Source organism: Haliotis rufescens, unplaced genomic scaffold (assembly GCF_023055435.1).
Source record: "Haliotis rufescens isolate VD_foot unplaced genomic scaffold, xgHalRufe1.0.p SCAF_14, whole genome shotgun sequence".
NCBI classification, from domain to species: Eukaryota; Metazoa; Mollusca; class Gastropoda; order Lepetellida; family Haliotidae; genus Haliotis; species Haliotis rufescens.
In genome coordinates, this window is record NW_025963824.1 from 27,196,189 (window position 1) to 27,328,992 (window position 132,804).

Here is a 132,804-nt window from a genome sequence, read left to right on the forward strand (position 1 = left end):
ATCATAAACTGCAGGAAGTACCAATATGTAAAAACGAAATTAAAAGTATCACAAAGGAGAAAATCTTCCCAAAGTGACAAAATAACTATCAGAAATCTGACTGCAAACTGAAACACCTGCTACAAAAACACTCAAAAACAAAAATCCATCATAAAACCAAAAGAATTGACAGAGTAATAACCAAACTACAAACAGGCCACACTAAACTCCCACCTACAACAAATTAAAATGCCCGAACTGCAACTTAAAAGAAACTCCTGAACACAATATTGCACACATTACCAGCAACACAGAACAACACTCCAATCCACACTAAACTGCAACCAGTCAAACACAACATACTAGCTGCGCTACTAAACCCCCTAAATGACTTACAAACCTATAAAGCACCAGGCATCTATCTCATCAAACGGGGCCTACTCGGTCGCATCTAAAAAAGTACAACAACAACAAACCCCCACCCCACCCCACACACCACACACCCCCCACACACCCTTTTTGCATGGCATATTTCAAAGTTCCAAACTTGTTCTATAAATTACATGTATGAAGATCTCAAGAAACCATATGATACTATAAAACATTTTTCAATGATATTGATAATACATAAGCAAATATAATGGTCATTGCTGAGATTGAGTGCTTAAAATAGTTTTATTTGGGAATTTAGAGGCATGGGACTCACAGCTTCAAAGTTGTACTACACTGGACATGACTTCCCATACGCGGGAAGTGCTTATGAATTTGTAATTTAGATAGTACTTTCTGTTATACAAACGTACTGCAGTTGACATATTTTCACCATACCGGAAGTGCTCATAATTGCTTTGTTATTTAGCAGAGGGATGATCTTTATCTTTCCAAGTTGTTCTGCATCAAGCATATAATTTCGAAAACCAGAAGTAATACATTTCATGTGGAAGTGCTTATACATTTTTCAGACCGCCTCCGTGGTCTAATGGTAGAGCATCCGCCCGGAGAGCCAAATACCTAAAGATGTTAAAAGATGGTACTTGTTGTTACCCTATCTGGCGCTCGGCATTAAGGGGCTTAAACAAGGACTGGTCGTCTCGGAGTCAGTATACTGTGTCTGAGTGGGGTATTCATGTTAAACTGCAGCATGGTATCTCAGTGAGCTAGCACTATAAATCGGCATCAGTCCGGACTAGTACAAGCAGCCACACACACACTACGCGTCCATGCACGTCGCTATATAAGTGCAATAATCTTGGACGCGACATTAAAACCTATTTCACCACCTATAAATTTGTTATTAATGTATTCAGGTGCAAAGGACTTTCTATTGTAAAAAGGTGGGGTTTTTTCAACCCCGAAGGGATGACATTAAAATAGAAGTACTTATAACTTGTATTTAGGGTCCTCCGTCACCTTGTTTGGTAATATCCAAATGGTTCATGGCGTGATGATTTGGGGGGGGGGGGGGGGGGGGGGGGGGGCATTGAGGAAACAGGTGATATTGGGACTACTTCTATTTTTGCATGAACGCGTATGTGTTTTCTGTTTAACGGCACAAAATATTCCAGCTCTATGTTGGCAGTCTGTTCATAAGCTAGTCTGAAAATAACGTAATGATACCACATCCTGATTAGATACTATATTTTCAAATAACATAAAGTGGACAAAGAGGGTAACTATTTATTGCTACCCATAACACTACACACATATATTGTCCTACCTGGCAGAGGTTTTTGGATGAAGTGCCAGGTCATTCCTTTTCGACTCTGGTCTTCAAGACAGTTAGTCACTTCACAGTCTGCCACCACATTGACTATGTCTGGCTTTCGACAGGTAGCTTCTGTTCGGAATTGATCAGCATTGAAAACATATTCACAAACTGATTGTGTCCTGGAATGAAGGAAAGCACTTTTAGATTGTGTTTGAAAGATATGTCAAGTTAAACATGTTGATCTTAAAACTCCAATAGCTACACTTTACATTAAAACATGTTGTTATTCTGGCACACTGAAGGACACACAGTGGGGAAGCAGAGGGAAGGAACAGTTATTTAAAGATATCTGATAGCACTAGAAAAAAACATTGTTACATAATATATAAAGAATGAATACCTGGCTTGTTCTGCTAAGACATCCGACTTTGTCACAATCATTGTGGGACCAGACCTTTGTAATCTTTTAGCGACTTCAAGTAACAAAACAGTTCCTCCACAGGATGGCCTTGTATTCACTGTCACGTGTTTATGATCAATATTTTCAGTAAGCACACGGAACTGCTCCGTGGTAAGAACCCATAACGAATTCTCTGCGTCCGTCCTGCGAACACAGTCAGTCACAGCAAGCGATAGCAGAAATGCTCGAAGGACCTTTCTGAATTTCTTTTCAAACATGCTAAGTGCCAGGGGAACAGCTAATTGAGACGTTTTTGCATGTATTCTATCGATGGCCTTTTTGAACCTGACATCATCTGATAGTTCGGCTTCTCGCAACAGACCAAAGACGACACTGAACTGTTCATCTGTGTACTTCCGAACCGCTGCTACTATGCCTTTAGCGATAGATTGGTTGTACTGCAGCGCTTCAGAGTGTTTCCTTCTGGTTATTTTGTCACAGATAACTGTAAATACAGTTGGTGGTTCATCTGGGACAAAGAGTATCGCGTCATAGAGTGCTTCAGTAGGCCTTGGTTCTGCATCTATATTTGCAGACACGTTCATTCGTTTTGCTGTGTAAGCCACACCAGACCTGAATAAACCGCTTTTTACTCTCTCTAGAACTAATCTACAGATCCCAGTATCGTCATTCGGATCGCCATGCGTTGGGTATACACACATACCACCTGAAACAGCAAATAGATAGTTTATCATAATTTTCCATATAATAAATAGTCTGGTTGTTGTCTGGCGTTCACCTATCACATTATGCTTTCTAAGAGCTTTATACATTTTGAAGCGTAAAGATGATAATGTAGTTATTTAGTTTTTGCCTCCATTTTTAATGAAACATTAACTCTTGTTCTATAGCACCTGTAGCTATAGGGGTCAAAGTTAAGGAATACATACCTGCATTCAGTACGTGGTGCTCTATGTCATCAATAGATTGCCTTATCTGCCTTACATGGGGAGGGTGACGAGCGAAGGACGTGATCTCCACTTCATGAATTGGCTCTTTTGGAACAGGCTCTGAAATTTATGCATGTGATTTAAGGCTCTGTAGCATGCATTGACTATTTCTAAAACGGATCAAAATATTCAAATATTGATAGAAATGACCATTCATTGATCTTTAATCAAAACGCTCATGACGTATTGTACCTTATCACAGTCCTACATATGCTTTTATATGCTGTATGACGCAGCATATCTCAATTTACAACCCTACATTAGATATGAATACATTGTAGTAGTTTACAGCAACAGTTCCAATTTGGAAATTATGATGATGATATGAAAACAATACTGTATATTCCAGTGACGGGATAGATCAATCAGTTAATTGCATAGGGTCAGTGGGACTCACAAATGAGCTTCATATATTGCACTGATATGGGAAATCGATCTCAAGCATTTGACGTAATAAGAAAATGTTTTTACCATTAGGTTACCCCATCGCATAAATCCACTACCCAATGTAGTTAAAGATGTTGAAATGTCTTGTTTAAAAGTTACATTACAAACTTACCCTTAATCTCAAGATGTCTTTGTTTTGAAGAAGTCATGTTTGCTTTCTGAAATGACAAGTGTTTAGTATATTATATAATGTTTCTAGTGGCAGATCATGAGGCAAAACTCATCTAAAGCATGTCGAAATATGCCTTTATATTACACAATATAGATTAGAAGACAAGAAGTGACTTGAGCTTTATAACAAAGTGTCAGTGCAGACAACGCGTTGCTAGTAGTAGAAAGAACTGTTAATATTACATCTTAGCAATCGATCACGCCACTCCACAACTGGTAGTCTCCTCTCCGAATTGCAGTCATCTAGTTCATATGCTTCTGGTCCTTTTCTGTCATGGAATACAAGTCCATTTACAGCAGGTGCTGCAACTTCTAATATAAACAACTCCCCCAATGGATGAAATTCTATCTTAATTAAATCTGGAGATAGGTTGCTGACAACAGCGTTATTGTCATAAGGAAGCACAAGTGTTTCGTTCCTTATTTGTTCTTTTATTTGTGCTTTAAGCAAATCATGCTTGTCAAGTGAAATGTCGAATCCCTCCTTTTGATATCGGTGAGACTTGTATGATCTATATGTAATGTCCTCCTCAAGAACTCCAAGATAGAATGACCCACCCCCTTCAACCTTGGAGAATGCGCTGATATAATATCTTAATTTACATTGTGTCCAAATGTAATTTGCAAATCTGTGTGGGTCATTTAGAAGCTCCTCTTTCAGATCTCTGTCTGTGACCTTAAAGCGCTTCACTTGGATGCCTCGAGTCTCTTGTAGGCAATCCAAACCACGAATTCTTGTACTGGTGTTGTGAAAAGGAATCTTCCTGGTGAGAAACGTCTGAAGTTCTGTGTTTGTAGGATCCTCAACACTGTTATCAAGAGGGACCTTTGTGTTGAAGTCTACTGTCACAACTGTAAATGAAGGTGTTACTGTCACTCCAACTACACTCTTGAAGAGAGCGTTATAATCAATTCCAGCTTCTTCAGGTTCATCATCAGGATCTTCTTCAAACTCTTCTTCGTCAGTGGTATTGTCAGCGAGAGTGTGTAACCAGTTCTTCCGATACACTTGAACAAATAGACTTCCATCTTCAATAAGTGAATTGAGTTTAACATCAACTAGTTCGTTGAAGTGGTCAAGGTAATTATCATTAAAGTCAAGGTCATGAATATGAACAATTACAGCACCCCCACCAGAGTTTCGTAAAGCTGATACGCACTTCTTTAACTTCCAAACGAAATCCTTACGCCTTTCCGTCACTGAATTCCTGTCTTCATCTGTATTTGGAAGGTTGATAAATGACGAATTTGCATGAAGGAACAGGAATGTACTTTCACATGAGAGGATTCTTTGCCGTTTGTCTTTTATCTCTGAACATGTTTGGCACACTGAAAGGTAAAGCGACACATATACACTTATCCAAAGACACTAAATTATGTAAATATAACGGCAAACCCGATCCATGAAGTTATTGTTGGATGTTCTTTTGAAGATATTCAGTGGGATAATAAACTATAATATGTCACTTGCACAACCAATACAACAAAATATAATATAGAAGATACTTTAGGCTTGAGTTGAATTGTCGGAATATCATACAGCTAACAATTTTGACGTACACATGCATACAATTGCCTGTTTAACTTAAGGTGTACTAAATACGGTACCATTGTCTTAAATTACAGATTCTATAAAAACAAGAAACAGTTAAAATCGTACATTGGATTCTTTCTGATTTTGGAAAGGGTTTTGTCGTTTTAATTACTGGCATGGCAACACACACACATCATTGTTGTTAGTATTTTCTCCCAGGACTACAGCCATTCCATGACTTGTTGGTCTATTAATTCTCTTTACTTCATATGGTTTATGAAGTCATACTGATCATTTATTGCGACATTTATTGACATATTCATTCCCTATTTGACAAATGCATGATCAATTCAAAGATTTAGTTCATTAACATGCAACTGTTTTCAGAGTTTTTTATAATGATAGAATGGATTTTCTCGCTTTAATTTTATTTCATAATGGCGATTCATCTTTATTTTGAAGTTCACTGATGTGATGATAAAATGAGATATTAAACGTCAACAAATTGTTATTGTAATATCAGTATCTGCATCATGCGAACATACTACGTTTCCTCAACATGTGTATATGAAGAAGTATTTTTTTATCTATTATATGTGGAAAGACAACATACCTTCACGCGCTTCTGCCATCACCAAAACATCTGATACTCATTCTCAAGCGGCCAGTCAGTATGTATACCTGTAAAAATAAACTCTTACTGAAATATTCTACAAGTATTTAGAAAGTCAAAGTTATCACGATCACATCTTTTGTTAAACTAGAGAACAGCATTCATAAAAAAAGATAAGAAAGATAATGAATAATCGAGGCCATTTTCTCCTAAAAGGATAAGTAATATTGCATGCAAATGTTTTCTTTGCCTAAACGATAATTAGCTTATCAACATCAATTTTTACTCGGGCAACAAGTATAGATATAATATTTTCATCAGGCTTATACGTGTACTCACAGTACTTTATCTTTCACATACTTGAAATGGACGTTGAACATTCCAATTTTACAGTGTTACAATATTACATTTAATTTCAAGCACTTTATATTGTTATATTTTTCATATATATTTAAAGCATTCAATATATTGAAAATTAATAAACTTAACTTTGGTACATGTATGTGCATCTGTCATGACGGGGGCAAAGTTATGCAACGAAATTTTGTGCTTAATATTCCTGTGAGTGGGCTGTCGGGTTGAGTGTAAGGAGTTATGAACCGTGATAGAGTGTTTTGTAACTAAATGCAAGTCAAACTGTACAAAATCATTTCACAACGATTCACATGACACGTTGATAATCTGTAGAAGCACAAAGGGATTCAAATTGTCCTCTCTCATCAATCACCAATCTGACTGCATTACATAGCTAATTAAAAAAACATATTTTCCTTTGTCAAAGCCTAAGGATTTCACTGTATTAAACATTCATGTACCCGATGAGTAACGATGCCTTAAAGGGGCACTGATCTAACGCAATTCCCCGGACTGGTTGTTGCCTTTGTTACTGTTTTTTTCCCCGTGAGTACCCGGATGATACGCAACGCAACTGAGCGTGACCAGAGACTGGGCTTCCGTCTGCAAGGAGAGCAAAATAAACTTGGAGGCTGGAGGCAATATTTGTTTTACGCATTTTTGCATGAACACTGATTGGTTAACTGTGATCAATAAAGATTTCGACAAAGGGCGGATGTTAATTAATTTCTTCAGCCTAAACAAACAGACAATAAAAACGGCGGAGCTCATCAGATGTCGTCATTTGGAAATACCCCAGATGGTTATAGTTTAATAATAAAAAAAGTATCCATGCAGTGAAATCATTTTCGGATTTCTGATTGCGTCGATAATACGATTACTACTCCCTTTTTGTCATCAACGTTTTCTGGTATAACGCTACACTTGTGTATTTGTCGTCATTCACTTGATGCTCAGTTAATGAATTTATTACAGGTACAATTAGTGGTAGCACCACTTAGATTACCCGACAAAGGTTCCCATTTGGCATTTATTGTGTCTGGGGTAATTATTCAATCTAAATCCAGGTTTGAAGTGAGGTGAAATGTGTGTTATATAATATGCACGTGGCAGACCAGCAAGAGATGAATGATCAGTTGATTTACTTTTTTGTAAATCAACGGATCGTTCCTAGTCATCAATGGATTAACAGAAAATACGTTGATTGATTAATCACTGTTATCTTGCACAATGGATATGTCAAAAGTGAGTGTTTACATGTCTAGGTTTACTAAAACAAAGGGAATACACTCATATCATGGCGTGAAGTGCCGATGTAAAAACAACATACTTTGTTCAAAGGGTTAACTGACAATATGTTGATTGATTGATCATTGTTATCTATCACTCAATGGATTTTTTAGGCACCGTGGACGTTATGAAAATAGTTGTCACGTGGGCCTTCTCAGCCGACCCTTGAGACTTGACACCTATGTGAAACACATGAAACAATCCAGGTGATCAGTTGAAAAACGAACACGGGTTATAATATCCTGAAACGATATATATCTTTTAAAATATTTGATTGTTACAGAGACACGTAAACGTAACATTTTCAGTCTCTTGGTGATGACATTAAACATCAAAATGTTTGGAATTTGTTATCATAATAATAAAGATGGAAATGTTTTTCATTCACTTTGTAAAATAACTGGATATTTAGGCGTTTAATAAATTTGAAAATGTTACACATTTTGACAGTAAAAAATATACACACTGTAAAAAAAGCAATGCTCAGGTGAAATATTTTCTTTGTGTTGCAAGTCAAAATAGTGTAAACGAAAATCTCAAAATTACCAAGCAAGTGACAATAATACAACACACGTGTGTAGGGCATTGTAAAGTTCTAGATCTGTATAAGATAGAAGAAGATTTCAAGGCACCCTAACTATTTGATCTCAGCAGATGTTCGATAGTTGTGGACATAGTCTATTCATGATTTCAGAGCATTTATTCAAGGTCGTCTCCATATACAAAACCAGAAGCCTCTTCCACAATTATTACTGACTGTAGATTTACGTCAACAATAAGTTTGTTGTATATGCTTCTGTGGCAATATTGTGAAACCGGTTTCTGCATGAAAAAGTCACTGAATTGTTCTTATAATATATATCCTAAAAGAAACAAATAATTAACTTTATGCTAAAAGGTTTGGAACTGGGTAATACCAATCAATGCAAAAGAATAGCCCCAAGAAGACCTCACTCTTACATGTTATAAGTAATAGAACGAGTGCATTTGAAAACATTATACCAAATTGATCTGGTGACTACGTGAGCATAGCGGTCTGGGGATCGGCTCACTAACTTTAAAATTAGTTTCAAAATGTACTTGTGTAATGGCGTTAATCTTGTTCAGTTTGATGAGTCCTTTGTTACAATCATGATTGTAAGCAGGCAGATAACACATCATTGAACCAAGCCTCATCAGCCAAACATGAATACAGTTTTGGAAGTCGATGATACCAACGCAGAGAGCAAAATTACACATACGCCTTTCAGGTAACCTTGAATAGACTGCGCACACATACATGCACGATGTGTATCATTGGCACCATCAGTTGGTAACGTAGGGCTGATGAATAATGAAGTGGAACATAATATGATGTGAAATATAGTCCGATGCATTACTGTTGTTGAGAAGGCACCGCTTGCAGGGGGTAGTGATAAACTTACTTCAGGCGTCTCACTATAAGATAGCCAGGTAAAATGTCATAGTGTCAGGTCAGATACTTATAATTAGCCAAAGCAGTTTCACTTCTAAAACCTTAGCCTCTTTATAATGGATATCTGTCTGACTAGTGTTGGGTATAAATTCATGTTCGAGTAGTTGTTGTGAGCCAACCAATGGTTAACGCATTCTGTATCTGAGGGGAGTAGAAGTTTCGAAAAGTGCAATTCATTCTCATTTTAGTTATTTAATCATTTCCAATTCACACAATTTCATTTTGAATTAGGGTATTTCTATGTATTTGTTAAGTTCATCAATGTTACCCTTCACTGTTTGGCACTGATTAGATACATCCAACCATATGACCATCATCCATTGAAAAAACAGTTTTTAAAATCGTAATGCAACAAAAGCCTTAAAAGTTTCCAAAACACTACAACTTCTGATGATACAAGCAAAACAATCAAACCGCTTTAAACAATCTGAAATTAAATAACATTTTGTGAGACGACGTACACTGAAACCTAATCTAGTTCACAGTTGGTTGGTTTGCCTGCAGAAGTTATATATTTTAGCACCACAAATAATGTTCCGTGAGCCAAATACTGTTTGTCGTTTTCTTTTACAGTGACACACACAAGTAATGAATTTTCTAATTTCACACAGTTTTCATTTTTATTTTCATTTATGATATTTCCACATGTTCTGTTTGTTCACAAATAACGTTCACACAGCGTGAAATGGCAGCGTTAACGTCAGTTCTTTACCTGAATTAGATCCTGTGAGCTCCGTGCCTATTCACCTTGCAATGACTGACGACGTTTAGAAGCGATTGAGGCGGCAGTTGACATTGTCGGACATGGTGATCGGGTTCATCCCATAGATGTTCAAATGGGTTTAAATCGGTGATCTTGGAGAAATGTAATGTTCTGATTCTGTAGTAAATCCATAGTCACACGTGCAACATGTGCTCGGGCGTTGTCCTGATGGAAAAGCTCTCGTTAAGGGTCGACGATGGTGAATTTCACCTCGGTAAGGTTATACTGTCAAATTGCCTTGCACGTGTACCAGGTTGGTTCTACGGGTGTAGGATGTGGCTGGCCTCTTTCGGATCTGTCCACTTTGTCAACACAGTGTTGAGCAAAACGTTCACATCTACGCCTGAGGACACGGGTTGGTTCATCTCGACGTTGCAGTAAAATTCGAGATTTACCACTGAACCAAACTCTACGCCAGTGTCTCAAATTCCATTCCTGAACCCTTCACACACCATCAAACACGTAAACGTCGGAGCTGACGTCGTAGAATAGGACCTTAATACGGCCTTCGGGCTCGAAGTCCAAACTCCATATGTATTGTTTGGGCTGACACCCTACACAGACCAGGCGCATTGGAGGCGATGTATGTCGCTGTAATGGTTACGGTGACTGAGATGGAAGACCCGGATGAACTCTCCCGAGGTGCAGTTGAGATCCGTGTTCTGTCAGATCTTGGGCGATCTCTTGTAGACCCATACCTTCGGTATCCGTTTTAAAGATATGAAATTGTGCTGTGGAGGACGTTAAAATGACTACTGACGACGGGGACTCTCAAGCCTCTATACATCGATGGCATTTCGAGTTGCTGGGCCTCGTCGTGGCATATCGAAAATTATTCACCATTCATGCAACAGTAGGCACTTTACCGAACGAAAACCAGCCTTTTATACCCAATACCCCTACCTACCCGAAAAACAAAGCGATGAGCAAGAAGTTTTATTCCAATCTTACTCCGATGCAATGTCAAGAAATCCGTTTTAAATATCAATTATCAAACGGTGCGTTTCCATCAGAAAACACTGTAGAGTAACATATGTGAAATATGTAACTTTATCAAACATTTAAGGCGAAATATGTAGAATGTTTATAAAGAAAATCCCCTGTGTGTTTCGTTTTTGACAGAGTATATTTCCTATTGTCATATTAAGTAAGAAAATGAAGCAAAGCGCATGAAATGTGAGCGGGACACACATACTTCACTGATGATAAGATGGCGTTATGTAATCTGTTTGTGACATCATGAACAATGGAGGGCGTCATATCGTATATTCCTCAACAATGAAGCGCTGTGAAGTCGTATGGCGTCTGCCCGGAGAGCGGAAGGTCGGCGGTTTGATCCCACGACTGCGCCATACCAAAAGACGTTCAAAGACGGTACTTGTTCTTAACCTGCCGGTCGCTTGGCATTCAGGGGAAACTGAGTTTTATCAGATTTATGGCCAGAAATAGTATAACATTTTCTGCCTTTTACCCAAGCAGTTTAATGTAAGTTATCGACATGATTCCACAACCACGAACCAAAGCCCATTGTTTGTTAACATTAAGGAAGTACTGACACTAACACTTTAAGGCTTCAGTACAGCTTTCAGAAAGTTGTATGGTAGACATGAGGATAATTTAACGGTCCAGTGACAAAACGTATATGTGATGGAATTTTCTATGTTGACTTGAACCATATGTTCCCGAGTGAACCATAGTCGTGCCTTTGCCACCGATCGGATAGGATGCGATTCCCTTTTCGCGAACACCTAGTATCGTCACTATTTGATAGTGATTCATGAGCACGTACTAAACATGTAGTCGGAATCAGACAATGGACTTATGATTATAGAAAGTGTATTGTCGCTTTTATCCAAGACCTGACGACAAGTTCATTTCTCTTTTGTACTGGATTCGAAAGCTCCATAAAAATCCATACAAAAAGAGACATCTTGCTTGGCCCAGAAATTACACCAACAACGCCTTGTGTCAAATAGTAACCACAATCCTTAATACAATCACAGAGGGACGTTCTTTATATTCTCATTAGCTTTTTGAGACATATGGAATAAACACCATGTGGATTCTATCAAATTGCATTTTTGGCTCTGTAAACTTCTTCAACTCTGAATTTACCAAATTTGGGAAAGATGAACTTTGGCTTTCAAGTTAAACTTTCTTCTTATCATACGATGGCATCCTATTTTATAAGCACATGTAAACATTTACATTAATTTAAGAGTGAGGGAGCCTACGTAGACTCCCCAACTGTCCGTCCTCAAACTACTTTCCTCAAGTAAAACTCCGATCTAGTATTTTTTAGTATTTTGTGTTTTATTTTAAAATGTAGTCAAAATGTTTATGTAATGTATGCGTTTTTCTTTTGTACCAAATATCTGATTGGTCTTAACACTTGTTGATATATTAAATGTCAAAAGACACGGATGAGATTCTTTATGAATCATGTGGCTACTTTCAAATGCTGTGACATGGAAACATAAAGCGTAGCCTGTATTTTGCACAGCTGCAACTTTAATAATCATATTTAACATTTAACAATCTGTTTATACATCCCATTCTCAGTGAAACATTGAAAGTATTACACTGTCAGCTCGACATTTTGGAAATATATTTTAGTTGACGTTTGTAGTCAGGCGAATTCGTGGTGCAAAGAGTTATCACCCTGCAGATAGTCTTAATTGCTCAAGTTATCTTTGTTCGGTGATTATTTCGCCGGCAGGTTGCGAGTTGTATGTTGTCCTTGACAAATTGGATATTGTAGTCAAATTATGGAAGAGTTATAAATATCGCAAAGCGTCGGCGCCATCCGGCGGAAAAGAACACATATGGGAGCACATGCTACTAGTTTGGTAAGTTCCCTCACATGAACTTATGCTGATTGCAGCATGTATACAGGGTACAGATTGGCTGACACTTAACACAATCGCGTGTATTTGTGTCTTGCCTGGTTACAAACACGGGTGTAATCAATTATCATAGGACAACGCCTAAGCACAAGTAAACATTTGAAACTATTTTAAGAATGAGCATGCCGACGGAGGCGCCCCTACTTCTGTTAACTGATGTGTGTATTTTTATTGTCAAGTATAATGTCAATAAATCTATGTATATTTATTTGGTTTATGAAATTTTTGAGTTTTTATTTTGTGATCTTTTTCAGGTATTTTTGTTGTCTCAATTGCAGAAGGTATTATTACTCAACTGCTAGCATATATAGATATATTTATATATGCGTACGGATTACATGGTTGATACTATTTGAAACCTGACAGATTAGGTTTTATGTGCGATGTGCCTTCTCGTGTTGTTGCACTGAGTATATTTATCCCATTGTCAGATGTCTAGGCACTTGTTCTCACTTACATATGGGTCATTATCAAAATTTGTACCCCTTTTGGCCCTGTTGAATAAATAAAAATAAAACTTGAAATTCAAACTGATTTGAGAAGAAACATCTTAACTTGACAAATAGTTGGGTAAATTATGCCAACACAAAGAAACATAATTTTGAAATATTTCAAATATATTGGAGAATCAGTGGAAATCTATTGTCCTTGGTGTAACCATTATAGTTGCCGATCTTTTACAGAAATAAAAAATAAATACAATATTTCTTTCGGTGTATTATTGTAAAACTAATATTTTACCTCTACCAAGAAGAGAAAAAGAATCTCATTTTAATATCACCTCGTTTTAAAACGTGGATTGTCACTCTTTGTGGGAAATAAAAAGATAAAATTGCATTTTACTCTTCTCTTTGTCCCACACATTACCAAAAGGATCGATATAATTTCAATATTCTGTTTTTATTGAACATGTTCTTTGGACTATTTGAAAATCATGCTATGTGTGTTTACCTGAATAATTTTCAGAATTTCCTCTGGTTACACTAAAGACAAAAAAGTTACACCAAAGGCGGTAACACTAAATACATTACCATTACTCATGATGATTTTTCTTTCACGTCACAATAATCTATCAGTAGGAAATGATGCATTATAGTTTGTGTTGCATATTAGAAATGGTGTCAGACATGTTTGTTTCACAACGTTTTCTTTGAAGTTAAAACTACCGACTTGTGGTAACACCAAGGACATATTAAGTAACAGCCATCATCAAGTAACAACATGTCATCACCGGCTAATGATCGTAGCGCCAACCTTCTCACCCCTCTTCGTCATTTTGCTGATTAGGCTATCGCTAGCGAGTTTTTTGTCTTTATATTTTATCCTCCAGCATTTGTTTCTTATGTTCATGTCATGTGTCATGTGATTAAAAGCAATCATTTTACACTCTAATGGTAAGTGAATATTCCTAGCTCTGGACAATAAACAAAACAATAAACAAAACATTACTATATCATTTAAATACAAAGAGGGCCCGTGAAGATCCGGGTTAGAATATGTCAACCCATGCATGCCGAAAAAAGGCGACTACGCTTGGCGTAAGAGGTGACTAACAGGATCGGGTGGTCAGGCACACTGACTTGTTTGATGCATGTCATCGTGTCCCATCGTATGCCAATCACTGGATTGTCTGATCCAGACTCGATTATTTACAGACCGCCGTCATATAGCTGGAATGTTGCCTGAGTGCGGCGTTAAACAACAAACAAACAGACAAAAAAGACAATAGTAATATATTGCGTAGGCTTTTCACTATGCAATTTAAGAATGACTCTTTATAGTTTTAGCAACAGTCCTGCATTGTCGTCATATAACAACTGACCCAATGAGGTAGCCCTTCGCAACGATTGTCTTCATATCAAACAACATCACACGGCACAGCGGGGAGGTGGGGTAGCCTAGAGGTTAAAGCTTTCGCTCATCACACCCGACATGGTTACAATGTGTGAAGCCAATAACACTATGCATACAAACTCTTGGTGTTCGATAGATATTGACAACAATACCTATCTTACTTGTATGCAAACTCTTCAAATGCAACACTTTGTGTCTTTTACTTAAATTACATTGGTATACATTGTGCTACTGGGTCAGCGTGACATGTAATATTTTCGTAGTACAGGCGTGTTTATCGACCCAACACAAGATTGTTAGTGGCCTGGTTTCGATCACGGGTGTAAATGATAACGCACGACAGTCAAGTTGAACGCTATTGCACAAGACTGATGTTATCTCTCTCCCAAGACGACCTCATTCAAATAATCTATTGCGCATAGTGTTTCTACTATTAATATCTCGTCTATTACTGATTATAATGGATTAGTGTGTGTATTCTACCGTCTGTTATAGTGATATTTTTTGAACATTTGAAAGCTGCGCGGAGGGGTCCTGAATATTACGTGCCTACTCATTTTGTTGCCCTCTATAGATGTACCATTGTCATTTTGGCTCTTAAGGTCTTAAGGTTCTCATCAAACCATCGATATACCTGAAGCTTAGGTTAAACCTCTTGGCCAAATGTCTGTGTTTGAGTTTGCCAGTCAGAGCAGAAATTTCGAATCAAATGCATAAAGATGCATCTAAGATTTCACCTAGATGTTATCCAGCATTTCACATAGTTTTATCTCAGTAAATTTCAGATGTTATGTGCTTTCATTTTGGCAAAGTGTCCTTAATCTTTGAAGAAGTATATGTAAAATCTACGTATATTGGAGAGTTTCAGTTACAAAAACAGGTTACGTCGTTTCTAAGTTCTGTCATGATATCATTGTCATTTTTTTAACAAGTGTATAACTGTTGTGAATGAGAAAAGGAAAACTAAAACAAACAAATGAAACATACTGTGTTAAAAATTCACAATTATATCAATGACCACATGTCACAACATAACCTACTTCTATGTAACTATATCTACGGTCAGCACGTTAAGTGACAAATGACCCATTGACCAATGTCAGGTTAAACATAAACCTCTAAACCAAATAACAAAAATACATTTTCTGCGTAGATATTAAACCCAACAACTGTCAACTGAGATATTAAAAACAAATAAATGATATATACTGTGTAGAAATTCACAATCCCATTTGTGACCACTGTCGAGACAACAACATGACTGTAACTCCTTCCTGGAAAATACTCAGTAAAACATGATTGATTATACAGCCTGTCAGCGGCCGTTATCAAGGCGAGGCTATTCTAGGAAATGAACAGTAACCATGCGCATGCCCGCTGAGAATACATGCATTAATAGTTGAATGTGATCTACTGTGAATGTTTAGTGGGTCGATTGGGATTTTCCAAAGTTGTTGGTGCATTTCACGAAGTAAAAACATTGATGCATATTCAGAAGAATAAAAAATGAGAGTACTTTAGAGTTATGTCACTGTGACCTGTCTCTTCTCCGCTACATTTAGTCATTATGCTAAAGCAAGCATGCATGGCCAAGTCGAAGGGTACCGAAATTTACTGTGCAGAAGACTGTCTCCGTAGCCTATAGCGTAGAGCGTCATACCAAAAGACGTTAAGAGATGGTACTGGTTGTTGCCCTGTTTGGCGCTGGGCATTAAGGGGCTAAAACAAGGACTGGTGGGCTCGGAGTCAGTATACTGTGTCTGAGTGGGGTATTCATGTTAAACTGCGGCATGGTAGCTCAGTGAGCTAGCACTATAAATCGGCATCAGTCCGGACTAGTACAAGCAGCCACACACACATACGGGTGCATGAACGTCGCTATATAAGTGCAATAATCTTGGACGCGACATTAAACCCCATTTCACCTCACCTCTTAAGTGTCCGAAACACACACACACACACACACACACACACACACACACACACACACACACACACACACACACACACACACACACACACACAAACAAACAAACACACACTGCACGTCGCTATATAAGTGCATTAATCTTGACGCAACGTTAAACCCCATTTCACCTTACTGTGCAGAGCTTCGCCCTCTATCCGTAGTTCCTAATGTCAGATTCTCTCTGATTATAATCCCTGGTTTGTGAGCACCATACGTTACCCATGCCCTTTGGCTTTTCCAAAGTGTTAAACGTCTTAAAGCTCCATCACGTTTGTCTCGTACATAAAGCAGAATTCCTGTTCAAAGCGGCGTTGACGTTTGTATATATATTTTATGTTGCAGTCATACTTTTCACATACATATAAATACCGTGTGAAAAATTGAATGCAACATAAACAAATTCTATTTATTCGTAAATAAATATGCAGAATGACAGGCAGTCAGATAAAGACATATTCAAAAAATAAATAAAAAATACTGTCAAATTATCTCTATATCACATTTCGACTGAAAGTACTTGAATAGATAATTCACAGAAATCCTTATTGTTATTGCGCTGCTTAAAATCATTATTTTGCTGAACGTTTCTGCAAATAACACCAGTCAAGTGCGACCGTAATGTTGTAATGTGCATCACAGTGTCAGTGTGACATATGGAAACGTAGTACAAGCGTGTGTGCAGTGTCTGGCTGATACAAAAACGAGGTGTTACAACAAGATTGCCTTTGTTGGTTGTTGCTATGTTTAAGTGAAGCTCAACTTTATGACAACATATAAGAGGCGAGGCGAGGCGAGGCGAGGCGAGGTGAGGTGAGGTGAGGTGAGGTGAGGTGAGGTGAGGTGAGGTGAGGTTAATCTAGGGTTAATCTAGGGTTAATCTTTATCGAGACCTCGGAGAAAGGGTAAACCGCGGGGCATTTTAACTTTATTCAATTCATCAAACGTTTCATTGGATGTGTCCCGACACAATACGTTTATCCTTGATTATGTAGCAATGCCGCAATGTCAGGACCTAAAATAGTTTATGGGCAAAATGTTAACAGTTGCCTTTCTACATATGTATGCGAAGGTAGCGATACATCCCTGATGCACACTGATAAAGTCAGTCAACATGTGCAGTATTCAATACAGAATAAGCGAGGCGAGGCGAGGCGAGGCGAGGCGAGGCGAGGTGAGGTGAGGCGAGGTGAGGTGAGGTGAGGTGAGGTGAGGTGAGGTGAGGTGAGGTGAGGTGAAGTGAGTTTTTCCTATAGTTTATCGGCAAAATGTTAACAGTTGCCTTTCTACATATATATGAAAACGTAGCGATACATCCCGCACCTTAAAACTGATAACGTCAGTCAACATGTGCAATATTTATAACAGGATACCCCGTCAATAACATATTTCAGCTTCTATGCATAATACTATGATAACGTTTGATTAACAGCATTTACCCGGGAAGTAAACAGCAGCAACAATTGCTTTCGAAATGTTTCTATTACCTTATGTCTGGGTTATATTAAGAACGAGGAAGTACTCCTAACCCGGTTTTGAAATACTTGAACCTTTCCTCATCATCATAACACGGGGAGCATTTCTCACTTACGGACGCCATCGATTGTAATATAGAACCAGCATGTCATAAACAAGAACATATTACACACGTCAACACAAAAACACCCAAACTTTAACCCAAAAAACAATTTAGTTTGTGCAAAATAACAAGAATTTGCGTTTGCTAAAAAGGTGAGGTGAAATGGGGTTTAACGTCGCATTCAAGATTATTGCATTTATATATATATAGTGTGTGTCTGTGTTAATTCGGAATAATGCCGCTTTATTTAGTGTTATCCCACCGAAGTACCGTTCCGCAGTTCAACATGCATACCCCACTCAGACACATAATACTGACGACGAGACGAGCAGTACTCGTTTTACCCAATATACAGAGGGTCAAGCAGGGTGGCCACAACTACCATCGTTTAACGTGTCTTTGTATGATGTGGCAGGGAATCAATCCATCGACCTGCCACTCTCTGCGGAGACGCTCTATGCACTGGACCAAAGAGGCAGTCACAACGCATTTGACACACATATCTATTTATTTTAAGATAGTACTGAATCCTTGACAAATATGTGTCCTGGTGCATAAAACACGTTAAAAGATATGAGTATTCATAGTATTTACCCTCGTCCTGCGTGTTTGATATAAGGGCCGACACTGGGATGGGAATTTTGTACTGTTTAAAATGATATGAATAACCTCTCTGTGGCCTTAATAAATGTTCATGAATTAAATGATTGTTTTCGTTTATACATTTTATCAGATGTGCCTGAAAATAAGACGTGTTCATATTCTGACTTTAAAATAAATATAAGTTTGTTTAAATGGGTACATTTATATGTATTTATCATTGATTATACACGCGTGCCATTATCCGTGGAACACTCATCTATTAAGAATATATCGATATAGTAGTGTAAAATAGTTGTACAACACAACATTAACCAAAACGAAATGGGGTGTACAAGGCTGTAAGTCTCAACTGACAAAGGGGTAGTACTCCTGGCGCTTTTAGCAGACATCTCCTTCTCAATACACATTCCGGTGCAGTTTCGCTGTGCAGACTTGCGTCCCTTGAGCACGCCAGAAACCTATGGGGTTCACCGAAGTGGTAGACGTCAGAGACCTGCATCACTTCGGGCTTTCCTCCCACGTTAAGCTGACACGCCGCGATATAACTGGAATACTGTTAAAACCCAACTCACTCACTCACAGTACAGTGATGATTTAACACCACTGCCCAAACTTAATTTCGGACTTTCCCCTTATTCCGAAATTAGAGCTGTTCGGCCTGATGAAATCAGTGCGTTTACAATTTACAATTATTAAGTGTTCAATCGCAGGACGTGTTCTGTCTGATTTTTCTGATGTTTTGCTAAAAATAAGTCATGCATGTGTCTTGCATAATCCGGATTACGAGGTCTTCTGCAGGGCAATTATTAAATAATTTAGGGTTCACCAAGTGAAATGCGATATAACATAACCTACGAGGGCCATTCAATATATAACCAGCCTAATCTATTTGCTACTGCTCCTCACTTCTTCTTTTTCCACATAATCACCATTGAGGTCTATGCACTTTGTCCAGCGATGTGTGAGAGCTCAAAGCCCGTTTTGATAGAAACCATGGGGTTGTTCGTGTAACCACCCCTCCACTGCTGTCGGGAGTTCATCATCGGACCGGAAATGACGTCCACGCAGTTCTTTCTTCAAGTTTGGTAAGAGAAAGTAGTCGCTTGGTGCCAGGTCTGGTGAGTAAGGTGGATGAGGCAATACTTTGAACCCGTTCCGCTTCACTGCGGCAACCGCAAGTCGACAGGTGTGCACTCTGTCATTATCATGTTGGAGCAGCACACCTTTTGTGATCTTTCCACGACGTTTGGCAAGAATAGCAGTCCGCAAACGGTCCAGGAGATCGGAGTAGTACTCTCCAGTAATAATCTGGCCGCGTGGAAAGTAGTCAATGAGCCCTTTGGTATCCCAAAAGATGGTTGCCATGACTTTGCCAGCCGGTTGCCATCATGGTTGACTCTTAAACTTTTGGGACGGGGTGAAGCAAAGCAAATCCACTGCTTACTCTGTTCTTTGGCTTCTGGGTCATAGTGGTGTACCCAGGTTTCATCACCAGTAACAATTCTCTCCATAAAGTTGTCCGCATCCCGACTGCATTGCGTCAAAAGTGCCTGACACATTGACGCACGTACAGCCTTCTGATCATCACTCAGACATTTCGCGACCCATCGGGCAGACAGCTTCCTCATACCCAGATGATCATGCAAAATGTCAGGACACTTCCCTCTGAAATGTCCAAGGCCTTGGCCATTTCTGACACCTTCATTCGCCTGTCTTTGACAACCAATTGTCTCACAGCTTCACTGGTTTGGTCATAGGTCACCTCTACAGGCCTGCCAGGGCGTGGCTCATCTTCCAGGTTCACCCGACCCCTCTTAAATTCTGCAACCCAGAATTTGACCTGTGCATACGAAGGTGCACCGTCACAATAAACATCTCCTTTCCCGGTTTCCCTTTTAAGTGGAGGTACCTAATAACAGCCCTGTATTCAACCTTTGACGAAAAATTGGCAGAATCTACCCTTGCCATCTTTATAGATTACGTGTGTGACTTCAAATACAATTTCCTCAGTGAAACTTTGTCTATGCACGTGACATACATTGGTGCACAGCACGTGACAAACATGCAACCGTTAAGATCTGATAAATAGCTTAGGCTGGTTATATATTGAATGGCCCTCGTACATGAACGTAGACGTTGATGTACATTTACAGTTCATTTTCCTTGTTTATTATCACAATATCTGTATACAAATACACACACAAAATGGCCAGGTGTATATGTTTACCTAGGTCGTCATGGAAGAGACACTGTATTTAAATTTCAATACACATGTCGTTCTGTATGCCCGCAGTGTTGAGGAATCTCGATGTGTGTTTTTACTGTTAGGTGGAGTATAGAAATTAAAGCGACAAAACCCTTTCAATATTCATAAAAAGAAAGATCTGCTAAAAGCAGAGTCCATTGTACGATTCCGACTATATCATCAATCTCATTCAAATCAGATCTGAGTTCTCGCTGCCGCTAAACAAAGATCTGAGGACATCCCATATCGGGTCACGTCAGAACGACCTTTCATCCAACCAATCAATGCGTCGCTTACCAGATCATGAAAGTGACAGTTGGAAACTCGGAACACGGGTTATTCCGAACGTCAGTTAGGGCCCTTGACACTGATTCCTTCAAAATTATCGTCTATCTCTCGCTTCCGTGGGATAAACATTTGAATGGAGAAAGCATTGCACAGTACGTGGGAAGCACTGCCAAACAATCTTAACCACATATTAGACATTCCGGAATGTTCGTTTGTTCATTTTTTTAAAATTTATATCAAGAACTGTGTCCAAATACTTTTCAAGCGTAGTCTGAAATGAAAGTCGCCAGGTTACTTACTTACTTACTTTGGAGATTTAACGTGCGCTTTCCGACTGATGCGTATTTCGCCAGGTTTGAAACGGACCGTCTATATACACGACATCGTGCAAATAGTGGAACAATGCCGTGCAATATACACGACTGGAAAACTCCCTTCTCCGCCGTGAGACGCGAACGCTGATTGGTCTATTTATTTTCTACACAACAAACCTGGTTCCCGATCTCAGTTGCGCTACGCTACATTGAATATAGCTCCCCAAAATGTTAACTCTACACCATAGTGCGAGTATCGTTTCTAAAAAGATATATCTAGATAATAAAAATTCTTTACTTGTTGATAAAATTGTAATTTCTTCTCTAAACGTCTGTGAAGATATAAAGGTTTGCTACGGTAGATAAACCAGGTATCACGGATAGTTAAAAGTTTTGCAGTCGTACAGACATGTTGTGAACATAGAGATCTTAAATATTTTGAATAAACATACTTTACCTAATGAGATACTAGTTTTACGAACCAGAATATTTATAGTTTAGTTTTGTTGAACCAATTAAAATCAAAACATAATTTCCCCTATTAAAATACTACGAACCTTCTGGTAAAACAAAATTTACGAACTTTCTGTAAAAGAGCAAGCAATCTGAAGCAAACATTTATTTTCCGCATTTATGTTGTTAAGGCTGTGGCTATTTATACTGAAAAGATCAGGGAGTTAACTTCCTTGGAGAGTGTTTACGTGCACTTCAGTCGTGTACCTGACTGATGCAATCGGGTTGTCAAAGCAAGCTGAAACATTTTGTATTGCATACTGTCTGTTTGAAAGTATCATGTCAATGTGCTGCATGACTTGCCAATCCATTCAATAATTGGAATCCATTTTTAAAAATAAATAATTTTCCAAACCCATGTACAAAGTTCAAACGCGTATATAGAGGACATAATGAAATTCCAACAAGCGATATGATATGTATATATGCTTCTGCTGTGTTTCAATGCATGTGCGCAAATAGATATTTAATGACGTATAATGTCACTGCGAGTTTATTACGCATAACTTCCTCAATGGTATATACTGTTCACAATGGAGTAGATCATCATTGTTATAGGGCGGATCAAGATGGAGAAAGTCGACAAATACGTATGTTTTATGTGGTACCGAGTTGCATCATAATGTAAACAGAGTATAAATTGATTCAAGATAACTAAACTGAAATAAATACTTAACGTGTCATGGTACATTTAATATAAGTCTATTGTTCCGCTTAAACCCAGGAAACATACTATAAAGTAACCTGTGAATACGTATAGTGTGTGACAAAAACATTTTTGAGTTTTCAAATCCACACAAATTCAGAGTTTTTGGATCAACAAGCCAAATTTTGATGTTTTTGATACGATAATGTAAATCAAGAACGTTTGGCATTTCAAAAGCAACATCAGCATGAATTCAAATGTTGATACTAAATACTTCAAACAATCAAACTAATGTAAGCGATTCTTGGATTTGATATACATGTATGTATCTACGTATGAAATATAACTATAAATGCATTGACTGTTTATCATAAGTCAAACTTGAAATCTAACTTAACCTAACATTTAAAGACGTGATAAAGCATTAGAACAACTCAAAACAGCCCAGTCACAATGGGCCAGGAACAGGATATTAAGATTAGATTTTATTAATGATGAACTGCATAAAGAGGGGCATTCAATTCAAACGTTTAAGAATGTTGAATCTGACATGCACGAATACTTCCTTGTTTAAGAAAGAAACTTGACCCAATACCGAGACCAACAATAAGTCAGTTTAATATTATATTATCTTGTCAGAGAGCTGAAAGCTTTGGCAAAGCAACGTGGTCTACGTGGATATTCTCGAATGATAAGAGCTGAATTGATCGATTTACTCGGTTTGGAATACAACAAACCTCAGGCTGTAAGAGAACTCAAAGCTCAAGTGAAAAAAAGTGGGCTGAGAGGTTTTTCTCGAATGAGAAAAGCGGAATTGATTGATTTACTAGATAATAATAAATCAGTTGACGATGTTGATAAACCTACTGTTGTTAATAATAATGAGTTCACATTTGTACCCACAGCCGGCATTGGTTAAAATCTAAGAGGTTGGAAGATGGATATTAATTCCAACATGGATGTTAATGATGTTAAGCACATCGTATCAAGCAAACTTAACGAGGAGTTAGATGATTTAAAAAGTATAAAATACCAGCTGACGGTTAAAATGTCATTGAGTAAAAGTAACGCAGACGATGGCACTGAATATACCAAACCTTATTTCCAGAGCAATCAAGAAGTTATAACCGAACCCAATACTATAAGCGAATCATTAGATACATCAATTCAGGGGATACAAGAAACTTTAGAATGTAGAACTAAAAGAGGTTCGGGTTGTGGTGTGGATAAAATCGATAGTTTACATTTAGATATAGCAAATTATATGCCTTTCAAAGGTGGATCTTATATAGATTTACCCTCATATTATAAAAAGAAAAAAGCCATAATTAATGTAAAAAGTAAAGGTGATAACTGTTTTAAGAATGATGATAAGATCTGCATCGTTCCCCGTAGATTCTAAATTGCAAATAGACCTTCTAGCTATCCCCAAAACGATGGACTAAGCCTTGATGGTATAGACGAACCTACACCAATCTCACAAATTGATCAGGTGGAAAAGCAAAATAATTTAGCTATACATTTTTTCGGACATTCTGCTAAAGGAATTGTTGTACACAGGATAAGCTGTGCCCCAGATCATATTCCCAGAATCAATTCATTTCTGATCGAAAAAGATGGTAAATATCATTATACGTGGATAACGAGCTTAAGCAGGCTATTATACAATAAAAAAAAACATGCTAGAAAGAAATATTTCTGCGAAAGATGCCTGCATGGCTACAGCAGACAATATCTATTAGAAGGGCATAAAGCAGACTGCAGAGGTGTTGGACATACTGCCATCAGGATCGATTGGCCTAAAGAGGGAAAAAATATATTAAAATTTGAACATTATTGTAATCAAATGCCAGTACCGTACATAATTTACACTGACTTCGAAGCGCTTATCAAACCGATAGAAAATACCGAACGCAATACTGAATGTAGTTTTACGTACGAAACTCAAGAACATATTCCTTGTGGATTTGGATATATATAGTTGTAAGGTATGATGGGAAAACAAACCCGCCCGTGATTTTCAGAGTTCCCGATGCAGTGGGAAAGTTCCTAGAATATCTACAAAACGAAGAGAGAACAATTAGGGAAAATTTATCGCGGAAGAAACCCATGTGTATGACCAGGGATGATTAGAGGGCTTATAAGAAGTCAACGATTTGTGATGTTTGTAATAAACCCCTGAATGGGGATTCCGTAAGAGACCATTGCCACGTCACAGGTAATTATCGGGGAGCCGCTCATAACGAGTCTAACTTGAAAATAAAAATGAATTCTCAAACAATACCAATCGCCGTTGTGTTTCACAACCTTAGAGGATATGATTCACATCTCATTATGCAAGCTATCTCAAAGAGCGACTGCGGCTTAACATGCATTTCTAACGGACAAGGATGGGAAAGCCAGACTAAAGAAAAGTAATGGGCTTAGATTCATAGACTCAGTGCAGTTTCTGTTATCTTCCCTGGACAATTAAGCTAATGCGAACAATCCCGATGACTTTGCAATAACAAATCAATATACTGATCGGTTAACACGTCATTTGTTGCTAAGAAAAGGTGTATATCCTTACGAATATATGGATGATTGGTCTAGATTCGTCAAAACTAAATTACCACCCCTTGAATCATTCTATGGTAACTTAACAGAATCTAAAATAACCGATGCCGATTATGAACACGCTCTGACAGTGTGGGGTGAATAAGGTTGTAAGAATTTAGGTGATTATCAGGATCTGTACCTAAAAACACAGTACACTGTGTCTGAGTGGGGTATTCATGTTATACTGCGGCATGGTATCTCAGTGGCCTAACACTTCAAATCGGCAACAGTCCGGAATAGTACAAGCAGCCACACACACGTGCATGCAAGTCACTATATACATGCAAGTGCAATAATCTTGCACACGACATTAAATCCCATTACACCTCATCTATTACATGGGGAGAATGCCCCTCGGAACCGGACGTGCCGCCATCTTGGACGCGTGCGCAACCGGATCCGAAAATGCCGCCAACTTGTATGCGCGCGCCACCGGAACCGAAAGTGACGCTATCTTGGATGCGCACGGCACCAACTACTCTCCTCGCTTCGAACGGGTATCTCGTGGTTAACTATACAATATAAATCAGTCTTGGGCATCCCTGTATTATTGAATCCTGGAACATCTATTTCCGGATGTAATATCTGTAATTGAAACGCAGTAGTTTTAAACTAGCTAGTGTATAATATTATGACAGGCCAACAGATGTCCGCTCTTGTAATGTGATTAGTTGCAGGTAAGCGCAATCACGTGCTCTTATGTAACATGCGACAGTCTGAATAAACAGCCGGTCAAGTGGCAGGCTCGTCTCCCTACTCCCGCGTTTGTCGTTCCTCCCTGAGAACCCAACATCTTGGCGACGAGGATGGGATCCAAGGTAGCTATGAAGTATATGTAAACGAATTTTGGTACGTTTATCTGGCTGTTTGACGGTACATTAACGAGGTGTGTTCGTTGCGACGAGTGTGTTAGCCAGAGCACGTGGTCTGCTGACCTTTGTTTCACCCGTCAGTGTGAAGTAGAAGAAGCGGTATAGATGAACATTGACTTTTGTTTCGCTCTTCTTGAGGCATTATAACCGTCACTATCTTAAGCTCAGAGATTATGGCTACCACGGGTTTTGTTTGTGGATTGTTTGAATTTAATCCAAAGAAGTCGACATCGGAGGAATGGTGTGAGATACTGACACATGTTTTCGTGGCAAACGGAATTACAGACGAAGACAAACAGAAAAGCATACTGTTAGCAACATGTGGAACTGAAACTTACCAGTTGATAAGAGCATTGGTTCAGCCCGTGAAACCTAGCGAGAAAACAATTGACCAGCTGGTGGTTTTATTGAAAGAACATTTCACGCCGAAACCATCAGAAATTGTACAGAGATTTAAATTCCATTCACGGAATAGGAAGGCTGGTGAAAATGTAGCTGCTTATGTCGCAGAATTGAGAAAGTTGACTCTCGGGTGTGATTTTGGAATGTCTTTACAGGGCATGTTGAGAGACAGGTTAGTGTGTGGTATTTGTGATGACAATATTTAGAAAAAGTTGTTGTCAGAGACTGCTCTAACATTTAGTAGTGCATTGAAAATTGCTACCGCAATTGAGGCGGCAGACAAGAATCTACAGGATCTTCACGGTGATAAAACTGTGGGACATTCAGTACACAAGTTTCGCAGTAAACCATCAGCACAATATACCAAAGACCAGAGGCCTCATGTTGGATCTGGATATAACAAACCTTGTTTTAGATGTGGAAAAACTACTCATGCTCCACATATGTGTTTTTATAAGAATGAGAAGTATAATAAGTGTGGAAAACGTGGCCATATTGTGAGTCTGCAGGTCAGAAGAATCAATTCGACAGAAACAGAATTCTAAGGCTAAATTCAAGGGAAGAGAGTGAATGCTGTAGTGAGTGAGGTGAACTCCTGTGGCCCAGGTAACAGCAGTGCTAGTGTGGAAGACTTGTTTGAGAACTCGCTATTTCATGTTTCGATGAACCTTATGAAATCTACAGATTTGACACTTAATGATGTTTTGAACGACACTCAGCTGTTTTTGAAGAAGGTCTTGGAACACTTAAGGATTTCCAAGCTCACATCTACGTGGATAAAGACGCAACTCCGAAGTTTTTCAAACCTAGATCTGTGCCGTATGCATTACGCCAGAAGATAGAAGTTGAACTTGATCGCTTGCTGAGTGAAGGCATTATTGAGCCAGTCAAGCATTCTGAGTGGGCGTGTCCCATTGTGCCAGTCATCAAACCTGATTCTTTTGTCAGGATTTGTGGAGATTTTAAACTGACAGTGAATCAGTTTTCAAAATTGGAGCAATATCCAATAGCGACGTTGGAAGATTTGTGCACAAAGCTATCTGGGGGCGTAAAGTTCACTAAAATTGACATGAGTCATGCATATCAACAGTTAGTCTTGGATGAAGAATCCCGAAAATATGTCGTGATTAACACCCACAAAGGACTCTTTAGGTACACAAGATTGTCATTTGGAGTATCTTCGGCACCCGCTATCTTTCAACGGATGATTGAAAGAATTCTACAGGGACTCAATTACTCAGCGGGTTATCTCGACGATATCATAAACTCTGGAATCGACGCCAGTGAGCATCTTCGTATTCTGGATGAAGTACTTCATCTATTGTCAGAAGCAGGATTACGTTTGAGAAGAAACAAGTGTGTCTTTATGGCTGATGTAGTTGAATATCTTGGCTATAGACTTGACAGTGAAGGTTTGCATCCAGTGGAGAAAAAGATTGCTGCAATTCAGGAAGCTAAGGTCCCTGAAAATGTGAAAGAATTGAGAGCTTATCTTGGTATTCTGAACTACTACCATAGATTTCTACCAAATCTGCCTGACACTCTCTCCCCCTTGTACAAGTTGCTACAAAAAGAAGTGAAATGGTCATGGAGTACATCTCAACAAAAAGCATTTGAGAAGTCGAAGAACTTGCTTAAGTCTTCGGATGTCTTGATTCATTTTGACAGCTCCAAACCACTTTTACTGCAGTGTGATGCATCCCCCTATGGAGTAGGTGTTGTGTTGGCTCACCAACTGCCTGATGGTTCGGAGAGACCTATAAGTTTTGCTTCAAGGACACTGACTAAGGCGGAGCAGAATTATTCCCAACTTGATCGTGAAGGACTGAGTGTAATCTTTGGACTGCGAAAGTTTCATAAGTATGTTTATGGACGTCATTTCCAGATCGTGACAGATCACAAGCCGTTAGTGTCATTATTCAATGAGAATAATCCAGTGCCCCAGATGGTGTCTCCAAGAGTTCAGAGATGGTCAGTGCTGTTGACTGCATATGACTATAAAATTGTACACAGGAAAGGTACACAGCATACCAATGCAGATGCATTGAGCAGGTTGCCAGCGCCTGTCTCAGGGAAGCCTATGGAAGATATGACAGTCTTAATGCTTCAGGAATTGGACACGTGCCCTCTGAAGTCTACAGACATAAGTATCCAGACTGGCAAGGACAGAACATTGTCAATTGTTTGAGAATTTGTGATCCGAGGTTGGCTGCAGCGTGACAAGTTGGATGACCACTATGAGTCGTACTGCAGAGTTCGTTCTGAACTCAGTGTGATGGATGGATGCTTATTGAGATGTTCGAGGGTCATCATTCCATTGCAACTCAGATCTGTCATATTGTCAGAGTTGCATCAGTCCGACCCAGGAATCACCAGGATGAAGGGCTTGGCCCGAAGGTATGTTTGGTGGCCGCATCTAGATGCTGACATTGAAACAACAGTAAACAGTTGTGATTCCTGCCAGGAAGACAGGAATTGTCCAAGTGTAGCTCCCCTACACCCTTGGGAGTATCCTTCTCAACCATGGCAAAGACTGCATATGGATTATGCTGGTCCATTCATGGGTAGCATGTTTCTTATAGTGATTGAGGCCTACTCCAAGTGGATCGAATGTGCACCTATGTCCTCGTCAAATGCAAAGGCTACCATAAACCAGCTGCGTCGGATGTTTGCAGCTTATGGCATACCAGAAATTATTGTAACTGATAATGCTACAGCTTTTTGGGGGGAAGAATTTGCTACATTTATGTCCAGAAATGGAGTTGAACATGTGACAACATCCCCTCATCACCCGGCTGGGAATGGCTTAGCAGAAAGGGCGGTTCAAATAATAAAAGACGGAATAAAGAAGACAACCGGTGACACAGTTGCAACTCAACTCCATAGGTTACTATTTTCTTATAGAATTACGCCACAGTCTACGACTGGTTTATCACCTTCAATGTTGTTTCTTGGACGCAGATTGCGTTCGCGATTTGACTTGATGTTTCCAAACCTTACCTCAAAGGTGAAAAAGAACCAGAGAAAACTTGTGGATCAGTCAGCTCTAACGAAATGTAGGGCATTCCAAGTGAATGACTCGGTGTGGGTTAAGAACTTTGCTTAAGGTCCAAAATGGATTAGTGGACAAGTTGATGGTGTAACTGGTCCATTGTCGTACATCATCAAGTTAACAGATGGAAGATTGGTCAGAAGGCATGATGATCATGTCAGACGCAGGATGTCTTTACCTTCACCCCAATGGGACGTGACTCAACGTTCAGACACTCCGCTAGAATCGCAGTCTTCACGAAGGAAGGAGTATGAATCAGACTTACCTGACACATCACAGGTAGATTCCCATGAGGAAAGAATCCCAGGGGATGTTTCAAGTGTACTAGATATGTCTGAACCGGGGGAGGAAACGCCGGTAGTGACATCGCCTGTAGCACCCATACTTCGTCGTTCAACCAGAGTGAAGCAGCAACCGTCTTATCTGAGGGACTTTGTGTCAAAGTGACATTTGAGTGAACTGTGACTGTCATTTGCAGTGAACTATGTGTCAAGGTGGCATTTGATTTAGCTGTGAATTACAGTTACTTGTATCAGGACTATAATACTGAAGCAGGTTATCAGTATTATTATTTTTCGAAAAAAAGCTCAGTTTCGTTGAATTTCACTTTCTACTTTAACAATGTTTTCATTATGACTGTAACTTGTCAAGTTATCAGGGTTATTAGTACTTTACAAGGGTCAGTGTACTTTGTTAAGTTACTTATACTTTATAAAGTCCTGTGGACTATGTTGTTTATCAAAGGTTATTATTTTTGTTTCAAAGTAACTTAAATTTAGGAGGGGCGGATGTAATATCTGTATTGAAACGCAGTAGTTTTAAACTAGCTAGTGTATAATATTATGACAGGCCAACAGATGTCCGCTCTTGTAATGTGATTAGTTGCAGGTAAGCGCAATCACGTGCTCTTATGTAACATGCGACAGTCTGAATAAACAGCCGGTCAAGTGGCAGGCTCGTCTCCCTACTCCCGCGTTTGTCGTTCCTCCCTGAGAACCCAACACCGGACATGACAATAGATAAATCATTGATTAGGCGAAAAGATAAACTGTCTATACACCAGCGTTACCGTTGCCGATAGAGGTGAAAGCTATACTGGTTAACCGTCGAAAGGTGTCATAGTAACATGCACCGCTCGTATCACGCATACCAAGTGCGCCCTCGGTTCAAGGTTGGACCATCCGGGTCAGCGCACCTAGAGGGTTAATGTAGGGAAGATAAATCGAAAAAGATAGCTCAGTTTTTTTCAAATTATAATTAGAAAGTGACACTGTACCAACTTAACCAAGGACTTGCCGGCTCGGAGTCAGTATACTGTGTCTGAGTGGGTTATCCATGTTAAACTGCAGCATGGTATCTCAGTTGGCTAGCACTATAAAAGTCCGGACTGGTACAAGCAGCCACGCACGCACGCTCGTACGCCGCTTATTGTGTGCAATAATCTTGAACGTGACGTTAAACCCCATCTCACCTCGAGCTCATCACACATCTTTCCCGTACGGACTGGCATAAAACACTCACAGCGTAAATGAACATAATAACTTCTTCTTCTTCTTCTGATGATGATGATGATGATGATCACAAAATGGCATGGAAAAAGGACTGTGCATGGATCCTTCTTCTCATCGCTATAATGCAGCTCAAGTTCACCAGACAGAGTTTGTTGTTTGTTTGTCTGTCTGTTGTTCAAGGCAATATTCCAGCAATATGACGGCGGTCTGTACAACATCGAATCTCTACCAGGCAATCCAGAGATTGATATCTTGAGCATCGATCTACTCAATAGGGATACGATGACATGCATCAGCCAAGTAAGCGACCCTGACCACCCGATCCCGTCAGTTGCTCATGTTGCGATAAGCAGGGGTTGTTGTAATATTTGGAGATTTCCATGGTATGGGTTGTTGAATTACGAGTGTTGAACCAAACTCCGAGGCTAATTGCAGGGATGTTTAAATCAGAATGGTTTTAATATGAACTATAACCTGTCGGGTGCCCAGAATTTTAACTGTGCTGACCCAAGCTTTATGTAAAAGTCAACTGAAGAGGCATGTAGGCCATAATATTAATATTATGTACGAGCTATTTCTGAATCGTCCTTTTAACAATATAGTATTTACAATGAATACCTGATGTATGATCATTCCGAGCCTAGTTTTCTATCTTCCCTAGCCTTGGTATCTGCTGACATTACTCTTTCGGCCTCAGTTCGATATTGGACTCCAAGCTCGCCTGGCACAACACTGACACTAGCCCGAGACAATCTCACCTCCTTGGCGTTTCTCCAGAGTGACGACAGTGATTAGATTTGTGGGTGATACTTGTAATACCACATACAAGGCTGGAGTGGAGTTACAGATACCAAGTGTGTTGTTCATCATAAAGTTTAGTCCCCTCCCGACTTGATCTGTTACACCTCTCCTATTACTTTTTGACGTTCGTTCGGGAAACACAAGTGTGAACAAATACATCACGCCAATCAATTTGAAACAAAAATAGCACAATTTTCATATCGTAAGCCATGTTTGTATCATATAGCTATCTGTTCATATGGCTAGGTAAATGTCTTACATGAGATATCAACATTATTTACGACCTCTTTAAGGAAGTATACATACCTTGAAAGGCTTTGTTGATTGCATGTCATCGTATACAAATTGCGTGGATCGAGGTTTACGATTGTTTGTCCCAGATTCAATGAGTTACAAACCGCTATCATAAAGCTGAAATATTGCTGAGTGTGACGTTAAACAACAACCACCAAAACAAAAACAGCCAATGCGTGTACAATTATATGTGCAGATTTACCGAGAAGATGAGAAACATAAATTGTGTTCCTGTGTCCATCTTTCACCTATCAGTGCTTATAACCCTGGCCTCCCGTTTGCCCAGTGTCCATTACCTATTACCTATCTGTGACAACTTAAGTACTGGCTTCCATACCTTCAGCGCTTATTACTGTAAAGTGTTGGCTTCTATTGTCTATTGCTAATTACTGTAAAGTTTTGACTTCCATACCTTCAGCGCTAATTACTGTAAACTTTTGACTTCCATACCTTCAGCGCTCATTACTGTAAAGTTTTGGCTTCTATTGTCTATTGCTAATCACCTATCAGCGCCAGTCATCTGTTGGCTTCCCTTGATAGTTTCTACCCTTTGTTATTTTCCACCTTTGGTTATCTTATTAATTTGGTTGTCCTTACATGTACATATATATGCTCTCTGCCTCATGGCATTCATTCACCTGATGAAGGAGTAAGCATATACTCCAAAACGACATGTTCCTCATAATAAAGAAGTTGACATCCACATATTCTCTTCCTTATGTGTATCACTTCTAAATGCCTTTCAAAGTCCTGATAAATTGTGTTGCATGATTACGCTTTGGCTGTTGGCTTGAACCTTTCATGTTACTTTGTCGCACATATCTGTCTGATTTGTAGGAAGCCAGTACAGTATCGTCTTATTTTGGCCTTCATCCTCTGTGTAAGGGCTAGTTGTTCTCATAACAATACCCTAAATGATGGCTGAGAAGACTGTGTTGTAGTGAAATAACAGTGTTGACCGTTCCGAGAGACGACTGTACATGAAGCTTGTCTGATAGGTTATGATGACGTTGTGGCTGGTTGGTTGGTTGGTTGGTTTGTTGTTTTACGCCGCACTCAGCAATATTCCAGCTATATGGCGGCGGTCTGTAAATAATCTAGTCTGAACCAGACAATCTAGTGATTGATATCATGAGCATCGATCCATGCAATTGGGATCGATGACATGCTTTATCCAAGTCAGCGAGCCTGACCGCCCATTCCCCTTAGTCGCCTCTTACGACAAGCATAGCAGCCTTATAACGGCAAGCATAGGTTGGTGAAGACCTATTCTACCCCAGATCTTCACGGGTCAGATGACCATGTGACTCAGTTTTCGATCACCCGATGTCAATTGTCTTATGATGATAGTTAGACAAGGATTTCAACTGATGAGAAACCACTTAATGTCATCATAAAGGCAACATAAAGTCATATTTATTACTTGTTTGAGGTGGTGTGTTTTTCTCAATTCAAATTGAAATTGAAATAGTAAACTGCTAACATGTATTAATTTAGTTATGTTTCCATATAAATGTGTACAGCTATGCGTGTTACTTACAAGCAGGGAATGAGTACAGCATCATGTATACAACTCGAAAGAAATTAAAGAACACCCACAATTGGAAGGCTTATGTTAGAATGCCTACCACCAGCCAAGACAGAAAGCTACAGTCCTATGAAAAATCGGGTGATATAACTGAAATACTGTTGGCCTTGAACTTCAATCATTTGCCCTCTCCGCCCATTTTTTGTGGAACAATCATCAAAAACAAATTGGTTTTGTGCCACCCTTTACGGGTCAGATGTCCAATAATATGTTAGATATGTAATGGGTTGCATGCTGTGTGGATAATGTTAATACATATATTTACTGTCTGTTTCGCTTGCACAGTTTCATTCATATAACTTCAGTAGTTTCTGAGAAAACTTGTCCCTATTTCATGCAGTGTGCACTAAGTTGAAAAGCAAGGAGCAAGGGCCAAAGTGCCTGTAACTCCGTAATAAATGAATTTAAGACACTTATGTTCGAACATATTAATATCATGAGTAGTATAGGTAATGGTGATTCTGGACCACTTCCACTGGAGCCAGATTTATATACCTATACCGCTACTACAGAGGGATTTTTTTGTCAAAACGATGATGTGATTCAATGATGGTAATGAGATTAAGTTAAATTGGCTCTAGCTCACCACTACCTGGAGCCAATCAATGATACCATAGAGGGAAGTTTTAGTACAAAAACTATGATGAGACTAAACTAAATTGTAATGAAAATATTCTCAATTATTTTTACTCATACGTACAACATTATTTTTAACAAAGTGATATTCAACACTTTTACTAAGTTCTTCGTTCATTTTACTGGGAGACAAGACTATATACTCTTCTTGGTAATTGGAAAGAAACAATTGATATTTTGGTTGGTTTGACATCACTGATACAATATATACCGTGTGGTAATTCTCTCCATTTGATAATCTTGTCCCTGAGCATAAAAACTTCGATAGCTTTTTCCAGATCTTCCTTTGTTGGTTTGTAATTCTCCATTTTTATGTACTTATATAAGCATTCGTTTAAATGAATGTATGATATTTTATGCGGTGCGACCCAATGATAGAAATGAATCTATTTTTAATCTCCAACAAGGTCTTTGGTTTTGGCATGAAATAATGGACGCACTTGTTGTGTCCCCTGTTCTATGAACTTTATTTTTCTGTCTTCGCTAAAACCACTGCTCTTACGAGAATTTGATCTAATCTCCTGCTTCATTACGTTGTATTTGGTGAGTTCTGACAGCACTAAACGAAACTCCTCCTCAGATATCTTACAATCAGCCATTGCTGTTGATATATGGTCCTCAATGGTTCAACTTTGCTTCTGCGAGTATCCGATTATTATCATGTTTTAATGCTTTCCTTTGCAACCTACGAGAAATGAATTTTATCCCTATTCCTGCCAGTCCTGAGACTCCAGCCGCTATTTCCATGCCAAGTATGATAGGCGCGGCAATTATAGTTGATAATAAACCAACACCAGCTACACTGAGTCCCATGCCAGCCGTAACAAGCACAGTGTCCACTCCGTCGAGAGCATTCAAGGCTCTGCAATATTTTTCATACAATCCAAGTCTCAACTCCCTCTCCTTCTCTATTCGATGTTTTATGTCACTTATTTGATGTAAACCAAATCCATCAACAGTATCCATCTTTTCAGATGCTTCATCGAGCGCCAGATATAAACCCATAGTGTATATTATTATATCATATAATAGTCTTTAATTGGTCTTGCTTCAATGTTTTGAGAGTATACATCAGCCTTATTAAATGTATATTATACGGCATGAATATCTTAGTAAGAGAAATGCTGTCACTTTTAATAATTTGGACCCCCTCAAGGCTTGTAATGGGTAATGCTCCCATATAAATAATACTGCAACGTTTACGTTGGTGTTTCTTGAGCCATTTAATCGATAGACCTGGTAATATTTCAAAGGCATCTACCGGTGCATCTCCAAACAAGACTTCAATAATAAGTGTAGAAAGTTCAGGTATTGCACTCAAGTTATCTTTAATATCATTGAATTCAGAAACCAAATTTAAACTAACCACTTTTACTGCCCGACGATTTAATAACATATGACCTTGGTTTTCTGGCAGGGGAGAGACTAACACACTTTTTCGTTTTGATGGGATATAAGCCGCGAGTACGATCCCACTATTTATTATCTTAGTTAAATTATATGCTTTACCCATCATCACATATGGTGGGGTAATGACGATATTCAATAGCCACTCGATTTTTACTTCAATCATAGTCCATTTATTATCATCGTTGCAAGTAAGATTGTACGATGTGTTTTTATTGAGTCTACTAACATTGACATTGCTTAAATCTCCTTGATTACCTGTGTATGTAACTCCTTTCTGCTTGTATACATTATTATTCCATGCGATGTTTTGTTGGTTGGTATTAATATTACTCTTCCTCCTACGTAGTTTGCTAGTCCAAGTGTATATGCTAAGCTCCATCTAATAACTACTTCCTTTTCTCCAGGGTTAAAAATCAGCATCCCATTCGCGTCATTTTGTGTGATAATACCTCCCAAAGGCTTATACCCATCAGGTATAATAATGGGAGTGTTTTTTCTATTGTCATATCAATTAGTATTATATCATTATTATCTCTCGCAGCATTTATATTGGTCCACCGTGGGTAATACGTTACATCACATAGGGCAACTTCAAGTTGACCAGCCGAGTTATCAATAGTATGAAGCAGTTGAATAGACTGGCCATTTGTTATTCCCGGGAGTGTAACATACATATTACATATACAAAGATACTATATCATAACTTAAATATGAAATCAAACATTATTTATAATAGGTGAGTGTTACACTCAAGTATCCTATATGTACAGGTTGATGTTTTAAATCTAATACAAAAATGTTGAGATCTGAAATAATATCCCGCTTTAATTTTTTGTTGTTGAAGGACTTTCGAGTTGAATATTATCCGTTGTACTGATGTGATCAAGATGGATGCACAACTCTTTATAGGGAACTAAATCGGGTAATTTAAATCCATGCACTATATCGTTAGGTGGTATTATTCCCGTTTTGCCTTCAAGTCCAAGTGTTTCTGCTAAGATCTTGGCAAGAAATACTTTCTCTTCTCCGGCGCTTAATTTCAGCATCCCATTTGACCCATTTTGTGTGAGACTAATTCCATTAGGCTTAAAAATTTCATCATTGAGTGAGCATACGCTGTAATACCCATCAGGTATAACAATGCGAGTGTGATTCAAACCTATTTCACCTATTAAAAACCTATTATTTTCTCTCACATCATTTATATTGGTCCATCACGGGTAATACGTTACAGCGCATAGAGGGCCTTCAAGTTGTCCAGTCGAGTTATCGATAGTATGAAGCAGTTGAATAGACTGACCATTTGTTATTCCAGGGAGTGTGACATACATATTAAATATACAATGGTACCATATCATAACTTAAATATGAAATGAACTTACATTACTAATCAGCCCATTTTAGTAAGTGCCTCTGGTGCTTATTGTTTTGTTGAATTCCCTGATATGTTTGAAAAATACAGGGTCACGGCAACTAGTGATAAAATGGTGCACGATTGGTTTCACAATCCAATGCAATTTTGGCAGAACCAATTAAACTTTGCCATATGGTGTGCCACAACAGGATGTGGTGTATCTCTTTATGCCCCAGGATTTGAACTAGATAAGTCTATTTTATCATTCCACGTGTACTATCAGATTAGATGTATACTTAAAGAAATTAGTGCTCCATTACCACAGGATCGAGCATGGAATTCCACAAATAATCCGTACAATAGGTGGGCATTCAAACGTATGTGTCAGGAATTTAATGTTTCTACGAGTAAAGATTGGCATCTGAGTGGAGTTAACCACGGTCTAGGAATTCCGTACGCTGATGCACACTCTGTTAAAGAAGACAGCGTTGATTTACTTAAAAGAGGTCATCTTCTTCCAAGCTTTGCTCTCTCAAGTCACGAGTGGAGAGACGATCGTATGAACTTCAAGGGTGGTGTTGCTTTCACCATCCAAAAGGTTGAGCAACCATCTGGAAATGCTTGGAATGAATTTCTTAATGATAAAACAGAAAATAATTTTACTAACCCAGGAGTTGTAAGAGTTAATGAATCAATAAGAACTTTTGTATGGGCAATTCTTGGTGCACAATCACAAACACGAACGGGAATAATTGGTTCGTGGACGGCGCTCAATGCACAAAAACAGTTTGTCGCAAATGTGGAGGATGCTACTAATCCACCAGTTGACATACCATCTTCTATAAATCTTTATCAAGATGTATTACAGTACACTCAATCCAAAGTAGATTACGTTTATGCGCCGGGACTATACATGTCTCCGAGTAATATGGAACTTAAGATCGGTAAAGTGATTGTTTATAATAATAAAATTGTTATTGCTACCGATCAACAAAAACCAAGTACAAATTCAGATATCAACACCAAATTAATGACGCAAACAAAAGCCACAGACACCACATCTACTAACGCACAACCACAAATGCCACCACATATTGCAGCTAAAAATCAACAACATATCGATGAAAAAATAGCGCTTATAGTAGGTGGGGTCACGGCTGGTTTACTCATGATTTGGTTAAATAGTTCTTAGCGGATACGTACAACAGACCCGCAATTGCTACGATCAGTGCCCACAAGTTTTGACTAAGGCAAGTGGTGGTTTTAGCTAATAAATTCAACAGCCAGGAAACAATACTCCCTATTATAACAGAAAGTGCAGACGCGGCTTTCCCAGCGAGCTAGGCGGTCCGCCACCTCCTGTTACGCCTGTACCATCAGTTAACGCGAGAGTCAAAGTCGATATAATAAATCCCAATGCGCTTAAAATACTAGCAATGGTTATTCCCTGTTCTCTGAACAATGTTTTAATTTTATCGGCCAGTGTAGCATCGTCGTTGAGGACTTGATCGATAGTTTCTCGAATTCGACTGATTTGTGAATGAAGTGTCTTTCTATTACTGGAAGCCGCTTCGAGGCGGGACGATCTTTCGTCTTCTAAGTTACACAATCTTTCAGCAATGTGGCGTCTACTGAATTCATAACCCGCCTGTTCAAGTTTTGTTTTTGCATAAGCTATTTGCTTGTCGAGTTTGGATAGCTCCCCGCATTGTTTGCATTGCCTTGTCAAGGCCTCGTAATTCCCTAATACTGAACTCCGAGGATGGTGGTACCTGTAACGTGGAATTATTGTAGTATGTATCCAAGATTTCTCCGAGTCCGTCCGAGGCCAGCTTCGAGCTTTCTTCCAAATTATCTTTATCTATGTTACCGAGTTCAGCCTGCACCGTCCGAAGAACCTCAGTAGTGTTTGCAGAATGTTTTTCTCGTGAGTAGTCTACAAAACCTAATTCATTATGGACAATGTTGATGCCGTGTTTACTGGCTATCGTAAACATGGCTAGGGGCTTACGAGTACGAGAATTCATAAAATCAATATCCGGAGAGCCACTCAGTTGCAATATTCCTTTACTATCTATCATAAACTTTGAATAGTATAGGGGTTTCTTTTAAGGCATCGTAATAATCATTAACGTCTGGTTTCAAAAGTTCATCGTTAAGATTCGTAGAGCTGGTTTTATCAGTACACTCTTCGATTGTACTAGTATCAGTTATGTTATCTAGATAAATATCATCCATTTTTATATTAAACATAAGGTTACATAATTTCAATATAACAATGTCTTTGCAATACGGAGGCAAGTTAAACCCACAACATAGACTTCAGGAACCATTAGGTATCAAAGCAATTCGCCAGTCTGTAACTATAACTAATTGAGTACCATTGATCAGAATCAAACGCTTCTGGTTTGCTTTCCTGATCTCGGCGCACATGATGTGTTAGTTCCGGGAACTGCACGACTATCATTTACTATTAGTTTGAATTCTACCGACGCTAGCAGAGAGCTCGTTCAGAACATAGGTCGTGCGATTGTTAAGAAAATCGTGATTAAAATTAGCAGTGATGAAGTTTTGAGTATTGAGGACAGCGATGTATATTTCTGGTACATGGATCTCTGGAGAACGGCTAAAGAATGGGAAAACTTACAATACCAAGGTATTTGTAATCAGAACACTTTGAGACCACGTGTGGGTGCTGATAGACTATCGAGGGTGTGCCTAATCAACTATATAGTCAAGGCATGTGAGCATATCAACAGTGGTATGAGATTAAAAAACTCCCTTCTCTAAAACGAAGCCCAGAAGTTAACGCGGTCGCGAAAGATCTGTCTCTCGGGTGTTTATCAATGGCTGAATTCCTTACCACAAAGTATGCACTGTGGCTCAACATGCGAACAAATGACGATGACCAACTACACAGCAGTGGGCAGAGAATAGAAAATGCTAGCGAGGGTGTTACTGTACAGATAATAAAGCACCATGAAGCGGCTGGTAAATTCAACATATATTTGTATGTGATTATGGACGCGCAACTTCATATACAGAATGGACGATTCGAGCAAGCGATCTATAAATAATCTTTTACCTAAAGAACCGCACTGCACTATCATCTGTGGGCAAACGGGTTGTGGAAAAACAGCTTTTATTCTAGATATTTTAAAAAATTCATCATCGGGACGTTTTCAACCATATTATTATTCTGTGCCCGACTATAAGCTTTAATAAAACATACCTATGGAGAGATTGGGTAATGAATGATCCCAGCATGCACAGAGTTGATCCAGGCAATCGTCTACAAGACTGTTTACGAGTATGTCACGAAAAATACAAAGGAGAATCAACCCTTTTTATAATAGACGATTGTAGTGAACTAACCAAAAAGAAAGATATGCTTTCATATTTAGCATTCTCTGGACGGCATACTCACCACAGCGTTTCGGTGACTTACTCAAAAATACAACTCTGTCCTGAAAGATCTCAGAGAGCAGACCAAATGGGTAGCCCTGTTTCATTGCAAAGACCGAGATTCATTTGTGGAATGTCTAGGCGAAAATGATGTTATTTATACCAAGCTCGAACGAGATAAAATCAGAGAACTGTTAGCAGAAACGAAGCATTGTAAACTCGTATTAAAAACCAATCAACCATCTGCTTATGCAATTGCTCAGCAAATATAGCAGAAATATGGCAAAAATAGCAACTGCTAAGCAAAAATATAGCAAAAATAGCAACTGCTAAGCAAAAATATTGCAAAAAATAGCAACTGCTAAGCAAAAATATAGTAAAAATAGCAACTGCTAAGCAGAAATATAGCAAACATATAGCAAATGTAGCAACTGCTGAGCAAAATTATAGCAACTGCTAGGCAAAAATACAGCAACTGCTGAGCAAACATATAGCAAAAATAGCAAAAATATGATAAAATTGAACATTAGCGGTTATTATGTAATAATATGGTTTGAAATCCTCATTCTTTTGCAACAGTTTATTATTTCAGGCTGTATTGGATATGCCGTATTCCATTATGTTAGACATAAATATCTCCATAGGTATTACATTATGGAATGTGATGAACTCATCGAACAAATGCCAAAGAACCAGATCAACATGCAGAAGAACATACAGATAAATCTTTAGATAAACATAGAGAAAGACTTGCTGCTTTGGTAGCCGGTGGAAAATGTTCCTAATATTTTGGGGAAAATTATACCACTGAAAAAATTGATAACATGACCGACGCAGAAATTAAAAAAATGTACGCTCATAACGAGTCTAGACTGGGAGCTACCATGACTAAAACAATAGGTTCGGCTATGTTACATTTATACACAGTCGTAGCTAGTACGTTTCTTCCTTATTCTGGCAGAACATCGCCCTTATTTATGCGATTCTCTAGAGAAAGACCCATTCATCGAACACGCTATAAGTGCACTGAGCTGTGAGTTTTATCATAGATACGGAATGTTCTTAGTGTCGGTGACAATTTAAACATAAGCGCCCACTTACTAATAATGGAGACTCAAGTGACACCACAACAGACTGTGGAGACACAACCACAACAAGTGAATGAGGAAATAACCGCATTTGTATCACAGATTGTGGAAACACAATCACAACAAGTGAATGAGTAAATACCAGCGATAGAGGAATCACAAGCCAGAGTGACTAAGAACCCCAGAAAAATCACCACTGGTAAAAAGTGTGCGTTAGCGAGGAAGTTGAAACGGCATATTGAAAATAGTCATCTGATTAAAACTTGGGCTCCCTATGCACTAGGAGTTGTTGCTAAAGCGTTGGTATGGTTGTTTTATAAGACCGGAAAAGAGAAAACGTCACCACCGATAACACAACAACAAGTTCAATTAGAGGTAAGCCCCCATATAATGTTATGAAAAGAATGACTACTCCAGTTACAGACGTTAATGTTGGTAAACGCAGCGTATCATTCAGCGGTGGTCAGCGGCTTGGCCATTGGCTATGCCCGTATGGCTAAAATGATTAATAAAGCCACACCACCCAAGCTAGATTTTAATGGTTATGATATTAGTATGATGGTTCTTGATAGTGGATTGGCAATGGCAACAAAAGATACCTCATCAAACAAGGACTTATCCAAGAAGACATAATGAAGTAATAAAACATTTGAATATTTTATATTCATATAAATATGGCAACAATTGTGATGATGGTCAGTGGAGCTATTGTTAATGCTCTAGCTTTTTCTACTATCATGGGATAACATTTATACTAAGTTATCTTATAATAATTAGATCTACATCAAGTGCTTTTATGAGTTATCGTGGTGTAATATTTATACATCATTTCATATAATTATAGTTTACCAAGTTATAAATATCATTAGGTAAAATGCATATATAAAATATCAGTAGTTTTAGTTAAAGCTGTTTTAGATGGTTGCTAGCCTAAGGTAATGGGAGCGCGTCTTCTAGACATACTATTCAATAAGACAAGAGTTACGTCTACATAGTTTAATTGATTTGAAGTTTTTAGATAAATGCTAGCCTAAGGTATCAAGATCCCATCTCCCAGACAAAGGATATTTATTTAAGTATATCTGTCATCACCTACCGGGGTATATTAGAATAAAATTACTTCAATTAAGACTCATTAAGGATTAGCCCCCATACAAGCTCGTCCATAGTGCATTAAGGATTAGCCCCCATACAAGCTCGTCTATAGGGCATTAAGGATTAGCCCCCACACAAGCTCATCTATAGTGACACCCTAATCTCTTTCAAAACATCCAGTAAATATGTCAACAAGATTAGTGCCAGTCCAACAGGATAAACAGGATTTAGTATTCCCCTCTGTCTAGCCATCCATTTAGCTTAGGACACAACCAAGCGTGTATCATCCAATCACATTCCTTTCTATTGTTTAAATTTTTGTTAAATACATATTGTAGGCAGGTTTTAAGCAGAGAAGGGGTTTGACTCTCTTACCAAGCAGACCTCTCTCCCACAGCCCAGAGTGTGTACCGACTCTCTGTGGCACCCTCAGTTAATTTCTAAGATATTGTAAATTGTTAATTGTTCTTGTAAATAAAATTGTGATTAGTCTCCTGTGACTCTGGCTCTTTGCTGACTAATTCCCCAAGAAAACCAGCACGTCATTTGGAAGGTATTGTTCACCCAGAACAGTTCCATGATAATTTGGCGGAGAATCATCGTTTTCGGAACCACAGAGTCCAGGAACTAACTACGACCAGCTACAAGAACCCATTGGAGGACATGTCCAACTGTGATCATCTGATGGAATAACAAGCAAGCTGCATCAACCTCTGACCTCAACACTGGATTAAAGACCACCAACTCCTCCAAAGACACCAACAAAGGAAGAAAAAGTCTTCAAATATTGTAAGTAATACATTGTTGATTTCTTGTCATCCTTTAATCTAGTACGGTACATACTAATAGGTGTCATGGCAAATATGGAGTCTGGTATGGAAAGTAACTTTGAAAGTGAAATTCCAACAGTGTCTTTAGTTAAGCCCCTTGCCAAAAGTGTAATTCAGGCAAAATTTGGCACAACAACAACAAATTGTTTAGTAGACACAGGGGCATCCATTTGTTGTATTTCGTCTGCTTTTCTGAGCACAGCTTTTGAAAACCTTACTCTTGGAAACTCACCCTTTCCACAGGTAAAAGGTGTTGGCGGCGAATTGCACAAAGTGTTAGGTTCAGTTGTGTTAGATTTTGTCATTGAGGATCAGGAATTTTCTCAAAGATTCTATGTACTGCCTACACTGCCGAAGGCAGTGATACTAGGTGAGAACTTCCTTGATGACAATGATGCAGTCTTAGATTATAGCTGTCATTCCTTGATACTCAACAACAGCACCTCAGATAGGCAATATATCAATTTCATAGCCAATTCAGTGCAAGAGATTAGTGGATTAGCAAAAACAATAGGTCAGATTTACATCCCCCCTCAGAGTGAAATTCATTTCAAGGTCAGACTATCAGAGACCAAAGAGGATTCCCTCATCCTCATTGAACCCATTGCTTCCCTCACTGCTCATTCTAATGTAGCAGGCGGTAGAACTCTTTCTAAATCAAAAAACAAGACTGCTACATTTAGGCTTATGAATCCCTCCCAAGAAGAAAAGGTTCTTGACAAGGGTACAGTTGTAGGCAAATTTAGTTACATTGACAAAGACTCTGTTTTTGAAATCGGCTCTGACCAACCATTCATCAGTACCGTTAACACCGACAATGAGAAGAGAGACAATGACACCAGGGATTATGTCAAAATTGCACAGGAGTTAGGATTTGATTTGACCAATACACAACTGACTCCAGACCAACGACACAGACTACTTAGATTTTTGGGACAAAATAGAAACATGTTTTCAACAAGTCTTGCAGATTTAGGTAAGACTGACCTGCACCATCATACCATTAACACTGGCAACCACCCACCCGTTAAGAGTAGACCATATCGTCAATCTCCTCATCTCCAAAAAGTCACTGAAGAACTTTTAGATGATTATCTGAAGTATGATTTGATCGAGGAGTCAACTTCTATGTATTCAGCTCCCATTATCCTAGTCAAGAAACGTGATGGCTCATATAGATTTGTTTGTGACTACAGAAAGTTGAATTCTGTCACTTTACCAATGTCATGGCCTCTTCCTGTTTTTGATGATGTTGTTGATAACATCGCCAATGCACAAGCTAAGATCTTCTCAACTTTAGACCTTGCTAATGGCTTCTTCCAAGTGCCATTACATGAAGATTCAAAGCATAAAACTGCTTTCGTCACCCATCAAGGCCTTTATCAATTCAAACGATTGCCCCAAGGTTTGACAAATTCTCCACTTTGTTTTCAACAGCTCATGAGCAAAGTGCTACGAAAATTGCTTTTTAAGGTTGCGCTGATCTACATTGATGATTTGATAATTTACAGCAAAAACTTTGAAGAGCATCTTCAACATTTGGAGCAAGTATTTTACTATCTGAAACAGGCAAAATTAACACTAAAGCCATCCAAATGCAATTTTGCAACGGACAAAGTATCTTTTCTGGGTCATGTTTTATCATGTGGAGGTGTTCAAGTTGATGACAAAAAGATTGAAGCAATTAGAACCTTTCCAGTGCCCAAGTCTCAAAAGCAGATTCGCTCCTTCTTAGGCCTCACAAACTTCTACAGGAAGTATGTGAAAAATTACGCTCACATAGCGCTTCCACTAAATGCCTTGCTAAAGAAGCATTCAGAGGCAGAAGTAGGAAAGAAATCAAAGTTCCAATGGTCACTTGAGTGTGATCAGGCATTCAACACACTGAAACATGCTATGAGTAATACACCTGTTCTGGTTTATCCAAATTTTGACAAAGAATTTCTTCTCGCAACTGATGCCAGTGATATGAGCATAGGTTTTGTTTTGAGTCAAAAAGACGAGAAAAATAATGAACATCCAATAGCTTTTGGTGGTAGAGCTCTTCATGGCAGCGAAAAGAACTGGAGCATTACAGAAAAGGAAGGCTTAGCTCTAGTTGAAGCCATTAGATCCTTTCGTCCATACCTTGCAAATTCCAAATTCACAGTCTACACTGATCATATAGCATTGAAGTGGCTGAAATCCATCAAGGATGCCACAGGTAGGTTAGGTCGATGGTCTTTGGAACTTTCTACCTACACTTTTGACATTGTTCACCGCAGCGGCAAAGCCAATGGAAATGCCGATGCTCTCTCACGTAGGGAATATGAGGTAAATATTAACTGTAATGATCAGACAGAAGAAGATGCTGAGAAAACAGTCTTCTCAGTAACTTCAACTCAGCAAAGCAAATCAACTAGCAGTACCACAATCTTGCCAAACACCCATTCATCCACACAAGTCACACAGACAACTCAGACTGAGGATATTTGCACACCCATTGTCAATCACTTAGAATCAGACACACAGACAACACATTGGTCAGTCACCTTTGAATATGAAGAGGATTATCAGTCAGTACCAGTTAATGTTGTCGCAGCATTACATGCTACAAATGCTGATGTTACACAAGACACATTGGTTGAAGTAAGTATAAAAGAACATCCAAATTTACGTCACCTACAAAGGATTTGTCCAGATTTCATCCAAATCTTTGACTACAAAGAGGATGATGTCCTTCCACAAAATGAAAAGGATCGTCAAAAGATTCTTATCGAAGCCAATACTTTTGTAAATTGATGAAGGCATCCTATACAGATTCGTTCCACAAAGACAGAAAGGCCACGCAGACAAGTTCATTAAACAGCTGGCAGTCCCAAGAACCCTCAGAAATCAAGTCCTGCAATCCTATCATGACTCAGAGTTTGGCGGTTGCCACCATGGGAAAGAAAGGATGCACAACACCATGAGACCTAAGTACTACTGGCCCAAAATGTACAGCGATATTGCTACTTATGTCCAGACATGTGAGGTATGTCAACAGACCAAGAGGCACTACCATGGCAAGAAGGCACCACTTCGTCCTCTACCTGTAGAAGAGGTCTTCACCCGATGGCACGTTGACATTCTCGGTCCCCTGCCAACAACAGCAGATAAGTACAAATACATTTTGGTCATCACAGATGCATCATCTAGATGGTGTGAAGCCTTTCCACTTCGGACCCAAGAAGCCAAAGAAGTAGCAGATGTTCTCGTCAGAGAAATATTTTGTCGGTATGGCGCTCCAAGGACCTTAATTTCAGACAGAGGTCAGAACTTCATGTCCAAACTTATCAAAGCAATTTGTGAACTTTTGGCAATTAAATTTACCCATACCAGCCCATACCATCCTCAAACTAACAGCTGTGTAGAAAGGCTCAACTCTTATATCAATCAATCACTGAGAGCCTACTGTAACAAGTCTCAAAATGATTGGCCCCGTTTCATTCCTGGCATCATGATGGCCTATCGGATGGCTCCAAATTCATCAACTCAAAAATCCCCATATGTTATGCTTTTCGGCCGGGAAATGAGAGCTCCACAAGATGTAGCATTAATTCCAAAAGAAAATTTAGGCCACAATAACAAAGGTTATCTTTCCAATTTGCTTGAGGAGCTTGAAATCACTAGAAAAATCGCAGCTGAAAACACTGCTCGGGCTAAGGAGGTGTATTCAGAACAATATAATAGAAAGGCTAAAGAACCAGAATTCGCCCCAGGTCAAAGAGTTTGGCTTTACTGTCAAAAAGTTGAAAAGGGCCTTTCCAACAAATTAACCAAAAAGTGGTATGGTAGCTATTATATCATCCATACAGGTCCAAATTATACCTACAAACTACGCCGAAGTTCTGACGACAAAATACACAAACCACTGGTCCATGCCAACCGTCTGAAGCCATATTTTGATCCTGCTGATCGTCCACAGTATCCTCCAGAACCATACCTCAATAACCCCAGTGACATAGATTCAGGAGTCATGGATGACAACGAGGAACCAGTCAATGATACTCAGTTTGACAGCAACAATTCCCCATCAACAAGTTCAACTTACCAGGCTACTGATCAATCACCTCCACAACAGAAAGGTAAGAAGGTCAATTCCAAAACAAAGGCAGGTACTTCCAGCAACAAGAGTCCAAAGCAAAAGACCCCAACAAAGAAGAAAAACCCTGTTTCAAGTACAACAGAAAAACCTACCAGTCCCACAGCAACAAGGAAGGAAAATCATGCCACACCAGGTCCTAGTGCTCCAACCAAGGTAAATGAAAAGGTAAACAAAGGGAAAAGAGGAGTGAATAGTAAGCATCACCAGCCCAAATCCAGAAAACAACCCGACGACAGCCAGGTACAACCTCCAAGTCCAACATCAGGTAATCAAACCAAGGATATCCCTCAGGTCTTCAATCCAGAGGACATCCACTCAATTGTTAGTTCCAAGAGAGCAAATGGCAAAATCTACTACAGAGTAAAATGGAAGGATCAAGAAAGAGGTAACACATGGGAGTATGGCAGCAGCATTCCAGACTCCATTCGGAGAGAATTTCACCTCAAAAGAAGTATGTCAGGAAAACGACGAAAACGTCCACTGAAGAATCATAAGTTTTTCGACCAAAAGGAATCAGCACAAGACAATAAATCAGTCAATGTTCTGTCAGGGAATACAATGTCCGGAAATATCAAGCAAGACAACACCAAACCATGCATAGAATTAGATGTCAAACCATATCGTTTTTTTCCAAAACACCTACGAAAAGTAGATCATAAAATAGAAAGAGTTATGGGCATTGAAATTATTCAAGGAGACTGCTATGTCAAGGTCTCATACAAAGAATATCCTGGTCAATTCACATGCTATTTTGAAAGTGTTCCTCCCCACCTCATACAGCGCTACCTTGATGATAGCTGGCAGGATCTCGGTTTTTGGTTTTGTATAGAAGATAATCCTCGATATGACCCAGAGGAACCACCAATTTATAAATCCAAAAGGGTTATTTTTCCAGATAAAGACTTTGGAAACATCGACACCTTTTACTACCGTATTTTAGCCACAGACCATAGTTCCCATCTACCATACTTTGATAACCTTACCGTACATACCGAACAATGCCAATTGCACATATTCTTGATCAAAATACAAAATCTCCTGAATAAACGGTGCAAATCACGAAACAGCTATTAGCTGTATCTTGTTATGTTTTCTTGTGTCCAGTCTTTTCACTATGGGTCGCCAGTTGAGAACAAGTGGCATCAGCCTGATCATCTGAGTTATTTGTATCACAACAAATTTTGAGCATTGACCTGATCAACCAATCTCAAAAGCGAACCGAACCCAAAACGTACCGAAGCAAACCCAAACCCCACCGAAGCGAACCCAACCCGTACCGAAGCGAACCGAACCATACTGGGAATCGAACACAAAACGTACCGAAGCAAACCCAACCCGTACCGAAGCGAACCGAACCATACTGGGAATCGAACCCAAAACGTACCGAAGCAAACCCAAACCGTACTGAAGCGAACCAAACCATACTGGGAATCGAACCCAACCCGTACTGAAGCGAACCGAACCATACTGGGAATCGAACCCAAAACGTACCGAAGCAAACCCAAACCCTACCGAAGCGAACCAAACCGTACCGAAGCGAACCAAACCATACTGGGAATCGAACCCAAAGCGTACCTAAGCGAACCAAACCATACTGGGAATCGAACCCAAAAACCGTACCGAAGCAAAATAAACCAAACCCTATCGCATTGAACCGAAGGAAAATCAAAGCGAAACAAACCAAATTCAAATAAAGTAAACTTAACAACCGAAATGAACCAAAACAAAAAAAAGGCAAACCAAATAGTTACGAAAACTAACAATGATATACACCTTTTGTATACCGTATTAATGTAACTAATCAGGGCACTTGTTATATGCACATGCACATATAATGTGTCTAATGTTTGTATCCAAAAGTAGAAGGATATTACTATTTTTTTCATGATAAACTTTTGTAATTTGCCGCCAATACATCCTTCCTGGTCATGACACCGTTTAGTAATAATTATGTACTGATCTTTTACATCATAATTATCATATTTGTTTTATTTTCTAGTTATTACAGACAAACTAAGGAAATATTTATATATGACATATTATTTGAACATGCTAACTCTCTTTTCTTTGTTTCCATGTAACACCTCCATGGACACAGCCTACTACCTTACAACCCCAATCCAGGATGTGGAACTCAAGGCCTCCTACATCACCCATAAAGCCACCAGTACAGAGTGCCAAGACAAGCCAGCTCCACATCCAGAACCCCTGATGACAGCATTTTTATATTATGTTCCCTTATGTCAAAGAGACTCTATAATAATTATTATTCACTACTACCAGTTTAACTTTATACATTGTCCATCTAAGCCTTAATTATTTTTATTTTTACACGTTTGGGGTCCAAACTTTTTCAGACGGAGGGGAAGTTATCATGGGATAACATTTATACTAAGTTATCTTATAATAATTAGATCTACATCAAGTGCTTTTATGAGTTATCGTGGTGTAATATTTATACATCATTTCATATAATTATAGTTTACCAAGTTATAAATATCATTAGGTAAAATGCATATATAAAATATCAGTAGTTTTAGTTAAAGCTGTTTTAGATGGTTGCTAGCCTAAGGTAATGGGAGCGCGTCTTCTAGACATACTATTCAATAAGACAAGAGTTACGTCTACATAGTTTAATTGATTTGAAGTTTTTAGATAAATGCTAGCCTAAGGTATCAAGATCCCATCTCCCAGACAAAGGATATTTATTTAAGTATATCTGTCATCACCTACCGGGGTATATTAGAATAAAATTACTTCAATTAAGACTCATTAAGGATTAGCCCCCATACAAGCTCGTCCATAGTGCATTAAGGATTAGCCCCCATACAAGCTCGTCTATAGGGCATTAAGGATTAGCCCCCACACAAGCTCATCTATAGTGACACCCTAATCTCTTTCAAAACATCCAGTAAATATGTCAACAAGATTAGTGCCAGTCCAACAGGATAAACAGGATTTAGTATTCCCCTCTGTCTGGCCATCCATTTAGCTTAGGACACAACCAAGCGTGTATCATCCAATCACATTCCTTTCTATTGTTTAAATTTTTGTTAAATACATATTGTAGGCAGGTTTTAAGCAGAGAAGGGGTTTGACTCTCTTACCAAGCAGACCTCTCTCCCACAGCCCAGAGTGTGTACCGACTCTCTGTGGCACCCTCAGTTAATTTCTAAGATATTGTAAATTGTTAATTGTTCTTGTAAATAAAATTGTGATTAGTCTCCTGTGACTCTGGCTCTTTGCTGACTAATTCCCCAAGAAAACCAGCACGTCATTTGGAAGGTATTGTTCACCCAGAACAGTTCAATGATAATTCTCTGAGAGAATCAAACGCTAAAAAAGTTGAAGAGGAGCATAAACCACATAATAAAGCATTAGAACAACTCGAAGCAGCCCAGTCACAATGGACCAGAAATAGGATATTAAGATTAGATTTTATTAATGAAGTACTGCGTAAGCAAGGACATTCAATTCAAACATTTAAGGATGTTGAATCTGCCATGTACGAATACTTCCTTGTTTATGGAAAGAAACTTGACCCAATACAGAGACCAACAATAAGTCAGTTTTATTCACCATCAGAGGCTCATAAAGACCACGAGATAGCGTTTATAATGTTTGGGTTATCAGTCATTGCTATTTTTAGCTACACAATGACTATGCATAAACCATGATCTATGTCAGGCTGAGTCTTATCAGCTATGTCACCCTGACTGCTAATCTATAAATAGCGCTGACTGGCTGTTCTGCTGTTAGTAACCCTGACGGCTTATCTATAAATAGCGATGACTGGCTGACTGCTTATGTAAGGCTGGGCAGGACTCGGCTGATGACATGCATTTTGACAAATGATACTAGAAGTGTATATTTATCACAATAGCGAGAGGCACATCAAGATGTAAATTCATACGCATAGGCCAATCACAAATTTGTGGAAAGAGCTGTATGTTGGATTTTTGTGGAATCCATTCCATTGCAATTAGAAAAGGGGATATTAATTATTCGTGTTCTGTATGTGGGTATTGGGGTCAAAGGTAGTTACTGTTTATGTAAGAGTCACGGTGCTGACAAGGAATGGTTTCAAATTATTTAGGAGAGGAAAAAGGCTCACTGAAATGAGATAAATAGATTGGGTAGAATTTAAACCAATTAGACATTAGTTCACATGTATTTATATATCACAATGACTTATGTTGTCAGAGAGCTGAAAGCTTTGGCAAAGCAACGTGGTCTACGTGGATATTATTGAATGAGAAAAACTGAATTGATTGATTTACATGGTTTGGAATACAACAAACCCCAGACTGTTAGAGAACTCAAAGCTCAAGCGAAAAACAGTGGGCTGAGAGGTTATTCTCGAATGAGAAAAGCTGATTGATCGCTTTACTAGATAATAATCAATCCGATGATGTTGATAAAAATAATCAACCAGTTGATTATTTAAAAATTGTACCCACAGCCGGCGTTGGTAAATATCTAAGAGGTTGGAAAATTGATATTAATCCCAACATGGGTGTTAATTATGTTAATCCCATCGTATCAAGCAAAATTAATGAGGAGTTAGATGATTTAAATAGTATAAAATACCAGCTGACGATTAAAATGTCATTGAGTAAAAGTAACACAGACGATAGCACTGAATATACCGAAACATATTTCCGTAGCAATCAAGAAGTTATAACCGAATCCGATACTATAAACGCATCATTAGATACATTAATTCAGACAATACAAGAAACTTTAGAAAACTGGACTAATAGAGGTGTGGATAAAATCGATAGTTTATATTTAGATATAGCAAATTATATGCCTTTCAAAGTTGGATCTTATATAGATTTACCCCCGTTTTATAAAAAGAAAAAAAGCCATAATTAATGTAAAAAATAAAGGCGATGTCTGTTTCAATATGATGATAAGATCTGCATTGTTCCCCGTAGACAAACATCCGGATAGGTCTTCTAGCTATCCCAAAAACGATGGACTAAACCTTGATGGAATAGACGACCCTTCACCAATCTCACAAATTGATAAGGCGGAAAAGCAAAATAATTTAGCAATAAATGTTTTCGGACATTCTTCTAAAGGAATTGTTGTACACAGGATAAGCTCCGCTCCGGAACATATTCCCAGAATCAATTCATTTCTGATCCTAAAAGATGGTAAATATCATTATACGTGGATAAAGAGTTTAAGCAGGCTATTATGTGATCAAACAAAACATGCAGGAAAAAAATATTTCTGTGAAAGATGCTTGCATGGATACAGCAGACAAGATCTATGAGAAGCGCATAAAGAAGACTGCAGAAGTGTTGGACGGACTGCTGTCAGGATTGATATGCCTAAAGAGGGGAAAGATATGTTAAGATTCGAACATAATTGTAATCAAATGCCAGTACTGTATGTAATTTACTCTGACTTCTGACACTTATCAAACCTATAGAAAATACAGTCTGAAGCAATCAAGATAGTTTTAGGTACTAAACTCAAGAACATATTCCTTATGGGTTTGGATATATAGTTGTAAGGTATGATGGGAAAATATTGATTTACAGAGGTCCCGATGCAGCGGGTAAGTTCCTAGAATATCTACAAAACGAAGAGAGAACAATCAGGTAAAATTTATCGCGTAAGAAACCCATGTGTATGACGAGGGATGATTGGAGGGCCTATAAGAAGTCAACTAGTTGTCATGTTTGTAATAAACCCCTGAATGAGCATTCTGTAAGAGATCATTGCCATGTCATGGATAATTATGGGGGAGCCGTGCATAACGAGTGTTACTTGCAACTAAAACTGAATTCTCAAACAATACCTATCCCCGTTGTGTTTCATAACCTTAGAGGATATGATTCATATCTCATCATGCAAGCTATCTCAAAGACCGACGGCGGTTTAACGTGTATTCCTAATAATATGGAAAAATACATATCATTCTTATTGACTAAAACTATACATTAGACGGACAAGGATGGGAAAGCCAGAATAAAGCAAAGTAATGGACTTAGATTCATTGACTCTGTACAGTTTCTGTTATCTTCCCTGGACAATTTAGCTAATGCGAACAAACCCGATGACTTTGCAATAATAAATCAATATAATGATTGGTTAACACATCATTTGTTGTTGAGAAAAGGTGTATATCCTTACGAATATATGGATGATTGGTCTAGATTCAACGAAACTAAATTACCACCTCTTGAATCATTCTATAGTAACTTAACAGAATCTAAAATAACCGATGCCGATTATGAACACGCTCTGACGGTGTGGGATAAATTAGGTTGTAAGAATTTAGGTGATTATCACGATCAGTACTTAAAAACCGATGTACTGTTACTCACCGATTTATTCGAGATATTCAGAAAGACATGTTTAAAACAATATGGCTTGAATCCGGCATGGTACTATTCAAGTCCCGGACTATCATGGGAAGCATTGTTGAAGAAGACCGGTGTAGAACTAAAACTACTTACCAAAAACAATATTCACTTGTTTATGAGAAGATTAAGAGGTGGTATATCGATGGCGCCAGAAAGGTATTCTAAGGCTTATAATAATTTAGTGGAAGGATATGATCCGAGTAAACCTGACACGCACATATTATATCTCCACGCCAACAATTTGTACGGATGGGCTATGAGTCAACCTTTACCCACGGGCGGTTTTGTGTGGATAGATGTGAATAATATTGATGTGAATGATATCTCCTCAGATTCCGATAAAGGGTACATACTAGATGTTGACTTGGAATATCCAAATTCGTTACATAAAGATCATAACAGTTATCCACTAGCTCCTGAAAGATTAATGGTTAATAAAGATTGGAGGTCGGAATATCAACACTCCTTGATGGGTAATACAAGGTTAGCTAACCTAAAACTCTAAATTTGATGGATAAGACTAAATATATAGTTCACTTCAGAAATCTCCAGTTATATCTATCGTTAGGTATGAAACTAAAGAAACTACACAGAGTTCTAAAGTTTGATCAAAGCCCTTGGATGGAGCCCTATATAAGGCTGAACACAGATTTAAGAAAGATTGCTACCAGCGATTTTGAATAAGAATCTACATAAGCTGATGAATAACTCAGTATTTGGTAAAACTATGGAGAATCTAAGGAAGCGTGTTGATGTTAAATTAGTCAGGTTTAATGAGGAAGAAAGACTCAGGAAACTTATAGCCAGTCCGCCTTTCAACAGAAGCAAGATATTTGATAACAACTTAGCCGCACTACATATGCAGAAGAGTAATATAAAATTCAACAGACCAGTGTACGTTGGTATGAGTATTCAAAACAATTAATGTATGACTTTTATTACAACAAACTTAAGAAGCAATACGGTGATAGATGCAAGGTGTTATACACCGACACAGATTCTTTGTTGATGGAAATACAAACCGAGGATGTGTATAAAGATATGGCAGAAAAAAATAGATATGTACGACACGAGTGATTACCCAAAAGATAATCCACTGCACAGCATAGTAAATAAAAAGGTGTTAGGTAAGATGAAGGATGAATGTGCTAGGACCCCTGTAGCTGAGTATGTCGGATTAAGACCTAAGATGTATTCTATAAAGAAGTCCGAAAATGGAGAGATAAGAAAAGTTAAGGGTGTTAAGAAGTATGTGGTGAAAAGGCATATCAAACACGAGCAGTATAAAGAAGCATTATTCAACGGTAGAACATTCAAACACGAGATGAGCTCTTTAAGAAGTTACAATCATAGGATATATGGATTAAGAATGAACAAGACATCGATATCATTATCCCCCTCAGATACAAAGAGATGGATTGATAAGGGTGGTGTAACTACCTATGCCTATGGTTATGGTGGTAATACTGTATGGTTAGGAACTATGAACAACTCTTCTCGTAGAAATGCCCTGCCCGGTCCATTTTTAAGTTAATAAAGAATAGGCTCTCCTTCTTTCATAACCAATCGACTAATGTTATATATCTTAAGAGACCAAATCGGATCGGTTGCGTGACGTAGGCCTCCTTCGAGTTCACCAGGCTGGTATAAATATCTTACACTTACTCTATCCGGAAGTTTTTGTTCTTCGCCTCTCCTCAGTGCTGAAGATTCGGAAGTCACAGATTTCATTTACATCGCATCGGAGGGTTCCTTCCCGAATAATCTTGTTACTTCATTATTCAGCACTGATGCAACAGCTGATAATCGTGTCACCCATTCGGTTGATCTTAATCGTTCCGATTTCCTTTCGATCCCATACTGATAGCCAAACAAATGTTCGGCTTATGTCCGGTTAAATCTTTCAACGATAGCTTGACTACGGTGGGCCCCCTTTTCAACATGTCTGATTTCGACATCGTGCTTTGTTAACAGTTTAGTTATTGATCCCATAAACTCGCGACCAGGATCTACTTGAAATAGCTTGGGCCATTTTAGTGGTCCGCGTTTATATATGCAGCTCAGTGCATTAGCTACTTCTGTTGAATCTTTCGAGGTTAATGGCTCAGCCTCTTTGAATCGACTAGCCATATCCACTACGGTTAAACCGTATTTATACGTTTTGCGTCTTACCTTCTCATGGGGAAGAAACAAGAGGTCAGCCTGATGAACTTCATTCGTTGTAAAAATATCAAACTTCCTCGGTATATAACGCAGTGCTGGTAAGTATATTTGCCACATCGCTTGTTTCGTTAGCCAATCCTTGGCCACATCTTTAGATACCTTAGCCGCAGTGGCTAATTTTTGTAGTGCTCCTATACCTTTCCAATGTCCTCGTGGGCTATAGTAAATTTTATTCATTATTAATTAATATTGATGTTTCTTTTAATACGACTCATGACCATCGTTGAATCGCATCATCATTTTGACAAAAAAAATCCCTCTGTAGTAGCGGTATAGGTATATAAATCTGGCTCAAGTGGAAGTGGTCCAGAATCACCATTACCTATACTACTCATGATATTAACGCGTTCGAACATAAATGTCTTAAATTCATTTATTACGGAGTTACGGGCAGTTTTGGCCTTTGCTCCATGCTTTTCAGCTTAGTGCACACTGCATGAAATAGGGACAAGTTTTCTCAGAAACTACTGAAGTTACATGAATGAAACTGTTCCAGCATGGAAACATAACTAAATTAATACATGTTAGCAGTTTACTATTTCAATTTCTATTTGAATTGAGAAAAACACATCACCTCAAACAAATCATAAATATGACTTTATGTTGCCTTAAATACGAGATGACATTAAGTGGTTTCTTTTCAGTTGAAATCCTTGTCTAACTATCATCATAAGACAATTGACACCGCGTGATCGTAAACTGAGTCACATGGTCATCTGACCCGTGAAGATCTGGGGTAGAATAGGTCTTCAGCAACCTATGCTTGCCGTTATAAAGCTACTATGCTTGTCGTAAGAGGCGACTAAGGGGAATGGGTGGTCAGGCTCGCTGACTTGGTTGAAGCATGTCATCGATCCCAATTGCGTGGAACAATGCTCATAATATCAATCACTAGATTGTCTGGCCCAGACTCAATTATTTAAATACCGCCGCCATATAGCTGGAATATTGCTGAGTGCGGCGTAAAACAACAAACCAACCAACCAACCAGCCACAACGTCATCATAACCTATCAGACAAGCTTCATGTACAGTTGTCTCTCTGAATGGTCAACACTGTTATTTCACTACAACACAGTCTTCTCAGCCATGTCGTCCTCGCCGTGTTGTCCCTGAACATCGTAGAGCGAATCAGGAATATTTCGATATAACTGTCCCAAACACATCAGTGTATTCAATATATCTAGCCTTAATAGAATTAATATTTCTTGAGATCATTCAGATAGCAACATGATTTGAACTCGAACCGGGACACTCCTCAGACTGCGCTCATGTACAAATTACATGACATGGTGGGATAAACCCGTATAGACCTGATTACACAAGAAACGTACTGAAATAAGGGGGTAGAGAAAATCTTATAACTTTAATGACACAACTATACTGAACAACAAAAGTTCCTGTGACAATGAATAAGATTTAATGCAAAGTTATGTTTTTTTACCAAATCTGAAACAATTTCGGTTTGCAACAGATAAAAGACTCCTGTAAGTGTTCAAACGGCTAATTTGCCATACTGACTTCAGACTCGTCAGTGAATAGAACTTGTCCCACTGCATGGCCGGCCATTGCAGACGCTGTCTGCACATCTGTAAACGTGCTTGACGGTGGTTTCCTGTAAAAATAGGACGTCTGGCGGGTCTTCTGGCGACAATACCCTGCACATCTGAGGCGGCGACGAACGGTTTGTGAAGATGTTCGTCGAAGGCCAGAGATGCTTCTTGCAGTCACTGTTGCTGGCTGGAATCGATTTTGAGGTGTGTTGTTCGAATCCAGTTGTCTTGTCGATAATTGGTAACTCGTGGCTCGTCACTCCGAGGATGGTCTCTGACTGCATTCGTCTGTTGCCAAAATTGCCATAAACACCAAATGGTGTTTCTGTGGACGTAAAATTGTCTTGCAACATCACATTGACTCGATCCTGCTTCAAGCACAACAATGGCTCGCAGACGCTCATTTTCGGACAGGCGTGGCATTTCGTAATGGTGTAATTTTGTTGTTTTTCTGAGTGGTTATTGTCAGCACGATGTTAAACAATGCATGTTCGGCAAGGGTGGAAACTGGACTTTTATAGTTAGTTAACTCTCTTACCTCGGGAAAATGTTGCAATAAGACTACAATCTGATATTTCTACTTCTACGAAAAGTCTTGAAAATACAGCTTCCACTCCACTGGTTTCTTCTCAACCATGGCAGTCAGTAAAACAAAAGGTGCATCTTACATTAACTAGCTAAAGAAATCCAAAACAGATCAACTAATTTATTAACAAGAACATAATCAATTAAGAAGCTTTTTTACGATTATACATAGAAATTTATTTTTACAGATGGATCCAAAGACGGTGACGCAGTTGCCAGCGCGAATGTCATTGTATCCAGGATTATATGATAAAGAATACCAGATAACGGTTCCATTTTTTACGGCCGAATCAAAGGCCATATTTACAGGACTAGCATACAATAGTAACAAATCAAGGCATAAACAATTATTATTATATTTATCTTTAAGACAATACAAAATCAATCTTACAAAAATCCATTTTTTATCGAAATTATTGAAGTATAGAATGATCCTGCTTCTGATCAATATGACATCTATTATTGGTGGTTGCCCAGCCATGTTTGAATCGTTAGTAACACAATGGCTGCTGCTGCTGCAGAGGCAGCACTCAGCAACTCTATGACACCACTTCTGAACCCTTACAGTGATTATTAACCTGTCATTAGATGTTACATCAGAGATCTAATTTATCTTCCCAAGTGGATATTAAGAATTTACATGCAATAAAACCTACTATCGGTTATATCTTTTTCGGTTCTTAGTTCAGATTTGAAGAGGTCTTTATGCAACGATATCGCATAGGCCATTCGAGATATACACATGGATATTTATTGAAATGTGAGGATCCTCCATTCTGCATCCATTGTGATGAGAGAATCACAGTCAAACATGTCCTGTTGCCTGTTGATTTTGCCATCCATTTCAAAGTTTCATCAATCAAGGATATTATTAATATCAGTTCACATTTAATTACATTTCTCCCTGAGAGGGTAAGTCCCATAACTGTTTGGCTTAACGACATGACAATCGCCAGCAGCCCGAGGGATGGTGTCAATCCTGCTGGCGTACCATTTAGGGATCAGAAGTACTGTAAGTCCCCATGGTCACTAGTATTGTGGCCTTACTTTGGTTGCACGTGATCTATAGCCGTTTTTATAATGTATAGTTATGTATCGTCATATTTTAAGATTATATTCATTTTAGAAACAGATCTGTGATACTCTCTATGTTTTACTGTCCCTTGTCGACAGACTTTTATAAACTCTAAATGTTTTACCACATGATATATTAATTGGTCTCGTCATGATATGGCTGACATATTGCCGATGTGACGTTGAATATTATCTATCAGTGCGGAATATACCGCCCACATTATTGCACTGCCGCCGTTAGACTTGTCGACTTCCTGTTATCAGTTAGCGCCAAATATCACGCACACATACACACGGGCACTCGGTCGCTAAATTAATAAACACAATTTAACATTAACATTGTTTGCCTCAGTGGCTGATGTGCATCAAAACTTCAGGGCAACTTCAGGGAGACTGACTGACTGACTGAGTATGGTTTTACGCCGCTTTTAGCAATATTCCAGCAATATCACGGCGGGGGACACAAGAAATGGGCTTCACACATTGTACCCATGTCGGGAATCGAACCCAGGTCTTCGGCGTGACGAGCGAACGCTTTAACCACTAGGCTACCCGACTGCCCCACTTCAGGGAGAAGTGATATACGTTTAAGAAAAGCGCAAGTCATTGCGTGTATTGATTATTTTATTGTTCACGACTAAACATTCATAAACAATCCCTACATTTCAAAACACGAGCTAACATCAAGATTGCTTTGTCTCCATGGCTGGAAACTTAACAGAATGTCATGTCAGCCTCAGATCTGTAGGGAGATGAATATGTTCTATGTTCATGTCTCAGGGGGATCGGTGTTGACTCAAGATAAGGTATTAATTGAAAAGACACATTCATGGATAGCGACAGTGAAATTTGGAGATTGATATATGTGCAGTGGTAAAGAAGTGGGTCGCCCCTTATCGTCCCTTGTTTGTTAGATTCGAATATCTTACGCATTAGCACAACGTGAGAATTTCTTTGTCCGACGATCTCTATCCCTCGTTCTCCTGCTATCTTCTCAGTTTGACTTATGCTACAACCCCTATACTTAATAAACTGCAAATGTAAAAAACACGTTCAAGGCATGTGTATTGTGAACTGAAGTTTTAAATTTACACTGCAAATACAAAACCGTAGTTTGTTTCCGTACATGATCATTTGAAGATTTAACGACAGGATATTCATGAAAACTGATTAAATGGTGCGCGTCAAACAAGCGTCGTTATTTTCAAGATTGACGAATTTGTTTTACTATGTTTGCCCCGCCCAAGCATAAAGGAACGTCCAAACACACGACGACGTGTCGCACGTAATACAACCAAACTGTTAGATTTCAGATCACACGTTGCTTGGGTGGCTGCAACGTCTACTAGTAAACCCAAATAATTCTTGATGGCATAAGTAAACAAACAGACTATCCGCAAGCAAACGCAATGGATCAACAAAAGGAAGACCAGGCTTGGGCCTATCTCAACCCCAGCAATTAGATCCAAATAATTTAAAACGCTTCTTTCGTTGTCTGTTAACTCACAATTTTACAGGGGCGGTCGGGTAGCCTAGTGGTTGAAATCGTTCGATCGTCACGCCGAAGACCCAGGTTCGATTCCCGACATGGGTACAATGTGTGAAGCCCATTTCTGGTGTCCCCCGCCCTGATATTGCTGGAATATTGCTAAAAGCGGCGTAAAACCATACTCACTCACTCACTCACTCACAATTTTACAAGGTCTTTTAATCCAGTAATTGGTGACGAATCCAATCACACGCACATACATTCACATATGCATGCGCTTTTTACAAAGATAATTCACACACAAAAAGTGGAACACAGGCACACACAGACACAGATACACGTGCATATACACATAGACACAGACACGCGTGCCTATACACACAGCCGCATACATAGACACAGAAAATGACCCAGACAACCGCAAACATACACATACATAACACAGACACACACATGATCACACAGACATACACAGAAACACACACACACACACACACACACACACACACACACACACACACACACACACACACACACACACACACACACACACACACACACACACACACACACACAAGAGGGCACAGGGAGACACTCACATGCAAACACAGAGATTAACACACAGAGATACAGACGCACATGCATATTGGCACAGATACGTTGACACACAGATACAGACATATACATACACACACAAAAAACACATACAGACACATACATACACACACAAAAACACACACAGACACAGACGGAGACACAGAGACACGAAAAAGGACACACAAACACACAGACATACGCTTCCTACACACAAACGGCACATACAGACACACGAATTGGGACACAGACACAAACAGGCACATTGAGACAAGCAGTGGGACACACAAACACACAGACATACGCCTCCTACACACAAACGGCACATACAGACACACGAATAGGGACACAGACACAAACAGGCACATTGAGACAAGCAGTGGGACACACAAACACACAGACGTACGCCTCCTACACACAAACGGCACATACAGACACACGAATAGGGACACAGACACAAACAGGCACATTGAGACAAGCAGTGGGACACACATACACATAGACATCCGCTTCCTACACACAAACGGCACATACAGACACACGAATAGGGACACAGACACAAACAGGCACATTGAGACAAGCAGTGGGACACACATACACATAGACATACGCCTCCTACACACAAACGGCACATACAGACACACGAATAGGGACACAGACACAAACAGACACATTGAGACAAGCAGTGGGACACACAAACACACAGACATCCGCTTCCTACACACACACGGCACATACAGACACACGAATAGGGACACAGACACAAACAGGCACATTGAGACAAGCAGTGGGACACACATACACATAGACATGCGATTCCTACACACACACGGCACATACAGACACACGAATAGGGACACAGACACAAACAGGCACATTGAGACAAGCAGTGGGACACACATACACATAGACATGCGATTCCTACAGACATGAGGCAACACAGAGACACGAATAGGGACACAGACACAAACAGGCACATTGAGACAAGCAGTGGGACACACATACACACAGACATGCGATTCCTACACACAAACGGCACATACAGACACACGAATAGGGACACAGACACAAACAGGCACATTGAGACAAGCAGTGGGACACACATACACACAGACATACGCCTCCTACACACAAACGGCACATACAGACACACGAATAGGGACACAGACACATTGAGACAAGCAGTGGGACACACATACACACAGACATACGCCTCCTACACACAAACGGCACATACAGACACACGAATAGGGACACAGACACAAACAGGCACATTGAGACAAGCAGTGGGACACACATACACATAGACATACGCCTCCTACACACAAACGGCACATACAGACACACGAATAGGGACACAGACACAAACAGACACATTGAGACAAGCAGTGGGACACACATACACACAGACATACGCCTCCTACACACAAACGGCACATACAGACACACGAATAGGGACACAGACACAAACAGACACATTGAGACAAGCAGTGGGACACACATACACATAGACATGCGATTCCTACACACAAACGGCACATACAGACACACGAATAGGGACACAGACACAAACAGACACATTGAGACAAGCAGTGGGACACACATACACATAGACATACGCCTCCTACACACAAACGGCACATACAGACACACGAATAGGGACACAGACACAAACAGGCACATTGAGACAAGCAGTGGGACACACATACACATAGACATGCGATTCCTACACACATGAGGCAACAAAGAGACACACACGCACACAGAAGCACAGAGAGCCACACAGAAACACACACGCACACACACAGAGAAGCACATACATACACACAGAGCCACTGACGCACATGCACGTGCACACAGACACACAGACATACGATTCCTACAGACATGAGGCAACACAGAGACACACACGCACACAGAAGCACAGAGAGCCACACAGAAACACACACGCACACACACAGAGAAGCACATACATACACACAGAGCCACTGACGCACATGCACGTGCACACAGACACATAGACATACGATTCCTACAGACATGAGGCAACAAAGAGACACACACGCACACAGAAGCACAGAGAGCCACACAGAAACACACACGCACACACACAGAGAAGCACATATATACACACAGAGCCACTGACGCACATGCATATTCACACAGACACATACATACACTGAACTGAAGGAACTTTTTGAAAATGAGAGACATCTACAGACATTAACAAGCAATATTGTTTTCATTTTTATTACAATAAATTGTGTTTTGTATGGGAAATTTGATTATGAATACACCAGACAAAACCAATGTCTCCTATTGACCTACACTATTGGTGAAAACAGAAAAATGGCCACCACAATTAGTGTAAACGATCGTGTCAAAGTTGGCGACGAAAGAAGACGACGAATCCGACCTACTTTCCAGCCACTTGAAATGAGTAAGTGCGAATATTATCTGAATGAATAAATGAGGAAGGTAGAACGGACTAAACTCACTTTTGTCCCCGAGACGGTTTCGTTAGCTCCTAGCTTCGTTTTGAACATCGTGTAAGGTTCGACTTTGATCTAGGATGTGTATTTGATTGTCATGTGACCCGCCAGGGACGAGGATGTAAATGACAGACCACGATTACAACAATCTGTGTATAAGCCAACATACGATACCTTGCAAGCAATGTATGGTGAAATGTTAGTTGAAGCCATACCCAAAATGAATATGAGATAATGTGCGGCTTTCTTTTCTTTAAAACAAATTTCAAGATACATACTTAGTTAAAATTTGAAGATAATCGTTTTGTAATTTTAAGATAATAACTTGAAATTTCAACTCAGTATCTTGAAATTTCATTTAAAAAAATATTTTAAACGAAAGGCCCTGAAAGGTTTCCGTAGTAAACGTGTAGTACTGCCGGGAAAGGAAAACATATCAGCATGTAGGTTGTTCATCGAACAAATAACTCAGAAAGATTTCTATAAATACTGATCACATTAAGAGGTGAGGTTATACTTACGTATCCCTTACGTATCCCTGGGTTGACTACTGCTCTGTGACACTCTTACCTGTCCTTTAATCAGTTTTCATGAATATCCTGTCGTTATATCTTCAAATGACCCTGAACATAACACGTGAAAAGATAAGGTATTTAGGGTACGTGTTTACTGAGAATGAGAGCTTGGCTTGTGTGTTGTGACGATGACATTTCTGTAGCTTTGAGTGAGTGAGTGAATGATGGTACGCTGCCTAAAGCTCCTCGCATTAAGGGCGAAAACAAGGACTGGTCGGCCTTCAGTGAGAGCGGTGGAAGGACGTCACCAATGGCCTGGTTTCCGAGTAGGCCGGGGGAGGAAATATTCTGGGGGGAGATTTTATTTCGTAGGGTGGGGGAGAGTTTATTTCGAGAGGGGCGGAACTGTACCGGTATAAATTCGCCGGGGGGAGATTTTATTCTGGGGGCGAATATATTTCGTGACACCGGCAATATGAAACCGGCATAAGTCCAAACTAGTACAAGCAGTCATATACACGTGCATGCACGTTGCGGAGCGGTCGGGTAGCCTAGTGGTTAAAGCGTTCGCTCGTCACGCCGACGACCCGTGTTCGATTCCCGACATGGGTACAATGTGTGAAGCCCCTTTCTGGTGTCCCCCGCTGGAATATTGCTAAAAGCGGCGTAAAACCATACTCACTCACTCACACAAGCACGTCACAAGTAATATAATCTTGAACGCGACGTTAAGTGCTATTTCTCTTCATCGCCCCTCACCTTAGAACTCACCACAGTCTCATTAAAATCAGACCTTTTGAACAAAACCAAAAAGAAGTTAATATTCACCACAATAGTCTCTAATTTGGGGGACTTGTGCTACACAGAGGCTTTGCTCAACATCCTTGTGCCTACTTCACGTATAGGGTCTGAAGTCCCCGAGTTTCGTCATAATCTCAGTAGCATTTATCTATGCTAAGTGAATAGAAATATTTGGGCAAAGATATTCAACTGCCCACCACTGGGTTACATATTTCTTAAAGGGTTTTTATACCATATGCATATATTTGCAGCGCTACACCATTATTATCAAGGTCAAATGATCAGTGTGCTCTCGAATGCCACTCACAGTTCCCTGGGGGAGAACACAAGCCAGACTGGCAATGAGGAACTACCTGGATTAACAGTCACATTACAAGTTCATCCTACAGAGTACCAGTTCAGTTTGGGTGTGCTTGCCGTAAAAGGCGACTATGCTAGTCGTAAAAGGCGACTAACGGGATCGGGTGGTCAGGCTCGCTGGTTGAAGCATGTGATCGTATCCCAGTTGCGTGGATCGATGCTCATGATATCAATATATTCCTGGATTGTCTGGTCCAGACTCGATTATTTACAGACCTCCGTCATATAGCTGGAATTAATTGATGAGTTCGGCGTTAAATAACAAACCAACCAACCAGTTCTAGGTGAACATAGGCATATTTCGAAGAAAGTTACTTGCCTGTGGCGACATCACATGTCACATGTGTTTTCGTGTGGAGCAGAAAGGAAGGTGAGGTGAAATGGGGTTAAACGTCGCGTCCAAGATTATTGCCCTTATATAGCGACGTGCATGTATGTGTGTGTGTTTGTGTGGCTGCTTGTACTAGTCCGGACTGATGCCGATTTATAGTGCTAGCTCACTGATATACCATGCCGCAGTTAAACATGAATACCCCACTCAGACACAGAATACTGACTCCGAGCCGACCAGTCCTTGTTTTAGCCCCTTAATGCCGAGCGCCAGACAGGGTAACAACAAGTACCATCTTTTAACGTCTTTTGGTATGACGCGGCCGGGTATCGAATCCCGTACAGCCGCTCTCCGGGCGGACGCTCTACCACTAGACCACGGAGGCGGTCGACACCCATGACAATGAAATTCATACTAGGATATGACTAGACAGTCTCTAGACTGTAATATCATAGAAAATGTGTGGGAAGTCGGGACATAAGGCTGCAGAGACAACTACATGAAATCAAAACCAACCAGGACCTCACAGACAAGGGTATGAACATCTGGACTTCATTAACTCAGCAGTACATAGAATCAGTATATGCCAGCTTACCAAGGAGAATGAGATATGTACTTTGGCAAATGGCTGCATTTCAAAATACAATTAACTACGGTTATAACGAACCCAAAGGGACTTCTGATGTTAGATCGTTATAACCGTAGTTCGTGTTAAGCATATATACAGCAAAACCACAGCAAATAGTCGGGACCAAAAAACTAAGTTCGTTCTATCCGTCGGTTCGTTATAAGCGTGTTCGTTATAACCGTAGTTTACTGTGGTAGTTAACTTCAATTTCATGTAATGTAAGTTTGTTTCTCTGCGCTTACAATCGATGCAGATGAAACGGCGGCCATTTTGTGAAAATTAATATGCCACTTGAGTGTATATTCTTACCCAGAACTCAACGGGTGCCGCGTTTGATTGAATGTTATCGAGTCCCAATTTGCGCGCATCGATGTTCACGATTTCCAACACAGGAGAAGCTCACAGGTAATGGTGCTCCTGGAACAGACTTGATGATATACGATGCAACCGTGTGTAATACTGTGAGGAACATTCTCGCGATCTCGACCTTTGGAAACGAGATAAATGTGCCCAAAGTGCGAGAATGCGAGAAAACGATATTTGGCCAAAATCTCGTGTGCATGCGATCTCGCAATCTCGTTGTTTTTTTACATAACACTTGTGAGAAGCCCGAGATGTCACGAGAGGTCAAATTTCAAAGTTGTGAATGGTCCATTCAATGATGGCTCAACAGAATTACAATCAAAATTTCCAATTCTGTCTCTCTGTTTTGTGTACTTGTAATCACGTAAGACTTCTAAGTTAACCATGAGCGATAAATGAACAACCATTAATCACAAAAGGAAATTATTCCAACATAGGCAAATATTCAATAATCTGTCATAGGACACTTACTGGTACATATTCACACTCCCTCAACTGTTTCACTCTTAGTGATAACAGACGTGAATACTTCTTCCTCTGAAGCATTACTTCAGCAAATTGTCTAGTTTTACACTGCAAACACGAAAACGTCGTTTTTTTCCGTATATGGTCATTGGACGGAAAAACGACTAAAAATTCATTAAAATTGATTAATTGGTCAGCGTCTAGAAAGTGTCCAGAAAAGGGTCGAGTTTTTCAAGCGTAAAATGGACGGAAAAACGATGCTTTTTGCTCCGCCTTGTACGACTGTTAACGGCCAATCAGATGGCGCTGGTCCCCCGACGCACGTGATGTCCAAGGCTTCCTTTCGGAAGCTTTAGGTTTCGTATTTCTGGCATGCCTTGCTCTAGTATCTCTCGGGCGCAGTGCAGCGAGATTTGCTGATAAGCTAGTTTTAGGATATGTTACATGTTAATGGAATTCAGGCACGCGCCAAGAAGTCAAACCAAACAATGTTACTAAGTTTATTGTGGTAACGGCTATGTACAGTTACCCCTATCGGATAATGGGTTGTGTTTCATTTGGTTATAACAAGAACTATTTTTTTAATGTGAAGTTTACAACATATACGACTTGGACGCGAGGTCGGTCTCATGACGTTCTTCACGTGACTGTATTCTTGAAAAGGCGTAAACACTGACTACTTCCACATTCCTGGGGAAAACCCTTGGAATTCCCTGGTAAGAATTCATACAGAAGCGTGGTTGCAAGCCCATTTAAGGATACCCTCGCTACAACCCATCCCAGAGAGAAAAAAACACGAAAAAAAAAAATCCAAACTGTCGCAGTGACAATTTACAGAAATCTATGAATTTACCTTAGTATCTATTTGACACATCTTCACAATCACCTTTCAATGATCGGCCAATTGATCAGTGATGCCAAAGGCTTGAAATAGCCACAGGTTAATTAACAACTTCGAAAATATCTCCCGTCACGTTTATCGTGTCGGCCATTTTGACGTATTGTACTTGATGTAAATGTATTACGACGCTCTGTCATTGTAATTGACTTACTAAGGTAATTCTGTAAAAGATCTTCTCATCTAATGAGGATATTGTTTGGAATATATTTCTTGTAAACATACTAAAACATATGTTCCTCGCTTTGGGGGGAACTATTTTATTCCGGGGTGGCCCATTAAATCTAGTAGTAAGTCAAGGCACCATGCGTGATCTGTTATTTTATGTGTTTAAATTACGATTTGGGGCGTTAATAAAATACACTGACGCAAGTATATTCTATTCAAATATATTGGCTAATTGAATATGCTTTCTTTTACATATTACATAACATCACTGCACAAAATATGAACAGTTGCAGTAACACACTACGGTAATCGCATTAAACATCATTTTCAACTGTACAGTATATCAGTATTTCAGTTATATCATGGTGTATCAGACTGATGTGGGATAAAAATCCGAAGTGGTTCAGGTCATACAATTGGTGTTCGGGAAAAGGTGAGCATATCCTGCCACACAAGTGGCACCCGTCACAAAAACATGCAAGGACAACCTGAACAAAGCACGGAAACACACAATGATGCCCGTCCTCAGTTTTACCGAGCATGTAAATTATTTTGTCCGTCAAAAACAAACAATATGTTCATTCACGTAATACATGTCAAACATTTGACAAAATGTATTGACTCGGAGCATTATTGTTAATCACAGCGTATGCAGTTGAACTCATCACCCATCCCATTATTGATAACCCTTCTTGAAGATCTATGAAATCAGAAGCTGCAACACTCTATCTTTTAACTGGCATGTCAGACTTCTATTTCATTACTCAGTTTTATTTGCACGGATTACTATGGAAGGGACATTGTCTCGTTGTCGCATTGTCGCATTGACGCCTTTACAAAAACAAGCAAAACGTGTCAAAACTAACAAAAGCGCGACAATTGGCCATTTGTCGCATTGTCGCGTGTTCGCATTGTCGCTCTTTGATAATCCTTTTCTTTATTTTACAAAAGGGCGACGATGCCGTAACGCGATATTTTCAAGGTCAAAATATGTCTCGTTGTCGCATTGTCGCCCCATCACAAATGTGTATAAAAGGCGTAGAGTTCAGTTATTGTTACAGTTAGGAAGTTCAACCTGATAAATGTACGTCTTGAAATGAAAACACAAGTCCGTCCGCGAGTCCATAACGTTTTATTGTGAGCTCTTCTCTAAAAGTGCTTAGTGTTCAACTCCCTGGTCCAAACACGTAGTACCTCCTCAATAATCCACATACCTCCAGTGCAGTGGTCTTCCGGAAGATCTTACTCTTGACCGTTTTAGACAACTGACGAGGGCATTGCCTAAAAGTCGGGCCGGGCCGGGCCAAGACGGGCCAAAGTGTTATTGGCTAATTACTTCATTATCGGCGATCATACCTACAAATTATTGATGCAACATACACACATGACATTAATGAACAATCACCAACCAAAAACGTGAAACATAATTAGGTATTTCGGAGTAAATCGCTTGAAATCCAGAAAGTGGAGCTGTGTGTAAGCGTCGCTGATCGAGTTAACTATAAAAGAGCAATCGTTAAACGAAATAAGATTTGAAACGTATCAAATACTTCTAGCTCTCGCGATACAAATTTTCATCTGTCGGCATAGTGTTTATATTTATAGGATAGTTATATATATCTATGTAAATACCACTTAATAATGTCACTGTTCATCGTGTATAAAGCAGACACGTTGGTTAAAGTAAACCTCTTCTCCCCATACTCTCAACAGTCTCACAAGTGTTCGGTCCGACTTGGCCCGGGCTGTCAAAATCAACTTAAACCTCACAGATGTAACATGAAATGGATTCACACCTATAGATTAGTATTATATCTACCTAAATATCTCTTTATAGTGTCTCAGATCGCGGTTTTTAAAGAAAACAAGGTGCTCAAAGTGAAGCCCTTTTCCCTCTACATTCTCAACATAGTCTCTATCAGAAGTAGTGCTCGGTCCGACTTGTCCCGGGCTGTCAAAATCAATTATACACACAGATGTATCATCAAATGTGTTAATATCTGTAGCTTAGTATTGTATCTACCTACAAAACACTTTATAATGTCACAGTACATCGTATTTAAAGAAAACAAGGTACTCAAAGTGAAGCCCTTTCCCCTCTAGATTCTCAACATAGTCTCTATCAAAAGTGTTTGGCTTGGTGTAGGTCCGACTTGGCCCGGGCTGTCAAAATCAACTTTAAACACACAGCTGTATCATCAATGTAGAGGGAAAAGGGCTTCACTTTGAGCACCAAGTTTTCTTTACAAACCGCGATCTGAGACACTATAAAGTGGTATACAGGTAGATATTATATCATTTTGTCTTGGAACATCTATAAGATGTACAGCTACATGTATTTACCAAAAGAAAGAATCTACGTTTTTACTTCATTAAATAAACATTCACTCATTGAACATCTCCAACAGTTTTGTCCATGTTGAGATCCACTGAAATGGTTAGTTCACTTGTTACATTTATATAGAACAGAACGATATTTGTGATTAAATATGATTGTGGATACATTTACCTTGGCTATATTTTAAAATTCAACAATAGCTTGCGTGTGGTTTGTTTGGAAGCATAAAATCAACTATTGTTTGTAAAAAACATTTGTGTGTGTTAATATATATGTTTTTTAAAGGAAGAGGTGTTTGAATAAATAATTATTTGTGTGTTCACAAACCCTTATCATGTAATTATATTTTCCTGAATAACATGTTGTTTGCATGTAAAATAAATGTCCCTGTTTACCTATGTAGAAAGTCGATAAGCGAAATAAAACTGAGTAACAGACTGTGTATTATAGATCCATAGAAATGCGATTGCATAGACGATCAATTCAGAATACAACAGGTGTAAGGTGTGGCTAATTGACATGTATCTCGATGACTAATTGAAATGTATTTCGCAGGTAATAATCAATAAACATTGTGACAGAAAAACAAGTGAAGGATTGAGTTGAATTTTAGTTTTGCGAAAAAGGTCCGTGGTTTCTGTGGATGAAATGTTGCAAATGATCACTTTCTTTGACTTCATTACGGATTCCTCAACCTGTATCGAGGAGAATTGTTTACAGTTTACAGTTAAGTAAAATTCTAATTAAGATTTCTTAAAGCTGTCACGGTGGCAAATTCAAACTTCGATATCATGGTACACAGTTCTTTTGTAAAGTCAGATTTGGAGTTCGAATTGGCGCTATATATTTTTATCTCGAATTTGAAATAAGCGGTTAAATTTATATGTTTTGTTTGTTTGTTTGTTTTTTTGTTTAACGCCACACTCAGCAATATGCCAGCTATATGACGGAGGTCATGCAAATAATCAAGTCTGGACCTGACAATCCAGTGATTGACATCACGAGCATCAATCCAATCAATTGGGATAAGATGATATGCATCCAATCAACCAAGTCAGCGAGCCTGACAACCAACCCGATCCCGTTAGTCGCATCTAACGACAACCATAGTCACCTTTTAATACAAGCATTGGTTGCTGAAGATCTGTTCCAACCCTGATCTTCACAGGTCCAAATCTATATGTATTTTTATGGTGAGGCGGTCGTGATCGGAGAATAGGTTCGAGAGTTCGGTACACACATTCGTGGTCAATATCTCTCATGTTGTGGATGATAGGGATTTTGTCATGTTTTGAAGAAATGTCATCACTGGCATGCTTTTGATGGTACACAAAACGTAAGCTTTACCTCGAACATGCTAGTTCCGGTCACAAAATATATCCTTTATCTTTTACTGATTTTTGTATTAATAACATTACAACGTTTCTCAAGGTTACAGACTCCAAGGATTCATTAAAGTGCATTTTAAGCACCTAAAATTGACAACTAACACCCTGATCGCAAAACTCCTAACGATGTTTACTAAAAATAGATACGAAAACTTTTGCTGAACCCGAGATTTGAATGACTGACAAATCCGTACTTTCTTGTGTTCTCATACATAAAACAGCAGTGTAAACATGATCTAACATGGCTTTTTTCAAACTCAATTAAATGAGCAAAACAATACGTTTGTGGACATTAGAGATCTGCCTAGATATGAGCGTTTCGTTTTATTATTCTGCAATCCATTTTTAGGATTACCCGCTGGCCCGGCCCGGCCCGACTTTTCTTGGCCCGACTTTTAGGCAATCCCCCCACTGACGAGTGCACGCCTGACCTGTGACCTCGTTGCAACCCTCGAGATGTGTTTGCCGAAGGGAGAGGTGTAGGAAATGTGTGCTCCAGCCCAGCGCAGAGCTCGCGACACACTGTATACGTTGACCCAAGAGAATAATGTAAAACATGAGACCAACTCAAGTCTATAATGATTGGGAAAGTCTAGATTTCCACAGCAATATACCAGCTATATGACAGTGGTTCGTAAATAATCCAGTCTGGACCAAACAATTTAGTCATTATCATCAAGAGCACCGATCTACGCATTTGGGATACGATGACATGCATCAACCAGGTCAGCGAGCCAAGTCGCTTTCGTAGAAGCATGGTTTGTTGAATGCCTATTCTAACCCGGATCTTCACGGGTATTTTTTTAAATAATAAGGTACAATGGAATTCTGTATATGTCCATAATAAGTGTGTATAAGTAGATGGATAATATGTTCATACACGCCAAGTAAATGGTATATGCATTAATTTAAATGCAAATGATTCAATGATGAGTTCTTTCCCAAGTCCATATTTCAAGGCATGTATTTGATATTCATAATAACTCCACAAAAGCTACACAATGGCAACAAAACGGTACCATCATCACAGATACCAATAATACATGAGATACATATAATTACTTTAAAGTTAAAACATGTATCTAAATAGAAAATTAGAAGGATACACTTCCGACATTTTTCGTATTTTGTTTTCGTTTGGAGAGAGAAGTTGTGATTGGTATCTGATGGGTGCAAACAGGTGTTCCCTTCCGCCCAGGCCTTGCAGCAATGCTATAGCCCAAAATGAAACAAGCCTTGTTCAACAGGTTCAGACTCAAATTTCTATCCCACTTGGGCTCCTTTTAAATTTAAATATAATTTCTCGTGTCGATATGTGTCAGAAGAAATGAAATATTACAGCACTGGTGAATAGGTTATATGCGCATGTCAGCGTCGATCCTATAATATCCTTTTATGCAAAATACATATATACTGATGAATTAAGGTAGTAATACTACGCAAATATATGTCAAGATGCATACATCAGTATCATCTCGTGATCTTAATTCGTGCTTTGAGCCCTTTTTCTACCGGAGATTCTGGGGTGTTACATCACACCAGAAAGCTAGGTCCAAATTCAAGTCATAATTTCATGGTCCGTCTTGTATGTTGGAAACCAATATCGCAATATGGCTAAATATTGCTGAACGTGGTATTAACCCGATTACTCACATAATTATTCCATTTTCTACAGTCATCTAAGAACACTATCTTTAAGGAGGTATATCTGTATCATCCAAATGTCCATACATATATGTCCACATATATATGTATAAAGCAAGTCGTCCTGCACTCTTCCTTAAAAGATAAATGTTAAGCATTTCTTCTGTATGGATTTATATAATGTAATATCGTTTTAATGTAATGCTGATGCAGTAAACGTACCACAGACCTAATGCTAGAATAACATCTAATTTCTGAAATGAACATATTTTACAGAAAAAAACAGTTGTTTAAACAATACTTATAAAATATAAGAACAAGGGGCCAAGAGCCAAATATTGGGCTGTGTTGGACATGTTTGTTTCGGGGTCTTATGACAGACAAACCTAATGCCTTTAAGTATAAAGATAAGTAAGTGTAGATGTTGTACATATTCAAATATGTTCGTGATTAACCCAACCTTGAAAAATATTGAAAGATGAGTGGTAACTATTTATGCCATTATTACAAATTAGAATGAGAGCACATCAGGAAAGCATGGTACTTTAATATACGTATCTTGTTAACCCAATATTCTTTTTTAAGTAAGAGCAGCATGTATATCGAGAGTATAGGTTTGGTGCGTGACTTATCACACAGTACTTTCAGAAAGTGTGCATATTCTGTTTATCGGTATTAAATAACATAAGACGATTCATACGGGTAAATACGATTTACTTCAGAACTAGTATAGATTATTTAAGGTTAGGGGGAAATGTATGTAATTAACAGAACTTTGGCCGGGTTTGAAGGATTTGGGTCCTGGCTTGGGCTTTGTGTTGGACGTGTAGACGGCATTTCCAGGTTTGACGTATCAATAACAAAAATGATGTCAGATGCAATTTTCTGCCTTTTCGGGTGAACAATTGGCTTGCCTTTGGATGTGTTTGTGGCGGGTGCCACTAGTGGATCGGAATAAGCTCGCGTTTTTGCGAGCATCCAATGTCATCATTTATTATGATGAATCATGAAACATGCTCCTGATGTTGTCGCAATGGTGCAGTTGGCGCTACTTTTGGCAAGGGTTTCTCATGATAATGGAAATGCTTATGTCGCTTTTGTTGACCGATAAACATGAAAAAATATAATGTTAGTGTATATGGTCATGTAATTAAGAAACAAACGACGAGTGGGAGTTGTTTATTGTACGATAAACAACGACCGAGACTCGTTTATTTCTATATGAGATATCAAAATTACGTACAGCCTCTTTTAGGGTGTTAAATTAGGAAAAAATACACGCTTTACAATATTTACCCGTACTTAAATAATGATGATTCCTTGAATAGAATCCGACAGCGGCCATGCTAGATAAATCCATTTTAGGATTTGAGTTTGGTCCCGCATATTCTCACAATTTTCTCGTCAATCATCTGTACCTTTTCTCCCAATACCGATTGTCATATCACTCTCATTTTCGGATTCTCCAGCAACATTTATTGGGAATAACTCACTAGACACATACCTCTCAAAAATAAGGTCAAATTTACAAATTTTACTTTTCAAGTTGCGAGTGCATGTTCGAATCTCAATAAATGACGTCATGATAGAACAATGTTTTATCGTGAAATAAATATCGCTTCCTTCTTTGTTCTAATTTCTAATTGCCTTATCATGACGTATCCATGTCATGTAGCAATAACATACACAAATATCGTTGACTTCGACGTTGAATAGTGTCATGAAATCTGATTATCTATCCTCTTGTGTGCAATATTTCTGGTTGATAAATGTAACATATTATTACTTTAAGAATAGCGACTATACATTATTATATATCCCTTATCAGGTCTCTGTAACATTTGCAAAATGATACAAATATAAAAATACAACGGAACCTAAATGTAATGTTTTAATATCCTTACGTTGCTGAGTGCAGCATTTAACAACAAACAAACAAAACATAATATATTTAAGAATTATGTTAACAATTCCGATGCTAAAAATAATCTCACAATCTCCATACCTCTTCTCTCTCTCTTTTTCTCTTTTTTTTAATAATCTGAAGGAATAATAATGGCAATACTATCATAATTATCATCATTATTTATGTTACTTATCCTCAAGTGAAGTAGTCCTTCACACTATACATTCAGTGAAGAAGCCCATGAACATATGAACTATGTAACATACATTCATGGAAATTAGATGAACAGTTGAAGTAAGCAAATGATATTATTCGGTCGAACGTCTATCAGCCATCTATTCTATTCATGAAGAACATTTCACGTGGGACCAACAGAGGGAATTATGACTATCGACTTGCTAATTATTTTTTATATTCATGCCAGCTCAAACGATCTATTGGCTTGATTTATTGTTATGGTATCCACAAAATAAGTAGGATCCGATTTTTTCCGTTTTTGTTGAAATAAAACTGAATAATATTTGCTGTTTACATATCAAAGTTTGCCAAATTGTTACAAAATGTTTGCCCACAGCAAGGCTACGTATCCCCAACATATTGTGCTAGGCACAGTATCACTGGACTGAGGGAGGGCGGTATTCCTGCTTGGCAATATGGGACGGGAAAACTGCAGGGGGTGAGGGCAGTTAAGTTGATGGTACAGACAGATAAGAGAGATCATTTTACAAATGTGAAACCTCAGTCCACAAAGGAAGAGGCGAAAGCTGAAACTTGGTGAGGTTTACCGAACAAAGGCAGTTATTTCTAGTTTCTTACTGACTCTCGACTCTCTTGGGGTAGATATGTTGAATGCCCGGCCAGTATGACCTTTGAGTAACTTCAGTTTCAGTCATTAAAATGCGCAAAACAGTATTTGAGTGAAAGAAAACACTATAAGTGAGTGAAACATAAGACCTCAGTACAGGCACACCCAGTCCCCCAACCCCAAGTCTGCATGTATCAATACTCATACCTGCCACATCCTCAACCACTTAACTTACTCACACAATCATCTGACAACATGTTCGCCAACCCTCGTATCACAACGCATGCACGCATGCACGCACGCACGCACGCACGCGCACACACACACACACACACACACACACACACACACACACACACACACACATCACATTCTTCTTTCCCCACCATTATGTCTACGTCAGCCATCATGGATCCATGCGCATGCTTTCATACATAATCCATCCTCCCACCATTCCCCAACATCCATCGAACTATAACTATATCCGCCCTCATGTATCGGTATTCGTGCTTTCATACATACATACACCCCCCTACCATTCCCCTACATCCATCGCAGGATAACTATGACTATAACCGCCTTCGTGCATCCGCACTTATGTTCACATTGCATTGCATATGCATCGAATTACACGTTTAACATATCGTAAATATTTTACAATATGTACATATTATATATCAGCAAACAGAGATTATTATAACGCAATAGATTTCATCCGTCAAAACATCACAGAAAGAGGGGCAGCCTGGAATTTTACAATGGCATCTGAATGCACTAAGACGTTCAACTGGTCAGGAGGTGAGAGTTGCGGAAGATTACGGTAAACTTCAGTTACAGATCTCCATTACGAATATCTAAAGTATGAATAAAGATCACAGCTTGCTATGACGTGTACTTCATGCCTGCAGAATTAGCAATGTCCTTAGCTCTAAATTGTATGTCTAAATGCTTATGTAGACAAAGACCCAAATGTATATAGGCATGACCATATTATATTCTACGCAAATATCACCACATTTAAAAACAAAGCTAGATTGAGTCTTTGAAGGGCATTAAGAACTGATACACACAAGGAAAACTATTACGGATGTCAACGGAGGAACACTGTGTTTCGGAATATATACTTTCTCCTTCATCAGGTGCATATTATTAAATGCTATGAGGCAGAGAACATATATTTGTACCTGTAAGAACAACAAAAGTAAAAAGATAGCAAAGAAGGGAACGCAACAAGGGAAGCCAACAGATAACTGGCATGGCGCTGATTACCCCGCCTCCCGTTTGCCCATTGTCCATTTCCAATTATCAATCATTCATAAGTTAAGTTTTGGCTTTAATTTGTCCATTGATAATCAACCATCAACGTCTATTATCTCCACCCTAAAAATATGTAGTTTACTGAGAAAGTGGTATCCAAATATAATGTGTGTTACTGTTGACCACTTTCTTAAAGGCATTGTTGGTTCAAAGCTTTCGGTCATAGAAGCCGTGCCATTTTTCTCTTGTCAGAGGAGTACACAAAGTAAACGTCATCTGGACTAACATTTTTGGTTCGGTGGCTGGGTTAGATCGCCAACTTTGTGTTCTGGCGATTGGGTGCCTCACTCACAGTATGGGTTCAAATCCCGGACAAACTCATTCATTTACTTGAACTGAATGTTCATCTTAACTGTTATGGATAGTCACGGAGCCATGATCCAGAGAACAGGGTGTCATTAGATAGAAATAAACTAAGTAATAATAGGATTACCAGAAAAACGGGGTTTTACACACAAGCCAATAAACTTCGCTCATTAACACCAGAGTAAGTCAGTACAAGATTGAAAACTGCCCCATAATTATGTATGACATGCTTGTCGGGTATTGCTACATATATATGTGAAAACAAAGTTATTAAAATGAAGAGCAAAACTGATGAAAGTTAACAATAAACGTGTATACGTGTTATATCGTCACTGCAAAAATAATGATTGTTTGTCTTTAGTATTAACATTCAAATACGTTATATCTGTATTAGCGATATTGTCTTTGTTCCACCGGTGAGTCAGCGTTAGCCGTACTATCTCGTAGTATAATTGAATTTCTGAAGACATCACGATACAGTTTTTACGATGCATCACGTCTGCACTAGCGCTTGATAACAGCCTTGTGTTTGGGTGTTTCAGTGGTTTAAATCGCTGCTCTTGATATTGTTGATTACACTTTGATACTATGAACAATATAATGTTATGTGAGAGGTTGACTTTAGAACGGTAACATACTAATAGTATATAGGATGACATAAACAGAACAATGAGAAGTTGGTCCAGATTAGTGTATAGGCAACATTTAATAATTAAAATAATTACATTCAACAACTCCCCTTTTAAGTCCATTTTCCTGACTTATAAGTAAATACAAGAACAATCGGCCGGAATACAATGTATAGTTCTTGTCCACTTCCATATGACTATAAAGCATACAATAAGCTATCGGGTCCCGTTTAGATCGGTTTGGGTGGCAGCCTAGATAGCCATAGAATAGTTTCATCTTGGAATCTCCCTTATCACTGGGGATCCTCTTCAATTTAAATGGAGTTACTCGTTAACGATTCCGAACCTTCACGTGACTGTGTTTATGAAACATTGTCAAATAGTGGTGACATTAAATCTAGGAAACAATAAGCGAAATCGCGCATGCACAGAACGGAAAATTTGGTCAAGGCATTAAGTAATCCGCATGCGCAGAACGATTGATTTCAGTACTTCCGCCAAGCGCTTCGAGTGCAGCGTCAAACGCGGGCCTGTAATCTAACACGCGGGGACTGACCAATGAAATCTGAGAAGTAGAAACACCGGTAGACGCTGTTGCTTGATTGACAATGTCAATCAAGAAAGGGAGGAGCTTAACGCTATCGTTCTCTCCGAGTAAATTCCGATGTCAAATAACGACGTTATTTGGACGGAAAAACGATGGTTTGAAAACGTCCAAATAACGTCGTTTTTCCGTCCAATGACCATATACGGAAAAAAAACGACGTTTTCGTGTTTGCAGTGTTATTAACAGGTTTCTTGAAGTATTTAGTAAATGTGGATTCTTTCGACCACCAAGCAGCTTTCAAAACAGTCTTTAAAGAAACAGCTGCACTTCCCGCAGCTGTTGTTGCAACTGCCCTAGTAGAGTGTGGAGTGAAAATGGACATGTCAACACCAGAATTAACTGCAACCTGCCCTATACATCTAGATAAAGTCTCTCTAGACACCGCATTGGAGGGATTAACTGATGTACAAACGTGTGCAATCATTTCTTAATGATTCAGTTCGTGAAATACTTTCTTTGAACACAGTACCTGATCTGGAGGGAATGCTGGCAGTACAGTCTCTGAGAGAGACAATATTCACTCTCTCACTCACTCACTCACACGCTCACTCTTTCTTATACCTACAAATGGACCCTCTCACGTCCCCATCACGTACACCTCCAGCATGAATCCCCAGTTTGACACACCCATGACTACCTGCATTACTTGAAGTACCACGAAGACACACGTAGGGGACCGACCATTTCATATCATGTAATAATATTTCCCTTGAAAGGAGGAGTAATCAAGATACAGTAAACTACGTTTATAACAAACACGCTTATACCGAACTTACCGATAAAACGAACCCATTTTATTAGTCCCGGTTATTTGTTGTATATATGCTGTATATATGCTTATAACGAACTATGGTTATTACGAACTAAAACAAGCGGTCCCTTTGAGTTCGTTATAACCGTAGTTTACTGTATTTTTATCTTTGACCCACAACACATGATTTACCAAACCCCGCAGAAATAGATTTAATTTTGTCTGTAAAGTATGAGGACAAAGTATTTTTTCAAGCTTTCTTAGTGACATTGTTTTTAAACATTTCCCAGCTTCATCACACACCCTCCCCCAGAATATGAATGGTCGGTCCGATATTGCTGGACATTATGTACGTCTCATGTTATGTTTGAAAAATTGGTGGAGTGCATAACCTTGAGCGTGGCTTGATATGAAATATTCAGCGTCGATAAAATAATCACATTTGAGTCTTTCTCTGAGAAAAAGGCGATGCTGTATTCATAGTAAATTAGTATTTTAGAATATTTAGCACGTTTTGATAATTGTTTATGTACCATTTAAGACCATATGATGATCTCGGTGTTAATGAATAAATAAATTGCACGTTAATTGAATCGGCAAGATTGTTATTTTATTCATGCTTCTTATTTATGTAAAGGATAAAACACGCCTACGAAGTCTGGGTGGAAAATGTAAACAAAACTCTTTTGTCCAACATACAAAACCGTCTAAGTGAAGGAAATACCAGAAATATTTTTTAATAAAATCATCGGGAAACCTTACAGTGAAACAATTTCGTAGTCGTGGTAAGAAAGCAATTCGAAGATAGCGGGCGAGAGAAAGACCACGCGCAGCAAGCACACAACTGAAATCAGTGGCATGTAAGATTGAACACCCTTGCAACACCGACCCCTATCTTCCTCGCCACTTTAAATGGAATCACGAAATATCACGATGATTTATTTACGAAGATAGCTGCATGTGTTCAAATACTGTTTGGAATATTACTTACAGCAATGGCAAAAAATGCGCTTTTTAAGCAATGTCAATTGTCTTAGCGATGAACATTATCACTGCGTTTGATCAACCGGGTAATACTTGGCGGAGATATTGCAGTACGTTAACGGAATTACCGTGGTACATATGCTCAAGTACTGCAGTATGTTCATGGAATTACAATTGTATCACTATGTTTTTCTCAAAATATTTCGCGAAAAAAGGGGTACTTGAGAGCAGAAGTGCATGCATATAAGTTTTTAACATTATGAGTTAGATTAATCAACAAGAGAAATATTTATTCACTTACAAACATGCCTCTGTATTTCATTGATATCAGGTGTCTGTATCACTGAGGGCTTGGGTGAATTCAATGCTGAAAACAATACTTTCGAAAATATGCAGACAGTCATAAAAATGTGTCATCGAGAAGATACCTTGACTTATTTTATACAGAGTTTTTGTGAACATGTTTAACCTTTTCACTGTAAAATAACAATTTACTAAGTTTACATACTCAAAAAATGTAGAGGGAGAGCACGTGTGGGTGAGTGAATGAGTATAGTTTTACACCGATTTTAGCAATATCACGACAGGGGACACCAGAAATGGGCTTCACACATTGTACCCATGTGGGGAATCGAACTTGGGTCTTCAGCGTGACAAGCTAACGCATTCACCACGAGGCTCACGCCCCCCATCCCCCACGCCGAGCACGTGTGGTATAATGTTAACTGACGCCAAAGACCCGGGTTCGATTCCCGACATGGGTACAATGTGTGAAGCCCATTTCTGGTGTCCCCCGCCGTGATATTGCTGGAATATTGCTAAAAGCAGCGTTAAATCATACTCACTCACTCACTCACTCACTCACTCACTCACTAATGTTAACTATCTCTAGAAGAAATTATGAGAAACTGGCGTCATAAAGTAACTTAACAAGAATTATAAATAAGAACAAACAAAAGAGGTGAAATGTATTTAATAGATAAATATGTCCAGTAATGAATACGGAAAATTATAGTAATAAAGATACCAAGGGTAACGTCAAAGCTGCCATCAGACAGCCGGGGTACACTTTTCAGGATTCCACCAAAATAATCCTTACAAGGCATTTAGAATATTTGAAACATTGTAAATATTGCAAATATTGAAAATATCTTATATTTGTCCAATAAAAAACCCGACAGGAAGCCTTAAGTCACCTGCTTGAAGACAAGTAGCACTTTGATGTAGCCCAGTGTAAGGTTCTGGCAGATGATGGGTCATAATTTGAACGAACCCGGAAATGGAAACTGTATACGATAGAGATCGGGCCTGTACTATTTGACCGTCTCTGTTTTACACATACAATTTGTCTATTTTCTGATTGCTGAAATATTCATTTATTACGATAGATTATGCTTTGATGGGAATGTACAAAATGAAACAGTTTCAGTACTCTCTATGGGACTGCCAGAAAGGTCAAGGTTTCAACGTTCTTGACCAACCAACATATCACTTTGTTGTCACGGCGCTGTAACACATTGTGCTTGTTTTATTGTTCCCAAAGAAAAAAATAACAGAAGGGTAAAATGTTGACCTTGAGCACCTTAAAATCAAGGTGCGCTATGAATATTCATGCTTCTAGTGTTATGTTAATAGAAATGCATGACGTCACAATGAGGACGGAGCAATTACATTATGCATGAATTTTAAGTATGTGAATGCGACCTTTGTTAAAATGTTTTAACCTAGGAGTTCTTTAGGAATGCCATTGAAACTAGTCAGGGTCGATTCTGTTAGATACGTACTAGAATGATCATCCTTAAATGGAACGGCACCCTTTCGTGAAGAAATTTAGTATTTTTTAAGGAATGCCATTGAAGCTATTTGAAATGCAGTTGAGGTAGATTCCGTAAGATACATACTAGAAACATCATCATCAAATTGAATGTCACCCTTTCGTGAAAGAATGTGGACACATGTAAATACCCTTCTCTGTTTAACCTATCCTATCCCTCTTCACCTCAATAAAACAGAACCAATCATTTTAAATGTTAATTATAGACATGAAGCCAAAAGGTTATCTAACCAATCAGCCTACGTTTTCCTTTCAACAGCCAATGAATTTAAAAATTCTAGATATACATTCGTTTGTCTTTCCATTTCAACCGCCTTTTATCAGAGTCACGAATTGTGAAAACCTTTGTGTGCATGTGTGTACGTCTCATCATGGCAACACTGGTAGCAGATAGGTTCTACTGTTTTATTCCAAGTTCCGCTACTGTCACTCATATCATGATAAAGAATTTAACTGTGCTGAAAATTTATCATGTACAGCAAAGCAGTGACATTTGGAGATTGGGACACAGCCGAGGAGATTTTAAAATGTTCATCACCTGCAGAACAGAAACGACTGGGTAAACGTGTTAGACAGTTAAACCAATGGAAGTATGAAGTGTAAGCTCTGATGTGGTGCGAAAAGCATCTGTTGCAAAATATCGTCAGTCTGCTTACTTAAAAGACATTCTGATCATCTCTTATACTGGAATTCTCGTAGAGGCTAGTCCTTATGGTAAACATTGGGGTGGTGGTCTATCTCTCCATGACCCGAACATCGTATTTTCATCTATATGGATAGGAGAGAATTTAGTCTTCTGCACACTCGGTGACCCCTGACGTCACAGGGCATTGTTTCGCCGGTGTGACTGGCAACAAAATACTACAAATTACGTCATAGGGTATGATATTAGGGATAATATCAACGGAAGTCAGAGACATTCTCGTAACTGAACACTTTTGTTCTATTGAAAGAAGGGTGAGAGATGAAAGAGCCACTTTATGCACATGGAAATATGTCACTCGAGCAGCTGACCTCAACGAAACAGTCGTTGTACAGTAGGGACAATGGTTTCAAGACCAACATGAGTGTGTGCTGGATGCTAGGACAAAGTACCATGACGATGTGGAAGCAGCCAAGTCGGTAATCGTCAAGAAAATACGTCCAGAGAAAGTTCTAGTAGATGAAATAGAAGCTGTTTGTGTAATCCTGTATATTGAATCCTTGGTGACATTGTGTTACAGTTTGGAACTCAGTAAAATCATAAAACATGTCAGTGTTTAATTCTGCTTTGTGTAACAGAGAAGAAGAATAAGTTCACACTTGTCGTGACTTGTCTGAACAAGATAAAGTCAATCAGGTGTTTAACATGGACATGTCTGAGGTCAATGATGATCAGGTGATTGAAAAGTCGTTTCATCTGGTTCGGGATAACCCCTCTTTAACTCACGCGTCGGCATTTATGTCAATATCAGTGTACAGATTATGGTAATGCACAATTTAATACAGCTCAGTGGATTGACGCGTTAAAGAAACATGTAAAAATGCTGCAATTAGTACGAGTGATTACATTAATACTCTTTTTATCACTGCCTGATTGTTTTGTAATTATTGCTTGTCTTCTATAGATATGGCAATTGTGAAATATACAACCCTATATTGAAATATATATTGAGTGACCTACAGGGACTCTCCACTCATTTCTAAAAGAGGACGCGAACATATCACTTCTCATACGACTTTATCCTTTTCTATACAAACAACAATGGAATGAATATTATACATTCCCGATCCCAATAAGTTTATCCAGTATTTTGAAAATAGAACGAAGAAGACATTCCAATCTGTACTAAAGAAAGGTCGTCGTAAATCAAACATGATACCCATCGTTGCGGAACATGTGCCTCTTCAAAGCAGAGAGATAGTACTCCGAACATAGAAGTGACATCACACAATCGAGATATAGTGGACTGAAACGAGGCTCCTCAGGAGAGAACTATGGCTAAAAACAGTAATGTTGGAGACGAGAGTGTCACAACTAAGTACGTACGACGAGTTAACGATATGAAACTATCCAGTCCACCAACCTACCAGCAGCTGGTAAACATATTTGTTGATCCATTATGTCTGTACTAACTGAGAAAGACTTTAAGGAAACGTTACCATTGAGTTTAGACCTATTCGAGATGCCACCTCATTCAAACATCCATAGTATTATACAATAAACTGTCCTGTGTTTTTGTCATGTATTGAACTATAAACTATTAATTAAATCTGATTTCACATACTCATGTTTTCTTATGACGATGGAGTATAAAACATGGAAAACACATTATTCAATCCATTTTCAGCGGAAGAAGCTGTGAGGGGAAGACGTCTTAAGATAGACATGTGTAAAAAGGTCCAGGTATCTGTCCAGGGATATATTTGAAACTAGTGTACACCCAAAAACAAACAAGCAAATGACAATGTAGACAGAATAGAAATGCAAGCAAAGTGAAGTCAACCCGAGGACAAAATCTATGATATAATATGTCCTCCAGGGGATCAGGGATCAACTGAAAAGGCATAAAAAGACATAATATAATTTATTTTTATGATTTTGCATAACCCATTTCCGAGAGGTAGAGTCAGGTGACATTTATCTGAACTCTCATTACTCTCAATTCTCCAGTCGACTGACAACAGGTGAACTTATTTGACAAACGCAGATAATTTCATGTCAGTATATAACAAAACAGTGAAACCCCTTTATGTGAATCTAACTGTAAACCTGTGACCTTCTACTAATGGAAAGGGACGACTGCAGCCCAATATTTTAGAAATGACACCAAACAAAAAGCAGACTAACACATCAACTCAACCTGATTTGACCCGTAACAACAGCTCTTTAAAAGAAGCACTCAGATGTATGGAAACTCTCACCAGCATCACGCCATTACATCAGTATATGTTGAGAACGCTCATGTTTATAAGCGAAAACGTCAACAGTGATAATTTTGATGACATAGCGATGTAGTGCAAATGGAGGTCGTTAAAAATACGTGCGAGGTATGACGAGGACAGCGACGACGACAATGAAGCAGAAAGGAACTGGAGTCTATATTAACCTGACTGGAAATAAATGGCAAGAAGTCCGTCGTCGACGCCTGTGGACTCGTTTCAATGATATATATTGAGAGGAAATGAAGACTAAACGGAGAAAGTATTAAGCAAAAGGAAAGTCAGAGGAGTGGACTGATAAGAAACTGAAAAGATCATGGAAAAACATGTTTGTCAATTCGCTAAATTGTGTTCTCGAATTTACAAGCTATTTCTCAGAGTCACCATTGTTTTGTTCTGTACTTAATAGATTGAGTGACACGGATCCCACCATGGATCAAACTGTGATCAAGGACCAGATAAAAAGTCTCTTGAAATCAGTCAAGGAAGACCTGTCTCATATGGATATGACAGAGGATGAAAGTGACTCTGAATCTGATAATGGCGATGATGAAATGAGTGACCAAGACTAGTTATATGAGTAAAGCTGTTCTCTAAAAGTTGAACATTGTTCCATCTTCGTTAGCTATGATTGGGTTGGTGACAGATTAGGATCACAAAAAACCATTAACATTTTGTCAGTAACAAAAACAGGTCTGATCTCCTTAACTCAAACAAAATATTGAAATCAAGATGGCGACCTGCAACCACCATGTCTACAGAAACCAAAGGACGCCGCCCAACCAAGACAAAACCTAAGCTAAAAAAAAGAATGTATGTAAAGAGGTGAGCGAAACTGGGTCCTCCAGGCTTGAAACACCATCCAAGACATAGTACATACAGTTGGATACAACTTCTTATGCTTGTCGAATCAAAATGTAAGACATCATTTATTGACCGAGTTAATAAAAAGGATGAAAAATAAATAACCGTTTGTGATTATGTCTTGATACACGTAAACAGAGTAGTTTTTTTCACAGTTTAGTGAAAAATTGGTGATCGAATGAACACACGAATGTACACTGATGAAGAACAATGTCAGTCAAATCCTGTCTTCCATAATACACACAATAACTTCACTCGCAGTAAGGTGGTGTTCCACAGGCTAATGTGTTATTGGTTAACAATACAAGAGCAGATATCAACTGTTCTAAGACTTTAACATTTAATCATAGCATACTTAAATGTATGGCATACTATTATTTCGACTCCACCACCTTCATGTATCCTATCGGTGGGATATTATCATAGTGACGTTATCCGCTCCTTCGGCTTTCACGTAACCCTTCAAGCATTTCCTCCCATCATTTACATGACTCTGTGCGCGTCCTATATTCATGGAGGTTTTCATTGATGAACGTAGTAAACTTTGAGTACTCTCTTCTTGTTTTCATCGTCTTTTAGTCGACTGTTGATATAAAAAAAAAAAAAATTAATCACTGAGATAATTCAGGCAGAGTGCGTTTATTCATTGTCCGTTCATTCATGGACCTGATTTGTGCAAGGATGAAAGGTTTCATCATTTTCCATTCGCCCTGATTAAGCGTTATCCCATTTATTGTTGGTTTCTCATTCAGAAACTGCCTAACCTACGGTGCGATTTTCGCTACGACAAACGACAAGACAACTTGTGTAGAATAGGATAGGACAAACTGTGTGTTCAAACACTGTCAAGAAGGTTGTTAGACTGTAGAATGTGGGGTTTATTCAATAGGATGGTCCTCCAAAAATACTTCACTATCTATTTCCTGTGAAGTTTTATTTCTCCAATTGGAAACAGTAACTGCATTAACGATAGTAAAAATGGTGATTGCTATCTTCAGTAAACCACCGTCGTTGTTGAGGGTACTTAACAGTCCAATCTACCATTGTTGTCGACATGCGTTTCCTTTGTTGATGCAATACAAGTTCAGTGATTCCTTTCAATGTCTGACCGCCTCTGTGGTCTTGTGGTAGAGCATCCGCACGGAGAGTGGAAGGTCCGGAGTTCGATCCCCGGCCGCGTCATATCACAAGATGTTAAAAGATGGTACTTGTTGTTACCCTGTCTGGCGCTCGGCATTAAGGGGCGAAAACAAGGACTGGTCGGCTCGAAGTCAGTATACTGTGTCTGAGTGGGGTATTCATGTTAAACTGTGGCATGGTATCTCACTGAGCTGGCACTATAAATCAGCATCAGTCCGGACTAGTACAAGCAGCCACACACACACGTGCATGCATGTCGCTATATAAGTGCAATAATCTTGGACGCGACGTTAAACCCAATTTCACTTCACCTCACCCCTTTCAATGTCTTCATTCCATAGTTTTTCTACTACTGAAATAACACTAGACTCATAATTATTCATAGTGCACCTTGTTTTTAAAGTGTTCAAGGTCCACATTTGACCTTACTAATAACCACACTATAGAGTGTGCAAACCTGTTATAGCTTTTTATGCCGATGCGACGTTAATTTTTAACTCACTCACTATAGCATTTTAACAATGCGTCGTAATTGTTAAAATGCTAATTCCACAGTATCATTTGTTCGTTATTGTTTCCCCTCTGAACTAGAATACTGTCTTGGAATATGCTTGCATTGAGTTAATCAACCGTGACGCAGCAGACAGTGAATACCAGTTTGAACATGAGAAATTCGGTCACATGAGCTCATTTTCATTGCTGTGAGGCGAAATGGGGTTTAAGGTTGCGTTAAAGATCATTACATTATATCGCGACGTGCATGCACGTGTGTCTGTGGTTGCTTGTACTCGTTTGGACTAATGGCGTTTAGATAGAGCTAGCACACTGAGACACCATGCCGTATTTCAACATGAATACCCCACTCAGACACAGGATACTGACTCCTTGTTTTAGCCCCTTAATGCCGAGCGCCAGGCAGGGTAACAACAAGTACCGTCTTTTTATGCCTTTTGACATAACACGGTTGAAGATCGAACCACTGTCCTCCCGCACTATGGGGAGGACGCCCTGATCACTGGACAGCAGAGGCCGTCTGATGTGAGTAAATACTGAATAGATATTCATTTTTGGTCAGGGGTTTGCTCACGGTTAAATTTTCCCCTACAAATTTGAATCGTTTTAGCTATTCTTCCGTAGTAGATCAAATCATCAGAAATACAATGTGCAAATGATAGAAGAAAAACACAGCAAGTTTTGTTACAACATTTAAATATTTTCTTTATTTCAAAACTTGTGTTTCATGGATGACACCTGTCAGATCTCGCCCTTTTGGAAGGTTGCTTTTTAGTCTGGTAAAAACAACTGACAAATATATCCATGTTTTTGGTCACAGGATGCAGCAAACCAGTTCACGCCTGTCATTGTGAACTTCATTTTAACACAATTTTCATGACGACGCCCCTCGTTATTACGCGTTGTTTCACCCGGCGCCCATTTGGTATATGTGGGGGCTTTTCCGTCAGGCCAGAGAAATCTGTTGTTGTCGCACAGATCTCGCAACCCAATCCAGACCTCAACTGGAGTAGAAGCATAGTTGCCATTACCGTGTTTCCCCTCATCCACGCATCGTTTAAACCGTTAAGGGGCCGACCATTAGAGATTCAGGTTTGAAGGAATTTTCGGGGACATTAACCTTTTATAGAAAAGTTTCATTTTTTCATAATTTTCATTCAACCAAATTTTCAAAATCAAATTCTACGTAGCTTTAGTGTAATGTTTATTTATTCATGTATCCCGAATGATATTTCTACAACGAATTTATCTTACCGACATGTTTTAATGTAACATTGTAAAAGAATTGAAACACATTCAAAATTGATCGAAAACAGCTGTTCGACTGAGCTCAGGTTAACTTGTGCTGTGTCACAATGACTTCCATTAACTCGGTAAAAGTGTGCGGCCTTTTGCATCGTGCCTTGGAAAAAAGGATTTGTCTGCCTCAGAAATACACGAGCAGCTGCGTATAAGGGATTTATTCACCTGCTAAGGATTTTATTTCCCCCCAAGACGGCATACATAGTATTTTATCAAGATTACGTGAACCAATCAGATCTAATCATTCTGACATGGAGGTATGATAAGGTATTTTATCAAGCTCGCGTGGACCTATCAGAACTCATCATCCTGACATGGAGGTATGATAAAGTATTTTATCAAGCTTGCGTGGACCTATCAGATCTAATCATTCTGACATGGAGGTATGATAAAGTATTTTATCAAGCTCGCGTGGACCAATCAGATCTCATCATTCTGACATGGAGGTATGATAAAGTATTTTATCAAGATTACGTGAACCAATCAGATCTCATCATTCTGACATGGAGGTATGATAAAGTATTTTATCAAGATTACGTGAACCAATCAAATCTCATCATTCTGACATGGAGGTATGATAAAGTATTTTATCAAGATCACGTGGACCAATCAAATCTCATCATTCTGACATGGAGGTATGATAAAGTATTTTATCAAGCTCGCGTGGACCAATCAGATCTCATCATTCTGACATGGAGGTCTGATAAAGTATTTTATCAAGCTCGCGTGGACCAATCAGATCTCATCATTCTGACATGGGGGTATGATAAAGTATTTTATGAAGATCACGTGGATCAATCAGATCTCATCATTCTGACATGGGGGTATGATAAAGTATTTTATCAAGATCACGTAGACCAATCAGATCTCATCATTCTGACATGGTGGTATGATAAATGTTGTTGTGAAGTCTCACGAACTCCAGCGTCTAATGAAGCTTGTTGTAGCATTTCATTCCTCATAAATTGATCGCCCAATGCTCAGCGGATCCTGGCTTGGACATCGAATTATGAGTTGATTGTTGTTTAACGCCGCACTGAACAATATTCCACCCACATGACGGCGGTTTGGAAAAAATCTAGTCTGGACTAGACAAGGATAGGTTGCTGAAGACAATTTCTGACCTGGATCTTTAGAGGGTAGGCGTGTAGTGAAGCCAGTCGTTGCTTTATACTCGGGGATCATAACAGGACATGCCCAAAGATCACCGGGTTATTGAATTATTAGCTATAACACACCTTATGAAACATGGGAGTCATAGAGGATGTCAAAATGAAGTGCTATACAAACTTTTCTTAAATGAATCAAAGGGGTTGAATAGTTTCGTTACTGCTTCCTGTATTTCCTCACTGGTCACAGTGACAAGTCTTGCCCCATCATTCTGACATGCTTTCTTTGCATCATCCCATCTCGTGTGTGCATATATCCTTTTGATGTAGATCGTCCCACGGCCAACCGCATATTCTTTGTAGTCTCTTGGGAGATCTACAAAAAGACAACGTTCCACTGAAATAACAATATATTAATAATATTCTGAGATATATTTTGGGAGTTTGTAAAAGATTTGTTTTGTTTATTTGATGTCTAACGCCGTATTCAGCAGTATTCAAGCTGTGACGGCGGTCTGAAACTAATCGAGTCTGGACCAGACAATCCAGCTATTGATCCATCCAATTGGGTTGCTGAAGACCTATTCCACCCCGGATCTTCGCGGGTCTTTTGTTAATGAAACAATATAGAGCAGAACAAAATCAGTGCCAAACAAAGGCACTCACGCAGACGCACGCGTGCGCGCACACAAACAAAATCACACACACACACATTCTAATATCTAATGTAAACCATAATACACTCAAGTCACGTTAATCCGAGATGGTTCTTTGCATAAGATTATGTCGGATTAACGAGTATGTTGGATAAACGAAATTAAGTAGTATCATGGTTCGTAATCGAAAATCGGACAACAATACGATAGAAAATGAAACGTACGTTGTAATAAAATAATAAAAAGGAAATATTCACATTGTTATGTAATGTTATGTTGTCAGCGGAATTTATGTTTTCTAATCATGCAACCTCGGAAAACTTGAAACAGGGCATCTGGGCTGCATGGCTGTATTAACGAGGGTCGGGTGAACACACACCTGATATAAACCATATTATAGGAGCGTATCGTAGCCTAGTAGTACAAGCGTTCGCCCGTCACGCCGAAGACCCGGGTTTGATTCCCGACATGGGTACAATGTGTGAAGCCCATTTCTGGTTTCCCCCGTCGCGATATAGCTGGAATATTGCTCTTCACAGTTAAAAGAGTTCAATGATTTGCTTCAATTTACTCGGTGCCACGTGGGCTGTGAATGTGTGACGTGCACATGCTATTATTGGATCAACATTGGTAATAATGTACATTTGATTTATAATATCATGCATGATTCTGACAAATTCATAGCAATTATATTTTAATGTTTTTACTGTGCGTAAGAGCTCTTATTCGAAAATAATACATTGTCCCAGAATATGCTTGATGAATAAAATACGCTTCAGACTGTTGAGAAAAAGAAATTGTCTGCCTAAAAAATACTTGGATGCAAGATTTTGGTATTTAGACTCACAGTTTTAATGAAAACAATATCTGGTTTTGCAGTTGCAGCTGAAATATATATCTAGTCTCCATACAAAATAACAAACCCACCCCACCCCACCCCACCCCACATCCCCGAGAATATCAATTGGTTGGTCCCAAAAGAACTGTGGCTGGACAACCGTGCCCTCATCAAAGTTTACCCTTTGTCCAGACACTGGCTAGTGGGTTATTTTCTGCCTTCTCTTGGACTCTTCCTCTTGTGTCACTCCCCATACACGTGCACCTGCCAGCGTTGTAACCAATCACACACATGGGCCTCGAAGAAACTTTACAAAAATGAAACATTAATGAACTGTAGATTGATTTGAACATACGTATGGCATAAGAGCGTTCGTACGGGTAATACATCCTTTAAATAAGAAACAAAATCTTTTCCATAATCTTATAAAATCTCTGAAAAAGGCATTTTAAAAAATTCAGCTATATCATAAGCATGTGTTTATGAATCACTATCAAACAGTGATGATACCAGGTGTTCGTGAAAAGGTGAGCCTATCCTGCCTAAACGGTGGCACATGCAAAAGAGGGTCAGGTGTTCTCCTGAAAACACGGGAACATATGGTTCACGTCAAAATAGGGAATTGCATCGGACGACATTTTTATTTTTGAGAACTTTACTGAGGCCTTGAATTTCGTAACCCTCTTTGGAATTTCCGTTGAAAGAGCATGTCCCATTGTACCTCAAAAGTTGTGAAAACACCAAAGGCTGGAACTGCTGGAATATTGCACATTAAGGGAAAGTTGACGATTGGAAAGTCACCCCTTTGTCTCTTGTGGAGAGATGTTTGTTACTTTGACTCTTTATGAATAGATCCAAACATGATACATGAGGCGGTCTCTCTGTTCTCTTTTACCAACAGTTTGGGTGTTCAGGTGGGTAAATTAGTGGAGGGAGATTGGCTATTTGACCAACATACCTGAAGTTTAAGATAAACTTCCTGTTCATAAAGTATAAAGAAACCTATCAGCAAAGTTGCAATTGGTTCCCATGGCGATGCCTACTTCTTAAAGATATTCTCTACGAGGAAATCAAGCATTTCATGTATTTCTTTCTCAAATGACATTTGCTTTCATTTTTGATAAATTGTCCTGGACCTTTGAAGAAGAGATGTTCATGTAACTATATCTATGGTCACCAGGATTATTGGCAATAAAAGATGGTACTTGTTGTTACCCTGTCTGGCGCTCGGCATTAAGGGGCTAAAACAAGGACTGGTCGGCTCGGAGTCAGTATACTGTGTCTGAGTGGGGTATTCATGTTAAACTGCGGCATGGTATCTCAGTGTGCTAGCACTATAAATCAGCATCAGTCCGGACTAGTACAAGCAGCCACACGCTCTATAAGTGCAAAAATCTTGGACGCGACGTTAAACCCCATTTCACCTCACCTATTGGCAATACCCAACGGATCGAGGGATGACGTTTTTCCTTACATAGTGGGATAGTGGTGTACAAAGTTAAACAATCCAATCGTTTGGCATCATTGACCTTTTGTTGGCTAGGATTGTATTAAGGATTATGGTGAAACTAAAAGACAGGGATTTGGTGGTTTAATTTGCAGGATCCCGCAGTCTCTCCAATACTTTAATAATATCACATTCAGATTTGAAATACATGTACCCTGAAATCCTTCGTTTTAAATGATAAAATACTTCCCCTTCAAATAAATAAACACATTATAGTTCTCTTGGCTTTTTAGGACAAGTATAGGCTCACATCATAGAATTATTTGATGTGTCATGTCCTGTGGACGCATTCATCCAATGGGCAGAGGGGGTAGCCTACTGATGAAAGCGTTCGCTTGTCAAGCCGAAGAACCGGGTTCGATTCCCCTAGTCAAGAATCGGTCAAAGCTCTACATGCTGGTTGGTATGGCATTTTAAGCCCATACACCATGGCTGTAAATTCAAACGTCAACACCAGTCTCGAGTATCTTATGAAACAGATTCCAAAAGTAAAACAGTCATGAAAATGATATAATTTAATCGCTGAAAATCAGTGATGACACCAGAGGTTCGCGAAAAAGGTAAGTGTGTCCTGCTCTACCGGTAGCACAAGCCATATACAGAATTTAATAAAAGGCGGTTTCTTTGTTACTTTCCACACCACATGGGATGGTATCTCTAATTTAATTTAATTTAATTTAATTTAATTTAATTTAATTTAATTTAATTTAATTTAATTTAATTTAATTTAATTTAATTTAATTTAATTTAATTTAATTTAATTTAATTTAATTTAATTTTCAGCCGATTCCAATTAGCGAATTGAACCGCTATGGTTCAAACAATTGAGGTTTGAAACGCTGTTATCATGACAACACGAATTCACGTACCCGCCACGCAGTGAACGCCATTCGTTCTGCTTGGATGAAGTCGAGAATGCAGTGCACATGTTCTCCTTGAGACTTCGTTCATTACCCGCTGCTTGGAATACAAAATATAAATAGGATCTCTCATCCAACGTGTTCTATCCATGTTGCCACGTACACAGCCAATACAGTGTATCTTCCCATGCACCCATCCTACATAGTACACCCATCTCCCCATGCATCCATCACCCCATGCACCCAGCCTATATAGTGCACCTATCACCCCATGTACCCAGCCTATATAGTGCACCTTTCTCCCCATGTAACCAGTCTATATAGTGCATCCATCACCCCATGTACCCAGCCTATATAGTGCACCTATCACCCCATGTACCCAACCTATATAGTGCACCTATCACCCCATGTAACCAGCCCATATAGTGCACCTATCTCCCCATGTACCCAGCCTATATAGTGCACCTTTCTCACCATGTAACCAGCCTATATAGTGCACCTATCTCCCCATGTACACAGCCTATATAGTGCACCTTTCTCCCCATGTAACCAGCCTATATAGTGCACCTATCTCCCCATGTACCCAGCCTATATAGTGCACCTATCTCCCCATGTAACCAGCCTATATAGTGCATCTATCTCCCCATGTAACCAGCCCATATAGTGCACCTATCTCCCCATGTAACCAGTCTATATAGTGACCTATCTCCCCATGCACCCATCCTACATAGTGCTTCCATCTCCCCATGCATCCATCACCCCATGCACCCAGTCTATATAGTGCACCTATCTCACCATGCACCCAGTCTATGTAGTGCACCTATCTCCCCATGTAACCAGTCTACATAGTGCACCTATCTCCCCATGCACCCACTCCATACAGTGCACCTATCTCCCCATGTACCTAGTCTATATAGTGCACCTATCTCCCCATGTACACAGTCTATATAGTGACCTATCTCCCCATGCATCCATCCTATATAGTGCACCTATCTCCCCATGCACCCAGTCTATATAGTGCACCTATCTTCCCATGTACCAAGCCTATATAGTGACCTATCTCCCCATGCACCCAGCCTATATAGTGCACCTATCTCCCCATGCACCCAGTCTATATAGTGTACCTATCTCTCCATGCACCCAGTCTATATAGTGCACCTATCTCCCCATGCATCCATCCTATATAGTGCAGCTATCTCCCCATGCACCCAGTCTATATAGTGCACCTATCTTCCCATGTACCAAGCCTATATAGTGACCTATCTCCCCATGCACCCAGTCTATATAGTGCACCTTTCTCCCCATGTAACCAGTCTATATAGTGCACCTATCTTCCCATGTACCCAGCCTATATAGTGCAGCTATCTCCCCATGTACCCATCCTATATAGTGACCTATCTTCCCATGTACCAAGCCTATATAGTGCACCTTTCTCCCCATGTAACCAGTCTATATAGTGCACCTATCTTCCCATGTACCCAGCCTATATAGTGCAGCTATCTCCCCATGTACCCAGCCTATATAGTGACCTATCTCCCCATGTAACCAGCCTATATAGTGACCTATCTCCCCATGTAACCAGCCTATATAGTGCACCTATCTCCCCATGAAAACAGCCTATATAGTGCACCTATCTCACCATGTAACCAGTCTATATAGTGCACCTATCTCCCCATGAAACCAGCCTATATAGTGCACCTATCTCCCCATGAAACCAGCCTATATAGTGCACCTTTCTCCCCATGCACCCAGTCTATATAGTGCACCTATCACCCCATGTACCCAGCCTATATAGTGCACCTATCTCCCCATGTAACCAGTCTATATAGTGACCTATCTCCCCATGCACCCAGTCTATATAGTGCACCTATCTCCCCATGTACCTAGTCTATATAGTGACCTATCTCCCCATGTACACAGCCTATATAGTGCACCTATCTCCCCATGTACACAGTCTATATAGTGACATATCTACCCATGCATCCATCCTATTTAGTGCACCTATCTCCCCATGCACCCAGTCTATATAGTGCACCTATCACCCCATGTACACAGCCTATATAGTGCACCTATCACCCCATGTACACAGTCTATATAGTGACATATCTCCCCATGCATCCATCCTATTTAGTGCACCTATCTCCCCATGCACCCAGTCTATATAGTGCACCTATCACCCCATGTACACAGCCTATATAGTGACCTAACTCCCCATGCACCCAGCCTATATAGTGCACCTATCTCCCCATGTACCTAGTCTATATAGTGACCTATCTCCCCATGTACACAGCCTATATAGTGCACCTATCTCCCCATGTACACAGTCTATATAGTGACATATCTCCCCATGCATCCATCCTATATAGTGACCTATCTCCCCATGCACCCAGTCTATATAGTGCACCTATCTCCCCATGTACACAGCCTATATAGTGCACCTATCTCCCCATGTACACAGTCTATATAGTGACATATCTCCCCATGCATCCATCCTATTTAGTGCACCTATCTCCCCATGCACCCAGTCTATATAGTGCACCTATCACCCCATGTACACAGCCTATATAGTGCACCTATCACCCCATGTACACAGTCTATATAGTGACATATCTCCCCATGCATCCATCCTATTTAGTGCACCTATCTCCCCATGCACCCAGTCTATATAGTGCACCTATCACCCCATGTACACAGCCTATATAGTGACCTAACTCCCCATGCACCCAGCCTATATAGTGCACCTATCTCCCCATGTACCTAGTCTATATAGTGACCTATCTCCCCATGCACCCAGTCTATATAGTGCACCTATCTCCCCATGTACACAGCCTATATAGTGCACCTATCTCCCCATGCATCCAGTCTATATAGTGTACCTATCACCCCATGCACCCAGTCTATATAGTGCACCTATCTCCCCATGCATCCATCCTATATAGTGCAGCTATCTCCCCATGCACCCAGTCTATATAGTGCACCTATCTTCCCATGTACCAAGCCTATATAGTGACCTATCTCCCCATGCACCCAGTCTATATAGTGCACCTTTCTCCCCATGTAACCAGTCTATATAGTGCACCTATCTTCCCATGTACCCAGCCTATATAGTGCAGCTATCTCCCCATGTACCCATCCTATATAGTGACCTATCTTCCCATGAACCAAGCCTATATAGTGCACCTTTCTCCCCATGTAACCAGTCTATATAGTGCACCTATCTTCCCATGTACCCAGCCTATATAGTGCAGCTATCTCCCCATGTACCCAGCCTATATAGTGACCTATCTCCCCATGTAACCAGCCTATATAGTGACCTATCTCCCCATGTAACCAGCCTATATAGTGCACCTATCTCCCCATGAAAACAGCCTATATAGTGCACCTATCTCCCCATGTAACCAGTCTATATAGTGCACCTATCTCCCCATGAAACCAGCCTATATAGTGCACCTATCTCCCCATGAAACCAGCCTATATAGTGCACCTTTCTCCCCATGCACCCAGTCTATATAGTGCACCTATCACCCCATGTACCCAGCCTATATAGTGCACCTATCTCCCCATGTAACCAGTCTATATAGTGACCTATCTCCCCATGCACCCAGTCTATATAGTGCACCTATCTCCCCATGTACCTAGTCTATATAGTGACCTATCTCCCCATGTACACAGCCTATATAGTGCACCTATCTCCCCATGTACACAGTCTATATAGTGACATATCTACCCATGCATCCATCCTATTTAGTGCACCTATCTCCCCATGCACCCAGTCTATATAGTGCACCTATCACCCCATGTACACAGCCTATATAGTGCACCTATCACCCCATGTACACAGTCTATATAGTGACATATCTCCCCATGCATCCATCCTATTTAGTGCACCTATCTCCCCATGCACCCAGTCTATATAGTGCACCTATCACCCCATGTACACAGCCTATATAGTGACCTAACTCCCCATGCACCCAGCCTATATAGTGCACCTATCTCCCCATGTACCTAGTCTATATAGTGACCTATCTCCCCATGTACACAGCCTATATAGTGCACCTATCTCCCCATGTACACAGTCTATATAGTGACATATCTCCCCATGCATCCATCCTATATAGTGACCTATCTCCCCATGCACCCAGCCTATATAGTGCACCTATCACCCCATGTACCCAACCTATATAGTGCACCTATCACCCCATGTAACCAGCCCATATAGTGCACCTATCTCCCCATGTACCCAGCCTATATAGTGCACCTTTCTCACCATGTAACCAGCCTATATAGTGCACCTATCTCCCCATGTACACAGCCTATATAGTGCACCTTTCTCCCCATGTAACCAGCCTATATAGTGCACCTATCTCCCCATGTACCCAGCCTATATAGTGCACCTATCTCCCCATGTAACCAGCCTATATAGTGCATCTATCTCCCCATGTAACCAGCCCATATAGTGCACCTATCTCCCCATGTAACCAGTCTATATAGTGACCTATCTCCCCATGCACCCATCCTACATAGTGCTTCCATCTCCCCATGCATCCATCACCCCATGCACCCAGTCTATATAGTGCACCTATCTCACCATGCACCCAGTCTATGTAGTGCACCTATCTCCCCATGTAACCAGTCTACATAGTGCACCTATCTCCCCATGCACCCACTCCATACAGTGCACCTATCTCCCCATGTACCTAGTCTATATAGTGCACCTATCTCCCCATGTACACAGTCTATATAGTGACCTATCTCCCCATGCATCCATCCTATATAGTGCACCTATCTCCCCATGCACCCAGTCTATATAGTGCACCTATCTTCCCATGTACCAAGCCTATATAGTGACCTATCTCCCCATGCACCCAGCCTATATAGTGCACCTATCTCCCCATGCACCCAGTCTATATAGTGTACCTATCTCTCCATGCACCCAGTCTATATAGTGCACCTATCTCCCCATGCATCCATCCTATATAGTGCAGCTATCTCCCCATGCACCCAGTCTATATAGTGCACCTATCTTCCCATGTACCAAGCCTATATAGTGACCTATCTCCCCATGCACCCAGTCTATATAGTGCACCTTTCTCCCCATGTAACCAGTCTATATAGTGCACCTATCTTCCCATGTACCCAGCCTATATAGTGCAGCTATCTCCCCATGTACCCATCCTATATAGTGACCTATCTTCCCATGTACCAAGCCTATATAGTGCACCTTTCTCCCCATGTAACCAGTCTATATAGTGCACCTATCTTCCCATGTACCCAGCCTATATAGTGCAGCTATCTCCCCATGTACCCAGCCTATATAGTGACCTATCTCCCCATGTAACCAGCCTATATAGTGACCTATCTCCCCATGTAACCAGCCTATATAGTGCACCTATCTCCCCATGAAAACAGCCTATATAGTGCACCTATCTCCCCATGTAACCAGTCTATATAGTGCACCTATCTCCCCATGAAACCAGCCTATATAGTGCACCTATCTCCCCATGAAACCAGCCTATATAGTGCACCTTTCTCCCCATGCACCCAGTCTATATAGTGCACCTATCACCCCATGTACCCAGCCTATATAGTGCACCTATCTCCCCATGTAACCAGTCTATATAGTGACCTATCTCCCCATGCACCCAGTCTATATAGTGCACCTATCTCCCCATGTACCTAGTCTATATAGTGACCTATCTCCCCATGTACACAGCCTATATAGTGCACCTATCTCCCCATGTACACAGTCTATATAGTGACATATCTACCCATGCATCCATCCTATTTAGTGCACCTATCTCCCCATGCACCCAGTCTATATAGTGCACCTATCACCCCATGTACACAGCCTATATAGTGCACCTATCACCCCATGTACACAGTCTATATAGTGACATATCTCCCCATGCATCCATCCTATTTAGTGCACCTATCTCCCCATGCACCCAGTCTATATAGTGCACCTATCACCCCATGTACACAGCCTATATAGTGACCTAACTCCCCATGCACCCAGCCTATATAGTGCACCTATCTCCCCATGTACCTAGTCTATATAGTGACCTATCTCCCCATGTACACAGCCTATATAGTGCACCTATCTCCCCATGTACACAGTCTATATAGTGACATATCTCCCCATGCATCCATCCTATATAGTGACCTATCTCCCCATGCACCCAGTCTATATAGTGCACCTATCTCCCCATGTACACAGCCTATATAGTGCACCTATCTCCCCATGTACACAGTCTATATAGTGACATATCTCCCCATGCATCCATCCTATTTAGTGCACCTATCTCCCCATGCACCCAGTCTATATAGTGCACCTATCACCCCATGTACACAGCCTATATAGTGCACCTATCACCCCATGTACACAGTCTATATAGTGACATATCTCCCCATGCATCCATCCTATTTAGTGCACCTATCTCCCCATGCACCCAGTCTATATAGTGCACCTATCACCCCATGTACACAGCCTATATAGTGACCTAACTCCCCATGCACCCAGCCTATATAGTGCACCTATCTCCCCATGTACCTAGTCTATATAGTGACCTATCTCCCCATGCACCCAGTCTATATAGTGCACCTATCTCCCCATGTACACAGCCTATATAGTGCACCTATCTCCCCATGCATCCAGTCTATATAGTGTACCTATCACCCCATGCACCCAGTCTATATAGTGCACCTATCTCCCCATGCATCCATCCTATATAGTGCAGCTATCTCCCCATGCACCCAGTCTATATAGTGCACCTATCTTCCCATGTACCAAGCCTATATAGTGACCTATCTCCCCATGCACCCAGTCTATATAGTGCACCTTTCTCCCCATGTAACCAGTCTATATAGTGCACCTATCTTCCCATGTACCCAGCCTATATAGTGCAGCTATCTCCCCATGTACCCAGCCTATATAGTGACCTATCTTCCCATGTACCAAGCCTATATAGTGCACCTTTCTCCCCATGTAACCAGTCTATATAGTGCACCTATCTTCCCATGTACCCAGCCTATATAGTGCAGCTATCTCCCCATGTACCCAGCCTATATAGTGACCTATCTCCCCATGTAACCAGCCTATATAGTGACCTATCTCCCCATGTAACCAGCCTATATAGTGCACCTATCTCCCCATGAAAACAGCCTATATAGTGCACCTATCTCCCCATGTAACCAGTCTATATAGTGCACCTATCTCCCCATGAAACCAGCCTATATAGTGCACCTATCTCCCCATGAAACCAGCCTATATAGTGCACCTTTCTCTCCATGCACCCAGTCTATATAGTGCACCTATCACCCCATGTACCCAGCCTATATAGTGCACCTATCTCGCCATGTAACCAGTCTATATAGTGACCTATCTCCCCATGCACCCAGTCTATATAGTGCACCTATCTCCCCATGTACCTAGTCTATATAGTGACCTATCTCCCCATGTACACAGCCTATATAGTGCACCTATCTCCCCATGTACACAGTCTATATAGTGACATATCTCCCCATGCATCCATCCTATATAGTGACCTATCTCCCCATGCACCCAGTCTATATAGTGCACCTATCTCCCCATGTACACAGCCTATATAGTGCACCTATCTCCCCATGTACACAGTCTATATAGTGACATATCTCCCCATGCATCCATCCTATTTAGTGCACCTATCTCCCCATGCACCCAGTCTATATAGTGCACCTATCACCCCATGTACACAGCCTATATAGTGCACCTATCTCCCCATGTACACAGTCTATATAGTGACATATCTCCCCATGCATCCATCCTATTTAGTGCACCTATCTCCCCATGCACCCAGTCTATATAGTGCACCTATCACCCCATGTACACAGCCTATATAGTGCACCTATCACCCCATGTACACAGTCTATATAGTGACATATCTCCCCATGCATCCATCCTATTTAGTGCACCTATCTCCCCATGCACCCAGTCTATATAGTGCACCTATCACCCCATGTACACAGCCTATATAGTGACCTAACTCCCGATGCACCCAGCCTATATAGTGCACCTATCTCCCCATGTACCTACTCTATATAGTGACCTATCTCCCCATGTACACAGCCTATATAGTGCACCTATCTCCCCATGTACACAGTCTATATAGTGACATATCTCCCCATGCATCCATCCTATATAGTGACCTATCACCACATGCACCCAGTCTATATAGTGCACCTATCTCCCCATGTACACAGCCTATATAGTGCACCTATCTCCCCATGTACACAGTCTATATAGTGACATATCTCCCCATGCATCCATCCTATTTAGTGCACCTATCACCCCATGCACCCAGTCTATATAGTGACCTATCTCCCCATGCATCCATCCTATATAGTGCACCTATCTCCCCATGTACACAGCATATATAGTGCACCTATCTCCCCATGCATCCATCCTATATAGTGACCTATCTCCCCATGCACCCAGTCTATATAGTGACCTATCTCCCCATGCACCCAGTCTATATAGTGCACCTATCTCCTCATGCACCCAGTCTATATAGTGCAGCTATCTCCCCATGCACCCAGTCTATATAGTGCACCTATCTCTCCATGCATCCATCCTATATAGTGCACCTATCTCCCCATGCACCCAGTCTATATAGTGCACCTATCTCCCCATGCACCCAGTCTATATAGTGCACCTATCTCCCCATGCACCCAGTCTATATAGTGCACCTATCTCCCCATGCACCCAGTCTATATAGTGCACCTATCTCCCCATGCACCCAGTCTATATAGTGCACCTATCTCCCCATGCACCCAGTCTATATAGTGCACCTATCTCCCCATGCACCCAGTCTATATAGTGCACCTATCTACCCATGCACCCAGTCTATATAGTGCACCTATCTCCCCATGTACACAGCCTATATAGTGCACCTATCACCCCATGCACCCAGTCTATATAGTGACCTATCTCCCCATGCATCCATCCTATATAGTGCACCTATCTCCCCATGTACACGGCCTATATAGTGCACCTATCACCCCATACACCCAGTCTATATAGTGACCTATCACCCCATGCATCCATCCTATATAGTGCACCTATCTCCCCATGTGCACAGCCTATATAGTGCACCTATCACCCCATGCACCCAGTCTATATAGTGACCTATCTCCCCATGCACCCAGTCTATATAGTGCACCTATCTCCCCATGTACACAGCCTATATAGTGCAGCTATCTCCCCATGCACCCAGTCTATATAGTGCACCCAGTCTATATAGTGCACCTATCTCCCCATGTACACAGCCTATATAGTGCACCTATCTCCCCATGCACCCAATCTATATAGTGCACCTATCTCCCAATGTACACAGCCTATATAGTGCACCTATCATCCCTGTAACCAGCTTATATAGTGCACCTATCTCCCCATGTACACAGTCTATATAGTGACCTATCTCCCAATGCATCCATCCTATATAGTGCACCTATCTCCCCATGCACCCAGTCTATATAGTGCACCTATCTCCCCATGCACCCAGTCTATATAGTGCACCTATCTCCCCATGCATCCATCCTATATAGTGCACCTATCTCCCCATGCACCCAGCCTATATAGTGCACCTTTCTCTCCATGCATCCATCCTATATAGAGCACCTATCTCTCCATGCATCCATCCTATATAGTGCACCTATCTCCCCATGTACACAGCCTATATAGTGCACCTATCTCTCCATGCACCCAGTCTATATAGTGACCTATCTCCCCATGCACCCAGTCTATATAGTGCACCTATCTCCCCATGCATCCATCCTATATAGTGCAGGTATCTCCCCATGCACCCAGTCTATATAGTGCACCTATCTCTCCATGCATCCATCCTATATAGTGCACCTATCTCCCCATGCACCCAGTCTATATAGTGACCTATCTCCCCATGCACCCAGTCTATATAGTGCACCTATCTCCCCATGCACCCAGTCTATATAGTGCACCTATCTCCCCATGCATCCATCCTATATAGTGCACCTATCTCCCCATGCACCCAGCCTATTTAGTGCACCTTTCTCTCCATGCATCCATCCTATATAGTGCACCTATCTCTCCATGCATCCATCCTATATAGTGCACCTATCTCCCCATGTACACAGCCTATATAGTGCACCTATCACCCCATGCACCCAGTCTATATAGTGACCTATCTCCCCATGCACCCAGTCTATATAGTGACCTATCTCCCCATGTACCCAGTCTATATAGTGCACCTATCTCTCCATGCATCCATCCTATATAGTGCACCTATCTCCCCATGTACCCAGTCTATATAGTGCACCTATCTCCCCATGTACACAGCCTATATAGTGCACCTATCACCCCATGCACCCAGTCTATATAGTGACCTATCTCCCCATGCATCCATCCTATATAGTGCACCTATCTCCCCATGTAACCAGTCTATATAGTGACCTATCTCCCCATGTACCCAGTCTATATAGTGCACCTATCTCTCCATGCATCCATCCTATATAGTGCACCTATCTCCCCATGTACCCAGTCTATATAGTGCACCTATCTCCCCATGTACACAGCCTATATAGTGCACCTATCACCCCATGCACCCAGTCTATATAGTGACCTATCTCTCCATGCATCCATCCTATATAGTGCACCTATCTCCCCATGTACCCAGTCTATATAGTGCAGCTATCTCCCCATGCACCCAGTCTATATAGTGCACCCAGTCTATATAGTGCACCTATCTCCCCATGTACACAGCCTATATAGTGCACCTATCTCCCCATGCACCCAATCTATATAGTGCACCTATCTCCCCATGTACACAGCCTATATAGTGCACCTATCATCCCTGTAACCAGCTTATATAGTGCACCTATCTCCCCATGTACACAGTCTATATAGTGACCTATCTCCCAATGCATCCATCCTATATAGTGCACCTATCTCCCCATGCACCCAGTCTATATAGTGCACCTATCTCCCCATGCACCCAGTCTATATAGTGCACCTATCTCCCCATGCATCCATCCTATATAGTGCACCTATCTCCCCATGCACCCAGCCTATATAGTGCACCTTTCTCTCCATGCATCCATCCTATATAGTGCACCTATCTCTCCATGCATCCATCCTATATAGTGCACCTATCTCCCCATGTACACAGCCTATATAGTGCACCTATCTCTCCATGCACCCAGTCTATATAGTGACCTATCTCCCCATGCACCCAGTCTATATAGTGCACCTATCTCCCCATGCATCCATCCTATATAGTGCAGGTATCTCCCCATGTACACAGCCTATATAGTGCACCTATCACCCCATGCACCCAGTCTATATAGTGACCTATCTCCCCATGCACCCAGTTTATATAGTGACCTATCACCCCATGTACCCAGCCTATATAGTGCACCTATCTCCCCATGTACCCAGCCTATATAGTGACCTATCTCCCCATGTACACAGCCTATATAGTGCATCTATCTCCCCATGTACCCAGCCTATATAGTGCACCTATCACCCCATGTACCCAGCCTATATAGTGCACCTTTCTCCCCATGTAACCAGCCTATGTAGTGCACCTATCTTCCCATGTACCAAGCCTATATAGTGCACCTTTCTCCCCATGTAACCAGTCTATATAGTGCACCTATCTTCCCATGTACCAAGCCTATATAGTGCAGCTATCTCCCCATGTACCCAGCCTATATAGTGACCTATCTCCCCATGAAACCAGCCTATATAGTGCCCCTATCTCCCCATGTAACCAGTCTGTATAGTGCACCTATCTCCCCATGTAACCAGCCTATATAGTGCACCTATCTCCCAATGTAACCAGTCTATAAAGTGCACATATCTTCCCATGTACCAAGCCTATATAGTGTACCTATCTCCCCATACATCCATGAAGGTAAGGAAGTTAGGAATGTATTCTGTGATATAAGATAGGCTTTTGATAAAGTGTGACACAAAGAACCATTCATAAACTACAACATTGTGATATATGTGGAAAGTTATTGCGATGGTTTGACAGTTACTAAGAAAATCGATATGAAAAGGTAGTTATAAATGGCTATAGCTCAGATCCAAAAGCAGTATTGAAAGGCGTGCAACAGGGCTCGGTCTTGTGGCCCTTATTGTTTATTATCTATATCAATGACATGGTTGGGGGAATAAATAGTAATATACGACTTTTAGCTGATGACACATCTATGTATGTGATCGTAGAAGAATGTGATGTAGCAGCTAGCAATCTCAATAATGACTTGGACAGAATTTCAGAATGTGCAGCTAGATGGCAAGTTAATATTGGTCCTGAAAAAACTTAATCTAGTCAATTTACCCGTAAAATAAACCCAACTTATGCATGGATGGTCCAGAAATATAGATCACAGTTATAAGCAATTAGGTATACAAAGTAATTGTACATGGAAAAACGCACATTGAGGATATTGCAAGGAAATGTTGCCTATGGTTAATTGTTTAAGAAGTTATGAATATCGTCTATCCGGAAATACCTCGGTAACTATGCACAAATCATATATTGTACCAGTGTTTTGTTATTGTTGTCATATTTCTGATAACTCTACTAATCAACAGCCTAATTTATTGGAAAAAGTAATCATATATGCTCTATGACATTTTTGTGGCGCTGTCTAGTCATCAGAAAATTTACAACAAAACAAACTGTAAGTCATTTAAAGACAGAAGATACAGTTAAAAATTGGTCACGTTTTACAAAATGAAAAAGAGATTCTCACCCGAGTGTCTTTTGATATCAAATATATCAACACGAGTTGATAAAAGTGGGAAAACTCCGAGGCTTGCCGAGGATGTTTTCCACTTTCATCAACGAGTGTTGATATATTTGATATCAAAGGACACGAGGGTGAGATTTTAATTATCACCCAACATCATTCTTCCAACTTTTTCAGTTTGTAGAAAGTAATAAGCAGTGTCTGAAGTGTAAAAAGTACTGCTAACAGCTTCAGTAGCAGAGCCATTAGTGATGTCATTTGATTGTGACGTCATGGTAATCAATGAAGTCACAATGGTCTGCAAAGCACTGTGATGCAATTTATCTACAGAGTAGCAATTGCTGCACGGAAAGGGAAATAATACCGTTACAAAATTGAAGAAATTGCTGCACGGAAGGGGAAATACAGGGACACACTGGGAATTTAATTATGGAAACGGGTTATGTAACGTTCTTACCCTTGTAGACATTTCCAAAAATATCAATTCGTCAGCATCCTTAATTCGATTTCTGTCATGAGCTACTTGACACCACAACGCTGCTGATGAGTAGACACAAAACGGACGTCCTGTAACTTGGCGACAAAACTGCCGACACATCTGGACACCAAAAGGTTGAATGACGTAGCCACGCAATCCCCTCATGGCGATGATAATTGCCACACGTAACCAGGAACACATGTTTCAAGCACCCAAACAAGCTTAAAAGAGATGAGATCCATTAACAGTGTTATCTGAGAATTGCTGCACGGAAGGGGAAATAATACTGTTACAAAAATTGAAGAAATTGCTGCACGGAAGGGGAAATAATACTGTTACAAAAATGAAGAAATTGCTGCACGGAAGGGGAAATAATACCGTTACAAAAATGAAGAAATTGCTGCACGGAAGGGGAAATAATACCGTTACAAAATTGAAGAAATTGCTGCACGGAAGGGGAAATAATACCGTTACAAAAAGGAAGAAATTGCTGCACGGAAGGGGAAATAATACCGTTACAAAAATGAAGAAATTGCTGCACGGAAGGGGAAATAATACCGTTACAAAACTGAAGAAATTGCTGCACGGAAGGGGAAATAATACCGTTAAGAAATTGAAGAAATTGCTGCACGGAAGGGGAAATAAAACCGTTACAAAATTGAAGAAATTGCTGCACGGAAGGGAAAATAATGGGACACACTGGGAATTTTATTATCGAAACGGGCTGTATCTCCGCTTTGTCTAGAGCTAGCTTCACCAGTGTATCTTCTTCTCATTTCATGGATATTTAAGTGAGACCCGATCCAACACAGCTCCACCTGTTGCCTTTTGTTCGATAGTTTTACATGTTCGTATAGAATATTATAAACTATGTTTGGCCTGGAGTTGGTGTTTCTGCCGCTGATGCGAATCTGATGAGGATAACTGCCTTTGTTTCCGGTAGTTCCAGTATGATTTTGAGTTGAATTCATCCAAGTCAGCAGTGAATACTGACCATCAGAGTGAGTAAGGTTTTACGCCGCTTTTGGCAATATTCCAGCAATATCACGGCGGGGGACACCAGAAATGGGCTTCACACATTTTACCAATGTCGCGAATCGAACCCGGGTCTTCGGCGTGACGAGCGAACGCTTTAGTCACTGGACTAATCGACCGCCCCCTGACCATCAGACACACAAGTGTATATGCAATAATTTTGAACCTCACCTCACCTCAATGAATCAGAAGGTATCCATAAAGTTATACGTATTCTCGAATTTAACTCTGTTTGGAATAATATGATAATTGACAATTTGAAGAAAGTTTAATATGATAAAGTAATATTTTCATTATACGTATTCACACCGTCTATATAAATATGTGGATTCATTAAACAGGTAGCTAACTAAAATTATATTTTACCTTTCGTAGAGGTTAATACAGGCAAAGACAACTGCACTCTTTCACTGTTCGCTCTATACTTCATGTCACTGTGTCATTTATCTCCAGTGTCTATTCCCATGTACATTCTTCTAAATGATATAGAGTCAGGCTAAGTATTTATCATAAATTTATTATAAATGGCAAGCCAGAAGCCACGACACAGCTGATACACCTGATCTATCCGTGATACGTGATGTGCTTGCAATACATTGGTATAAGGGTAACGCTATTTTCAGGGCATTATCATTTGCAGAAACCCGAGGTCTTTTTCCATTAACGGCCCGACGAAGGAGGGCAGATGAAAAGACCGAGGGCTTCTGCAAATGATAATGCCCTGGAAAAATAGCGTTACCGTTATTATAGCTAAAATGGATAGAATTTGAAATCAAATAAAATAAACAATATCGGTTTTGAAACATTTAGTGCAATCAACACGAATTTCACTGACCCACTTTTACAAATATGGAAACGTCATAGAACAAACCAGATGACGTCACTATTGAACGTGACGTCACCTTCCCTATCCCTGTGACGTCATCTAACAACGGGCGCGATAATGGCCCGTCGTCAAGCAATTTCAGGGCATTATCAAGTTACAGTGGCCCGCTCATTTCTGATAACATGCGGGCAGTTTAATGATAATTATATCCATTTTAGCTATAATGTACATTAACCCAATCGTTGGTCCACTTGCACAGAGTGAGTGAGTGAGTGAGTGAGTGAGTGAGTGAGTGAGTTGGATTGAACGCCTTTTAACAGTATTCCAGTTATATCACAGCGTGTCGGCTTAATGTTGGAGGAAGGCCCGAAGTGATGCAGGTCTAAGACGTTTACCACTTCGGTGAAACCCACGAGCACGGGTATGGTGCTGACAAAGCTAGAAAATAATCGGGGCGAACCGGGATTCAAACCAACAATCATAGGTTTCTGGCGTGGCCAAGGGACGCAACTCTGCACAGCGAATGGCGGCGCCTTACAGACTGTTCCCCCCGCTGCACCCCATAGATCACTGAAGGCCTTGAACATAACTGAACAAATGAAGTTTCAAGATAGGGTGTGATTCGAATAAATATTATTTATTATGTTCAAACATTGGCATTTCATTGTGTTAAACTGTGTGATCACATCGAAACTTCGAAGCACGAAGAATGCATCACAGACTTCAGTAAAGAAATTATGCTCAGCAATAGTTGTCTGCATGACAATCGATAGTCTAAAATATTTCTTTTAGCAGAATCTACGCTGAATGAAGTGAGAACAAAATACCTTTGTGATATTGTGGAATGGATACAACGGAAGGCGTCTGCACGCTTAAGCAATCTTCTAGACAAAATACGAGTGAACAAAATTAACCCCATTCCGATTATATCATAAGCAGCTTTATTTCCGTTTCTAGGCCACCGGCCCATTAAAGCGCATAATGTACAATACAGTGTTTCCACGTTTCTACCTTCACACTGATACACCCTGGACCTACATCTGTACCTTCATACTGATACAACCTGGACCTACATCTGTACCTTCATACTGATACACTTACACCTCACCATGGATCTACACCTGACCTTCACTCTGATATATACACACGTCACCATGGATATACATCTGTACCTTCACACTGATACACACACACTACCATGGATCTGCATCTTAACCTTCACATTGATACACACACCCCTCACCATCGATCTACATCTGTACCTTCACACGGATACACACACACCAACCTGTGTCTACATCTGTTCCTTCACACTGATAAACACACACCACCCTGGACCTACATCTGTCCTTCACACTGAGACACACACACCACCCTGGACCTACATCTGTCATTCACACTGAGACACACACACCACCCTGGATAGAGATCTGTTCCTTCACACTGATACACACACACCAACCTGGATAGAGATCTGTTCCTTCACACTGATACACACACCACCCTGGACCTACATCTGTCCTTCACACTGATACACACACACCACCCTGGATAGAGATCTGTTCCTTCACACTGATACACACACACCACCCTGGATAGAGATCTGTTCCTTCACACTGATACACACACACCAACCTGGATAGAGATCTGTTCCTTCACACTGATACACACACCACCCTGGACCTACATCTGTCCTTCACACTGATACACACACACCACCCTGGATAGAGATCTGTTCCTTCACACTGATACACACACACCACCCTGGATAGAGATCTGTTCCTTCACACTGATACACACACACCACCCTGGATAGAGATCTGTCCCTTCACACTGATACACACACACCACCCTGGACCTACATCTGTCCTTCACACTGATACACACACACCACCCTGGATAGAGATCTGTTCCTTCACACTGATACACACACACCACCCTGAATAAAGATCTGTTCCTTCACACACACACACACACACACACACACACACACACACACACACACACACACACACACACACACACACACACACACACACACACACACACACACACTACCCTAAATCTACATCTGTACCATCACACTGAGACACACACACCACCCTGGATCTACATCTGTACCTTCACACTGATACACACACACCACCCTGGATCTACACCTGTACCGTCACACTTATATATACACACACACACACCATCCTAGATCTACATTTGTATCTTCACACTGATACACCCTGGATCTACATCTGTTGTCCTGCGTAAAATGAACTAACTGAATATAGCTGAACTGTGAGATAGTTTTCATTCACTGAAGCATATACACTGCCCCATTCCACCACTTGAAGTAGTTCAAGTACTAAACAGTCAAGGCAAATATATTTTCTTAGGCCCTAATAAACGCAATAGATATATAAAGATGTCATTAACTACCCTAGCCTAAGTAGTGTTACTGTCCATTAGTGGAAAAGGCAAGGATAAGGCAAACATAATGGCGCTCTGTCAAGGTGAAGGTGAAATGGGGTTTAACGTCGCGTCCAAGATTATTGCACTTATATAGCGACGCGGCGCTCTGTCAAATACATACGTGAGTGTGTATATACTTGTATAATGGGCCGGTGGCCTCATTACAGAGTATACAACATCAACAGTAGAAACACTCAGCCGCTTTGCCTTTATTATCCTCATCCATCTTCATCATTGATCACGGTATGTCTAGTATTTCCACTGTCCTGTTATTCTCTACGTACAAATTGAAACGTGCTCGTTAGAAATTCACATGGTAAAACTGGGATTTCATCCCTTGTACGCCCTGTCTTGTGATTATAACAGATCTTCTTACAAATACTTAGGTCATGTTTCCTGCTAAGAACTTTCTCGACGTTTCTGGGTGCGGGTAACATCATTCCCATGAAAGGTCTCTCAACCAATGGGAAAATATCATGACGTTCGTAAGTGGTGTTTCCGTTACCCAGTTTAATAAAATGAGTCAAGTTGAGAGAGTAAAAGAATATATCCAGGAAAGGCCACCTCCATGGAGCACTAGATGTCGGAATTGACGATTTATTGTAAAATTTCCAAACGGTCTCCCTTGTATGAAGGGTGTACGTAGTGTTAAGCAGTAAAGTCTTCAATATTTGTTTGTCGCCTTTTTTAACAACAAGATCTATATCGTCATCCCAGGGCACCATGTCGTGATGGAAATATGAACCACGCAGCGTATATCCATACATCAGATACGACACCTTGGATGTGACTGCCTCGCTAAACACTTTCATCAAAGACCGAAGTTGTTCCTTTTCACTCGGCTTTATAGTATCTGAAAACAATGTCATGGCTTGTGTGCGGTCATGGATTTCCTTACAGCGTTTCTTCTTGGGAACAAGCTGCCTTTTTTTCGAATTTTCTTTGATCAGAATCATGTTCGGGTTCTTGACTAGTTCGTTGTCATGAATCAACTTATTGGTCTCGTTCTTAGGCACGACGCTCATTGTCATAGTTGGTTTTCCGGTCGTGGTGGTAGATGTTTTAGATACAATTTTGTTTCTCGCGAATTCCAGTTTTATTGACCCTACTGCGGCGGTGTGCTTGTTGTAGCTCCTAACACGTGTCGCAATGTAGACAAAGATAGCCATGACACATATGCAGGAAAGGGTCCTCCTGTATCGTGCTTTCAATGTCCCCCAACAGATTGCCATGTTGAAGCACTGACTGAAATTAAATAAATTAATAAAGGTTGGTTTTTTTTGTTTTTTACGCCGCACTGAGCAATACCCCAGCTATAAACTATATATATTTGCTTAAAAGCGACAACACACTTTCCACAAGACACCACTTCTAAAACCAGGGTTGACGAATCAGTATCAAATACACATGCGAAGGCACATGTCACAACAAACACTTACAAAGGCAAGTCAATTGTTCCTGAAAAAAATACGGAAACATATGGCGCAAGTCTAAATAGGCAATTGCATTGGTCATCATATTTAACTCAAGGAATAAATAAAGCTCCCTGTTAAAAATATATCTCCTGAGGTTACTACGGTACTAGCTCTACATGGAAAACACAGTATATGACTCTCTTCATTGACCACATCTATTAATATTAGTAAAACATTGATAGTTCCGAACCCTATTAATGAGAGAATGTTATTATTTCTCATTCAATAGATCACGAAGGAAAGTTGTGTAAAACACAGAGAGAGAGAGAGAGAGAGAGAGAGAGAGAGAGAGAGAGGGAGTGAGAGTGAGAGAGAGAGAGGGAGTGAGAGAGAGAGGGAGTGAGAGAGAGAGAGGGAGTGAGAGAGAGGGAGTGAGAGAGAGAGAGGGAGTGAGAGAGAGAGGGAGTGAGAGGGAGTGAGAGAGAGGGGGAGTGAGAGAGAGAGGGAGTGAGAGGGAGTGAGAGAGAGAGAGAGAGGGAGTGAGAGAGAGAGAGAAAATAGTTTGTTTATGTCTCACGCCTTTCATAGGCTGTGTATATACAAAAATGATTTAGATGTAACGCCGAGCTATAAGGCTTATGAGACACAATAAAACAATACATATATCTGTGTATAAAACATAAGAAGGATACTGTTCGCAGGTTGTTCAAAACAGTATTATACATGGTAATATTCATAGTTAACATTAATGTTCATGAATTAAATGATTGTTTACGTAAAGAACTTTATAAAGAGTGCTTGATAATAGGATTTGTACATTTTCTGACTTTAAAATAAGTATAAATTTGTTCAAATCAGTCAGATTTGTAAAGGTAGGATTTAATAACATGCAACTATTAAAAATGGACATGTTATTAAGAAATGTAATCCATCTTAAATAATTCTCTAATTAAGTTGTTTAAAACATTGTAGGCGAATTCTGCCAAGAAGATGGGTTGGTGGTTTGTTAAAACGTCCAGTTTCTATGGCAAGAGGTAAATATCTGCATCTGAACAAAGATAAAATTCGACGGTGGTCCCTAAATTGTACATTTAAAACATACGATTCAACAACATTTTGCGTCTTAAATTTCCTGTAAATTCTTAGCTTCTTGCCATTTACAATAAAACATATAATGTGTCGTTGCAATGGTCTGAAATAGTATAATTAAATTTTACAAGTATATCTTTGCTTCACACGTGACTTACTAACTCCGCTTGTCACACATTGTAGTTTTGTCAAGTATTTGGTGGTACATTTGCTGGACTGGTAGATGGATGGATGGATGGATAGATGGATAAATAGATAGATAAAGCACTATGACATGGTATGCCCATCCCGCGTCCAACCTGAATCCATTGCTCATTGATGTGGATGTCAAGACCATGCCCTATCACGCCGGGCTCAGTTAGAAACAATAACTGCAGTTAGATCCGCTATCTGTCGTAGATCTCCTACGATGCACAAGTGACTCTAACTCTATTTCTGAGAGAGGGTCATCTACTCAAACGTGTATAAACAGAGCTATCAATTTCTAAAATTCAAGACCCAAACCATATCAGTACGAAAATAGAAACGTAATTATTACAAAAACAGAAATGTCATTAATACTAAAATTATCAACAGACCTGAGGGGTAGACCAGGCGAAATTGCTCAGGCAGAAAGCGATCTCTTAAACACTAAAAGCAACAACGACGACGAAGTAAGGTCTGATGTCCGTCTGATGAAACGTATGTTAGTATGTGTTGACGCCCCAAATCGTCAATCCCATCAATCATGTGACACGTGGTAGCTTCCACAACGCGTGAGTTGATAAAATGAAGTAAAAGTACATATTCCTTTCAAATAAACACAAGCAAACTTTATAAACAGAAACAACTTCCTTTGCACAACTGGAATCCAAAATGTCTGCTTCGTGAGCAGAACCCGTACCTGGTATCAATACTCTATGTTAATGCCTTCTACGTGAACATGCAGTTCACACATGGTGAGTGAATGAGTGAGTTGGGTCTAACGCCACTTTTAACAGTATTCCAGTTATATCGCGGCGCGTCAGCTTAATGTGGGAGGAAAGCCCGAAGTGATGCAGGTCTCGGGCGTTTACAAATTCGGTGAAACCCACGAGCACGGGTATGGTCCTGACAAACCTAGAAACATAATCTGGGTGAACCGGGATTCGAACCCACAATTATAGGTTTTTTGCGTGCCCAAGGGACGCAACTCTGCACAGTGAATGGCGGCGCCACAGACGAATGGGCCACCCGTGTCCCCGCTTGAATAAGAAGATATGTCCAGCATTGGAAGGTCACGCGTGATGAAGCACTTCATTACCTACGTGGTGAAGATACAGGTGGTAAGATACTAAATCCGTACGTCACACGTGTGTCGTGCAAGGTTGACCTCGTTTTACTCGTTTTGATTGGATAACCGTGACCTCTGTCACACCGGGACTACTTTTTTCATTCATAAAAAATCGCGAGACGTCATTCATTTTGCAACTACAAGGCAGAACTGAAGAAATTAATGAGAACGAGAGATATTTACACTTTATTAAACCAAACAAAATAGTCACACGCATCAAATTCTGTTTGCATTATATAAAAGTTATGCATAGAGCTGCTACAGACATTATGTAATCGAGCTATATCCATTTACAACGCACGAATACCGATCAATAGAGCGAGGGTCCCCATGAGGATGACGCACCCGACCAAGTTCGCAACTTTCAATTTGATTTAACGTAAAAGGATAAGCGTGGTGAAATGAAACTATCTGGACAGATATTTAGACTTACTAGGGAGGATCCGGTTGAGCCATAAGTGTCCCCTTCGAAGCGTATTTTGTGGCGCTGTTACGGGAGGCGTTGTTCATGAATGAACGTACACGACTGCACTACCAGATCACTAAAAGTGAACAGTTCTGATACAAATCATTCGAAAACTCCGTGGAAGTGTGCCTGACTTCTGATTTTGTGGCCCCAGACGTCCCAAATGTGAACAATAACATTTCCTATCTCTAGCGTAAAACGCTGTGAGTAGGCCTAGATCATGGTTGCCGTCTTTTCTTATACCGGTGGTGACCTTGCCCTTCGATCGTTCGAAGCTGTCACTGACATGCAAGCAGACTTGAGTTTGTTGATTTTCACGTCTTCAGTATAGGGTGGTACAGTTAACATGAATGTCTTTTGCGAACACTCTGATTTTCCTCTTCCAAAATGGTACGAACATGATATAAATTCAGCTGATAGATTAGGGAAACCGAACCATTTTGATTGCACAGACGGGACACCGGCAGTACGAGTGACCGACTGTTGGTCCGATATTCAAAGGTGAAGGTGACTTTTCAATGTTTTTATAGGTGTCCTTCGTACTAACAACATGGCGCTTGAATTACCATAAGTTGAAGAAATTCTTCCAAAAGGATCTTGAGCGTCGGTACTGTTATGTTTGCAAACACAACTGCAGGCGCATGTAGTTAATGCGAATGCATAGAAATGTCAGCAATGCCCATATTTGGGCAGATATCAATATTCATGCGCAACCATATTTTGCAACCGGTTTCAGTTTGGTCTGTCAACGAACGAAAGTTGGTATATATTTACACTTAAATATATATATTTAACGTGGGTAATAAATAAAATACCACCCTCATTCTCGTCAGATACCATTTTTTACAAAACTCGGGAACTTTCTATGGTACCTTACGAGAATGAGTGTAGTATTCTCTATATACTACGCCTATAGCTGAAGTCGCTCAATTCGCAATAGTTTATTCTAACAAAATATAGACCGGTTAACTTTAGGGAAAGGAGATATATTTCCCCTAAACAGTTTCATCCCATTTTAAAAAGTCAACATTTTTCAGAGAAACCAACATGGCGCTCCCCATCAGTCACAATCAAACAAGGGGGCGGTCGGGTAGCCTAGTGGTTAAAGCGTTCGCTCGTCACGCCGAAGACCCGGCTTCGATTCCCGACATGGGTACAATGTGTGAAGCCCATTTCTGGTGTCCCCCGCCGTGATATTGCTGGAATATTGCTAAAAGCGGCGTAAAACCATACTCACTCACTCACTCACTCACAATCAAACAAACCCTCGGTGTCGTCTGCTAAACCAGCTGGAGCCATTTGGTAACAGGCTGCTTAGAAATACATGAAAACAGTCATCTTGTTTCATTATTCTGTATTGTATATTGACAGTTTGTGTTCACTTGTTGCAGGATGTCTCCAGCTGGGGGAGCAGACGACATACTTTCCAACAATGGGGAACAGGGTACAAAAATTGCTAAAATATGAGCAGGATGGTTATCTTCGCACTCTGGCTGGGCTAGCAGATAACTCACCAGTCTAAGATGTATTGACAAAACAAAATTAATATTTAACCTTATCTAACGTTAATTCAACAATTTATCATATAAATACATATCAACGAAGTCATTAGAAACGTAAGTCCAATGATCAATTGCTTAAAGAGTTTTAAATTCAGACTAACAAGAAATACACTTGAGATCAGAGCATTGGGATATTCTGTTAATAATCTCTCATAATTCTATTGAATGGTTCTGTACATTCTATACGCTTGAAATAAGAGAGCAGTGGGATATTCTGTTAATAATCATCTCTCATAATTCTATTGAATGGTTCTGTACATTCTATACGCTTGAGTTTAGAGAGCATTAGGATATTCTGTTAATAATCTCTCATAATTCTATTCAATGGTTCTGTACATTCTATACGCTTGAGATTAGAGAGCAGTGGGATAATTTGTTAATAATCATCTCTCATAATTCTATTGAATGGTTTTGTACATTCTATACGCTTGAAATAAGAGAGCATTAGGATATTCTGTTAATAATCTCTCATAATTCTATTGAATGGTTCTGTACATTCTATACGCTTGAAATAAGAGAGCATTAGGATATTCTGTTAATAATCTCTCATAATTCTATTGAATGGTTCTGTACATTCTATACGCTTGAAATAAGAGAGCATTAGGATATTCTGTTAATAATCTCTCATAATTCTATTGAGTGGTTCTGTACATACTATACGCTTGAGATTCGAGACCTTTAGGATATTCTGTTAATAATCTCTAATAATGTTATTGAATGGTTCTGTACATTCTATACGCTTGAGATTCGAGACCTTTAGGATATTCTGTCAATAATCTCTAATAATTCTATTGAATGGTTCTGTACATTCTATACGCTTGAGATTAGAGAGCAGTGGGATATTCTGTTAATAATCATCTCTCATAATTCTATTGAATGGTTTTGTACATTCTATACGCTGGAGATTAGAGGGCATTAGTATATTCTGTTAATAATCTCTAATAATTCTATTGAATGGTTCTGTACATTCTATACGCTTGAGATTAGAGAGCATTATGATATTCTTTTAATAATATCTCATACTTCTATTGAATGGTTCTGTACATTCTATACGCTTGAGATTAGAGAGCATTAGGATATTTTGTTAATAATCATCTCTCATAATTCTATCGAATGGTTCTGTACATTCTATACGCTTGAGATTAGAGAGTATTGGGATATTCGGTTAATAATCTCTCATAATTCTATTGAATGGTTCTGTACATTCTATACGCTTGAGATTAGAGAGCATTAGGATATTCTGTTAATAATCTCTCATAATTCTATTGAATCGTTCTGTATATTCTATACGCTTGAGATTAGAGAGCATTAGGATATTCTGTTAATAATCTCTAATAATTCTATTACATGGTTCTGTACATTCTATCAATGTTTATTTGTACAAAGCTGGTTTATGTATGTACAGAAGTGATTGTTCATGGCGAAATACATTTCAACGAAATCATTAGAAACGTTAGTCCAATGATCAACTGCTTAAGGAGTTTTAAATTCAGACTAACAAGAAATACGCTTGAGATTATGTACACATCTTTTTATCCAACTTAACTTCGACTACTGCTGTCATATTTGAAGCAATTGTACAAACGAACATTGTTACTCTGGAATTTACATTTGGACGCATTCAGAACTATTTGTGTGGAAATTCGTGGTACTAGTCATGCTAAAACTTATAGTGAAACAAATTTTCTTAAAAAGAATGAAGACACCGCTTCAAATTGATTACATTTTACAAATATTAAACGGTATTTCACTTGATCTCAACGATCACAATCCAAGTCAAGTCTCTGATAATAGCAATTATAACCTTAGAAATATCTAACCTACAAACAATCAAAGATAGAATCCCGACCTATGCCGACTCATTTCTTCCGGATACGGTATACCCGTGGAACACTTATACCTGATTAAGTAACTAATGCTCGTTCTTTAAGAAAATTTAGATCCTTCATTAATCATTCTGATATAATTATCAATAACTTAGACTTAAAATACGGTCATAAATCATGCCGAATTGTCCACTGTCGCCTCTGGCATGTTAGCATATGGACCTTGCAGTGTAGTCAAGAATGCTCTCAGGTAAGACTGGTCTTTCTCTTCTTCGAAAATCACATTCCCACAGGATGACCACTTGGGTTGATGTCAGGATGTTGCTGTAATACTGCAAGACGATACAGGGTGTGATGGTACTGTTGACAATGCGTTGTACCCCTTCAGCAACACGTGCTTCATACCAAGTCACGAACGAACTAGGTTCAGCAGGAAACATACCATCAGGATCGGAAGTAGAGACAGGAGGATAAGCACCTACGTAACCTTGGTGAGCTTCCACGTTGAAGATTTGGTTGGTTGGTTTGTTGTTTAACGCCGCACTCAGCAATATTACAGCTATATGATGGCGGTCTGTAAATAATCGAGTCTGGACCAGACAATCCAGTGATTAATGTCATGAGCATCGATCCACGCAATTTGGATCGATGAAATGCATCAACCAAGTCAGCGAGCCAGACCACCCGACCCCGTTAGTCGCCTTTTACGACAAGCATAGTCACCTTTTACTGCAAGCATGGGTTGCTGAAGACCTATTCTACCCCGGAATCTTCATGGGTCTCCACGTTGAAGAAGTTGAGAAAGTAGCCCAAACGGTTCTGGACACTGCTTCAGAGCCATGGTAAAAAAATCCAGAGACTCTTTGACGATGGGATGTCCCGCGGCCGTCTGTAAGATGTGTTGTCCTCTGAGTGTGGTATGTGGTGGTTTCGCCAGATATTGGTGCAGATACTGTAGTACCAGATGACCATAATAACCATGGTGGGTGTGGGCCATCACCAAAATGTCATCGTCAAGAGTAGGTGAAATGTCTTTGCAATCGTCTGGTTCTTCTTAATCGTCATCATCTTATGATGGTTCGGCATAATCATGATCTTGACAAGGTTGTTTTTGTGTCGTGTCTGAATGCGTAATGTGTATATGGAAGCATACGCATAGCATGACAAACACTGCTTTTCGCCAGTCTACAACAACTCAAAATAGTTTGGTGGCGGCGTTAAACCCAACTCACTCACTCACTCTAGAATGTTACTGTGCTTTAAGGATTTCTGCCGTTTGTGGGATTCAAACTCCTTCAACACTGACACCGCATGGGGTGGTAGTTTACGCGAAACGGACGACACTGCCTGTGTCTGCTAGGCTGCGCCTTTTATATCGCCTGATTTGATTTAAACATATTTTATTGCGGAATCACTTACGAGGCCTTCTGAGTTGGGTTTAACGCCGCTTTTAACAGTATACCAGTTATATCACGGCGTGTCAGCTTCATGTGGGAGGAAAGCCCGAAGTGATGCAGGTCTCAGACGTTTACCACTTCGGTGAAACCCACGAGCACGGGTATGGTACTGACAAACCTAGAAACATAATCGGGGCGAACCGGGATTCGAACCCACAATCATAGGTTTCTAGCGTGGCAAAGGGACGCAACTCTGCACAGCGAATCGCGGCGCCCTAGACGACTGGGCCACCCGTGCCCCCGATAAGTGAATGATGATAGTGCAGTATAAATGTACAGTGCAAAGGAATTATATACAAGTAATAAGAAAATATAATAACACACACACACATATGATATATATGCAGTATTACACACAAACACATATACATGCATACACACAAATATAAAATATAACTAAGACTTTTTGTACTAAAACAACCATGTGTTAAATGTGCAAATCACATGTAAAACAAGATTATGTAGAAGTTGCTAGTAATACATATAGCTCTTATTACATTAGGATAAATTTAAAATCTGTTTGTTTCTACAATAAATTGATGGAAATATTTAAAAATTGAGTTATTTTGTTCCTCGGGTAGATTTTTGTTACCACTAAGGATTGTTTCTAAATAGACTGATCCAGTCTGTCAATCAAAACTAGCGCATGCGTGAGTTTAATCCAATCAGAAGGCCGGCGCGCTTTGCGGATTTGTCAGACTTACTTCCTGGGTCGAACGATACCCGAGAAGCGACGTGGCTACGGTTTGTGCTATTTTTACTCGCAATATCCATTACGTGTCGCTGGGATTAGATGTAAACCTTTACCCACAACCACAGGGTCGGGAGAAAAATGTTTGAGGCTGATCAAGGTCTGCGGTAGGCCTCACCATCAGTTAAACGTCGCCACCATCCTCCACGGGACCCACGTCTGCTCGAAGATGAGAATTTGCACAAATTTCCGCACTGTTGCACATATGCATATTCAATACGAGTAAATGACAACACGTAGCAAGTTATGATTTTACGCATGTTATAAACAAGGATAATGCTTGTAACTACAAAATCATTTTTTAATTATGTATTTTGGCAACATCGGGCATTGAGTTAGCAGTTCATAATTGCTGAAATGTGACACGCGAGGCGGCCGTGAAACTGTCAACAAATATGATTAATGTTTACATTGAAGTACAATCTGGTGGAAATTGTATTCCTCTCTCCAAGATATTATTTTTTTTGTTACAGATTTTTAGATATGATTTTAATTTAAAAATCACAAAAAACCGCTTAATATTGCAAGTTACTCGAGCTTAATATTGCAAATTACTCTAGCAGTAATAATTCTTTAAACATAGAAATATAATCATTGTCAATTGTTTTCGTTACTTAAAATCTTTCAATTTAATTCATATAAGTTACCATTAAATCATGCTTTGAATTTTTCAGCATTTCTATGAAAAGACGGGACCCATGCAGTAATGAATTACCTGATCCTATTCTTGTGACATGGAATCATCCCTTCAAGGTTAGAGAGTAGATGAAAATTTCGTGAGAAGGAAGTGAATTACTGAACTATTTTGACAGACTGAAATTTAAAAAACTGACTTTTAAAAACGAAAAATGCAAATTACAAGTCACTACTGTTACATGTTGTAAAGTAAGGATCTTTTTTTTAAATTGTTATTTGAACTGGGCTTTTTAGTGATAATATCATTTTCTGTGAAGAGTTGTACACAGAAAAGTCAAAAGAAACCAAACTGAAGAAAATATAAAAAATGATGGTAAACTTTGGTTTGTCATTTACATTTTGATAAAATTTTAAGTTATGACACAAGTCTTCTTGTACTAAAACATTGTTTGTTCTGGCAGATTTCTTTCAGAACATACAATTACATGCTTATTTATTATATAATAACATATAAAACAAAAAATAAAAGGAAAATAATAAATATTTACTATAATTTAGGCCGATAACAGCAGTGACAGTACATGTAACAATTGTGACAAGCAGAACAGTAGTGACTTTTTGATGAAACAGGAAATTTAATATGTCTTCCACATTCCATCTTTCAACGCAACAAACGATGTTATCAAACACAAACACATCATATCAACTGAATAAACTTTAATTTGAATGAAAAAAACTGTGCCACTGGCTAACATGCCGGGTTTATGACGAAAAACATTTTAAAACAAACGCTGTTGTAGAAGAATGTTGAGAGATGGGTAACTCACAAAAAAACACATAAACATTATTGACATGGGATTTTCCATCTCCCCCTTCATCCAGAGGTGAAGATGTCTCTTGAACATCCTGCATCATGGATTGACCGGGATTCACTGGTGTCTCCAAACTGTCCAGAGGTGAAGATGTCTCTTGAACATCCTGCATCATGGATTGACCTGGATTCACTGGTGTCTCCAAAATGTCCAGAGGTGAAGATGTCTCTTGAACATCCTGCATCATGGATTGACCGGGATTCACTGGTCTCTCCAAACTGTCCAGAGGTGAAGATGTCTCTTGAACATCCTGCATCATGGATTGACCGGGATTCACTGGTCTCTCCAAACTGTCCAGAGGTGAAGATGTCTCTTGAACATCCTGCATCATGAATTGACCGGGATTCACTGGTCTCTCCAAACTGTCCAGAGGTGAAGATGTCTCTTGAACATCCTGCATCATGGATTTGTTGGGATTTACTGGTCTCTCCAAACTGTCCAGAGGTGAAGATGTCTCTTGAACATCCTGCATCATGGATTTGTTGGGATTTACTGGTGTCATAGATGTTTCCAAATTGTCTCTAATCACTGGTGTCATAGTACAAAACTGTCCAGAGATGAATATGCCTTTGGCGTTCCACCGAATTCATACCCATCTTTGATTCTTTGCACTGAAAAGCCAAACATTTCACAACCCTAGTCACTACAGTTGCAAAAACATGTGTTAACTGAATGGAGAAACTATGTTGACAATAACATCAAAGCCATCAGGGTCTTCTGAAATATTACAAGTAAAACATAAACAATATTCAAAGACATCAAACGGAATAAGTTGGGTTTCCAGATACCTTATCACTAATCTTACAGTACTCTGTCACTATTGAAAACATAAACCTGTTTGTAACCAGTTTGTCAAAACCCTTATAACCCTTTGTCACTACTGTTACAGAACCACTTAACTCATAATGGAGAAAATATGTCTACCAATATTTCAGTTCAAGTCAATTTCGTAAAAGAGATATGTTTTAAACACATATTAAAATTAAGAAACACTAAGTTACAACATATTCTTTCAAATTGTAAAATCCCTAGTCACTACTGTTATAATTCAGTGTCACCACTGTTACAACATATGCACTTCAAGTAAAACTATTAGTAATTCAATGAAATCGGTATCAGTTTTTGTGAAACAGTTTTTAATGAGAAATGCATTTTGAAAGTAATTCTCTGCAATTGTAAAACTTAATCTCCAAAACCATTTTCTTACAACATTAAATCAGTTGTCACTACTGTTACATTTTGTGTCCCTACTGTTACAAAACAACTAAAACACATGAGATTAAAACACTTATGTCAATCAGTTCAAACAAATCTGCCAAGCAATGTCAAGCTTACATATATTATTGTTTCAAAACAGCTATGAAAATTCGCTAACACTTTTATCAAAGGACTTTTGTCAAAACTTGTTACAATCGCTAAATCTCTAGTCACTACTGTTACAATTAAGTGTCCCTACTGTTACAAGTATTTAAAATACTCATTACTGTTGCAATCACAGATGTAAATTTGTTAATTTTGAGAATAAATTCATACAACTTAATTGAATTCATATATTAGTTTGAGTGGTTTATGTGAGTAAAGCAGAATCTGTATTGCGATCCAATTCCGTCACAACTGTTACCATCCTTTCGTCACTACTGTTACATATATACACCTCGTCATCAATATCGTACCACCCACTTTTTTTCACTAAGTAAAACTGGATCTTCAACCTCATAAAAATGGTGCTCAGAAAAGCACATTAAACTGTTTATATGGCCTCATGTGAGCGTTCAGTCAGACAATTGACAACACAAGACCGAATTTGAGCACTAATTAAGGGTTTAATTGTAGCAAACTAAAGTTCACTAAAATCACCGTGAAATAAGGTGAAATAAGTATGGCTGCCGGAGTCGTTACAACAGACACACAACACAGTTCACATTTCATTAATGTCGAACACACTAGTAAGGCCCACAATGACTGGCTAACTCAGTATCTGGTGTAACCACCTCGCATTTGGATAACATGTTCTACACGCCGTCTAATGCTGGTCACCAGACGCCTGAATCTCTGTTGGGGGATCTGCTGCCACTCATCATGCAATGCATGGATCAATTCCTGAAGGTTCTGAACTGGAGGATCCCTTGCTCTCATCCTACGTCCCAAAATGTCCCACAAATGATCAATAGGATTAATGTCTGGACTTCTGGCAGGCCAGGGTAGTACCTCAATGGCGTTGTGTTGGAGATGCTGAACAACAGCTCGAGCACGATGTGGTCTGGCATTATCGTCCATGAAGACTGGACGTGTGGCGAGAGCATGGTTATCGAAATAAAGCACAACAGCACCGTCCAGGATCAAGTTCTGGTACCTCTGTCCATTCAGTGTTCCGGGAACTGTGATGAGGTCAAGTTTACAATCGTAGGAACAACACCCCCACACCATGACGGATCCACCTCCAAATGGAACATCAGCTTGAATGTTCCTCTGTTCATATTTTAGAAACTTTGACAAAATTACGTTTCTTTTGCGGTTCAGTATATTACCGTCTCTCAAAATTCTTCATGAATGGATCTGTACATAATTGTACAAATATATGTATGTAATAATCATGCCTTTTAAATGTTTGTACTGAAGTGAGACGAAAATAAACTATTGTCTGTCTGTCATAGAATGATTCATTATAAAATGATACACATCAGGAACGCGGAGAAAAAAAACAAGATTCGTTCTTGTATAACAAGGCACCAATTCATGTTTCATTAACTTTTTGTCTTTGTGCCTAATATATCCAAAATTAATGAAAATATGTGATACATGTATCTATCAAAATATATATACAGGCTAGGTATTTGTCCACAGCAACACCTGCATAACTGTTTATTCACGCGTGGTGTAGCATTGTATTTGCACGAGAGCAGGTATTAGAGACGCACCTGTAACTAAGGCCGACTCTGTAATTAGATACAACTTTCTCTTAGACGAGTGACATTGTTTATTCAAGAGTAAACTGACCTAATTATAAGAAGAAGAGATTTTACTGAAGGTATTCATCAATCTGCATATACAGAGAGACAGTTACAATGAACAGTTAAAAACTTATATACAATATCTACTCTAAGGATCTCACTTACGGATCAGATATTATACAACGTACTAGTGAGAATATTGGATTTATCATAAGAAGGCTGTTGTTTTCTTCTGAATTGTTCCCAATTTCAAATCAAGAGTGGCAATGCATTTAAAAGTTGCATTCGTGTCCCAGTATTCATTCATTTTTTCATTAATCGGCGGAATATCATATCGTCATTTTTCCAGTATAGCCGTCGCACCCATATTAATGCCGATGTAAATGGTATATACCTTCAATGTAAAGTTCTACATTAGAAAACTCAAACCCCTGTGTACTTTTTGTTGGAGTTTGTTATCATCAATCAGTTATTATCGCTTTATTCAACTTCCATCCCACACTTTCACGAGAGCATTACTGGAATACGCTGTTTAACATCTGGAGAAAAACACAAAGATGCACTGACAACAACTGAGTGAGTGAGTGAGTATGGTTTTACGCCGCTTTGAAGTAGTATACTTCAACAATGGTATTCAGGGCGGCGGGGTAGCCGAGTGGTTTAAACGTTTGCTGGTCACGCTGAACCGTGAGTGAGTATGGTTTTACGCCGCTTTTAGCAATATTCCAGCAATATCACGGCGGGGGTCCCAAGGAAATGGGTTTCACAGATAGCGGGAATCGAACCCGGGTCTTCGGCGTGACGAGCGCCCTGACCACAACTGATGTACAAAACACATTAATTAGAAACTAATAAAATATAATTAGCTGTCATAATAACCGTCTGTCTGATTGTAATACCCTCTTCAGTACGTGTAAAACGTGTTTGAATGTTCACGTTCTACTGTGAAACTGACACTGAGCATATGTTACGCACAGGAAGATCCATATGTTGTATATGTGCGTAAATAAATAATCAATGTTGCAGATATACATGTAATGCACTTCATATTGTTGTCAACGTTAACTGTGTGGCTACAATAACCAGGTGACGTGAAATGGGGTTTAACGTCGCGTCCAAGATTATTGCACTTAAATAGCGACGTGCATGTATGTGTGTCTGGCTGCTTGTACTAGTCCGGACTGATGCCGGTTTATAGTGCTAGCCCACTGAGATACCACGACGCAGTATAACATGAATACCCCACTCAGACACAGTATACTGACTCCGAGCCGACAAGTCCTTGTTTTAGCCCCTTAATGCCGAGCGCCAGACAGGGTAACAACAAGTACCATCTGTTAACGTCTCTTGGTATGACGCGGCCGGGGGTCGAACCCCGGACCTTGCGCTCTCCGGGCAGACGCTCTACCACTAGACCACGGAGGCGGCCCACAATACTCAGGACGTATCTCCATACATGTACATGTATGTGTCTTTCTCCCAAGCACATGTACATGTACGTTCACAAACTGTGATATAACCAGTGTCAAAGTGGTATTCATCAAACCACCACATAAGTATATGCCAGTACATAAATATAGATTTGTGCAAGACTAAAGGCACGATGCAAGTTGCTCATAAATCTAATATTCGTGTCAATAAGAATATTTAATAACAGCATTATTACAGCAGGAGTATATATTACATGTATTTATCAAACATTACATGTACTTCAATCCATTCACAGTGTAGCATCACAGTATACATTGTATATATAGAGACTATTGCCATGGCCCGCCACGGCGTGATGGTCCCATAAAACTCCTTATTAGTGCCATTAAGCAATAAAATAGTTTTTGCCGAAATCCGCGAATTATTTGTAAATTATTCGCGAATTATTTGCAACTTATCCTCGGATTATTCGCAGTTTTACTGCTGAAGACGACAACAGACTTTTGCGTTGTCGTGTATAGACCGAAAGCCCCTATTGTATCTGAACAATGACTGTCCACATATTCCCCGTAAATGGCAAGTAGGATTCAATCCCGATAAGGCCAGAACTATAACATTCAGTCACAATGTCGATTCTTGCATTATAGAATATATAATTCATAGATGGGGGTTCTCTTATTAATAAAGTACTAAGACATAAACATTTAGGAATTACACTTCAAATTGGATTGTTCATGGCCAAATACATATCAACATCATTAAAACGTTAGTCCAATGATCAAACTAACAAGAGATACGCTTGAGATTATGTACACATTATTTATCCTACTAAACTTCGACTACTGCTGTCATATTTGGGACAATTGTACAAACAAACATTGTTACTCTGGAATTTACATTTGCACGCATTGATACCTATTTGTGGGGCAGTTCGTGGTAACAATGCTAAAATCAGTGAGTGAGTGAGTGAGAGAGGTTTTAACGCCGCTTTTAACAATATTCCAGTTATATAACGGCGTGTCAGCTTAATGTGGGAGAAAAGCCCCAAGTGATGCAGGTCTCAGACGTTAACCACTTACGTGAAACCCACGAGCACGGGTATGGTGCTGACAAACCTAGAAACATAATCGGGGCGAAACGGGATTCGAACCCACAATCATAAGTTTCTGGCGTGCCCAAGGGACGCAACCCTGCACAGCGAATCATGCTGCAATTTATAGCGAAATAAATTTTCAATCTTTAAAAGAATGAAGACACTGCTTCAAACTGATTACATTTTACAAAATAAAAAAGGTATTTCACTTTAATATCTCAACGATCTCAATTCAAGTCAAGTCTATGATATTCAGTTTGAGTGAGTGTGTATGGTTTTACGCAACTTTTAGCAATATTCCAGCAATATCACAGCGGGGGACACCAGAAATGGGCTTCACACATTGTACCCATGTCAGGAATCGGACACGGGTCTTCTGCGTGACGAGCGAACGCTTTAGCCACTAGGCTACCCGACAGCCCCCTGATATTCAGAGATTGAGATTGGCCCGGACTGTACGTCGTTGGCAACGACGTGACTGCAGAGGTCGTCTTCAATGATGAAACCCGGTCCTGTCAGTTCAGAGCTGGTGAAAGACAGTGTGTTTACCCCTTACAGCCCGAGGGGGCACGGGTGGCCCAGTCGTCTAAGGCGCCGCGATTCGCTGTGCAGAGTTGCGTCCCTTGGGCATGCCAGAAACCTATGATTGTGGGTTCGAATCCCGGTTCGCCCCGATTATGTTTCTAGGTTTGTCAGCACCATACCCGTGCTCGTGGGTTTCACCGAAGTGGTAAACGTCTAAGACCTGCATCACTTCGGGCTTTCCTCCCACATTAAGCTGACACGCCGCGATATAACTGGAATACTGTTAAAAGCGGCGTTAAACCCAACTCACTCACTCACCATACAGCCCGACTGAAGCGGCGCGTGGTCACACTCGCTATTCTTGTGACTTGTTATTGAACTTTAGTGATTTTAGATGTGTGTGTGTGTGTGGCCTTTGTCCATAAGGTTGAAAGCTTGTTTTTGCTACGCCACCTGAATTCGGGCAACTGTCATGACAATATCGGATGGTGTATGACTGTCATTTTGATTGTTGATTTCGTTGAGCTTTTTATCTTTTCAAAACATTTTACTTCATGTATCTATCTTTTGTGGATTTTAAACTAGAGTGAGTTAAAGCTATGGTAAAGTTTGTTTTGGTCGTCTGTTCATAACAGCCACGTGTATACGAGTCAATATAACAACTTTACATATTTTCATACGTTAGGACATACTTAATCAGAAATGCTTGACCGAAATGAAATTTGAAAAACGGAAAAGGCGTGAATACGACAATAAAAAAAAGATACGGAAAATCGTCACCCCAGAGTGTGTGTGTGTGTGTGTGTGTGTGTGTGTGTGTGTGTGAGAGAGAGAGAGAGAGAGAGAGAGAGAGAGAGAGAGAGAGAGAGAGTTCATATGGTAAAGTGTGTGTGTGTGTGTGTGTGTGTGTGAGAGGAGTTCATATGGTAAAGTAAGTGTGTGTGTGTGAGTGAAAGAGAGGAGTTCATATGGTAAAGTGTGTGTGTGTGTGAGAGAGAGAGAGAGAGAGAGAGTTCATATGGTAAAGTGTGTGTGTGTGTGTGAGAGAGAGAGTTCATATGGTAAAGTGTGTGTGTGTGTGTGTGTGTGTGTGAGAGAGAGAGAGAGGAGTTCATATGGTAAAGTGTGTGTGTGAGAGAGAGAGAGAGCGAGAGAGAGAGAGAGAGTTCATATGGTAAAGTAAGGGACTTACGAACGATCAAACTATGATCACTCTGTACAACGTAACCCTTCATAGATTGTGGGTGCCAATTCTAAACCGGCATCCCCACGGAGGCGTGGTGGCAGCAACAGTAGCATCAGCGGCAGCAGGTCATCCAAGGAAGCTTGAAACTCGACACACGTGACACAATACAGAAGCAGGCATATATTTATTCATGAATACTAATTATCTGGGCACACTGGTTTACACGTGCATATAAACTCTGGAAAACAATGTGATACCCGAAACGATTATAAACATATTTACCAAACTGTATCATTTTCAAACATAAATGTCATGACAAGAACTCATTCGACATTTGGTATTTCACCTTGAGTATTCTACGTTAGGATATATACTAGTCGAAAAGGGGCGGTCGGGTAGCCTAGTGGTTAAAGCGTTCGCTCGTCACGCCGAAGACCCGGGTTCGAATCCCGACATGGGTACAATGTGTGAAGCCCATTTCTGGTGTCCCCCGCCGTGATATTGCTGGAATATTGCTCAAAGCGGCGTAAAACCAAACTCACTCACTACTAGTCGAAAGAGGTTAAAGAACACTAATAATATGAAAGAATCAGCTGTGCTTTGACTTCTTTGAAGTAGTATACTTCAACATTGGTATTCAGGGCGGTGGCGTGGCCGAGTGGTTAAAACGTTGCTGGTTACGCCGAAACGTGAGTGAGTATGGTTTTACGCCGCTTTTAACACTATTCCAGCAATATCACGGCGGGGGACACAGGAAATGGGCTTCACACATTGTACCCATGTGGGGATTCGAACCCGGGTCTTCGGCGTGACGGGCGAACGCTTTAACCACTAGGCTACCCCGTCTCCCCTCACGCGGAAGACCCTGGTTTGATTACCAACATGGGTACAATGTGTGAAGCTCATTTCTGGTGCCCCAAGCCATGACATTCATTGTATAATGCTAAAGCAGCGTAAAACCATACTCAATCAAGAATGGTATACATCTTTGAGAAATCATGTAAGACAACATATTTGGGAATGAAGGTTCATCACCACCTTTAACAATAATCCAGCAATATCAGGGCGCGGCACATCATTAATGGGGTTACAATGAGCGTTCCCATTTGGGGAATCGAACCTAGGCCTGCAGCGTGACGAGCTAGTGCTGTCACAAGGCTACCTCGCCGCTTCTGTTTCGATGGATCATTTACCTTGTGATTTGGAGTTATGTAGAACAAGTTGTTTTTGTTTAAACTGTTAAGACAGTGTTTCAGTTGTATCACAGCCTTTGAGGAATGTCGTAGATGTGTGCCACATTGTTAAATCACACGAGGAATGGTATGATGCTGACTCGCGATCAGAGCATCCTGACTCAGGTAAGGGGGACAACTTAAAAATACATGTTATTTTTCAATTCTTTTCTAAGCTCGATTTTGTCCATAGGTTTTGGAAAAAATACTTTTGTACAAGGGAGTGGGCGACTAAGAATGGATTTTTGGATTTTTGTTTCAGTTATATTATTTGTTTGTTTATTTTGTTGTCTGGACCAGACAATCCAGTGATTGACATGATGAGCATCGATCCACGCAATTGGGATACGATGACATGCATCAACCAAGTCAGCAAGCCTGACCAACCGATCCGGTTAGTCGCCTCTTACGACAAGCATATTCAGTTATATTAAAGCATGTCAGCTTGATGTGGTTGGAAAGCCCCAAGCCATGCAGGTCTCAGACGTCACCACTTTGATGAAACCCATGAGAAAACAACGGTGTGGTGCTGACAAATCTGGAAACATAATCAGGGAAAACTGA

At 39.8% G+C, this 132,804-nt stretch overlaps 2 protein-coding genes across 4 annotated transcripts; both read right to left on the bottom strand.

Moving 5' to 3' along the window:
• Positions 1–1,505: 1,505 nt before the first annotated feature.
• LOC125379159 lies at positions 1,506–64,914 on the bottom strand. Of its 3 annotated transcripts, none has more exons than XM_048395221.1 (7): positions 64,633–64,914; positions 5,863–5,930; positions 3,899–5,044; positions 3,657–3,702; positions 3,038–3,157; positions 2,088–2,814; positions 1,506–1,866 (listed from the first exon to the last, which is right to left on the bottom strand). In XM_048395221.1, the coding sequence occupies exons 4-7, from the start codon at positions 3,691–3,693 to the stop codon at positions 1,653–1,655; spliced, it is 1,098 nt and encodes a 365-aa protein (XP_048251178.1). In that variant the 5' UTR covers positions 3,694–3,702; positions 3,899–5,044; positions 5,863–5,930; positions 64,633–64,914; the 3' UTR covers positions 1,506–1,652. The 3 variants fall into 3 exon arrangements, 1 of the variants encoding a protein (XP_048251178.1); XR_007220621.1 differs by having other exon boundaries at positions 1,509–1,866; positions 64,633–64,910; XR_007220622.1 differs by lacking the exon at positions 64,633–64,914 and adding an exon at positions 64,118–64,242 and having other exon boundaries at positions 1,509–1,866.
• Positions 19,621–20,016, bottom strand: LOC125379218 (histone-lysine N-methyltransferase SETMAR-like). Its single transcript, XM_048395456.1, has one exon. It carries the CDS (start codon positions 20,014–20,016, stop codon positions 19,621–19,623), a length of 396 nt encoding a protein of 131 aa, XP_048251413.1.
• Positions 64,915–132,804: the final 67,890 nt, after the last annotated feature.

Coding starts and splice junctions, on each gene's coding strand:
- LOC125379159 (XM_048395221.1), bottom strand. CDS start 3,693: ATGACTTCTTCAAAACAAAGACATCTTGAGATTAAGG. Junction 3,158..3,656: donor AAGACATCTTGAGATTAAGG/GTAAGTTTGTAA, acceptor CATAAATTTCAG/AGCCTGTTCCAAAAGAGCCA. Junction 2,815..3,037: donor GCACCACGTACTGAATGCAG/GTATGTATTCCT, acceptor TTGCTGTTTCAG/GTGGTATGTGTGTATACCCA.
- LOC125379218 (XM_048395456.1), bottom strand. CDS start 20,016: ATGGCAACCATCTTTTGGGATACCAAAGGGCTCATTGACTACTTTCCA.